Source organism: Gorilla gorilla, chromosome 17 (genome assembly GCF_029281585.2).
Source record: "Gorilla gorilla gorilla isolate KB3781 chromosome 17, NHGRI_mGorGor1-v2.1_pri, whole genome shotgun sequence".
Lineage (NCBI taxonomy): Eukaryota > Metazoa > Chordata > Mammalia > Primates > Hominidae > Gorilla > Gorilla gorilla.
The window spans coordinates 40,225,171-40,358,296 of record NC_073241.2 but is presented as its reverse complement, the minus strand read 5'-3'; the positions used below and the strand labels follow the sequence as shown (position 1 = coordinate 40,358,296).

At 41.3% G+C, this 133,126-nt stretch overlaps 1 protein-coding gene and 1 long non-coding RNA gene across 3 annotated transcripts; one reads left to right on the top strand and one right to left on the bottom strand.

The window, feature by feature from the left end:
• Positions 1-24,665: 24,665 nt before the first annotated feature.
• Positions 24,666-67,519, top strand: VAPA (VAMP associated protein A). 2 transcript variants are annotated; one of them, XM_004059186.5, is made up of 7 exons: positions 24,833-25,180; positions 42,654-42,806; positions 46,958-47,061; positions 47,829-47,909; positions 55,726-55,860; positions 61,201-61,374; positions 64,848-67,519. In XM_004059186.5, the coding sequence occupies exons 1-7, from the start codon at positions 25,102-25,104 to the stop codon at positions 65,004-65,006; spliced, it is 885 nt and encodes a 294-aa protein (XP_004059234.1). In that variant the 5' UTR covers positions 24,833-25,101; the 3' UTR covers positions 65,007-67,519. The 2 variants fall into 2 exon arrangements, with proteins under 2 accessions (XP_004059232.1, XP_004059234.1); XM_004059184.5 differs by lacking the exon at positions 55,726-55,860 and having other exon boundaries at positions 24,666-25,180.
• Positions 67,520-74,706: 7,187 nt separating this feature from the next.
• Positions 74,707-80,431, bottom strand: LOC134757393 (uncharacterized). The gene is made up of 2 exons (XR_010131278.1): positions 79,983-80,431; positions 74,707-75,639 (listed from the first exon to the last, which is right to left on the bottom strand). It is a non-coding gene; the product is annotated as an uncharacterized lncRNA (long non-coding RNA).
• Positions 80,432-133,126: the final 52,695 nt, after the last annotated feature.

The following is a 133,126-nucleotide window of genomic DNA, read 5'->3' as shown; positions in this document are numbered from 1 at the left end:
TAAAAATGAATAAAACCAGCTTCATTAGGTATAATTGATATACAAAGAACTGCACGTATTTAATGGAGGGAGTTGGATGAGTTTGGACGTGTTGCATATGCCCTTGATTGCCATCTCCACCATCAAAGTAATTAACACCTTCATTGCCTCCAGAAGTTTCCTTGTGTCGCTGTGCTTTATTGTTATTACCATCATGGTAAAAGCACTTAACAGATCTACTCTCCTAACACATTTTTAAGTGCCCAGTACTGTACTGTTAACTAGGGGCATGATGCCGCACAGCAGATCTGTGGAACTTACTCATCGGTGTGGCTGAAATTTAACACCCATCGAACAACTCCCTGTTGCCCCTTCCCCCACCCTCTGGCAGTCACCATTCTACTTTTTGCTGGTCCAGAGTGTTTTTAAAAATTTGAATTTGTTGCCAACATTTCAAGCATCAGGATTTAAAAAAAAAAACTAGATGTCTAGCTTTTCTTGAAAAATTGTAAGATCTGGCAATCCAGGCTTGCCTTACCTCAAGAAAACCAATCTAACCTTGGGGTCTGAGCGGCAGCTGCCTCCATCTGATAGGGCGCACTCTCTCCAGTCTTCTGCTGCAGAACCTGGCTGGCTTCTTCACTTAGCCAGCTGAGTTGCAATCCCTATCTTAAGTTCAAGACTGGGACTGGGCGCGGTGGCTTACACCTGTAATCCCAGCACTTTGGGAGGCCAAGGTGGGTGGATCACCTGAGGTCAGGAGTTCAAGACCAACCTGGCCAACATGGTGAAACCCTGTCTCTACTAAAAATACAAAAGTTAGCTGGGTGTGGTGGCGGGTACTTGTAATCCTAGCTACTCAGGAGGCTGAGGAGGCAGGAGAATCACTTGAACTGGGGAGGCAGAGGTTGCAGTGAGCTGAGATCGTGCCCCTGCACTCCAGCCTGGGTGACAGAGTGAGACTGTGTCTCAAAAAAAAAAAAAAAAAAAAAAGGACCAAGACTGCCCCATCTCCTTCCATCATGTGCCTATCGTGACTCTCCTTAGTGGTACCTCAGTTATAGGCTTCATTTGCACCCTTAACAATGGCCTAACAACTGCAAACAAAATGAAATACCTTATATGCTTGGCCTTTTTTCCAAAAAAGATTTGGAATTGCCTACAAAAGGATTAATGATAAAGCTAACGAACCAGAAAGAGGAATCAGAGCCATGAAGTGAGTAACGTGTCAACTCTGTGGGCTCGTATCATGGCTCTGTTAGAGCAGCAAATTTTGTTCTGAACTCTTGGCAAGTGAGAGAGAAGAGATAAATTCAATAATACCCAGATGTCATCACCCAAAATAAGCAGGCTTAGGAATTTGCAAAAGAGTCAAAGCTTTTCCTTAACTAAATTCCTGAATAACATTTCTCATCTGGGACACTACATTTGAGACTTTGATGATAAACGAAGTTCTTGACAAGATTTTTCTATAATAAATTTAGGACAGTTTTTCATGTGGATATTCTTGGTAAGACTCTTTAGTAAAAGCTGAAGCCATAATGGCAAAGGGCTTTTCAACGAGAGGATTCTAGATTCAGGTGTACTGCATTTTCATAGAAACGGGCTTTTAGTGACAGTGCATATATCCACCTGTTATTTCCCTCTGATAGAGAGACCTTCTTCTGACTTTTTCAATCAAATTTGTTCTTATTTTCCATAATGAACAAGGTTAGCTTCAACATGACTCTACCAGCCTAGACATATAGGCCTAGACTTTAACCAGTTAACCCAAACATTGTGCTACCAGAGTCCTGTTTGGATAACTTAGTGAGCCTCACAACACTTTTAAATTAAATTAAATTTTGAGCATATTCTCACTCTGTTGCCCATGCTGGAGTGCAGTGGCATGACCATAGTTCACTATGGTCTTAGGCTCAAGTGATCCTCCTGCCTCAGCCTCCCAAGTAGCTGAGACTACAGATAAAGCCACCACGCTTGGTTAATTTAAAAATATATATTTTTTTGTAGAGATGGCGTCTTGCCATGTTGCCCAGGCTGGTCTCAGACTCCTAATCTCAAGAGATCCTCCCACCCAGACCTCCCAAAGTGCTGAGATTACAGGCATGAGCCACTGTACCCAGCCTCCCACAACACTTTAGACTGTGCAATTTTAAGGACCAGGGCCCCTGAAATCTAACATCAGTGACTTATACTAACTGCTTTTTTTGGTACCATAATATTAAAGACATTTCTGTCAAAGGTCCCTTTTTATATTTAGGTTACTAAGTAATGTCATTGACAATGACCTCAAAATATCCTTAAAAATTATTGTGATAGTAGATTCTTAAGATGATTTAATAGCATTCTTAACATAAGTCAAAGGAGGAGGCAAAGCGAAGTTCTATGAAGGCATTCTGTAGGGCCAAGAAAAAGCAACGCAAGGGTGTGGCTCTCTGATGATCTAGTTTGATCCAGGGATAAAATCTAAACTAGCAGATAATCAATTTATGCCTTTCAAATTACCCATTGTGAGAACCACTTCTTTTGACTGTTTGGATAATAGTTGAACAGCAGCCAGGTCAAAGTTATGTTCTCTGGCAGAAGACTTGAGTATGGACATTTTCTTTTGCTCAATAAGAAAGATGCATGCACTTAATAAAAAATCAACCAAGCGGGGAGTGGTGACTCACACCTGTAATCCCAGCACTTTGGGAAGCCAAGGCGGGTGGATCACCTGAGGTCAGGAGTTTGAGAGCAGCCTGGCCAACACGGTGAAACCCCATCTCTACTAAAAATACAAAATAATTAGCCGGGCATGGTGGCAGGTGCCTGTAATCCCAGCTATTCAAGAGGCTAAGGCAGGAGAATTGCTTGAACCCAGGAGGTGGAGGTTGCAGTGAGCCAAGATCGAGCCACTTGCACTCCGGCCTGGGCAACGAGAGCAAAACTCCAACTCAAAAAAAAAAAAATCAACCAAGCAATTGTTTTCATCTCTAATATTTAACATGAAGGACAAATAAGAAGCAGTTCTAATGAGAAGATCCCAGATAATCATATGAGCTGTGAACAATGATAATCTAACCAGAGCCTTAAGAATCAATGGAAAATCTGTTAGAATTAACAAGAGAACTCAACAAAGTGGCAGTAATTGAAGTAATATCTAAAAATCAACAGCTTCCATGTGATTCTGTGGCAAATAATTGGGAATCTGTGAAAAAAAGTCTTATTCACGATAGTGACAAAATAAAATGTCTAGCAATAGTCCTAATGAGAAGTAAGGATGATTAAGAGTAAATTAAAACATTCTGAGATGTATATAAGTAGGTTTGAATAAAGTGAGACAGTCCATTTTTCTCATTGGAGAAAAGACTGAAAGATGTCGACGCTTTCCACTTAATTAGTAGACACTATAATTCCAATATCTCAATGGGATATTTGATAGAACTTAACAAAATATTTAAAACTTCACTGAGAATAATAGACAAGAATAGGTAGGAAAAGTCTCAAATGAGAAGTAATGAAGAGATATGTGCCCTATCAGAGAGTTACATGTGTAGTTGGTACATTAATTATAAAACAACGATATTAATGAAGGAAAAAGAGAGCAATGAAACATAATAGTAAGCAAAACCACACATTGGCATGTAAGTAGTAATATATGACAAGGAAACATTTCAATTTGATGGAGAGTGAGTGGATTTTTTTTTAAAAATTGGCAAAATTTTAATATTTGAGGGGAAAAATCAATGTATATCCCAATCCCACACCAGACACTAAAATAAATACAAGCTGAATTAAAAGATAAAAAACAAAACATGGAATGATTAAAAAATAGAAGAAAATTTAGCTGAAGTTTTTTTGTTTTGTTTTATTTTTGTTTTTGTTTTTTTGAGACAGAGTCTCGCTCTGTCGCCCAGGCTGGAGTGCAGTGGCGCAATCTCCGCTCACTGCAAGCTCCGCCTCCTGGGTTCAGGCCATTCTCCTGCCTCAGCCTCCAGAGTAGCTGGGACTACAGGCACCCGCCACCACGCCTGGCTAGTTTTTTGTATTTTTAATAAAGACGGGGTTTCACCGTGTTAGCCAGGATGGGCTTGATCTCCTGACCTCGTGATCCACCTGCCTCAGCCTCCCAAAGTGCTGGGATTATAGGTGTGAGCCACCGCGCCCAGCCAGTTGAAGTTTTTAAAAATGTTTTCGAGACAGGGTCTCGCTCTGTTACCTAGACTGGAGTGCAGAGGCGTGATCACATCTCCCTGCAGCCTTGAGTTCCTGGGCTCAGGTGATCCTCCCAACTCAGCCTCCCAGGTAGCTGGGACTACAGGCTTGCAACACCATGCCTAGTTAATGTTTAATTTAAAAAAATTTTTTGTACAGACGGAGTCTCACTGTTGCCCAGGCTGGTCTTGAACTCCTGGCCTCGTGCAGTTCTCCCACCTTGGCCTCCTAAAGCACTGGGATTACAGGCATGAACCACTGCACCTGGCCAAACATGTATGTGATTCATGGATGGAGAAAGGATTTTCTAGACACAATTGCAATTAAAGAAGTAGATTTGAACATATAAAACAATTCAACATTTTTTTTTTTTGAGATGGAGTCTTGCTCTGTTGCCCAGGCTGGAGTGCAATGGCGCGATCTTGGCTCTCTGCAACCTGTGCCTCCTGGGTTCAAGCGCTTCTCCTGCCTACTCCCGAGTAGCTGGGATTACAGGCACCCACCACCATGCCCGGCTAATTTTTGTATTTTTTAGTAGACATAGGGTTTCACCATGTCAGTCAGGCTGGTCTTGAACTCCTGACCTCAGGTGATCCGCCCACCTCAGCCTCCCAAAGTGCTGGGATTACAGGCATGAGCCACCATGCCCGACCCCAACAATTCAATTTTTTAAATAAAAAATATAAACAAAATTGACAGGAAACAGAAAAAGGAAATAATATTTGCCAAATGTACAACATTGGATTTAATACATGTACTATAAAAGTACTCTTACAAATCAGTAAGAAAAACAGAATATTCTCATAAAAATAGGCAAAAGACATAGTTCACATTAGAATAAAAACAAGTTTGTAATAAAAATAAAAATAAAGCCGGGCATGGCCACAGCTCAGGCCTGTAATCCCAGCACTTTGGGAGGCCGAGGCGGGTGGATCACTTGAGGTTAGGAGTTCGAGGCCAACATGGCGAAACCCCTTCTCTACTAAAAATACAAAACTTAGCTGGGCGTAGTGGAGCATGGCTGTAATCCCAGCTGCTCCAGAGGCTGAGGCATGAGAATCACTTGAACCCAGGAGGCGGAGGTTTCAGTGAGCCGAGATCATGCCACTGCACTCCAGCCTGGGTGACAGAGTGAGCTCCTGTCTCAAATATAAAAATAAAAAATGTTCACTAATAGGGAATAAATAGGAAAATGTAAACAAAAGTCAATGAGATTTTGATAGTAGGGATGTAGGGAAACAGTTACTCATGTACTGCCACTGAGAGTTAAGACTGCTATAAGTCCTTCTGGAACATAGCAGTATGTTACGGGGTAGAAAGATGCAGAACTTTGCAAACTAGCTTGTGTATTTGTCTGCTCAGGCTGCCATAGCAAAATACCACAGAAAGGATGGCTTAAACAGCAGACGTTTACTTCTCACAGTTCCAGGGCCTAGAAGTCTGAGATCAAGGTGTTGGCCATTTTCACTTCCTGTGAGGTGTTATCAGCAGCACAAGATCAGACATAGCCAGGTCTACACAGGCTTGTGTCTTTCCACAAGGTCACCTTATTGATGCTTACTCAATTAGAAAAGCCATGAGCCAGGCGTAATGCTGAGATGCCTGTAATCTCAGGAATTCGGGAGGCAGAGGTGGGAGGATCACTTGAGGCCTGGACAACATAGTGAGATTCTCGTCTCTAAAAGAAAATAAAACAGCCAGGCATGGTGGCTCACGCCTGTAATCCCAGCTACTTGGGACACTGAAGTAGGAAGATCACTTGAGCCCAAGAGTTTGAGGTAATGGTGAGCCATGGTCTTGCCATTGCCCTCCAGCCTGGGTGACAGGCAAGACTCTGACTCTAATAATAATAATAGTAGTAATAATAATAATAAAATGGTTTCCCATGTGCTGCACTCTGAGAGGAGTCCTCAGTCCAGCCTGTGAGCCTCATCTTAAGCAGTTACGGGTTGAAATGCGTCCCCCTGAAATTCATATATTGAAGCCTCAACCCCAGTGGGTGGGGCCACACAGTCTGTGCAGTCCAAGTTCCATCCGAGTCCAAGTCCCAAGCTAGGCTTCGGTGGGTCCATCTCTGTTGAGGTCTCTCCACTAGTATGAATTGTGGCTATGCCTTTGTATTTTTCTGATGATCCAGAGCATAACTATCAGAGGAAATACACACATGTCTATGACAGAATCATTTCTCAGTGACTGAGTTGCGCAGCCACATAAGGTGCTCCCTCCTGCAGGCGCACCTTCCCACTGCCTCCCTCATCTGCAGGCTGCTTCTTTTCCACCGCTAGGACTATTTCAGATCATGGTGTGCAGCGTCCTCACTTCATTCGTCTTCTCTCAACTTGTCCCAGCAGGCCTACCAGGGATAAGAAAATGGACTCATTGCTGAGTCATTTCCAGGCCTCCAGCCCGCTGAATTCTAGTGAGTGGTGCCTCCCAAATGGGAGATATGGTGGTTACCTGTTACCCTCTTCTCGACGGGCTGGCCAGAGTTCTGAATTTCATTTGCTGTATGGAGCACCTTCCTCCTTCCTGTCAGTGGCTAGCTCCTCCAAATTCACTGTGAAAAGGCCGGATGCAGTGGGTCACTCCTGTAATCCTAGCACTTTGGGAGGCTAAGGTGTGTGGATCACCTGAGGTCAGGAGTTCCAGACCAGCCTGGCCAACATGGTGAAACCCTGTCTTTACTAAAAATACAAAAATTAGCTGGGCCTGGTGGCACATGCCTGTAATCCCAGCTACTCGGGAGGCTAAGGCAGGAAAATCACTTGAACCTGGGAGGCAGAGGTTGCAGTGAGGTGAGATAGCGTCACTGCACTCTAGCCTGGGCAACAGAGAGAGACTCCGTGTTTAAAAAAAAAAAAAATTCACTGAGAAATGAAAACAAAAAAATAAAAAGCAGGTCAAAATACTGAAAACAGAATTATCTCTATTTTATTTTAATTGGACAAAAGGCACAATGTGTTGCCATTGGCTATCTCTGTGTGAGGATTTTTTTTTTTTTTTTTTTTTTGTTGAGATGGAGTGTCACTCGTTGCCCAGGCTGGAGTGCAGTGGTGCAATCTCGGCTCACTGCAAGCTCCGCCTCCTGGGTTCACGCCATTCTCCTGCCTCAGCCTCGCGAGTAGCTGGGACTACAGGCGCCCGCCACCACGCCCGGCTAACTTTTTGTACTTTCACCGTGTTAGCCAGGATGGTCTCGATCTCCTGACCTCGTGATCCGCCCGCCTCGGCCTCCCAACGTGCTGGGATTACAGGCGTGAGTCACCGCGACCGGCCTGTGTGAGGATATTTTTTTACCATCATTCTCATTTTATTTTTTCCTGATTATATAACAAAAAGAAAAAACAATCCACTGAATACTTTGAAGACTCCACCTGTTTAGATACTGCCAGGGAACCCAAACAACTACTAGAAAATACAAAATCTGGGAAGCCTGAGCAATGGGGAATAGGTGAATGGCCCAAGCTCAAGGGTGTTCTGGCAGAGCCTCCGAATGCTGGCATTATGCAGATGTTCTGTATTCTAGTTGTGCATTTTGGGCCTTTCAGGCTTCAGATTACAAATGGCCTAAGAACAGACCAAATCGGAAGTTCTTGTGTTTGGAGATGAACTACCTAAGTGATCATGGGTGTTATGGGATAGGTGATATATTCATTTTCTCGGTGCAACTGACAAAAGGCCAACTTAAACCTGCTCCAGCAAAAAGGGAGAGGGTATTGGATCTTGAAAATGGAAATTCTAAGGAGATCAATGACTTTAGGCAGATTCAGGGATTCAAACAACATCAGAACATGGTTTTCTACCCTTAGCTCTGCTGTTCATCTTGATTTTATCATCAGTTGCTTCCGTGGCTCATAATCGCAGATAAAAAGGTGAGCCTGTTTCCTAATAACTCCAACAAAAGTCCCAGGAAAGACTCTGATTGGCTGCATCATGTGCCAATCCCTGAACCACTCTGTGTATTTGGAAGAGTTGAAGGACTCTGATTGGTCAGGCTTGGTCACTTGTGCACACTCAAAGCAGGGTCAGGCCCATCAAGCCTTAGGAGCTGAGTGGATTAACGTGGAAAGTGGGAGGAAGGAAAGGCTGCCCGCAGTCAGGCACATAGATTTCAAGGGATGGCATTTGAGCACTCAACATTAGACCAAGAGTCCACATTAAGAATATGGAGAATATGGTCAGAATCACCCTTATCCCACTTATAAATCCCCATGAAATATCAAACCCAATGAGAAGAGGTTGTACTTTTATCAAGTTCCTTTTAAACACATCTTCTCATTTCACTTTCCTCCTGATTTCACATTCAATCCGATTTCCTTGAATCTGTCTGTCCAGCCTTAAAACTAAATAGCTATCTGTGCCTTATTCAAATGACAAATTGTCTTATAATAGTAACTTTTGCTAACGTTGGCATATGGGATATAAATCAAAAGAGAATATGAAACCTGATGAGTGAATGCTTAGAAAGATCCAAAGGATGGCTGGGCACGGTGGCTCACTCCTGTAATCCCAGCACTTTGGGAGGCCGAGGCGGGCAGATCATGAGGTCAGGAGTTCGATACTAGCTTGGCCAAGAGACTAGCCTGGCCAACATGGTGAAACTCTGTCTCTACTAAAAATACAAAAATTAGCTGGGTGTGGTGGCAGCACCTGTAATCCCAGCTACTCAGGAGGTGGAGGCACGAGAATTGCTTGAACCTGGGAGGCCAAGGTTGCAGTGAGCTGAGATCGTGCCATTGCACTCCAGCCTGGGCAACACAATGAGACTTGGTCTCAGAAAAAAAAAAGAAAAGAAAGAAAGATGCAAAGGATGTAAACAGGGTGAGTCAGTTCTGGGGTCTGTTCTTCTAAGTGATGCTTTTGAAACATGGTTTTCTCTAAATATGAACAATATGGTTATTCATAGACTATGCCTTCAGTGTTCAACACTTGTGTCTTTTTGAGACTCAAATGGTATTTCAAATAAATTATATTCAGCAAATACTAGAAAGTTATGGTATGTTGTTACTTAGAATTCTATCGTGATTTTTGGCAGATTTTTAAGTTTCCCAGAACTTGTAAGGGAACTGTGAAATGCTACACTCTATGGAGACAAAAGTTAACTAAAAAACAAAGCAAACCAAGACATAAAAGGAAAAGTTAGGCTGCAAGTTTTGAAATAATAATGGTACTTGAACCATGAGATCCTTTAATACCCACAATGAAAATAGACACCCAGTGCAACAATGACAAATATTTGGATGTAGACACCACAGAGTCAGATAAAACCCAAGGCTGTAGCATAAAGATTTAAGGAAATAAAAAATTTCAGATTCCAGGATGGAAAAAAGATAATTTATATGAAAATGAAGAAGTTGATGATAGAAAATTGTAGATGGGAAGAAGTTAGGGCCAGTAACGACAGGCAGTAGTTGAAATGAAGAAATGTGGATTGTGAAAACGAAAAGAAAATGTGATCGTTCTACTACGTATTGATTTGAAGTGTATAATACTTTTACACACACAAGTTGAGGGTCATCTTTGTTTAGGTTAAGATGGTAGTTTCAAATAAGAGGGAGATATGGCATGGGGAAGGACAGGGAAGAGTAAGGTTGTCCCTGTACATTACGTTTCTGCTGACCTTAATGCTGTTTTCGCGAATTCCTGGTTTAGAAAACTAAAAGTTCTCTGATCTCTGGAGAGGCACCTTTCTGGTAGGTCTTGAGAAAAGGTGAAAAAAAAAAAATGCTGCTTCTCTCTCCCTGCTCTATGAAAGCCACAAAATGTTGGTGTTTAAAAGACAAAGCTAAATGCAACTCTAATGACTCATAGATCAATATCTTTCACTGACCTTAGGAAGATACACGAGGAAGTCACCAGTTAGCTAATGATTCTCAGTTTAGAAAGGGCAGAGGAGGCTAGCCGCCTCCCAGAGAAGGCTTTAAGGAAGACATCCTTTAAGTCATACCAGTTAACATGGCTAGACTGTAATATATTGCCATGCTATCAGAAGCAGCTATATAACTGGAATTTGAGAGCACTCAACCTTAATGGATTTTTTTTTTTTTTGACAGAGTCTTGCTCTGTCACCCAGGCTGGAGTGCAGTGGCATGATCATAGCTCACTGCAGCCTCAATCACCTGGGCTCCAGCAAACCTCCCAGCTCGGCCTCTCGAGTAGGTGGGACTGTAGGTGCACACCACCATATATGGCTAATTTAAAAAAATTTTTAGTGGAGATGAGGTCTCACTATGTTGCTCAGGCTGGTCTCGAACCCTTGAGATAAAATGATACCCCTGCATTGGCCTCCCAAAGTGCTGGGATTATAAACATCAGCCACCACACCAGTCTGAATTTTTTTTGAGACAGGGTCTCACTCTGTTGCCCAGGCTGAAGTGCAGTGGCATGATCACGGCTCATTGCAGCCTCAACCTCCCAGACTCAAGTGATCCTCTTGCCTCAGCCTCTCAAGTAGCTGGGACTACAGGTGTGTGCCAGTATGCCCAGCTATTTTTTTTTTTTAAAGATGAGGTCTCACTATGTTTTTGAGGCGAGTCTCAAACTCCTAGGTTCAAGTGATCCTCCACCTTAGCCTCCCAAAGTGCTGGGATTACAGGTGTGAGTCACCTTGCCCAGCCCAGTAATGGATATTGATGATTCCCACCCTATGTTGATTCCCCTAATTACTTTGATTTCTTACTGTGAGGTTAAAATTACTCATACTTACTTTCAAATAATCTCCATTTGTTTTGGCATTTGAAGGTTTTTAAAAAAGTATTTATAAGTCCAGATTATAATCCTATTTCATCTTGGATTGCTATTTTTGTATATGTCAGACATAAACATGCTAAAATAACATTGGTAGTTACATAAATTGGATACCGGTGGTCATCATTCATCCTCTTCAGGCCCACCTATGGCACTTATTCTTTCCTTATGTGCTTAAAAAATAAAAGACCAAGATTTATTATGTGTGGTTCAGATGCTACTCGTGTTTATTCTTGATACTCAGATTGAAGACAGAAAGATCAATGTGCGTCAGGGAATCGACTGCTACAGCAATGAGCCCTATTTGCAGCCCATAGACAAACGGTTTCAAATGCAATGAATATTCAGAGTTCCCAGGTGTGCTCTAGGAAAACTGTTTGTAGGTGAATACAAAACTGAAAACTCCTCTATTTTGAATTAAAACTAAGAAAGTATCATCTAATTCTTAGGATTCTTCTGTGCTTTATTGACTTGCTTAAATATGAGGTCTTGATAACCCTAGTTTTATCTCCCTGAATGAAGATTACATTCCTTTTTAACAATTCAAGTGAAACACATCCAAATCTCCCCTCTCCAGAAAGAACAGTGGTTGAGCTGAATAGCAAAGGAATGGGGAGTTCCTTAAGGTCAGGGGGCTGAGAGTAGGGGTCCCTCTCATCCCAGGCAGCAAAGGAAGCAAAAGAAATGGAAAATGAAGTAGTGAGGTCGAGGCGCAAGAAACCATTAGGGGACTTCAGAAGTTGCCAGAACAATAGGGGTATCAGTGGGTTTGAGTCAGAATGTGGTTGCTGGGTGTGGAGATGAGATGGGTGGGTGTGAGATGACATAGGGAATATATGGGAAGTAGAGGAGGTGTGACCTGGGACCACCACAGATGAATGTGCTGAGGAGCGGTGCAGAGGTGGGTCATCCTGGCTTCAAGGGCCTCGTTGGACCAGATCTGCTCCTCCCCGTATCTGAGCATGTGCATGTCACCTAGCAACACACTTGCTATTTCTTTTCTAAGAAGATCATTGAACTTCACCACACATCTAAAGTAGTATTGCTTATGAAATTTTCAGAAACTGGATAGCTGTCACTGGATCATGCTTACCAATATCATTGTAAATTAGGTAATATGATGGGTGGCAAAAAGTCCCTCTGAAATACAGGCTTTTTAATCCCATAATGGGTCTTGCTGTTGCTTGATAAAAGACAAAAACAAAGTTTACTAATGAGTGGGAAAATATTGAGCATTTGGATCTGAGCCTGCCTTTGGCATCCTTTGCACTTAAATTTTGATACTTTTCTACCCTATTATTTTGTTTACAAAAAGGGAGAAATGCGAACTCAAGTATCTAGGGATGAAATACCATGTTATCCAGAATTTGTTTTAAAAATACTGAGGCAGGCTGGGCACAGTGGCTCATGTCTGTAATTTCAGCTCTCTGGGAGGCCAAAGTGGGAGGATGGATTGAGGCCAAGGAGTTCAAGCCTGCAGTGAGCTATGGTTGCACCACTGCACTCCATCCTGGGTGACAGAGCTGAGCCAGTCTCTCTCTCTAAAAAAAGAAAGATACCTAGAGTTGCACAGTAATCATTGGGAAATTTATGCACAATTTAGGCAGAATATTATTTTTTACCGTGTCTCATTTTTATAAGAGAATTAGAAACAGGAAATAATTTTCACTTTATATAAAACAACCTGTTGACTGAATGTTTTTTATATTTTCAACTAGTGGTAGTTCTATCACATAGGTACTATTTTTTGAATTTTATTTTTTATTTTTTATTTTTTTGTGAGATGGAGTTTTGCTCTTGTCACTCAGGCTGGAGTGCAGCACAATCTTGGTTCATTGCAACCTCTCCCTCCCGGGTTCAAGCAATTCTCCTGCCTCAGCCTCCCGAGTAGCTGGGATTACAGGTACCCACCACCATGTCCAGGTAATTTTTTGGTATTTTTAGTAGAGATGGGTTTTCGCCATGTTAGCCAGGCTGGTCTCGAACCCCTGACCTCAGGTGATCCTCCCGCCTTGGCTTCCCAAAGTGCTGGGATTACAGGCATGAGCCACTGAACCTGGCTAGAAATGTTATTTTAAAAGTACCTAGGCCGGATGGCAGAAATGTTATTTAAAAAGTACCTAGGCAGGGCTTGGTGGCTCATGCCTGTAATCCCAGCACTTTGGGAGGCCGAGGCGGATGAATCGCCTGAGGTCAGGAGTTCGAGACCAGCCTGGCCAACATGGTGAAACCCCATCTCTACTAAACATACCAAAAGCTGGGTGTGGTGGCAGGCTCCTGTAATCCCAGCTACTCCGGAGACTAAGGCAGGTGAATCGCTTGGACCAGGGAGGCGGAGGTTGCAGTGAGCCCAGATCGCGCCATCGCACTCCAGCCTGGGCAACAAGAGCAAAACTCTGTCTCACACACACACACAAATAGCTGGGCCTGTGGCGCGAGCCTGTAATCCCAGCTACTCAGGAAGCTGAGGCAGAGAATCATTTCAGCCCGGGAGGTTGTGGTGAGCTGAGATCGAGCCATTGCACTCCAGTCTGGGCAACAGAGTGAGACCATGTCTCATAAATAAATAAATAAATAAACAAATAACATTTCTGTGCCTTAGGTTCTTTGTCAGAGATAATTTTAACCAAGTCATTAAACTGATGTGAAGATTATTAATACCAACTGTAGAGGGTTGAATGGTAGCCCCAAAGACATCAGGGTCTAGTACTATAAACCTGTAAATGTTACTTCATTTGGAAAAGGGCCTTTGCAGATGTGATTAAGTTAAGGCTCTTGAGATGAGGAGATAATCCTGGATTATCTGGGTGATCCCCAAATGCCATCACAAGTGTCCATAGACAAGAGACGTAGGAGATTCAACACACGCGAAGAAGAAGGCAGCGTGAGGACGGAAGCAGCAGCTGGAGCCATGCGGCCACAAATCAAGGCTCCCTGCCAGCAGCCGCCAGAGGAGAAGAACAGATTCTCCCCTGGAGCTTCCCAAGGGATCACAGCTCCGTCAACACCTTGATTTTGGACTTCTGGCCTCCAGAGCTGTGAGAAAATACCTGTTGTTTTAACCCACCCAGTTTGTGATAATTTGTTACGGCAGCCATTAAGAAATGAATGCACCAGTGAATAAAACATTTTTGCAAAAGGTGTTTAAATGCAAGATAGCAATGAGGAATCAGTGTTAGGATATACTTAAAGGAAATGTGTTCCTGCATATGGAATAAGCATTTCTAGTATGTTTTCTTCTTCTTCTTCTTTTCTTTTTTTTTTAAATCAAGCCTTTTTTCTTTTTAATTATTTTTAATTGACAAATGATAATTGTGAGATGCCATTTCACGCCAGTCAGGATGGTGATTATTAAAAAGTCAAGAAACAATAGATGCTGGTGAGGCTGTGGAGAAATAAGAACGTTTTTACACTGTTAATGGGAATGTAAATGAGTTCAACCATTGTGGAAGACAGTGTGGCGATTCCTCAAGGATCTAGAACTAGGAATACCATTTGACCCAGCAATCCCATTACTGGGTGGTATATACCCAAAGGATTATAAATCATTCTACTATAAAGACATAGGCACATGCGTGTCTATTGCAGCACTATTTACAATAGCAAAGACACAGAACCAACCCAAATGCCCATCAATGATAGGCTGGATAAGGAAAATTTGGCACATATACACCATGGAATACTATGCAGCCATAAAAAGGAATGGAATTGTGTCCTTTTCAGGGACATGGATGAAGCTGGAAGCCATCATCCTCAGCAAACTAACACAGGAACAGAAAACCAAACACTGCATGTTCTCACTCGTAAGTGGGAGTTGAACAATGAGAACACATGGACACAGTGAGGGGAACAACACACATGGGGCCTGTTGGGGGTGGAGGCGAGGGAAGGGAGAACATCAGGACAAATAGCTAATGCATGCAGGGCTTAAAACATAGATGACGGGTAGGTAGGTGCAGCAAACCACCATGGCACATGTATACTTATGTAACAAACCAACATGTTCTGTGCATGTACCCCGGAACTTAAAGTAAAACAAAAAAAAAAAAAAAAGGAAAAAAAAATTTACATTCTCACCAGCAGTGTACAATGATTCAATTTTTTCCACATCTTCACCAGCATTTGTAATTGCTTGTCTTGTGGCTATAAGTCATTTTAACTGTGGTGGAAAAAAAATGATGAAACTTTTTTTTCTTTTTAAATTATTATTATTTTTTGAGAGACAGATTCTCACTCTTGTTGCCCAGGCTGGAGTGCAGTGGCATGATCTCTGCTCACTGCAACTTCTGCCTCCCAGGTTCAAGCGATTCTCCTGACTCAGCTTCTCCAGTAGCTGGGATTAAAAGCATGTGACACCATGCCTAGCTAATTTTTGTATTTTTAGTAGAGACGAGGTTTCCCCATGTTGGCCAGGCTGGTCTTAAACTCCTGACCTCAAGTGATCTGCCTTCCTTGGCTGCCCAAAGTGCTGGGATTACAGGCTTGAGCCACACCTGGCCTTTTAATTATTTTTAGTTGACAAATGATAATTGTGTATATTTATTGGGTACAATGTGGTTTTTTGATATATGTATACATTTTAAAAAAGATTCAATCAAGCTAATTAACACATGCATCACCTCACCAATTTACCATTTTTTTGGTTGTAAGAACATTAAAAATTTATTCTTTTAGCAATTTTGAAATATGCAATACATTATTATTAACCGTGGTTACCATGCAGTACAATAGATCACTGAAACGTATTTTTCTAGTCTAACCGAAACTTTGTACACTTTGGTCAACATCTTCCCTTTCCCTACCCTTCTCCTTCCCTGCAGCCTCTGTTTCTACAAGTTCCCTTGCTGAGTTCCCAGACCTAAGCCAATTTTCACATTTGGAGCTCATGGACTGAAGAGATGGCCAAGTCCCCAGGAAGAAGTAGGCAGCAACATCACGGCTAAGAAAAACCATGATGATTCCCCCAGGACTGTCCCAAAGGGACCTATGGCCATTTACTTGGGTCACTATATGTTGGGGAGGAGGGAACACCCAGACCTTGCAAAGATTGTTGGACACGGGGACTTAGTTGACATGAATACCTCGAGATCTGAAATGTCATCTTGCGTGTGTCCCTTCCCCGTCCCACCTTAGAGCCCTGGCTAAAGTAATATGTTTTATATGTGTACAATCAGCCCCTCGGTTGCCACGCATCTACTTAGTGGTCATTTTCTTGGGCCCTGGCTGCTGAAATAACACCTTTGGGTCCATGGTGTGTGGGGTAGGAGCTATCACATTAGGGAAGGCTAAGTGGGAGTCAAAGCTGCCCCCACCCGAGGACCAAAATAGCAAATCAAAGCACTATTGCACCACAGGGTTTAATGCCTATTAGAGCTTGAAAGGATACAAGGTGGTGGTCCCTCCTATCATGTCTCCATTTGCTCAGCCAGTCTGATGCTTGCAATGATCTGATCATAGAATACCACAAGCCTAACCAAGCTGCGGCCCTCCTACAGCTGCCAAACAGAGCAGTATTGTTGCTAAAGCAGATTATTAAAACCTCAGGTACATGTTATGTGGCCACTGATTTGGCAAATGTGCTCTTTTCTATTCTGAAGAGCAGCAGTTTGTATTCATGTGGAACGGACAACAGCATTAATTTACTGTCTTGCTTCAGGGCATTGTGAACTTTTCTACCCTCTGTCATCATATAGTATGAAGAAACCCAGACAGTCTGGACATCCTGCGGAACATTGCAGTGATCCATTACATGGGTGACATCATGCTGATTGGGCAGCACAAACAAGAGGTAGCCAGCATTCGGGAGGTCTTGTTAGGACAGGGACCTGCCACTTCAGGAAAGTTTTCAGGGGTCCAGTAATCAGAAGTATGCCGGATACTTCCTCCGAATTAAAAGATACATTCTTGCTCTTGCAACTCCTGCCACAAAGAAGGAAACACAGTGCCCAGTGGGACACCTGGACCGAAGCTGTATTCCTAGCATGGAATGTGGTGAGCAAAGACAGATGAGAAAAACTACAGGGGAAGGAGTTGGAGGGAGCTAGTAATGGGGTCTAAGGTTGATTTAAACCCACTGCCAAAAAGAATAGGTCCATCGTAAGTCTGAAACTAGTAAAATAGTGTCTGAGGAGTTCAGAGCACAGACTACAGACAAGAGAATTAAAAATACACTGTTTTAAAGGGCTAGTCTCGGAAACACATAGCTTCTGGGGAAGAAAAAGCAAAGCAAAAAAACGAAGGGAATTTGTCAATATCAAAAACTACATACACTCTTACCTTTTGAACTACAAGTCCCATTTCTAGGAATCTACTCTTTAGAAATACCTCCAACATATGAAAATACGTATGCACAAGGCTATTTATTGCTCACCACAAAGACTTGCAGTGGGGTGGGCATGAGACAGGAATATTTTCACCTTGCATTCATCTACTGAATTGACCAATCTATAAACCAAGCTTGGGCTCCTTCCTCTTTTTCCACCCATTTGTACAGAACCCTCCATGTGGCCACGGGTGTGAACCTGAGGTAGGAAGCTGGGGTAACCACTGTGGGTGATATAGAGTTTTGGCAACTTGCTCATTGATTGTTAATTGCAAGATATTAGAGACAGCCTAAATGCCTATGCATGGGAAAGTGGTTGAATAACATCCACTGAGTGGAGTACTATGCAGCTGTAAGAACAAGGAAGTGCTCTGTGACCTGTTACAGAGTGAAACTAGTATAACTAGCAAATATCCCATGTCTAGGATGTATTAAGTGAAAAAAGCAAAGCACAAAAAGGGCATAATATTCTACCCTTCAACTAAAAATGAGCATTATACAGCTTAAGCAACATGGGGAGACCCGACTCTGCAAAAAATTAAAAAGTTAGCCTGGCATGGTGGTACATCCCTGCGGTTCCATCTACTTGGAGGGCCGAGACAGGAGGAATGCATGAGCTCAGGAGGTTGAGGCTGCAGTGAGCTGTGTTCATGTGTCTGCACTCCAGCCGGGCAACAGAGTGAGACCTTGTCTCAAAAACAAAAGTGCATTATGCAAGAAAATATACGTGCATCTGCTCATTTGTGCCAAAGAGTAAATTAGGAGCTGAAATTGGTTACCTACAGGTGTTGGGTGATAACAGAGGGGAAATAATGGTATTGCTGAGAATGGAGTCACAGGAATCAGGGAGAGATACTTTGCTAGCCATGTTCATACTTAGAACCATGCCAATTTTTACTCTTAGAGCCATGTTAATGCCTCACAAACTCCCAAAATAAGTGGTTAAAACAATGGGGATGGGACAAAATGGAATGCAAAAAGTAATACATGAATTTACTATAATTGTATTACGAATGAATAACATAACCACACTGAAGGGGTGGCACTAGCCAAAGTTACTTTGGAAAACAGTATTTTGATTGTATATTGTAAAGGAAAAGGCAAAATGAACTAGACACAAATATTGTACTCTAGTTTCCTATCTGTTTTTCACAGGGGTATGCAAGAATGAGACTCCTTCATATGCATATCATAATATGCATATCAGCAGATCAGTAAATTTATGGAAGGTGATGAGACTCAAATGTTGTTAAGAATAACATAAGGAAGAGAAACTGTATTTCCAATTCATTTAGTGGAAGTGGATCATCGTAAAGGTCTTCATCCTCATGGTCTTTACGTTGAGTGGGCTGAGGAGGAAGATAAGGGAGGAGTTGGTCTTGCTGTCTCAGGGGTGGCAGAGGTGGGAGAAAATTCCCATGTAAGTGGACCCACACAGTTCAAACCCACGTTTTTCAATAATTAACTGTAATTCAAAACAAAAATTAGAAAACCATAAATATATGTTGAGCAGCTTCCGTGTCTCAGGCCCTGTTGCAAATGCTAGAGATATGCCAGCGAACAGCATGAGGCATGAGGCCCCTGCTCTCATGGGGTTTACATTAAGTCATAGGTCGCAAGCTAATCACTCACCATTTGTAATAAAGACAATGAGAATCTACCCTGTACAGATGGAATTATTCTGACTGAAGGTTTACATAATTTATAGTGACACTTGGCTTCTGTCTTAATGATGTCACAAAAGAAAATGTAGAATCAGGGACCAGACATTGTTTACTACACTGCTGAACAGCTCTGGGATTTATATACTGATTTCCAAAAGTACACAGTTACTAAGTCTTCTTGGTGGGCACAATCTAATTTCAGCTTAATGCATTTTTTCTTAAATTGAACCATGCTGATAAGATTGATGTATGATAAGCCACACCTGATAATTGCCCTTTACATGTAAGTCTAGAAACTTCAAGAACGATCCATACGCATTGAATTAAATCTATGACTTGTATCTGAATTGTGATTTCATTTCCATTATTTAGCTTTACAATTCTTCAAAATCCACAATTCTATTGATCTTTGACCAGATTACAAATAGGAACAATGAGAGTTGCCGTGGCCATGGGCTCAGTTCGTTTGTCCCAGTTGTGTATGATTGCCTTCCCCTGCGGGGAACTGGGCAAGGGGCAAGCCTGGTGGTTCAGTCCTCTGGAGTCCTGATGCTTGTTGGGCTTTTTCTTTTTGCCAGCATGCTCTGGCACTGGCAAACAAGTCATTTAGAGGGAGCTGAGGAGAGATCAACAGAATCTGAGAAAAGTAGGCAATGTGTGAGTTTTCCAAGGGTTCAAGAATTTTTATCACAGCTATAAGGTCAAGTACAATGTTGTGAGCCACTAAGGTGGATACATTAAGTCTCCAGGGTTTTCTCATTCCAAAAAAGAGCCTAGATGCAAAGGAGTGGCTTCCGCAATACAGTAAGGCAACCCTGGAGGAAGTCCGAATGGGGACAACTGAGCCATCCATAGTAATAACCATGGCCTCCTTTCCTACTTACCTCTCTGGCCACTTTTCTTCCACCCAAGCTAACTCATTCTACTTAATGAGATATTTGAAAGTTGCAGTTTCCCAAGAAGGAGTATGAGGTTCTGGTCATTTCTCTGTCTGTATTAGGTGACCTCCTACATGCCTGTGACCATTCATACTCAAGACTTGGAGGTTCAGTTTTCAGCACAGAGCTGCTGCTCCTGAGTTCCCACCAGAACACTCTATTGCTTATGTAACATTTCCTCATGAATGTCTCAAAGGCATCTTACATCAAACTGGCTTAGTGATCTTTCCTTCCCTGCACCCCAACATCAGAATCTGGTCCTCTGTCTCTGTGACTAGTACCATCATTCACTCACCTGCACACACCAGAAGAAGGGGAGTGATTCCTCACTCTCTTACTTTCTCTTACTACCCCTGTATCTAATCAATAGCTGATTGGTTATTGATTCTACCACCTAAATATCTCTCAAATCTGTTCATATTTATTTGCTCCATCTCCACTGTGTCTACCTTAGCCCAAACTGTCATTCTCTGCAATACCATCCTCTGTAATATCATCCTCTGTCTTCTGAATTATAGCACTAATCTAAACAGTTCTCCCCATATTCCCTCTTACTCCCTCTAATCCAATCACCACATTGTAGTCAAGAGAACCTTTAAGAATTGCTCATATGACTCTATTGTTTAAACCCTTTGATGGTTTCCTATTTTCTTATGATAAAGACTCAAATCCTTAATATGGCCTGAAACAATCTGCATAATCTGGCTTTTCAGCCTCATCTCCTGCTACTCACTACCCACTTTATTCACCATAACACATCAGCCTTTCTTCTACAATTTGCAATGAGCCACGCTCATGTCAGTTTGGCCTTTGCATATGCTGTTCTCCTTTCCTGGGTATCCAGATATCCTTCAGGAGATACTTCTTATTACTCCCTAAAGGAGATAATCTCCAAACCCTCAACTCAGTTCCCATGGGTTACTCTCCCAGTACCCTAGACCTCTTGTTCCTAGTGTTTACCACAATTCAAATGAAATAATTGTATAGTTATTTCACTTTTGTCTCTCACTCTTGAATGTAAGCCTATAACGGTAGGGACCATGTCTACCAGCTCATGACTAATCACCAGTACCTGCCACAGTGCTGGGCACACAGCAGTAATTTAACATTTAATATTAATAAGGTAACAGTGCTGGAATCAGCCACTATTATAAGCTCTTCATGTGTAGGAACTCATTGAATCCTGGTAACAAACCCAGAATGTAGGTATTATTCTTCTTCTCATTTTACAGATGTAAAACAGGCACAGAGAGGTGGAGTGAGCTGCAAAGATCACACAGTGGAAAATGGAACTTGAACTTAGCAGTCTAGATTCAAAGCCTGTACTTTTACTTTACTGCCTCAATATTTATGGAAAGCATGCCTGTTTAAATGTTCACTGAAGTGAATTACTCAGAGAATTGCTCATAAACAAATTCATAATTATAGAGCACCTCTGCTGTAAAGTTTAACATGTTTAACTATGGAGAAGGAGAGGGGTATAAGTACTTTGATACCATCCGTACTGAAAACAAAACAAAAAATGTTTGCCAAGTCCATAAGAGAGAACTTGTCCAAAGGTGAATACTATTAGTGATTCAAATAGGTTGAAATAATATTCAAAGCCTTTGTACTTCTTAGACTCATGAAAATTTGGTTGCTTGATATGCTGGAGTATATATATTTGCTAATACTTTAAGGCCTTTCTGTGCTGCATTAGCCAATCTAAAAAGAGCAAACAAAATGAACATAGGTCACATGGTTCATTATTCCTAGCTTAAATGTTAAACAATAGAGAAGTCAATGACATTTTAAATTGTTGCCTTGATCACTGTGGGTTGTCATTTTATTGCGGCTTTGGGAAGAGCAAAAATGCACAGAATAGAACATTGGGCAACGTCCCCTGCCCATAGCTGAGCTCTATTACTAAGATGAGACACTGTCATCTGTGTTTTCATTTCCACATTTAACAACAAAAGCGGCACTTGCCAACTGTCATGAAGTTGTTCTGAGTAGAGTGTGATGATGTTTGTAAAGTTTGTAGTGCTGGAAGAAAAGTACTAATAAATACCAAAGCACAAACCACTTAAATAGTGCACAATTTGATGTGAAGTAGATGATTCAAAATGACTCAGTGATTATTAATCTAATGCTCTAAAATACGAATAGGGGATTAATCCCAAGATGTTTCACATATTCTTAGAATATCAGAATTTTAAATTCTTATATGTTTTAAGACTATACCTACATGATTTTTGAAGCAATATTGAGAAGCGAAAAAACAGTTGATTCCAACGACAGATGACTCAAATGGGCAGAGATTTCTTAATAATATAGACTGGGAAACTAGAATACATCCAATTCAGGCTTCCCATGAAATCTATAGTGAATGGGCGATCATTCATCCTCCCATAGGGGAGTTACTGGGAATTTCCTCCGCATGCTATTCTGCTAGTTGACTATTTGCACATGGGGGCTTCCCAAATGGTTTCCGGTAAGAGAAGTGTCCTTCCCGCTATGGAGGGACTGGATCAGCCTAGGCTAGCTGGCTCATGGAAGAGAGTTCTTAGGCCGGCAAAAAACTGGAGTTTGTGAGGGCCTTTAAGGTTGTCAATTCACAACTAAACCTATGTGGGACACTATCCTTTGGACTGATTGTCACTTTTAGCTTTTTTTTTTCTTAAACAAAAACAAAAACAACTTGAACCCCTATTTTAATAAACAATTTTTTTTGTATTCTACCTTAATGATAATTGACATTTCAAAATAAATTTTGTGAATAGGAAGAAATCACAGTAAAGGTAAATTTAGAATATGCTTCAAACTACTTAAGCACTCTATCCTCCTGCATCCGGAGTTGATTCCTTCCAGTGGGTTCCTGGTCTTGCTGACTTCAAAAATGAAGCCCCGGACCTTCACAGTGAATGTTACAGCTCTTAAAGATGGCACAAACCCGGGCCAGGCGTGGTGGCTCATGCCTGTAATCCCAACACTTTGGGAGGCCAAGGTGGGTGGATCACTAGGTCAGGCCTGTAATCCCAGCACTTTGGGAGGCCAAGGCGGGTGAATCATGAGGTCAGGAGGTCGAGACCATCCTAGTTAACACGGTGAAACCCCACCTCTACTAAAAATATAAAAAAATTAGCTGGGCGTGGTGACAGGCGCCTGTAGTCCCAGCTACTCAGGTGGCTGAGGCAGGAGAATGGCGTGAACCCGGGAGGCGGAGCTTGCAGTGAGCTGAGATCACGCCACTGCACTCTAGCCTGGGGGACAGAGCGAGACGCCCTCTCAAAAAAAAAAAAAAGAAAGAAAGAAATGATGGCACAAACCCAAAGACTGAGCAGCAGCAAGATTTATTGTGAAGAGCAAAAGAACAAAGCTTCCACAATGTGGAAAAGGACCCAAGCAGGCTGCCCCTGCAGGCTGGGGTGGCCAGTTTTTATTGGCTTATTTGTCCCTGCCCATGCCCTGCTGATTGGTCCATTTTACAGAGTGCTGATTGGTCCATTTTACAAACCTCTAGCTACCTACAGAGCGCTGATAGGTGCGTTTTTACAGAGCACTGATTGGTGCATTTTACAAAACTCTATCTAGCTACAGAGTGCTGATTGGTGCATTTTACAATCCTCTTGTAAGAAAAGTTCTCCAAGTCCCCACCCAACCCAGAAATCCAGCTGGCTTCACCTCTCACTCCCAGGAATTTCAGGGCTGAAAACACATTCCTCCTGGGTGGCACAATCTTCTGTGAATGCCAGGCTAGCAATTCCAGCAGGCTGTTCCTGGATGGACTCTAATACCTGGATCGCACATGAAAACTTGGACTTGGTGCCTACTTCTAGACCGCTGTTTCATCTCGTTTATTTTCTAGACAAGCTGTGCTGCTCCATGGCAGTAGCATCAATATGTCTTTTGTTTTGTGGCGCTACCTAGGGATTTAAATTCAAACCCTATCACAAAATACAATAAAGGTTTATTTACAGCACATTGGTTTCATTTGACGTTCCTGTACCAGACTACCCTGGCAATCGGCTAAAGTTTTGTCAGCAAGTTTGCTGCTGGGATTTTTCTTATTTGGTTCAGTTTACTACAGCCTACCGTAAGTGATGCAGACGGAGTTAGTTTCTAATATGTGAACGTGAGAGCTGTTTTGGTTTGGGTCCATCATTAAAACTGAAGAAGATTATTTGGGTTCGATGGTGTAGATTTTTGACTTTTATTTCTAGTTTCTGTGTGCTTTGTCATATTTCCCCTTGCTTCCTAGACGAGGTGTGTTTCCTTATCTGATTTTGCATCACTGGAGAGAACTCAGGAAGCAGGAGAGGCTGAATTGGATACCACAGGGAATGCAGCCCTGCCAACAGAGGATTGGATAGAATTAGAGCAAACGGACACATCCCCCCTCGCCTGGTTCTCCACAGGGCAGATTTTATTAATATATTTCTAACATTGGGGCCTCGTTTCAGTCTTCAAGTTTTTTCTTTTTCAGCGCAAACTAGACGCGCTCTGAGAGCCAAAATTAGCGTCCGCGAACCCCACCCCATTCGCCTCCAACAGACCTAACTCTCCTTTCCACCCACAAACAGCCGTTACTACAGTTCCCAGCAAGCACCGCGCAGGGCCGCAAAGGGCCAGGCCCTCGGCGAAGGCCCCGCCCCGCAGGGGGCATGCCGGGAGTTGTAGTGAGTGGGCGCTGCCCTACTACTACTTGTCCCTTCCACTGGGCATTCCCACTTGGAAGAGTGTGATGCGCTGCCAGAGCAGTTTCTCTAGTTCCGTACTCGGAGCTCAAGGTGACAGAGGACTGCGCCTCCAGCCCTGCGCTGCGCATCGCGTCGGTCCCGCGGACCTTTGCCCCGCCTCCTTCCACACCCGTTCCCTTGACAGCTGGGCTGCGCTCCGGGCCGCGGCAAGCCGCGAGCGCGCAGGCGCAGCAGCCCCGCGCCGCGCTAGGCAGGCCTGGAGGGCGGGACAGGCGCTAGGAGCTCCCGGCCGGGGGCGCGCACGTAGGCACGCAGACGCCGTCACGTGGGTCGCCGAGGATCGCAGTGCGCGTGGCCGTGGCGGCTGGTGTGGGGTTGAGTCAGTTGTGGGACCCGGAGCTGCTGACCCAGCGGGTGGCCCACCGGACCGGTGACACAGCGGCAGGCGTTAGGGCTCGGGAGCCGCGAGCCTGGCCTCGTCCTAGAGCTCGGCCGAGCCGTCGCCGACGTCGTCCCCCGCCCCCAGTCAGCAAACCGCCGCCGCGGGCGCGCCCCCGCTCTGCGCTGTCTCTCCGATGGCGTCCGCCTCAGGGGCCATGGCGAAGCACGAGCAGATCCTGGTCCTCGATCCGCCCACAGACCTCAAATTCAAAGGTAGGCAGAACGGGGACACCCCCAGGTGGGGTGGGGCGCGCGGACGGCTGGCTGGCGGCGGGGGCGCGGAGGGCACGTCGGCGGCCTTGGCCCCAGGGAGCGTCCCCTCCCCCACGCTCCGGCGCCTTCCCTTTCCCGGCCGCTTCCTTGCCGCCACCTCGGCCGGCCGGCCTGCCCCTTGCTCCGGCCCGCTTCATCCCCTCCCGCCCGCCCGCGCTGCGGTGCGCGCGCCGGCCGGGGCGAGGCGGAGGGGAGCCGGGCCCTGGCGCCGCCGCCGCCATCTTGCGGTCCCGCGGGGGCGCCTCCTGGGCGTCCGGTCCCGCCCGCGCCGCGGTCCGCCTGGGCCCGCGTCCTTGGCCCCAGAGGCCGACGGCGTGCTTCGGCGGGGCGTGGGCGGCTGGGCACCCGAGGGCGTGCGCTCTGGGCTGCGGCGGGGAGTGGGCTCTGGAGGTGGCGCAAGCTGCGTCTGTCGCCCGCTCCCGGCTGTCAGCGGCGCGGGGAGGCTAGGGCGCGGCGCGGGACCCCTTGGGAGTGAGAGCCGCCCCCCCGGCCCCTGCCCCGGCCTGGGGAGAGCTCGGTGCAGCCGGCCCTCGGGTTCCGCGGAGGGCGTCGCTTGTCACCTTTCCGCCAGGTTTAGAACTCGGCCGTCAGGTGTAGGACGCGCCGGGGAGGTGGAGAGTCCTTGGAGGTGCCTGGCGAGGGCTGCCCGGTGCTGTTGGCACGGACCCAGGTGCGTGCGGGCAGGAGCGATGCGTCAGCCGCAAACGGAGAGTTGTAGGTTCATAGTAGCGGGGCTTCCTGCCTTCTACGACATTTCAGTGTGCCACCCGCGTGCTTTTATTTAGCCCTTTAGTTGAGCTCCTCTGCTGAGAAACCTTCAGTGCGTGTGCCTTTTTTGCTTTTACGTTTGCGGTTTCCGACAGATCCTGAGAAGGCTGGTAAGGTGTCACCCAGCTCTGGAACTTTGTAGGTTTTTGTAGTACTGCCGGTGATAAGTTTTTAGTTTGACTTGGTGATCCTGGAAGAATCCCAGGGGCTTTTGGTCCGTTTCCTTGTCAATATGTAGTGTACTTTAGGAAAGAGAGTTAAAATGTACAGATTTTTATTTTTTTCTTTGTTCTTAAGGAATACTGAAAGAGTGTGAACATCTAATAGAAAGTAGGTTCCTTCCTATCTTTAGTTAAGTGTAAAGTGAGTCCCGTTTTGGAAGTCAATGTCTTGTATTTCAGTTGTTGAATGAGAACAATTTTTGTGAGGTGTATAGCAATTCTAGTGCTAAAAGAAAAAATTAAATCTTTTATTGTTGTGTAAGGCTGAGTCCAAGAGAAAACCAACTACATTGTTTTCCATAGGAAAAACTTCAGTTTTAGGAATTTAAAATATATTCTGGAATTATGAGATTAATATTGCATAACTACATTGCAAGCTTTCTAGTGCGTTTACAAATTTCTTTGAATAGAAGTGTAAGTGAGCTACTTGTTGGGTAAGGATTTGGTTTTAAGGTGCAGTGAATGTATTTTATTGCAAGTTTATGTAAGTTGTGTGATTTTTGCGTAGTTGTAGCTGGGGGAAAACCTTTGAGGAATTATGAAAAGTCCTGACTCAGCCATTGTCTTGAGATAATTTAATGTAAATCTGTATGATGTGTTTTTTTTAATATTTCGTTTTTATCTTTTGATCGGCTGTGTTTACAGTGAACATTTCCTCTACTGGATAACTATGTGTAAATTGCCATTAGGGATTTATAAGCCTTTACAGCCAGTTTTAGACCAGGAAATGTCCACAGAGTTTGAAGTTTTCTCCTTAAGTTGTTATGTTGCTGTAGTAAGGGAGTAATGATAGTGGAGAAGCAGGTTTAAAAAACAAGCAAAAGCCCTACACAGTGACTTACTCATGTATTTCGTTTTTTGGGGGTATTGGAGAATTACAGCTATGATTATAAAACTCATTGTTTTTGTGTTGCCAGTAAAAATAAGACTAGCCAGGGAAGCAGAAAAGGTGTGTAGATGGTATAACGGAGACACAACCGTGTCTGAGGAAAGAAGCCCTTTCTCTATGTGCACCATCCCTCCCTTAGGAAGCATTTAAGGAAAAGGCTTGTTTTTCATTTCAGGGGAGGTTTAGGCCAAGAGAGTGGTTGAGTAAACACACTGCTGTGAGAGAATGCCTGGTACTTAAATGCCCAATAGTTTGTTGTGTGTTTCAGTTTAAAGATGGAGATAATGGGGAGGATTGGGAGGTGACATTTGGTGTTTGATTCCTTAATATTATCGTTTTAGTCAAAGGTAAATTGTTGGCTTTGATGGAAACCTTTGTGTATTTAAATGCACAGTTCAACATTGAGGAGATTCATTTAGAATGTACAGTCTACTTGGGCTTAGTTTATGATAGAAAAAAATCATTTAACTGACTTACCCTAAGTCATTCAAAACTTTCTAAGTGAAGGACTTTTAAAAGACAGTTTTGCAGAATTCTTTGTCATCTTCTAGTAGGTTTATTTTAGTTACTTTGATTCTGAGTTTGAGATGGTTTCTCCAGGAGTGACTCAGGTAATCATTCTGAGATTGGATGGTTTTTCTTTTATACACCTAACAAGCATCTTGAAGATGAATTAACAGTATGTTGCACAATTTTGCAAAAGCGGATACCAACCATTTCAGTACATTTTTCTATATACCTCAGTATTTAAAAAAAAGTTTGTTTTATACAATCGTTAACATATAAAAGTGCATTTATGATGTAATGAATTCTGAAGTAGATCACTTGTGTTAGTAAAGAAAAAGAAGTAGACACTGCTTTACTTCAAATTCTGTTTAAACCTTGGAAGTAATTTTACCTAGATTTCAGATTTGAAACTTGGTATTTTATGTGAAAGATTTTTTGTCTTTAAAATTTTTTACATGATAAAATTACGTTTATAATGTATTACACATTTTATTTTTCTACCTATTAGCAGTTTTTTAAATTTTTTTTATTTTTTGAGACGGAGTCTTGCTCTGTTGCAGTGGCTCGATCTCGGCTCATTGCAGTCTCTGCCTCCCGGGTTCAAGCAATTCTCCTGCCTCAGTCTCCAGAGTAGCTGGAACTACAGGCATGCACTACCATGCCCAGCTAATTTTGAATTTTTTGTAGAGACGGGGTTTTGCCAGGCTGGCCTCGAACTTCTGACCTCAGGTGATCCACCTGCCTTGGCCTCCCAAAGTGCTGGGATTACAGGCGTGAGCCACACTGCACCTGACCCCTATTAGCAGTTTTGTAGAAAAGTTTGAAGAAGAAAGTTTAGAAAATGCTAAAATAAATTTCAAATATATTCTTCTTAATGATCAGAGAGAGACGAAAATAAACCAAAATCCTTATGTTGTGAGTGGCCCATAACAATAAATCAACAAAGAAAATTAAGCTCTCTGAGGGATCGAGGGACGTGTGGTGTCAACATCAGCTAGTGCATCTTTGCATAGAAGCAGCACGGGAGTGGGGGGTGGAATTAGAGAATACTCCTCTGGATGGATATTTAGCACATTTTTAGGTGTTTCCAGTCGGCTCTTCATGTTTCCCAGTGGCTATACAAAACGCCTGGGGCTCTAAAGACATGAATGTAATCTTTAATCATATTACGCCATTCCTCAGTTTTTAGGTAACTCTCAGTTGCTCACAGAATAAAAGTCAGATTGTTTTTTTTCAGTAAGACATACGATCTCTTCCATGATGTGCCTTCCTCTTGTAACACCTGTTAGTCTGTACACATCCATAGTTTCTTCCCTGAGAAAGAAAAACCCTGCTCATACCCAAGGTTCTTTGTTCCTCTGTTTTTGCTGGCTAAGGTAAAATTCCTTATGACTCAGACCATGTTCCATGAGATGTTTTCCCGCTGGTTTTCAATCACTGGCTGCATTGTTTTAACATATAAATACACCAGAGTCTTTCATTTTAAAAACAAATAAGCAGTCATGTACTTCTTTGACCATAACTCTTTCTAGTATGTGTCTCTCCCTGTCCTTCATTTCCTTTGCATTCAGACTTTTTGGAAAAATAGTCCATATTCACTGTTTTTCCAGTTACTCACCTTTTATTCTCTCCTTTGTCCACGGTACTTTTATCCTCTCACTACTTATTGCTAACTTAATCATTTCCAGTTTTTATCTTTCTTGACCTCCCCCTGGCTCTTAACATTACCGACAGTTTCTCTAAAAAAAACCCCTCAGTTCTTCTGGCTTCTATAACACCATTGTCTTCTAATTTTCTCATTTGCTCCATTTATTGTCTTATTTGTGGCATTTTTCTCAAATGCTCATGTTTCTGAGATTCTGATTGGGTTTCATTTATCTCACTCTGTGAACTTTTCTTTGTTCATTTCATTGTTTTGAGGTTTTCTCTTTATCTTCCTTTCTCTCTGCAGGTATTGCTACACCCACAAGTCTGTTTTAATTCACATTTTACCGTCAGTCAAGAGCACATACTCAAACAACTTATTCACTATTTAGATTTGAATATTGCACAGATATTCTAAACTCAAAATATCTCAAATTTTTTACTACCCATGACTACTCTTCTTCCCATATTTTTTATTTTTATTTTTGAGATGGGGTCTTGCTCAGTTGCTCAACGTGGAGTGCAGTGGCATGCACGTTCTTGGCTCACTGCAGCCGTGACCTCCTGGGCTCAAGTGATCCTCCTGAATAGCTAGGACTATAGGTGCATGCTACCATGCCCAGCTAATTTTTTACGTACATATGGGGGTGTCGCCGTGTTGCCCAGGCTGATCTCGAACTCCTGACCTTGCGTGATCCTCCTGCCTTGGCCTCCTAAAGTGCTGGGATTACAGGCCTGAGCCATTGCACTTGGCTTTATTTTTATTTTTTAGTGGCATCATGATTACTCACACCAGAAACAATATGCATATCTAATAATTAAAGTCTGTGTTTCTATTTTTGACATAATCCCTTTGTCCACTTCAATGTGTTTCTACTTCCAAATTCATTTATTTTTAAAATTCATTCTATTATGGATCTAATTTGATTAGATTTGAGTATCTGCTACATGTCAGGTATGATGAATAAATAATGGAACTACAGTTGTGAGTGAAACACAAGCCATGTTTTCATGGGGCAGTTCTAACAAGAGGGATAGATACTAATAAAATAATCAGAAGAATAAAGTGTACCCCTGAAGAGCTATATCGTGCTACGAGAATGTAAAATAAGGGTCTTCGATCAGGCTGTCACAGTTGAACTAAGATTCCAGCAATGAGTAAAAGTTATCCTGGTGAAGAAGAAAGGAAAATGCATGTTCAAATATCCGGTAGCAGGAGGTACTGTGAAACATTTACCATACTGAAAGAGGTCGGTGTGGCAGTGGTGAAAATAGCCAACATGAATGTAGTGCTGGTTTAGTAGGTCAAGTTAGGAGTTTTGTTTTTATCCTGAGCCACTAGGGTTTTTAAGTGAGGGGAGGAGCAGTAAAGATGGAGGGAATCGAATAACATCACATTTGCATTAAAAAATAATTCTGGTAGCAATGTAAAATTATACTAGAGGGGAGAAAGAGATGAATTAGGCAGCTGCAGCAGTACTGGCAAGTGGTGACCCCTTGGACTGAGGTCATGGTATTGGAGGTGATGAAAAGTTAGGTTAAATCAGTGAGACTTGGTGGTCTCTGTGTGCACTGAGAGAAAAGGGTATGAATGTCTGAGATTTCTGCTTATATAACTGGGGAAATGGTGGTGCTGTTTGTTTAAGAAACGGTGGATGTCTGGATGAGGACGAAATGCATCTTATTTGGGGGTGTGTGAGAGAGGTGTAGGAGGAGGACGTATGGTAGATATGTTTAGGTCTTTCAGGATATTAACAAGAAGGTGGATTTGGTTAGATGGGTGTGTTACTTAAGGAAAGGTCTGGGCTTTGGATAATTTCCTTACTTCAGGTCCTTTTATAATTACTAGTCAGCAGACATCTCCTTTTCTTTTCTTTCTTTCTTTCATTTTTTTCTTGAGATGGAGTCTCGCTTTGTCACCCATGGTGGTGTGCAGTGGCGCTATCTCGGCTCACTGCAACCTCTGCTTCCCGAGTTCAAGCGATGCTCCTGCCTCACCCTCCCAAGTAGCTGGGATTACAGGCGTGCACCACCATGCCTGGCTAATTTTTGTATTTTTAGTAGAGACGGGGTTTTGCCCTGTGGGCCAGGCTGGTCTCCCTGACCTCAAGTGATCCACCTGCGTCTGCCTCCCAAAGTGTTGGGATGACAGGCATGAGCCTCCTTTATTGTCAGCTCTTTACCCTGTCCTCCACACTGCTGCTAGAACTACGCTTTGGAAAAAGGAGGCTGTTACTGTTAGTCCCTTGGTTGAAGAACTCTAAATGTTTTCCTATTATGTACAAAAAGGAGGCTGTTACTGTTAGTCCCTTGGTTGAAGAACTCTAAATGTTTTCCTATTATGTACTTGAAAAATCCAAAATCCACTGCCTAACTCTCCAGCCTCAGTGTCTATTGTTTTTCTTCTGTCCATAACTTTGGCTATATGAAACCATTTTCCCAAACACTCCAGGCCACTGCAATGCTTTGCGCAGGCTCTGCTCAGAATGTTGTCCTCCCTCACGTCTGTCAGGCAGCCTCTTATTTCAAAAATCACTTCCTCTTGAGAAGTCGTTGATACTCTACCAGTCCAAGTTGGTCAGAGCCTTCATGCCACTGTTGAAGCTTGTGCTTACCTGTAATAACAGTACTTTCACATTAGATAGTAGTTAGGCTTACGTATTCTCCCCTCCCAAACTATACTATGAACTCTGAGTATATACCTGTTAATGTTTGTAGTAACAAGTTCTGGCATCATAAAATGATTGCCCAGTAAGTGTTGATTGAATTAATAAGACTCAGATGATTTCTCCAGTAATTTTTATTTTTTAGTCTTGGATCTTGACTCAGTTGGAGTTTTCACCTGCTTTTGCAGGTAATAGTGCTTTCAAAATTTTGTACTTCCAGAAAAGGGGTGGTAGGGTATTTTGTAAAGAGCTGACTAACCCTAAAGGTAGGTTGTTTGATGTTTGTGTTTTTTTCATTTGTGAAGTGAGAGGTAGGACTAGGTGATTTCTTGGGTGTTCTGTCTTTAAAAGTTTGTGTGAATATATGACAATTGAGTACAAAAAGAAAATGCTATTTTTCTGTGAAGCAGAAAAATGCATATAAAGAATAGGGAAAACTATACTTTTAATCCTTTAAAAAGATTTTATTGTATATATTTGAGGTATACATATAACATGATGTTATGGGATACATATAGATAGTAAAATGGTTACGATAGTGAAGCAAATTGACATATCCATCATCTCAAATAGTTTGTTTTTATCCTACCTTTACTGACCATTTAGTGAAATCTTATTTGCCTTTCAGAGGTGGAAGTTGATACAGGATGGATCTTGCTCTCTTTTGATCATAAAGTTAGTTTTGGAAAAAAATTAAATGTGCGAGAGGACTGTTAACTTGCAAATGCTTGTTTACTGGTTTAATTTGTTTTATAACTGAAATGTGACCAAATTAGTTTTAAATTAGTAAGTTTTAAACGTTTGAAAACTTTCAAACATGAGCACCTTATAATATGAACCTCAGTATGCGTTAATTTAGTAAATTAAATTTAAATATAAATTTAATAATTGACATTTTAGTATAATCATACTTGTTTATTTATATATTTTTGTTTGCCTCCATGTTTGTATTTTTTTGCAGTGGTCTCACTCTGACACCAGACTGAAGTGCAGTGGTGCTATCATAGCTCACTGCAGCCTTGAACTCCAGGGCCCAAGCGATCCTTCCGAGTAACTAGGACTACAGGTGCATGCCACTGTGCCCAGCTAATTATTATATGTTTTATTTTTTGTAGAGACAGTCTTGCTATTTTGCCCAGGCAGATCTTGAACTCCTGGCCTCAAGCGATCCTCCTGCCTCAGCCTCCCAGAGTGCTGGAATTACAGGCATGAGCCACCATACCTGGCCTGCCTCAGTATTTTTAAAACAAATCCTGGATGATAGCATAACATTTCATCCCTAGATACTTGAGTTTGCATTTCTAACCAAAAAAGGACATTTTCTTTGCATAATCATGATACTGTTAACACGTAATAACATTAACAGTAATTCTTTGATATCCTCTAATATTTAGTCTATTACAAAGAACAAAATCACACTTAAGAGTTTATTAATGAGCAATCTCAATGGCATAGGAAATCAGGTATACCTGGCCTCACAGGAAGAGGCTGTTTATAATCTAGATTCAAGGCCAGCCAATATATATGCTGGTGACTGACCAGTCGAAATTTTGATGCCTCACCTTGAAACACAGCTATAAATAGATGGTTATAGGTTTTAGACCTTCAAGGTCATATGGACTGGGAGACAAAACAGTGGCTAATTTGGACCAGCGGCAAGCAGAAGCAACTAATTGAGAGAAAAAAGGCAGAGAAACGTAGGCAGAGAGGTCTTTTGATCCCAGGAATTAGTTTCTCTTGAATACAGCCTCTTCCTGTGATGCCAGTTATACTTCATTTCCTGTGCCATTGAATTGCTTACATCTTTATGATGAACTCTTCAGTATGGGTTTTTTTTAATAATAAAATATTCTTTGCTTAAATGAGATTGAATTTGATATTTTCTGAAGACATATTTGTAACACATTCTTTAACATTTCACTTTATAAAAAATAAATTCTGTAATCAGTTATACATATTTCAGTTTGTAATTGTTATTCTGTAACACATATTTCACTTTATAAAAAGTCTAAACTGGTGTCTTCAATGCTTATAAAAGAAACCTCCACATCATTTTTGCTGTTTTATGCATCATTAATATACCATAGCATGCTTAGCTGCTTTTCTCTGGTGTTTGGATGTTCTTTATAACTAGTTATCACTAATGTTTGATACTGTTCTGAAAATTCAGATTTAAAGGAGTGAGAAGTTTAGTTATGTATCTTTTAGCTTTTTAAGGAAATGATTAGATTGAATTACCATTAAAAAGTAGGGATGTTAATTAAAAAAGAATTGTTGCTATGAGAGGACTTTTAAACGTATGTTTATAGTATAACTTGACAAATTTCTCATGGGCCTATGTTTTGACAGCTCTTTTGTTTTGTAGCTGTATGTTTCATGTATGTGTGTATATGTGTGAAGTGTATATGAATATGTATATAATTTTAATTCTTGAATAATATGACATGGAGTGACTGTCATACTTTAAAGACATAGGGTGCGTTTAAATCATACAGTGTGTTTCCTGTTTAGTTTTTCCTGTGAAAAAATTTTACTTTTTAAAGCCTGTAGGGCCAGAATCTCTTGGTCTTGTTTTCTGAGTACTGTTCCCACTGAGATAAACCTCACTAACAACAGATCCCCAAAAAATCTGTGGTTCTGAATTTTTTCAGTTTTTTCTTCCAGGATTTTACAAATAAGAGGGTTTATAAGCAATTTAAGCTACTATGGGTACATGTTTAAAAGTCCCTTGTTATATAAAATCAGTGCTAAATTAGAAAATGGAAAAAGTATAGATATTATAAAGCCGTCTATGGCCATACCACCCTGAACGCGCCCAATCTCGTCTGATCTCGGAAGCTAGCAGGGTCAGGCCTGGTTAATACTTGGATGGGAGATATTATAAAGCCAATAAAAATTACTCAATCTCACAGAATAACCTCTCTTAACATTTTGATAAACTTTTTATAACTATGCTGTGTATAATTATATATTTATATCTTGTATGTTTTTAGTTAAGATTATTGTGATCATTTTTTCATGTTATATTTTCCCCTAGCAAGAACTTTAGATCTAAATAATAAAAAAAAAGTTTGTTTCAGGTTCTCTGAAAATGTACCTTCTTTTCTATTTCTTTACATCCTACCTGTCTAGAATCCAAAAACTTAAACTTTAGATGTGGACCGCTCGTTTCTATTTTAATCAAGATGTTAAATTATTAGTAGCATGCACTAATTTCATGTTCATTCTTGAACACTAACATTGTTCTTTTACAAATAATTTATGTATGTGTACATCTTATTGTTCTTTGGAAGTTTAGAGTGGAGGGACATAAAATTGGTATGAAATGTTGCAAATCGAAGTGTTCCACTTCTGTGTTAAGACTGTTGTTTATTTTCTCTGCCTTGTTTTCAAGATTATGTCACCAGGATTGTTTAGGTCAGACTGAGCAGTGTATGCATCAGAATACCTTAAAAAGCACTCCTAAAACGTTTAAGGTAGTTTTTAAAAATGAAATGTCAGTAAAGCTTTGATGGGTTTAATATTGAATTATCTCCCATCTTTACCACAGGGTAGAAGACGTTCTTTAAGGTGGTAAGTAAAGTTAATCACAATGTCACATGACATGAGAGAAGCCTTAGAGATCATTTTGCCTACAAATTCTAAAATGAAGCAGGTTAGACTGAGATAGAGAGGGGAAGTGATTTACCCAAGGTCCATCACCTTGGTAATGGTTTTAGCTGTTAAGCCTCAGATTGAACATACTACATTATGCTTTTTTTTTTTTTTTAAGTCATAGTATAACATCAGTAACAGAAATGAGCATCTCCCTTCCCCCAGAAGGCTGCCAAAAGAATGGAAAGAAGTGTTTTCATGTTTTATTTAGGTACCTGTTTATGTAAAGGTGATGGATGAGTATTTATACGACCAGAACAGTACTACACTGTATGAAAATGGTGTAAAAGAAGTAAAAGACATGGTCCCTTCCGGTTGGTAACTTTTTCATACTGTAATTTTAGGCTCCCAGAGTGGGAATACTGGTTTATAAAAAATGATTACATGACTATATTAAGTGGATTTTGGAGAGTTTTCATGATACATTCTGAAACTGTTTGTTGATTGTATAATATGGATAAACTGATTGTATAATATGATTGTATAATATGTTTGTATAATTGTATAATATGATTGTATAATATGGACAGTGAGGCAATTTCAGTAATTAAAGCCCCTAGAGGCTTAAATAAAATAGTGCAGTCTTGCTTTTCCATTGATCTCAGGATCCATACTTTAATGATGTTAGTGAAATCTTATGAAGAGATATGTTTCAGTGCTTCAATGACTAAATTTTTAAAAATAGAACTAAGACTCATTTTTTTTCCCCAGAAAGTAGTACTCTATTTGTACAAAAATATTTCTTCAGTACCTACTACACCAGGCATTGTGTTAGTTGCTGGGGATACAGCAGCTAACGAAACAAAGGCCTATTCATGGAGCTTACATCAAGTCTGATATTTCAATGTGTTTGAAAAAAACATATAGTAAGGGTAAATTCAAGTGATATCATTTAAAAAATTTGTAATAAGAATGTTTTAGGGCTTTCTTAGATGTAAAATGTAAAATATTTTTTGAGTGCTTGATACTTATTTCAGGAAGTGTTCAGTGTTGACCTGTGTGACGAAGAGAAATAGAATATCCATTTAAAAATCTTTTCCATATATTGCTAATTTGACTGCACTTTCATGCTTTATTGTGGCAGAAGTCTACCTGGAATACTTATGAATTAGGAAATAAATACCGTTTGGTTATACGTACAAAATTTATGAGAGTTCAGGCCCTAGAGTCAGACCTGGTTTGACTTCCCACTTTCATTGCTTTGAGTTATATGACCTTGGACTACTGTTTACCTTCTAAGTTGAATCATTTGTAAACTTGGTATATTAAAATGTAATGAAAGTATCTACTTCATGGACTTGTGAGGGTTAAATAACATAGTTCATACAAAGTTATTGATACATGAGTGCCCAATAAACGCTAGCTGTTCCGTTAGTAGATATTCTGTGTACTATATAGTATTAATATATGTTTTGTATATATGATTACCTTAACATGATGCCACAGATACTCAGCAGCATAACCCTTGTGTAACTGGGAAACGGTTTAATCAGTGATACAACTTAATTAGCTAAAACCTGTTGGAAACATTGAAGGTAGTCATCACCTGTATTGCTGTGGCTACATTGTTTGTGTATTTGAGCAGAGCACCCAGCCTTCCTCATTAGTCTGCACTGCATAGCTAAGAATTTACAAAGACCTTGTTAAGAACTGTGAAGGGACTGAAAATTTAGCCTGCTGCAGTTTTGTAGATGTTGGTAGAAGACATGAGATTTCCTGAGTTAGACAGTGGACATCATTGTTCATGGCACTGCAAGTGGAATGGGCTTTATATTTGTGTTGTTTTCCTTGCCCTCCTCAAGTTCCATGGAGGTGACAGAGGTGTTCGGGTAGATGCTACTCACATAGTGAGTTTGCATCATAACTAGAAACCCTGAGCTTAGAGAACCGGAATCTTTCATAGTGGGCTGCACAGAAACCTATCTGACCTTTGTTCCAGTAGAAGACCTTATCTTGATTATATTGGTCAGTGAACAAACCTGCCCCTCTCCTCAGAAGGGAGGTGTTGTCTTCTAAGACAGTTCACTATTTAATACATCCTTGAAAAGACAGTCTGGGTAAAAACCCCCAGGACTTCTTGCAAGATGTGCAGAAATGCTAGAGGCCCATGGAGAATTGTCTCCTAAACACACCTCTGAGTAACTAGCCTAAATGGGGGTCACAGAGTTCATAAATTAATGTTCATGTGCATTGTCTGTTTATTCTTAAGTTACATTTTAGAAGTGTTTTCTGTTTTCTGAAATGCTCTGTGTGATATACTACTGCTTATCCCGTATTAAAATTTTATTCTCTTAACAGAAAACAAATACTAAAGTTGATATGCCTACTGAGATGTTCAGGAGTGACTATATTGATGTCTTTAGCTTAGTTTGATGTGCATCAAAAATTAAGTGGATGTCTGGACAGGGCAGATAGATATGCTGCAAAGTAAATACAGCAAAATGTTCATCGTAGAATGTGAGTGATGAGTGTATGAGTGTTTATATAATTATCTCAACTTCTGTGTCAAATTTTTCATAATAAAATGTTGGGGGAAAAGCTAGCTGTTCCCCTCCTCCACAATTGATTCTCTTTGCAGCTGAACTCAACTCAGCCTTTCAAGATAACTTTGTTATCAGTAGTTCACATCAAAATATGGATGAATGATAACAGTTTTTAAAAACTGTTACAGTGGTTCTTTTTTTTTTTTTTTTTTTTATAGCTCTTCTTAGCTTAGTGGGATTCCTTTTAAGACTGGGTGGTTTGGAGAATAAAGGTCCCGCTATTTAAAAGGAAGTCATTGTTCTGAATGGTTGAATTTTACATATATGGACTGACTAAAAAGGGTATTTCCTGCTGGAAAAATGTTTTTAGGCAAAGGAGGCAGGCCAGTCTCACTTGACTGACTTCTGGGTGAGCTGCCTTAAAATTTTCTAATATTTTGACATCTCAGGCTCTAAGTTTTTTTAAAACTTATGTTCAGACTCTTTTACTCAAAGGCCACATTTATGTATGTGTTACATTTCTGTTTGATTGTAAGAATTTGGGACTAGGAGTGGGATTTTGGCTTAATGGCAGTGACAGCTGTAGAGGAGTTGGGACAGAATACTTAGTGACAGGAAATGGTAGGGCTTCCAAAGAACAACAGCCACATAATTGAAAGGCAGAAGTATTTTAATTGTAGATTTTTTTCAATATAAGAGTGCAAATAAATGTAACTTGTATGCAGTTTTCTTTTTTCATATGGGATAGTTCATTATAAACAGTGACATATCTCTAACATAAGTTTCTATCAGTACTTTTGATTAAAATGGACTAGTTCAAAAATTGTTTCCTAAATGTTAAACAAAGCATTCATATTGGGCAAATGATAGGATTTCCCTGATTTATAGGGATTAAGTTTTAGAAATCCTCTAAACATATTTATTACATAAATTGCATCAGATGTTCACTTTGTCATCAAAACTGCTTTTCACTGTTTTTTCAATTTTTCAAGGTTATTTCAAGGATCAGTTTTTCTGAAAAAACACTTTTGTTTTTCGTAAATAAAAGATATATACAGTTCAAGGAATTATCAAAAGTTAAATGCTTATATAATCACCTCCAGGGTGAGAAATAGAACTTGGCTAGCATTTGGCAAAGTGCTCCTTTTACCCTCTCCCAGTTACTTCCACTGCAGGATTAACCATTATCCTGACTTTTATGGTGGCCACTTGTTTCTCTTGATGGTTTAATCACCTAAGCCTTACAAAGGATACATTTTCAATTAGTGAAGCAGGAGATTATTGGTTTAATTCAGGGGTTCTTAACTCTAACTTCATAACTCATTTTTATATTTTGTAATGCTATTGCTATCGTGAAATGAAATTCATATATAAAATGACCAACATATGTAATTAAAAATGTTAAAATATATTTGCCCTAGCTATAACATAAGGGAAAAAAAGGGAAGTAATTTTATAATGGAACGCTCATTTTAAGTGTAAATGTTTGGGCGTGACTACACTAGAAGACATAACGAAGTAGTCAGATACTTGTACACTACTTAAGTTTGTAGGTACAGTAGTCAGATGTTTATATCTACTTAAGGTGAGTAAGTTTGGATTTAAGAGAAATAAGACAAGAGTTATCCGAATAGTACTGACAGTTTTCTTAACATTGTTAAAAGGGCAAAATAAGAATATGCCGTTTTAGGGCATATAGGTAGATTCATGTGAATATAGGTAGATTCATGTGAATGTGTTACCTACAGATGCCTGCTGACTAATTCAGATGTGTTGTATTGGTGATTCAGGTATGATGAGTGGCATTGCTATTGTTAGAATAATCTTCTGTAATAGTGAACTCACCTTTTAAGATTTTGAAGAAAAGAGTACACATTTTTCCTGTTCACGTAATAGATGAATACTTGGAAAAGAGGTTTTTCACCAATATGAATTTCTGGAGGAGTATTTGAAAATTCAGTGCAATGGGAACATAGTACTTCATTGTGTGGGTCTGCATTGCAGAATGTCTACTGTCCTGTTTCCTGCCCCCACCCCCCCACCCCAGTAGTACCACCCAATCATAATGCCTAATGAAAGGAGCAGTTATCACCTAAAGGGTTATGTTTGTAGCACTTTCAGTAAGGTATATAACTTCTCTTTTTTGAAGATCTTAAGGTAGATTTCTTCATCAGGCCTTTTAATCAGCAGCTCCTGGCGGGGTGGGGGTACATGATACAATCCCTCCATCCCTGAACTCAGCTCTCCAACTCATTTTACCTTCCATAAAAGTCAATGTAAAATTTTTTTGAACATTTACCTATGTATGTTTTTATGAGGTGGGATATGGCTTTCATCAGGTTCTTAAAGGATTCTGTGACTCACAAAAGTGGACCAGATATTTCTTTCCATGACCTTTTTTAGCTATTAAATCTGGTTATTCCTTTGCTAATGGTCATCAGTACTTGATAATTTTCCATTTTAAACTAGGAAAGGGGCTCAAACTCTTAGCTATCTGCTGGGAGCAACCCTCATTGAGAGGCTAGAGGGATACAATGGAGCAGAAAATCTCAAATTCAGTAGTTAAGTGGGTTTATTATAGATAATTCTACGTTTTACTTGCAAGGTTAACATTTCCTGTTAAGAATTTTGTTTTGAATTGGTGAGGTGTATTTCTTTTGATATATTATCATCATCTTTAGATAATTTATATTTTTATGTCTAGAAGGCCCACAGTCTGTATTGACAATTTATAATCCCTGGTGGGCAGTATCGTGAATTGTAAATACTATTTCAGAATTCGTACAACTCTTGCAGAGTTTGTTGATGAAAACTGACCCATAGTCATTTTAAAAATCAGTTTAAAAAATTATTTTACCTTAGTTTGGATAATTGGTACTTTTTAAAATTGGGGAGAATTAAAATTAAATTAATAAAACATTTAATTCTAAAAACTTACATAATTATGTTATGAAAATACATAAATATGTAATTAAAATAATTAGGCATTCACATTATGGACTAGGATTGTTCAAAATTAAAATTTTGTGACATGTCTTTTTGTCATGTTACTAAGAAATTGGATCTTTATTTTAATCTGTGCTTGCTACTAATGTTAAAGTCCTAGTCAAAATAGTCCTATAACATTTTACATTTTTAAGCGTTTGTAGTAATTATGGGTTTGAGAATGTTAAGAAATGGAATTTGCCTTTAAGGCTTCTAGTTTTATCAGTTCAAAACGTATCTCCAGCCAGCCATTTTGTGGATTCATGTAGTGAAATGGACACACTGGAGTTTTCGTCTTTACTCTCATACTAGTTTTATGGTGGAGTTGTTAATTAGATACTTTTCAAAAAGATAATGCAAGCTCTTGGGGTTGAAGAAGCAGCAAGGGTTGTGTGTTGTAAATGGAATGATTAGTTTGACCATATAATGAAACAAGCAGTTCAGAAGATCATACTTTGTCATATGTATGCTTTTTTTTCTTGTAAAAAAATGCAGACCTGTTAGTTATATTAAAATGCTTTCTTTTCTATAACTGGTTCTCTGCCTTTCTATGCTTCTAATTTTCACTCATTTTTATCTCCTTCCTCTCATCCTAGTTTCAAATTTTTATTTATTAGAAAATATTTTACTACTAACAAACTTTAAGCATAGCATAAAATCATTTTGCTTCTTAGGGCTTGAAATAAGTGTCTTTTAATGACTTTGCCTTTGTAAAATTTTAAAAGACATGCTTATTCTTGTTTAAGATTGAAATAAAGAAAAGAGAGCCTTTATAATAGTTGTCTTTGATTCCAGCCTTCTAGCTTTTTTAAAAAATATATAACTTTAAATGAATTGTTTTTAGAACGATTTAAAATTACTTTTGGAATACTTAGAACTGTGGTTATTGTTCCCAACTGGAACATGTTTTTATCTTCTTCCTCCAAATTAACAGGTATTTATTTTGTTGTCTGAATTAATCTGCGTAATTTTTCTTCAGGCTTTTCTTCAGCAAAATGGATCAGCCTTTTGGGTTCTTTGTTTTGTAATTTTATGTTGTTTGGGTGCAGAACCAAAGCTTAAAAACTTTGTATCTAGAGCATATGGCATAATAAACACTTAACAAATATGTGAATGAATGAATGGATTGAATGAATGAACAAACAAAATTGAGGTGAAGCAAAAGCACTGATGTCATAGGGTGTAGGGTCTTCAGATGTAGAGATTTTTGCAGTTGGCCTAGTAAAATGAACTTGAAGGTTGGCACTGGTTTGCAGACAGCTGGGAAATTCTGTTATTTTCAGCAACGTATTAACAACATACTGTAAAAATACAGTTGTAAAGTTCATAGATCCAAAGTTTCATAGTACCTTTTTGATAGAAATCATACATGTTTATGGTAGAAATTTTGTGAAATACAGGGAATGAAGAAGAAAATACGACTTGTTTTTAAGTCTGCCACCTGGAGAAAGGCAGTGTTAGTAGCCATTTGGGATATTTATGCCTACAAATGTCAGCACTTAATTAAAATTGAGGTTATATACTTTCAGTTTTGAATCCTTCGTTGTTGAGAATCCAATTAAATTTTGTTTTCTCTTTAATTTTTAAACTTTACAGGCCCCTTCACAGATGTAGTCACTACAAATCTTAAATTGCGAAATCCATCGGATAGAAAAGTGTGTTTCAAAGTGAAGACTACAGCACCTCGCCGGTACTGTGTGAGGCCCAACAGTGGAATTATTGACCCAGGGTCAACTGTGACTGTTTCAGGTAGCAAATCATGTTCTGAATTTATGTACATTTGAATTTTGACGTTTTATGATTATGTTTTTGTTTAATAAGGTTTCATCTGGAGGGAGGGAAATAATTCTTATATTATTCTGGTTTTGCCTTTAAAGATGTCTTGTTATAGTACTATGCAAGCTGTTTCAGAAAATTTCTCACTCATCTTCTGTGTAGGGAGTGTGGTCAGTTTATAAGAAATTATTGTCAATTACAAACTTTATATCTAGTCTTTATTTCTACAGCTAACCACTACCTTCTCTGCCTTTGTTATTTTATCTTTGAAAAATTATATCATTTTTCTGATGGGTCATTCTCCTTCAGATCATGATCATATTACACATTGCATGCAGCTATGGAAGTGTCATAATTCTTTTGCTTAAAAAGGTGCAATGCCACTTTTTTGCCTACTGTGTCAAATCAGATGAGTCTTTATGCCTTTCATTGTAAATGTCAACAGTGTCCTGTGTGTGAAAACTTTATTTTTATTTTACTACTCTCTTATGTGTTTACTTGTCAAAGAAGTGTGCTTGCCATATATGGATTACTTACTCCTGCTATGGAGTCGACACTGGTACCATATCTAATGCCCCCTATAAACTGTTTCTTTCTTTCGCAGTCCCTCTGACTTCACTAATATAGCTGAGAAATAGGAAATAGGAAGTAAATATGAGAACTCTTATGGTTCCATGTATTTTACTTAGGGGAGAACCTCTCAGGCCGCATTTACTCTTTCTTTACAGCAGTACTTCTCAACTCCCACTATATGCTGTAATAACACAGGGAGCAGGAACACACATGGATTCATCTCTCCCAGATTGGAATCTCTAGGAGCATGGCTTAGAAATGTGTATATTTAGGCTGGGCGTGGTAGATTATGCCTGTAATCCCAGCACTTTGGAAGGCCGAGGCGGGTGGATCACGAGGTCAGGAGTTCAAGACTAGCCTGGCCAAGATGGTGAAACCCCATCTCTACTAAAAATACAAAAAATTAGTCGGGTGTGGTGGTGGGCGCCTGTAGTCCCAGCTACTTGGGAGGCTGAGGCAGAGAATTACTTAAAACCAGGAAGCGGAGGTTGCAGTGAGCCGAGACTGCACGAGTAAGACTCCGTCTCAAAACAAACAAACAAAAAAAGTGTACCTTAAAAAAAAAAAAAAAGCCTGGGTGATTTTGATAAGTAATCCTAATATATTATAATAATTCTGTATCAGTTTTCAAGTCCACAGCAGAATTGGGTACAGAGACAGAGAACCCAGGGTAGGCTCATTGAGAGAGTATTTAGAGGTGGAGCCTGACTACAAAGGCCATGAAGGACAGACCGTAGAGTTCTTGGTGACACTAAATCTTCCCTCAGCAGGTATAGCCAAAAACCTCAAGAGCTAGGAAAAAGATGTTTTAGTGAGTCTTGCGGTAAGGAGGCCTGGGAGGAGTGCTTTTCATGTTTCTTTGCTAAGTCTAATTCATCAGTTCCTGGGAAAGAGAGATGGGAAATAAAGATGAAGGAATGCATGCACTCTGCATGTTGCTGCTTTCTACTACATCTTTAAGCCTTTAGCACAATTGGAAGAAGAGAGAATTCTTTCTTTTTTGAGACAGTGTCTTGCTCTGTTGCCGAGGTAGGAGAGCAGTGGTGTGATCTCAGGTCACTGCAACTTTTGCCTCCTGGGTTCAAGTGATTTTCCTGCCTCAGCCACTCGAGTAGCTAGGATTACGGGCGTGCGCCAACATGCCTGGCTCATTTTTGTATTTTTAGTAGAGGCAGGGTTTCACCATGTTGGCCAGGCTGGTCTCGAACTCCTGACCTCAAGTGATCCGTCTACCTTAGCCTCCCCAAATGCTGGGATTACAGGCGTGAGCCACTGCGCCTGGCCAGAAGATATAATTATTTCAATCCACATGGCTAAAAATAGTTTATTGGTACAAACAGTTATATCCCTAGGAATCCATACAACTATGCAGAATGACTTTTTCTTTGAGGGGCCTAGATTGCTGGTTTCTGTGTATTAATATTTCTTGAGAAAATAACATATCAAAACACTTTCTCCCACAGAAACCTGACTTATTAAAACCTTCAGACAAACTGGTTACTAATTACGCAAACATGCCCTTGGATTGTTCTACTTAATTAGAATTTGGCTTTTCCAATTTTTAGTGTAGTGTATTTCCATTTACAGTCACTCAAAGCTATGCCTCTTCCAGCAACCTTCTCTGGTTAATTCTCTGTACTACATGCTCATTTCTCTTTTTCCCTGTGTCCCTTTGACGCTTTGTTTTTTGAATTTGCTTCAATTTGTGCACATTTTTATATATGTTTTCAAGATCGTCTTTGTCTTGTTATGTGGTCTGCAACCTAAATTAGAGTATAACTGCTATAAACTTAACCATGTTGTAAGTTTTCGTTTTATTCACAAATTTTTGGTTCATAGTGATTAGCTTATAATCATTACTCAGTGAAGGTTGCTAATGGAATTTTATTTAGCTTAAGCTGTATTCTGAGGCATTTTATCCAGTACATTTCCTGCTGCTGTGTATTTGGCCCCTTGAAAAAGTTGTCTTAACCTTGATAGCAGTTAATGGACTTCTCAGACACACCTTATGAATAAGACTTTATTACATAATTGTTATTTCTTACATTTATTTACCCGTGTTTATCTTTTTGAAAGTGTGGAGATATATTTTATAAATAATCTAAATTTAGGGAAATAATTTCTATAATACCATGTACATATTTTGTGTAACTGTTGATTCATTCTTCATATAGTCTGTTATATTGGACTCATGTTACATAAATTTAGCATGACTTACGACCACATGGAACCTTAGAAAACTTAAAAGATGAGAAATTATAAATGCTTAAAAATTGCTCACGCCTGTAATCCCAGCACTTTGGGAAGCTGAGACGGGCGGATCTTGAGGTCAGGAGATCGAGACCATCCTGGATAACACGGTGAAACCCTGTCTCTACTAAAAATCCAAAAAAATTAGCCGGGCATGGTGGCAGGCGCCTGTAGTCCCAGCTACTCGGGAGGCTGAGGCAGGAGAATGGCGTGAACCCGGGAGGCGGAGCTTGCAGTGAGCTGAGATCGCGCCACTGCACTCCAGCCTGGGCGACAGAGCAAGACTCCGTCTCAAAAAAAAAAATGCTTAAAAATTTTGAATGTTATTGAGACTGTAGAATAAATTTTAGAACTCAAGAGGCTATATGGTTTCCTTGTGTACTTTTGTTTTCTTAGAAGATTTAAATAAATTCATAAACTCTGAAATAGATGTTTATTTAACATACATTTTTGAAAAATTAATTATATTAAAACAGTATATGGGCCGGGTGTTGTGGCTCACGCCTGTAATCCTAGCACTTTGGGAAGCTGAGGAGGGCGGATCTCTTGAGCCCAGGAATTCTATACCAGCCTGGGCAAAATGACGAAAACCCTTTCTCTACAAAAAATACAAAAATTAGCTGGGCATGGTGGCATGTGGCTATAGTCTTAGCTATTTAGGAGCCTGAAGTGGGAGGATTGCCTGAGCCTAGGGAGGTCGAGGCTACAGTGAGCTGAGATTGCACCACTGCACTGCAGCGCAGCCTCAGCGACAGAGTGAGACCCTGTTTTAAAAAACTAAAAACAGATGGTAGTGAGGTTTTAAGTTATGGAGTATTTCTCCTTTAAATATCTCAGTTGTATAATTTTAAATCAGAAAACACTAAAATGAAGCCTAAATTCATAGTTTTAATAACTTATATTTAATCTGAGCTTATAGGCATTATAGTTAATGTTGGCAAAGTTTTGAAAATTTTCACAAGCTGAGTTTAGAAAGGGCAAAATCATAGATTCATATTTAATTTTTAATTGTAATTGTTTATTTTGTTGGTTGTGGAAAACTTAGTAAATTAGAAAGACAGACAATTTAAAAATACTTGGGATCCATTAAGTTGATTCTTAAACATTCCAGTGTTTGGTTTCTTGAACCCTTCTTGGTTTTTTTTAAATTTGCATATTTGTGAAGTAATAGGAATGATACTATTGCCAGATACTGTTTAAGGCAAATTCCAGACATAGTGTAATTTAATCTGTAACTGTTTCAATGTATGTCTTTCAGACATGCAGGAGACAATATAATATATCCTTTTTTTCTTATTTAGTAATGCTACAGCCCTTTGACTACGATCCGAATGAAAAGAGTAAACACAAGTTTATGGTACAGACAATTTTTGCTCCACCAAACACTTCAGATATGGAAGCTGTGGTAAGTATAGAAGAAGAATTTATTTTGGGAAGTGGAGTTTAAACTGTGGGTGTTGTTTAGCAGTCAGTAGAAAAACTTAATTTCTAAAAACTAAAATTTAGGTTTTTAAAAAACTGCCAATTTCTTCATTGTAGATAATCCTAACTTAAAGAATGAAAGAATTTTTAAATAGTATTTTTTTTAGAAACAATTTAGAAATGCTGCTACTGGCCTGGTGCAGTGGCTCACACCTGTAATCCCAGCCCTTTGGGAGGCCAAGATGGGAGTATCTCAAGCCCAGGAGTTCGAGACCAGCTCAGGCGACATGACAAGACCCTGTCTCTACAAAAACAAACAAACAAAAAACAAAAAAACCACCACAACAAAAATGAGCTGGGTATAGTGTTGGACGCCTGTAGTCCCAGCTACCCAGGAGGCATGGGAGGATTGCTTGAGCCCAGGAGGGGCCACTGCACTCCAGCCTGGGAGACAGAATGAGACCAACTGGAAAAAAAGAAAAAAGAAAGAAATGCTGCTCCTAAGAAGAAAGTCCTGTGGTTGCTAGTAATATCATCGTGATTTTAATGGATGGTGATAGTAACTCTAGGATTATATAAAGGTTCTGTGACATTAGCCAATAACAATGGCAGGGTGATCAGTAAAGAGTGCACCAGTGTATTTCAGCCAAGCCAGGCAGCTTCACTCATCTTTTAGCTGTCCCGTGAGGTGAAACTTACTTACCATGATCATACCTCCTATGTCTCATGTTTGGTTTTGTTTATTTTTAGTGGAAAGAGGCAAAACCTGATGAATTAATGGATTCCAAATTGAGATGTGTATTTGAAATGCCCAATGAAAATGATAAATTGGTAAGTAGGAGAATGTAAAAAAAAATTGGGAGCTGTTGAGCTCTCAGTTCCTTTGATTAATTTTGCTTTTATTTTTGACCTTTGAGGTATGTGTGATACGGCTATTTCACTTCATAAGACTCAGTGATTAAGTTTTAAAAAACTTGGTATGCCTTTTTTTTTTTTTTAAGTAACATTTTGTTTATCCAAGAAGAAAGAAAGACTCACTTTTAGGTCCAGACTGCATCCTGGAGAAGAATCATTTAGGTCTACCAGATTTTTTGTGACGTAAACCACTACAGGTTCTTTTTTAGAATGAGATGTGTATACATAATTTAAAAATACATATAAATTGCTTTTTGGCCACTGTGTACCGGCAGTTTGGGGATAAATACACTTACATGGACAGTTTATTCCAGGATTAGTTATTCCCAGGTATTTTGCTCACTTTTGTTTTTAGTCAAATCCATCTGATTGTATTCTTTAGTAAATAATTATTATGTTGCTTACTCATTAGTGTAAGTCAAATACAATTTGGGGGACTGAGGGATGTATTTGTTTATTCAAAAACAAACAAAAAGTAGTCTGTGAATGTACAGAGTGGGTTATAGTCACTTACCTTGTCCTTTTCCCTGTCTGGGTTGCAAATTTGAATCTTTTCCTATGGTAAGAGAGACTTGAAAGATAAATTTTTCTGTGTGTGTATGTGACTTAATACATACAATAATATGGATAAATAGAATGGTTTGGCACAATTTGGTTACAATCTGACATGACTACTGCCTTAATCTGGTGGCCATTTGCTCTATTGAAAAGTAAACATGCAGATTAAATATGTGGGCTCAGTTATTGTGTTCCTCTTTCAGGATAAGCAGAAATGAAAAGGTCTCTGGTAATTAGGTGTTGACCAAATTATATTTTGAATTTTTAAAATGCTTCTTTTAAGTGATTTTTGAGGTATTTGCCAAAAGCAAAAAAATGTGAACACGTGTATTCTCTCTGTAAAGTGAGTGTTAGATGGCCTGTGTATGCTTCCCATTTGGAGTTTTTCTTTTTTGCTTAGGCGGAGGGAAGCTAATAGCTTGCCCAGCTCTTACTGTTGAAACCAAGAAAACAAAACAACATGTTGTCTGGATTGACTTTTTTTTAAAAAAAAGTGGATATTTTCTCACTGAGAGTTTTGTGTCATTTTTTACAGTAATTCGGTCAACGTAAATCTGTCTTCTATCTGGGCTTCTACTATGCTCTGGATAGCACACACTTTGAGATGTGTGAAAAGGATTGGAACCCCAGGTATTTGATACTGCTGATTAAGAGTAGCTCTCACTGGTTTAGAAACCAAACCAGAAGTTGATGGGAATGAAATGGCAATGACAGTTGAACCTCGCCATTTACACATCTTGGGTGAAAAGAGCAGTTATGCCTACCTATTGGTCTAGCCCATAGTTATCCAAGAAAGTAGTTTTGGGTCTGTTTTAGCGCTTGAACAAATACTGAATGGAGTTCCCAGAATCCCCTGCGGTGCAACTCGAGCAGGAGTAGTTTGAGCCTGGAACCCTTTCAGAGCAGGTATTACTAGTAACCTAAAAGCTGTTAAGTAACTTCAAAGTACTTTAGAGAATATCTGAGTCTGAGCCTTGATTAGCTAGCTGCAGAATGTATTTTCACTAATTGGATTATCTGGACTTGTATATTAAATTGTAGGAAATACCTGCTAAAGATAATTTTTAAGATTTATTTTGAAAACTTTGAAGCACCTAGAAGAGTAGGTAGGAGGAGTACAGTGAACTTCTGTGAACTTACGAGCAGCTTTAACAATGACTAGTTTGTGGTTAAGCTTATTATATATAAATCCTGTTAATTCTCATCTTAGGTATTGTTTAAGGCAAATCCCAGACTTGGTATAATTTAATCTGTAACTGTTTCAATGTGTATTTTTCAAAGTACTTAAAAAAAAAGAGATAAAAGAGTTTTAATGACAATACTGTTACTATGCCTTTAAAAATTTAGTATATCCTTAATATCAAGCTGTCCAGACAGCATTAAAACTTGTCACAAATGTCATTAAAATTTTTTTTTTCTGCAGTTTGTTTGAATTAGATGAAAATAAAGTCCAAATAGTTCTTTTTTTTTTTTTTTTGAGACGGAGTCTTGCTCTGTTGCTCAGGCTCGAGTGCAGTGGCACGATCTTGGCTCACTGCAACCTCTGCCTCCCGGGTTCAAGCAGTTCTCCTGCCTCAGCCTCTCTAGTAGCTGGGTTACAGGTGCACGCCTGGCTAATTTTTGTATTTTTTGTAGAGACGGGATTTTGCCAGACTGGTCTCAAACTCCTGACCTCAGGTGATCCACCTGCCTTGGCCTCCCAAAGTGCTGGGATTACAGGTGTGAGCCACCCCGCCTGGCCAAGTCCAAATACTTCTATTGGATGATATGTTTCTTGAATCTCTTAGTTTGTTACATTTCCTCTCTCTTTTTTTTTTTTTCAAATTATTGAATGTTTTTATTATTAAACTAGGTTTGCCTATAGACTTTCCCACAGAATTGATTTTGCTGATTCCATCCTTGTGGTGCTATTTAACCTTTTTTGCCTGTCCCTGGTATTTCCTGTGATCGAAAGTTTGAAATGAGTGGTTCTCATCCAGGGGCAATCGATTTGCTCCTCTGGGGACCGTGCTTGGAAACATTTTTGGTTTTCACAACTGAGAGGTAGGTAAGGTTGCTACAGGTAACCTGTTTAGTGGGCAGAGGCCAGGGATGCCTTTCAACTTCCTGTGATGCACAGAACAGCCTCCACAACAAAGAATAATCTGGCTTAAAATGTCAATAAAGTTGAGATTGAGACAGTATGACCTAGGTCTGTTAATTCATTTAAGGTTGTCTGATGGTCATACTCTGTCATTCCTACTTCATACACTACTTAAAATACTTGTGTAAGGAGAGATTTGTGCTTATGTAATATTTGGTTATTCAGTGGTAGAGTTTAAAAAGGCAGAACAAATGCCAAAGTTTCTCTTTAAAGGTTTTAAAAAATGAGTTGGTTTATAAGCATCCCACCTCGTGATGTACAGTTGATCTTCCACCTTCCATCCTTTCTTTCTTCCCTGCTTGCTTCCATATTGATAAAACTCATGAATTTAAACATATTTGAGTTTTAACTCTTGGTAGTTAATTATTATTATTGGTGCTCAAATTGCCTGGTAAGGAGACTTTTTAAATTGGTTCTTGAGTTTGTTTGACCCTCATAGTCTTTGGTAATTTTCTTGTCTAATGTGGCAAGATTTTTCCAGGTCCAGACCTGGAAAGAAGCTCAGGGCCATTTCAGTGGGAGATGGTGTTTCAGAACTATAATTGACCGGGTACCTGTGACAAAATTGATTTTTAATTTTATCAAACTTTCTATTCATTTTTTTGACCAAGGTAAGAGTGGAGGCCCATTTTTCACTTGAAGGTGCTTCTTCAAATGGTAAAATTTTAATGATAAAACTGTGTCAGCAGCATATAGGATGATGTGGATCCTTTTATTTCTTGGGGTAATGATTGCATTTTATGGTTGGATTATGTTGGGCAATTCAAAATGTGCAAAATCCAATACTGATCCTGAGAAGAATGGGTGGGTACTTCTATGAACCAGCTGAAGTGGTGTTTCAATTATAGCAATACATAAATACAGCTTATGACTTTGATGGCTCACTGGCCTTGTCATTATGATTTTTGATGGATGTTTTTGAGTGTTTATAATTTACATTTCAAGTTTTACACATAAAATGAGACTTAAAGATTGTAATATATCACCATTTCAAATTTATGTAATTCAAACTTGCAAAAATTGTGTCTATACTATTTAGGCTGGAAGTGGCCTTAATTGATTAATGTGTATGTTAAAGAGAGGCTAAAACACAATTGTGTTTTTATAAGGCAGTATTTCCCAGTGTATTAGGTTGGAAGCGTTCTGTAGTCAGGTGAGCTTAGAAAAATTCTGTAAATGTCTCCAAGAGGAATCACATTGCGTATTTGCCTATTAAAGGCTCTGAGAAAACGTAACGGTAAAGAAATATATTTAACCCAGTATTTTTTTTTAATTTAAAATAACCTAATTAACTTAGGAAATATCTGATGTTCTGAAAAAATATACTTTGGGAAATACTATTCCTGCCTAAACTCACTGTTGTAGTATTAACTACCCTGCAGATTGTACAAGAAATGTTACTTACTGAGAAATGTGTTTAAACTCAGTGCAACCTGGCACAGACCCAACTCCATCTGGGTTGTTAGTTGATTATGTGACTTTCAAGTTAATCAGTTTAATGTTGCATCTCATCTTTTACAGAAAATATGAAATCTTAAGGTACCAAATCTGAAGTCTTATGATAGTACAAAATATATAAGAAGTTTTTGTTTCTAACAGTTAAGGATAAAACCTTTTATGTCTATCTAAAGATAAACAAAACACCTCTTAATATTTTATTCATGTGGTAATAAGACCCTATTGATAATTGTATCCTGCTGTTTCTAGGTCAATATTCTCTATAGACGAAGTTGATAAAACTGGTTAAAAAAAAAGTATCTTTGACATGTTGGTTTCTTTCTAGTATCTGTAGATAAAATTAGTAGTTAATATTCCTTTTCTTTGTTTAGCATGAAATTTGGCTCTTTGGAAATTAGGGCATTATTGGATAGTGTGATGCATAGATACAGTTTGTTAATTTACTTCAGATGAATTGATAAAATGCTGTATGATCCTGAATCCTGACTTACACAGTTGCTGAAATGACACTCCCTTATTCAAAGAAAATACATTTCTAAATGTGCAAGGTTAACAAAAATGGTTTGAAAACTGTTGGTGATGTATTTTTTAAAAGTACAGAGTAGAAAATATACTTTTTATCTTATAGTTATGATTGTGATATAGAGAATTCTTTGAGATCTTGTGACTCTTTATTCTTTTAGTTTATTGGTATGTTGTAAAAAGTATGTTAACTTAAGCAAAATCAGTTTAGCTTTTAACTGCGTTGCTGGTAACAACTTAGGATTTAACATAGAACTCTGTGGATGGCATTTGTATTTTTTTATTCAGCTTTATTTAGTGTTTAGAGCAGTGGACAAGTTCATAGGGGTTCCTTACACCTTTATTTTTTGTTTCAATATATGCATACATTATTAAATGATCACCACAGTCAAGCTAATTAACGTATCAATCACCTCAGATAAGCACCATTTTTATGGGTCACATTTATTTTAAAGAGTCGATCAAAATTTCATTTTTGGTAGTCAACTTAGAAAAATTTGGTTAGTGTTCAAAGCAGATTCTGCAATAGCTATCATAATTGTTGATGCACTCTCCTCAAATATTGTAGAGATAACAAGTCTTGAACTTTATGATTTTTTTTTAGGGTGTCTTAACCCCACTCCCTCACTTCCCCAGCCCCCCTTCCTGTATCTCTTTGCAGAAAGAAGTACGCTGGTATTTAAGTACTGTATTAGTCTGTTCTCACATTGCTATAAAGAAATACCTGAGACTGGGTAATTTATAAAGAAAAGAGGTTTAATTGGCTCACAGTTCTGCAGGCTGTACAGGAAGCAGGGCAGCTTCTGCTTCTGAGGAGGCCTCAGGAAACTTCTAGTCATGGTGGAGGGCAAAGGGGGAGCAGATGCGTCACATGGTGGGAACAGGAGCAAGAGAGAGCGAAGGGGCAGTGCTACACTCTTTTTAACAAGTAGATCTCATGAGAACTCTTATCATGAGAACAGTATCATGGGGATGGTGCTAAACCATTCATGAAGGACCCACCCTCATGACCCAGTCGCTTCCCACCAGGTTCCACCTCCAACACTGGAGATTACAATTTGACATGGGATTTGCCAGGGGACACAGATCCAAACCATATCAAGTATGTTGTATGCGTATACCCCACTTGTTTGAGGATTTTGATCTTTTTATGGATGCTGTTAATTGTTGGGTGTTTACATGTTTGGAACACATGAAAAAAGAGTATGATGTTATTTTGTTGATTTCTTTAGACTTTTCAGGACCTTGATACTGAATATATAAGTAAGGAAATGATTGAAGTTTTGTGGTCATCTTATAGGGTGAAAAATGGAGCCAGCTTTAGAAGCACAGTGGCTGAGTCCATGTTTTTATTTTTATAGTTTAAATAGATCATTTATTTGTGACAAAACAATTCTCATTTATTTGAACCATCACTAAAGTATGGGCTACTTTTTGGGAAATAGCTTTCTGATTTGGATCATAGATAAAGTGCCCCAGGAAACTTAGGAACCCTTTCATTTTAGAACAAAAAGACTCAATATTTTTTCCTGGATAACAAGCATAAGCAAATACCATCCTTAAGCACACTAAGATGTGTCATTACCCTAGTCCTCGGGATCAGCAGGTGTGTGCCAATACATTTCATTTTGTTAATGGCCCCTAGTGTCTTCGGTTGAGTTGTTGTCAGTGCTAGTACTGAAAGCCATTGAGCCTGTTCCCTGTATTGTTGACAGCTGGAGGCACATGATACGAAAGCGCTATTGTACAAAATAGGGTTCTTTGAATTATTAGCTCTGTTTGGATTGTCAGCCCTGTGTATACGTAATGTCCAATTAGTGGTAGTGGTTATTTTTTAAGGATCAAATGTGGTTTTATTATTTTTGAAGTTTTATGACCTATTCAGTTCTTTGCGTTCACTTCTAAAAAATTTTTGAGGCCTTAACTCTTGACATTTTCTAAATTTCTTAAATGTATTGCATTTCATTTATGTCCTCCATCTGACATTTGAAGGTGACATATTTCCTTTTTTTTTTTTTTTTTGAGACAGTGTCTCGCTCTGTCACCCAGGCTGGAGTGCAGTGGCGCGATCTCGGCTCACTGTAAGCGCCGCCTCCCGGGTTCACGCCGTTCTCCTGCCTCAGCCTTTCTGAGTAGCTGGGACTACAGGTGCCTGCCACCATGCCTGGCTAATTTTTTGTATTTTTAGTAGAGACAGGGTTTCACCGTGGTCTCAATCTCCTGACCTTGTGATCCGCCCGCCTCGGCCTCCCAAAGTGCTGGGATTACAAGCGTGAGCCACCGTGCCCGACCTTGAAGGTGACATATTTTCTAGAAAAAAATACTGATTTTTTTTTAATGAAGACTGAGGGGCTGTAAAGAACAGGGATTTCAGGGGTCTTATCATAAAATGGTTGAATATACATTATTTTCTGTTGAGACAGAATAAATGGGGTATCAGTAAGTATAATTAGGGAATCCCTTTCCCACCTGTTTGTATAATACAGTATTACTTTTATCTATTAAAGGAATTTGAAAAGAAAGGAAGAGAACTATGGACTTAATGGTTATATGAGTCTTTAAGTGTTTATTGGCCTGGGATGTGTGTGAGAGAGTGAGTGTATTGGGGGATAGGCTTTAAGTACAAGAGAGGTTTATGAAATTGTTCAGATTGAGTGTTATCAAAGATAAGAAGACATGCAAGTGCTTGTTTTTCAGATTATTGACAATTATTAATTAGTAAACATTAAAAGCCACAAAGAATTAGATGGTATTCATTTTAAAACAATGTAAGGCTGGCATAAATTTTAATAAAGTATGTACATTTAATAGGTGCATGTAATGCAAGTAGATTATAACTAATTTTTTTTGGGAAATATAAAAAGCGAGTTCAGAAACTGTACTTTTGCTTTAACATAGCTATTATTAGTATTGTTTCTTATGCATTAATGCGTTTTTATAAAGTGTTAATGTTTAGAGCCTAATGCTTTCTGTGTCAGTCATTCCCAATATCATGCAGAAGAAATCAGAGTTTGGTGAGAATCTGAGAATATGTTTCCCATGCCATCTCAGGGTATAACTCCACCAGGGAATGCTCCGACTGTCACTTCAGTGAGCAGCATCAACAACACAGTTGCAACACCTGCCAGTTATCACACGAAGGATGACCCCAGGGGACTCAGTGTGTTGAAACAGGAGAAACAGAAGGTTTGTTATAGGGAGTTAACAGACTTAGGAGTCTACTAGTGTCAGTGGTTAAGTTAATGTAGATATCTAGCAGATAAGTGGTATTGTGAGTATGTTGTATGAAGTAGATAGAATTGAACTATGCCTAAAATTACAATAAAACTACAAAGCACTTAAAAATCATGCGTACAAACTATTCTGTTCTAAAAAACTTCTGAACTTAACTAAAATCTGAATAGTGAGCAGGACAGTATAAGTGTGAACATTATGAAGTTGCTGTAATTTTTTTCTTTGAGATTTGGGGAATATACTCTTTTTTTTTGTTTTTTTTTTTTGTTTTTTTTTGAGATGGAGTCTCGCTCTGTCACCCAGGCTGGAGTGCATGGTACAATTTCAGCTCACTGCAACCTCTGCCTCCCTGGTTCAAGGGATTCTCCCACCTCAGCCTCCTGAGTAGCTGGGACTACAGGCACGTGCCACCATGCCTGGTTAATTTTTGTATTTTCTTGGTAGAGATGGGGTTTCACCATGTTGGCCAGGCTGGTCTCATTAAACTCCGACCTCAGGTGATCCACCTGCCTTGGCCTCCCAAAGTCCTGGGATTATAGGCGTGAGCCACCACATGTGGCAACCCCACAGTTTTAACAGATTGTTTATACTTTGATTTGGTTTTGCAGATGATATGCATACTAAGGCTTTAAAAAATTAAATGTTTAATACTTTTTTGTTTTTGTGATTGGGAATTATTCACTTCTGGGAATCATGATCCTAAAGAAACAGTAAATTGGCTGTTTACAGTGGGAAAAAAAAACTTCAGGTAACCTTGTTACTTAAATCCTGTCTCTTAATTCATAGGTTAAGACCTTAATTCTGCCTCTCTTGGTTTATGACAGTACTCTTGACTTTAACCTTTTAACTCCCTTTATGTGCGTTTTTATCCATCACTCCTGTTAGTTGTAAGAATGTAGCCCCACGTTTATGTCCTTTGTCTCCTTTGTTCTTCCCAAGGCGTCTTTGCAAACTTCTTGTATTTCCAATTCCTAGTTCCCTCTTTTTCTAATTAACCCCCAGTAAAAGTATGTGGAATATTAGAACTGAAATTCTGATGGTTAAAAAAGAATACAGAAGTACAGTCATGCATCTCTTAAGGATGGGGATATATATTGAGAAATGCATTGTTAGGTGATGTGTTGTATAGACATCATAGAGTGTACTTACAAAAACCTATATATGGTATTGCCTGTTGCTCCTAGGCTACAGACTTGTATAGCCTGTGGCTGTACTACAATGGTAAGTATTTGTGTATCGAAACAATCTACACTGAGCTTATTCAACCTGCAGCCTGCGGCCCACATGTGGCCCATGATGGCTTTGAATCCGGCCCACCTCAAATTCGTAAACTTTCTTAAAACACTATGAGATTTTTTTGTGTGTGATTTTTTTTTTAAATAGCTCATTAGTTATTGTTAGTGTTAGTGTATTTTATGTGTGGCCCAAGACAATTTTTCTTCCAGTGAGGCCCAGGGAAGCCAGAAGATTGGACACCCGTGACTATACACAGAAAAGGTGCAGCAAAAATATGGCATAAGAGATAAAATTGTATACTTGCATAGGGCACTTACTGTGAATGGATCTTGCAGAACTGGAAGTTGTTTTGGGTGGGTCAGTGAATGAGTGGTGAGTGAATGGGAAGGCCTAGGACATTACTGTACACTGTAGACTTTATAAACACTGTACACTTAGGCTACATTTATTAAAATTTTTTCTTTAATCTTAGCTGTCCGTAACTTTTCATAAACTGTACAATTAAAATTTTTGACATAAAGCACAAGCACAGTGTATAGATAAATAAAAATATCTTTTTAATGTCCTTATTTGCTGCCTTTTTCTAGTTTTTAAATAAGATTTTTTAAAAACCTTCTTTTGTTAAGACTAAGACACAGCACACACATTAGCCTAGGCCTACACGGGGCGGGATCATCAGTATCACTGCCTTCCACCTCCACATCCTGTCTCACTGTAATGTCTTCAGGGACAGTAACACGCATGGAGCTGACATCTCCTATGTTAACAGTGCCTTCTGGAATACCTCCTGAAGGACCTGCTGGAGTCTGACTTAGAGTGTCCTTTTTGTTTTCATAAGTAGAAGGAGTACACTCTAAAATAAATGATAAAAAGCATAACACAGTAAATACATAAACCTGTAACATAGTCATTTATTACCAAGTATTCTGTATTGTACATAAATCATATGTGCAGTACTTTTATATGACTGGAGTACAGTATGTATATTTACACCAGCATCACCACAAACGTGAATAATGTATTGTGATAAGACCTCACTAGGTAATAGGAATTTTTCAGTGCCATTATAGTTGTATGGGAACACTATCATATGTACGAATCATTGTTGACCAAAACATCATTATACAGTACATGACTGGACAACTCATAGATGGAGGATTACTGCAGATAGGCTAAATAATATAGTGGAAACTGGACAAGATTGGTTTATTGTTTTAGTTGATACACACCTTGACCTTCCAGCTTATTCTGAATTGCAGTGTTAAATGTAAGGTTACTATTCATCAATTTACTAAGAGTCACAGCATGTTGAATCTCTCTGGTGTGCTTGTTTCATGGTTCTCAGAACAACCAGTCTTTTCTTTCTGGACCAGTTTGAAGCAACTCTCAAGAAACAAGCTGTTTTATTGGAGCCAAACCTCACTAATAGAGGTCCTGGATGGAAGCATATACTTAAAGTTACACCTGTTTAATTTTTTCCATCAGGCTCTTCAGATTGTCACTCCATGCATGACTCAAACCCCACCCTCCCATCACACTTCCCCCCATTACATATACATATATAGCATAACATATACATATGTAGCATATGTATATGTAAATAAATTAGATTTTCTTGCACCTGTTATGTATGTTCACTGGTTTGTAAGGGGCCTAGGTAGTATGTGATATAACTTATTGGGCACACTTTTGAAGTGTGTTTCGGCTTCACTGTATTCTTTGCATTCTATTCTCTTTATGCTCCACATATTGGTTATCATTTCTTCTCCTTTTTGTTACAAAAGCAGTATAACATTTTTAAGAGAAATTCAACAAAAAAAATCATTCTATTTGCTTAGATAAATTCTAATCTAATTCCAAGTCTAATTCTATTAGAATTAGAAAAATCTAAATCTAATTCCAATCTAGTTATCTTTTTATGGAATGTCTTCTTATGGACATGTTATTTAAAATTTGAAAGAATGGAAAGCTGCCCATCAAATGCTTAACAAAAGTGAAATGTTTAATTTTGGTAAGGCATAGAATAGAATATTTAATGACATGTCATTTAATAATAGTAATATAAATAATAGTTTTGTTGATTTGACAAGATTGTGGGAAATGACTTTTTCCCTTCCCTCCATAATTTACAATTTTATGCAATGTAAAGAATTTAAAAATAATCAGTTGTTGAGCTTGGTGATTCTTTTAGTTTTTTTCTCTTTGGTGTTGACCCCATGTATATCTTTTTTTCCCCCTTTTGGAGACAGGGTCTCACTCTCACCTGGGCTGGAGTGCAGTGGCACGATCTCGTCTCATTGCAACCTCCACTTCCTGGGCTCAAGCCACCTCAGTCTTATGAGTAGCTGAGATTACAGCTGCACACCATCATGCCTGGCTAATTTTTAAAATTGTTTTTTGTAGAGACAGGGTCTCCCTCTGTTGCTCAGGCTGTTCTTGAACTCCTGGGCTCAAGCAGGCCACCCATCTCGGCCTCCCAAAGTGTTGGGATTACAGACATCAGACATGGTGCCCTGCTTCATCCTCTTAAGTTTTTATCAGTTTTGTGGTATGAGTATGATACTTTTTCCCAATTCTTAACCAAAACCTGAAAGTTCTTCTATTGCCATATTGGTGGCCATTGCCACCTCCTTTATAGAGGAAGTCAATGTGCCAACCTCATTATCAGAAGTTGGATTTGTGCTAGGATAGAATTTGACCACACTGAAAATCATTTTGAAACGAGTTCTAACTACTATTAAGGAAAAGAATAGGAAAAAGTATTGGCAGGGTAAAATATATCTGAAACAGTTTTTTAATAATAGGGGTGGCTATTATTAGATTGGTTGGGGTGGGAGAAATGGGGGTGAAGAACAAAAAAGCTAGCAAGAGAAAAACTCAGAGAAAGAATTGAAGTAGGCTTCTTTAAAACGTTTCTTAACTGGGAAGCTTGAAGAAAAATGGAAGAATCTGCCGACAGGTCACATACATATTGTTGTTCATTAGAACCTCATTATAAATTTTCATTTTTAAATAGATTTTACATGGATTTAGGCATACTAATCAAATCACATCCCCTTCATAAGAATAACAAGTTTTGCCCTTTGAACAGTCTGTTTATACTTAATATAAAATTGGCAGCTGGGATGGTGTGGTAGGTGTGCAGCCTCTGATAAATCTTATAAAATGAGTATTGTGGAATGCCATAAAGTTGATTTAGTAAATGTCTTTGTTAGCGGTTTATAGCTGAATAAAGCAGATTTTACCTAAAATTATTTTAAAGCAAGTAAATTTAATTAAAATGAAAAAAGCTTGTTACACTAATACTCCTACAATGTGTGGTGACATAAATGCTGTTGGAGTGAAGGATGTTGGGGTACTTTAGACAACGGGCTGAAGAATACATAGGTGCTGTCATAGATGTTTATCTCCAGGCCTTCAACACTAGCTTCAAATGGTTCAATGTTGGTGAGGATTAAGATTTTGGGGCTCATAGTCTTCAAAGCATGCTAAGTGCTACTGTGATGTTGAATCACGTGAATTAAAGCAAACAGCATTACTAAAGATGACAAATTAATAGAAGTTAGCTTTTTTTGGGCATGTTTTTTCTTAGGTAGTTTCTGATTTTATTGGAATGATTACGATAATATCCCCCTACCCCCCAGAACCTTATTTGAATTGCAGAACCGGAGCACTGAAAATGACCTTCAATGGATTTTGTTGATGTCATTCAGCATACTTTCATTGAATAACTACTCTTGACGAAAGTGCTGGTTTTAGGGGTAAATACAAAGAGAGATGGCTCTTACTCTCTCAGCCTTTGAAGTATTACAGGAAAGAACTTGAACAATAATTATTAAGATACATAATAAAGTGCTATGGTAGAGGTACGTGCCAGGGATTATGGGAATAGAGGGAGTGGCTGGTTATTTAGACTAATCTGACTCTGACACGTACTGATTTAGGCCTTTTAGAGAGTTTTTCATAAACAAAGATGTAGAATTTATATTGTTATTTGTTTAAAACGTGTAAGGAGATTTGGTTAGTTAAAAAATTCCCAATATCTTTGTAATGCAGAATGACATGGAACCTAGCAAAGCTGTTCCACTGAATGCATCTAAACAAGATGGACCTATGCCAAAACCACACAGTGTTTCACTTAATGATACCGAAACAAGGAAACTAATGGAAGAGTGTAAAAGACTTCAGGGAGAAATGATGAAGCTATCAGAAGAAAATCGACACCTGAGAGTAAGTTCTGTTGGTTGAAAATAAATTGATTGAAATGAAGGTATGGGACATGTGAGTGTTATTAGGCCATTTTAGCAATTAGCTTTTAAATTTTTCCTTGGTCAGTTCTTTCTTCTTTTCCCCAGTGCCTTTGCTCCCCACCCTACTCCTCTTTTAACAGTCTTCCCGTGGTTTCTCATTGCTGCAAGTTCCTTACTTTAGCACACATTCTAATTATTTGTGACCTGGCCTGCAGCATTGCCAGCTTCTGCTCTTGTTTCTCATGTCCTTCCCATTTTGTGCCCTAGTCATACTGAACTGCCTAGGATTGTGTTGTCCCACATCATAGCCATTAGTCACCTAGGGCTGTTGAGCACTTGAAATGGGATTTGTTCAAATTGAGCTGTGCTGTTGAGTGTAAAATACTGATGTTGAAGAGTTAGTACAGAAAAAGGTAAAATCTTTTTTTTTTAATGGTTACATACTGAAATAGTAGTTTGGGTATATTGAGTTGAATCAAATATATTATTAAAATGAATTTTACCCATTTCTTTTTACTTTTTAAATGTACTATTGGAAAATTTAACTTTACATACGGGGCTCACATTGTGTTTGCGTGGGGCAGCATTGGGATGGAGTATGCTGGAGAAGCATCTGTTTATCACCCCTCTTTTCTTTAGTGTAAGCTCTTCACTGTGACTGGAAAGGCCCAGAACCCTGCCCCTCCCGACACAGCACATACACACATTGACGTTTTGCTACTACAGTATATAGCCTTTGCTGGGAACTTCTCCAAAAGAAGAAAAAAATCAATTTGTCATGTCTGCTTTGTGCCTCCACTATGCTGATCGCCTTCTACTGCTCTTGCTTGTTAGAGGCCTTTCTCCCTCTAGTGGGCAGTAATTGCCTTGGGGGCAAGGGCAGTGCTTCATTTATCTCTGCATTCACCATACATGCATGTGGTAGTCATTCATGTATTTGATTGAATTAAATGGATGGCGAAGGAGGACTGATTTGAATATGTCTGAAATTTATGAATAATTTGTCTTTGACAAGTAATTACTTGTTTCAAGACCTAAATACCTATACGTTGCTCTCTAGGCTTTGTTTGAAGCTCTTTGCAGCAAAGTAGATGATACAAAAATGTATGTAACTAAAATAAGCTAAATGATGGGAGTTATTTGATTATTCCTTTTGTTAGGTGTATGTAGGAACTACACTCTAAATTAAAGGCACTGTGTTTTAAGTCGATCTGTGAACTCCTTTGCTGAAATGCTTTTTAAAATGAATTTTTGTGTCTCTTCATGCTTGATATTTCATAGTACCCCCTCGAGGGGTACCCGTCTGCTTCCAAGCACTTGTCTGGGTAGCAGAAAGAATATCTTTATTTCACACCTACACGCCATGGATCTTTTAAAGGATTTTGTTGGTTACTTTTACTTTATCTGCCATGACTTCCATAGTTCTGTTCTTTGATAAAGATGTGCTCCTTAGGGTGCTCAATAGATTTCTTTCAAAAGCCGCTGTTTACCTCTGACAGGGAGGGGAGAAGTGGAAACAGTGAGAATGACATAGGTGGGGCAGGGCTGGAAAATAGGAAGAGTGAACCAGGGAAGTAGGTGAGAGAGACTTTATTCTTGGTTTCTACTCTTTATGCTAATGTTCTGTATGAGATTTTATTTGAGAGATGATTCTGCTGCTGGAAAAGTAAAAAAAGCTGGGCTGGGCGCGGTGGCTCACACCTGTAATCCCAGCACTTTGGGAGGCCGAGGCATGTGGATTGTGGATCACCTGAGGTCAGGAGTTCCAGACCAGCCTGGCCAACGTGGTGAAACCCCGTCTCTATTAAAAATACAAAAATTATCCGGGTGTGGTGGTGGGTGCCTGTAATCCCAGCTACTTGGGAGGCTGAGGCAGGAGAATCACTTGAACCCAGGTGGCAGAGGTTGCAGTGAGTGAGATCACGCCACTGCACTCCAGCCTGGGTGACGAGCAAAACATTGTCTCAAAAAAAAAAAAAAAAAAACCCTTGAAGACCCACTGGCTTACAGAATTTCAGACCCTATACACAGGCCCATCATAATTTTTTGCCAGGTTAACTTTCTTGCTCCTGTCTGTTCACTATCCCTTTTAATTCCCCTAGCCCTGTGGTTCTTAATTCACACTGCATGTGAATCACCTAGTGAGCTTTAAAAAGTTACAGTTGACCAGGCCTTCCCCAGGCCTAATGAATCACAATCACAGGAGTATTAAAAGTTCTGTAGATGTTTGTGATGTGTAGCTGAAACTGAGAATTACTGTTTATATAGGACTAATTAGCATGAGACCAAAAAAACCCAACTCCAGAAAATCCAGTAATGCAAATAAAACTGTGCCATTAGGTGTACTCTTTTAGTTAGTGTTTATTTATAAGCACAATAAAGGAATCATGGGAGAAAATATTGCCTTGTACTGAAAAAAGTAAAAAACTGTCCTGCCATTTATCAGATTGGTTAACAGACACAGATAAAGACAACTGTGTAGTTAACAGGTATTAGTATTTTTCCCAAGGTTCACATTGCACACAGTGTCATAACAACCTCCTGCTTGGAGTGACTTCTGCTTTCTTCTGAGAAACCTTCTGCTCTAAAGACATAGTGCTGTGTGAAGCCATATCAGCAAGAATGAAGCAGCCTACTCTTGACTGGAGGATCTAAGTCATTTTGACACAGAGAAGCACCCTCATTTTCCAGTCCAGGTGCAGAGCTTCAGATAAGGGTTTCCTGTGTACATTTCTCATCTAAATTTGTAGTTTCTGAAGAAACAGTATTCTTTCTCTGCTTTGCAGTCGAGACCTGGTGCTACCACTTTACACACAGCCCTCTGCTTTGCTTTGAGCATATAAAAAACACTGTTACTTAAATTTCACGCTAAACTGTTTCCTTCCCCCAAATTCTGTGATACCATATCTCTGTTTACGGCAGGAACACCCTCTTGTGCCTCTGCTGTTCCGGTTCCTTAGTTGCAGTGGGTCAGTAAACCCAAATGGCAGACTACAGGTCTGGGTAGTTTTTGGCTGATTGGGCTAGGACGGATGTAATTGATTTTAAATACCATGGGCCACCTTGGAAGTACTCTTCTTTAATTATATTTTTAGTGGGATTTAAAAAAAGGTAAATATAGCCTATCTAACTTTTGTTTTTTAGGAATACATTTCTCAGCACCAGTTTTAAAAAATCAGTGTTATTGAGGTATAATTTATATCCCATGGAGACACCCACTGTGAGTGTACAATTCATTGATACATAGAACTTTGTAACCGTCACTATAGTTCAGTTTTAGAACGTCCATCACCCCCGGAAAGTTTCCTTATGTGGTTAGCAGTTAATCCCTGTTTCCGTCCCCAGCCATAGGCAACCACTAATCTACTTTCCGTCCCTATAGATTTTTAGCTCCAGTAGTCTCGTTAGTATGCTTGTTTTTAAAAACCTTTTTTTTGTGTGTTTTTTTTCTAGGATGAAGGTTTAAGGCTCAGAAAGGTAGCACATTCGGATAAACCTGGATCAACCTCAACTGCATCCTTCAGAGATAATGTCACCAGTCCTCTTCCTTCACTTCTTGTTGTAATTGCAGCCATTTTCATTGGATTCTTTCTAGGGAAATTCATCTTGTAGAGTGAAGCATGCAGAGTGCTGTTTCTTTTTTTTTTTTTTTTTTCTCTTGACCAGAAAAAGATTTGTTTACCTACCATTTCATTGGTAGTATGGCCCACGGTGACCATTTTTTTGTGTGTACAGCGTCATATAGGCTTTGCCTTTAATGATCTCTTACGGTTAGAAAACACAATAAAAACAAACTGTTCGGCTACTGGACAGGTTGTATATTACCAGATCATCACTAGCAGATGTCAGTTGCACATTGAGTCCTTTATGAAATTCATAAATAAAGAATTGTTCTTTCTTTGTGGTTTTAATAAGAGTTCAAGAATTGTTCAGAGTCTTGTAAATGTTATTTTAATAATCCCTTTAAATTTTATCTGTTGCTGTTACCTCTTGAAATATGATTTATTTAGATTGCTAATCCCACTCATTCAGGAAATGCCAAGAGGTATTCCTTGGGGAAATGGTGCCTCTTACAGTGTAAATTTTTCCTCCTTTACCTTTGCTAATATCATGGCAGAATTTTTCTTATCCCTTGTGAGGCAGTTGTTGACTGAGTTTTTCATCCTTACAATCCTGTCCCATGGTATTTAACATAAAAAAAAATAAAACTGTTAACAGATTCTTGCTCGATAGCTTGTTTGTGTCTGTCGTGTTATTAGAGGGAACTCCACTATATATGGTCACTTGAAATTATGATGCAAAGGTTTCTCTTGCATTGAAACCCTCTTGGATATTACAGTATTTTTAATTGAAAGTCCTAATTCTGTTAAGGAAAGGAGTTGATTAAATTTTAAGGTACTACTGGTATTTTGGGAGATTATGATCAGTTTGTTTTCAAGATAATAGAAAATAAGGTCCATGAGAATAGAAGTTATGCGATTTCAGTGAGTTGATGTGTACAGCATGGCTGTGCTCCATCTGATTTACCCCATTCTTAAGTTCTGAGAGTATGTTCTCAAGGAAGATTTAACTCTCTTTGGTTTTAAATTACTTTTTAACCAGCCTAATAAATAAGTCTTACTACTTTTCATAATAATATTTCATAATAGTTAAAAGTAGGTGTTTTTTCGTGCCCAATTTGGCACTCAAAATAATGTTCATTATGGAAGTTTGGTAATACTGAGCAAGCCTGTGGAATTTTCTTTATGAAAAATGATTTTAGCCTTTGCAAATGTTAACCATGTGAAACACATTTTCAGTATAAGTATGCGTTACAGGGTTTGATACTTTCCTGCACTTAGGTTTGTCCTATTCTTCATTTATTCATACTAGGATAGAAAATTTTGGAATCAGAAAATAGATCCAGTTTTTAGCTACATACAATCTAGTACAAGTGAATTTTTATTCTTAAACATAGATGTTGGCTCTTTTTTTAAAAGATGCGCTCTACCTGAAAAGGAAATTGGATTTTAGAACTGGATGTGGTGCAGTGAAGTATTTTAGGCCCAGGTCTGTGTACACATTTTATAGAAGAGTGAAGTATTCTGAAGTATTTTGGTTGCCTTTTCATTTCAACTGTGTTTTGAATTTGTCAGATCACACATATATTGTGTTATTGGGCGCTGTGGTATCTTTTATAAAACCTCGTGCTTGTGTGCAAAAGTTCCTAAAAGGAAACACAAGTAATGCCTATGCATTACTAGCATGCTATGCTGCATGCTTTACTGTCTTTGTAAAAATCCCCCCCCTCCCCTTTTCTGGTAACTGGAAAAGCATGCTAAAAATAGTCTTATATTTTCACCCTGTAAGTGCAGAATCAGTAATTCCTTGGCTTAAAGCTCTTATATAATCAATATTATTGGTGATAAATACCAAGTTTGGTATCTCATAGCTATCTTTTTTTAAAGAAATTAAGTTCTTGAAAATTTAGCTAAATCCCGTTTTATGGGAATGCTCTTTAGAATTCATTTTGTTCAGCCCCTTTGTTCTATAGTTGAGAAATCTGAGGCCTTACGAAGGTTAAGAGAACTTTCCCCGCGTCTCACAGGTAGGTAGAGGCAGAGCTGGAACTAGAAATCTGGTCTGTTGATTCTAGCTCAGTGTCTTCTGGTAACTGTTGAAAATTGTCTTAGTTTGAGAGATGGCTGAAATAATGAACATAAAATGCTATTTATAATAACAAGTATATGTGAAATTTCTTATTGTAAGACTACTACCGGCTTACTGTTGAATAGTTTGGTTATAGTGTTTAGGCTAGACATGCCTCCCACATTGGTAATAAATAAACATTACAAAATACAATGTATTTTTAGGTAGGCATTTTATAAAATGCATTATGCCATGGTTGCTTTTGAGATAGATTGTAGTCTGGGTAGCATCTTTAAAATGTATGTGGGCTTAACTGTTGTTCATATCAGGAGATGCTCTGATTGTATAGGTGAGACTCTGTTTCTGTTATTTTTAATTGCTGTATGAAATGTGATCAGATTATTTTACTGCCAACAGTTATAGTTTGAAAGTCCAACTGTATTAATTGACTGATAATATGATAATATAGAGATTAAATTGTTTGTCTTCATTCCTTACATGTTTAGAAGTTTTTGCTTTGTCTACCTGCTTACTTGTATATGTAAGCATGAGGGAAATACACTGTTGCTAATACTGAAATTACAATCAGGTAACTAAGGCCTTGAGTTCATATGTGACACTGAATGCACTAGCTTCCTTGGTTCTATAACTAATGTACCTTAACTTCCCCCATTCTTATATTTACAAGAAGCTAAGACATTATGTTCTGAGTGTGTGGTATGTTCCCTTAAAAAAAAAAATGACACTTAGAAGAAAAATGTATGAAATTCAGAAATTCCGATCAAAGAAAAGTAATTCTCTCTCTCTTTTTTTTGAGACAGAGTCTTGCTTTGTTGCCCAGGCTGGAGGGCAGTGGTGTGATCTCATCTCACTGCAGCTTCCGCCTCCTGGGTTCAAGTGATTCTCATGGCTCAGCCGCCTGAGTGGCTGGGATTACAGGTGTGAGCCAACAAGCCCGGCTAATTTTTGTATTTTTAGTAGAGACAAGGTTTCACCATGTTGGTCAGGCTGGGCTCAAACTCCTGAATCCGCCTGCCTCGGCCTCCCAAAGTGCTGGGATTACAGGTGTGAGCTGCCGCACCCAGCCAAGAAAAATAATACTCTTAAATATTTAGATGTTCGCCTAAAGTTGATATTATTTGGTATGGGAATTAGTTTTGAACTGTAATCTTTCAGATTACACCACTTTGAAAACAAGTTTTAACAGTAGGGTAAAAATATAGTTTTTGAGGGTATTCCCCACTTGTGATCTTCTGCCACTTTAGAGACATTCAAGTAATAGTTTTCCTAGAGCTTTGCACATTCCCATTCACTGAGATTTTTAAAATTTCACCTTTATTAGAGGGAAGGATCAATGCTTACCATTTGGAAAAACAAAGATCAGAAGGTAAATGATCTTTATTTTCTAGCTTTAAAGGGAAATTAAACCATTCATGAATAAACTGTTTAAAAATGTGAAGTGTCCTTTTCACAATACAAAAAAAATTTCAACAGATTGTGTGGTTTGTGCATTTATATCCTCTTAAGCATTAATAGCTAATCACTGACTGGGACTTGAATTCTGATGGCAGATAGTCTCTTGCTTAGTGAGATGGAGTTAACTATTTTTTAGTGGGAAGTGAGAACAGCTGACTTTTCATTCCACGTTTCATAGCCCCACTTTTGGTAGACTACCACCATGCTTCTTCGCGTAAGCAGTGGCATCTTCGGAATGAATGCCCAGCCAGTCGTGGGTTGGTGCAAAGAAGTATAAACATATATCACTAAGGAAAAAGAAAGTTTGTCTTGCCCTTCTGACACTGTGTGTGCACTTCAGGCAGTTTTTGGAAAATATAAAAAATTCCAAATTCTGCCTTTCAGCAGCATCAATTGCTAGGAACATTTCATTCATTTCCCTATAATATTAATGTTCTTTAAGCATAATCACTAATTATAAGTTGTATCCTATTTTTTTCCAGCTTAATTTCTGTGGTTTATTGAAAACCAAGTATAAATGTGACTGTAAAAGCATTTTGCTTTGTTTTTATAGTTAACTTTCTTAAGGTTATGGACATTTTATAATGTAACATTTGATTGGCCTGGCCTCTTGACAGTTCCCTTCTAGTTATGCATATCTTCCTATTGCCACATTTCTTGTTTTAAAACTCAGTTTCTTGTTTTCCAGTTGTTGCTATGTATAACACCCATCTTGAAAGAGAGTATATAGGAAGTTATTCAGATAACTTTTGTAGTAGTGATATTCAACTATAGCAGTACCTTAACTCGTGATGAGCTTAGGAACATAAAAGATAATTGTTGCTTGAATAGCACCCCCAGAGATACTGACCTAATTGGTCTGGGGTGGAGACCTGGCATGGTAGTTTTTTTCAAGCTCCAATCATCGGCCAGACAGTTGCTTTACGTAGGTTTTTAAATGCCAAAGGCAGATATGAAGTAGATTTAATTAAGACTTGACTTCAGCAATACAGGGGAACTTAAAATACTTATTTTTCTTTAAATTGCAGGAGTCACTGTTAGGTATTGCTTAAAAAAAATTGCATAAAAGCTTTGCTTGTCAAGTTAGGATTGCTGGAATACCACTAAAGATTTTTGACTTGTGAATAAATGAGCTGTCAGCGCAAAAAGGCGATTTGAGAAATGTGGGCTTCAGTATTAATTGCCATTTTGCTGACACCCAGTGTACCTACCTACCTGAGAAATTTATTTTGTCCATCATGTATTTCTCAAAGCAAAAGGTGGTTTTCAAGTATAATGTCGTTTTCAACATGCTTATTACTTAGTTTTACGTCAGCTCATTTCATCATCATTGATAACTTGTGAAATACTTATCTCCATCCTATGGAATAGGGGAGACGGGTTTAGACAGGTTCAATTTGCTCAAGTCTGCACAGCTGAAGTAGCAGAGAAAGTGGGATCTAGATGGTCTGATCCTAGTAATCTACTATATGAAGGAAATAGTTTGTGTCCTGGTCCAAGTCAAATATTGACTACTCACAAACAGTAAGTATGGCAATTTTGTGATGCCTTTGATTCCACTTTACATGGAGTACTATTATTTGTGAAATGTCTTTAAGATTTTTGGTCTTAAATTTTTGAAGACCGCTTTCCCCCTTTATCTCCCAGAAAATTGAGAAGAAATAAACTCCTGCCCACTAACAATCTCAGTCCGTGAACAAAACCAACATGAACATTCCTAAATACAAGTGTGTTTGTTACTCTAAGAAGGCTATAGAATTTATGGAAATGGCTTATGTAACCTTCAAGACTGGAGAACAGAATGTGACTGGCCTTTTCTAATGGTCCTTTAAGATTTAATGATTAAAGCAAGAGTTTTATTTTTTATAATTGACTTTGTGGTCTAAATTCTTGATACTGTTTATAATTCTACAAAGAACAAAAATTGTTATGTGCTATGGGCACTTAAGAACCCTGAGGAAAAATAATACAATATGTGTGTGTGTGTGTGTGTGTGAGAGAGAGAGAGAGAGAGAGAGTTACTGACATTAAGTTCCAAAAAAAAAAAAAAAAAAAAAAAAAATGTGGAGGGTTGAAATGGTAAGGAATTGGAATCTTTTGTATTTTCGAGCAATAAGAATTCCTATTCTTGTTTCAAGTAGAGGTTTGTTAGGAATTACAGTTGTGGGGAGCAAACTTTCTTTTTTGTGCTGTTTTAATCCAAAATGCATATCCTTAATTGTATATAATATATAGATAAATATATGAGGGTATTAAGCTACTTTGAATTAAATTTAAGGATATATTTCACATGAAAACAAATACAAACTTGAGAATCAAAGTTTTGCAAAGTATTTCTTTGGGTGCTTTTGTGTACTTTGCCATTGAGCAAATTTTATGAAGTTATTGGGATATTAAGATTTTCTTTTAAAAGTTAAATGTTTAATCAAGTAAATTATCTCTGTAAGGGAGACATGTTCTTGTACACTGGGACTCCCATAGAATCCCTCAGCTGGAGGAGTTTCCCTATGCATGTTTTAAGAAATTATGGAGATTGTACATTCTGCAATGAAGGAAATGCCTTAAGAGCCTTAATTTTGAATTGGACCAAGTGGTTCCTTTGTAAGATAGGTGGTGAGTAGAACGGGTATTTCAGGGAGAAGAGTATATTGGCATATGTACTTAAAGGTTCCCGATGTGAACTTTAATGTGCTAGAAATTTGTGTTCATTGTTATAACATTTGCATCACAAGGTGATGGAGGGAGATAACAGCTACAATAGTATTTGCATTGAGTAGTTAACAAGCCTGTCACATCTATGCATTTGTTTGAGGAAGTAGTGCAAATGTTTTCAGCAAATAATGTTTAAACTACTTAAATATGTAAACAGTTATTTCCATCCAATACTTTGATGTCTAACTCGAAGACAGTACATTGGAGATACCAATAGCAAATGAAGTTTTACATTTTCATAACGTGTTTCCCATACCACAGTAGTATGGAGATGAGGTGGCTGTAGAATAGTGTTTCCTTTTGCCTTTGCTTTGATTTTTTTCCTTACGAAGTTTCCCCAGCTTTGACACATTATTTTTCTGTATTTGGTTTAGAGCCTAGATATGATTAAAGCCACCTTTATGCCCTTCCCTGTCCACATTTTCGTCTGTCAAACCACTAACCTGAAATTTTTGTCATTCTTGTGTTTCAGTGTTTTGCTACCTGTGTACGTAATTATATAATCAGTTTTATAGTGTATTTTGCATGTTTTAAAATGCCACATAGCTGTGTATCTTAGATTATTATTTGTCTAGCTTTACCTTCACCTAACATTTTTTACACCCCCAAACTTCCACGTAATTCCCTTGGGGTCTCTCATGCGTTTCATGTACTAATATATTGTTTTCTCCTTTGAGTAGCAGCTTGGACCCATTGTAGTGACTTTCCATTGCTGCCAGGGCTAGAACTGAAATTAGGACACCAGTCTCTAGCAAAGGCTGCTGAAGCCTATTGATGATTGCAGCAATGCTGCCACTGCCTGATGTTAGCAGAGTCTGTTGATCGGTCTGGCACAGATGTAGTTGACATCCCACTGAACATCTCAGCTCTTTCCTGAATCTCTTGTGGTTTGTTCTAGGACTCAGACATCAAGTCTGGCCAGAAGACAGTTGTTGAGACAAATGTTGCCCTAAAAGCCACTTGCTACATGTGACTGTACATAGTAACACATAATTTTAGAAGGAAAACGAGTCTAGGGGAAGAGAGATGAGGTGCATAAGCACATATGTGGAATCTTCAGGCTGCTTGCACATCCACACTGTTTCTGCATGTGCTGCAGAGTGTGTGTGTGTGTGTGTAAATGGAGAAATGACACAAAGTCTGGCATTTTTTTTGAAAATTCAAGATTTGGAACAAAGGTCTTGCATTACCACATGGCAACAATTTTCTGGAGCCAAGTAGCAGTTTCCCCTGTAATTCCCATCACTTGTTTTATACTCTGTTTTACTTGTTACCTGCATGAACAGTGTATTCATCTGAATTTGTGACCCCTGATTTAGACACTAATCATGTATTATAAATACTGAGTACTTCTATATTGGGTACAGGTTGGAGTGGGGGGTGTAGGGTAAGATGATACCAGAGTGAAATACTGGGATATGGGCTGGATCCTGTTGTCAGGAGGCAGAACTAGTTAAGCACTTATACTGGTCGACAGATAATTGGGCCCAGAATGTCCAAAACATTGTAAACTGAAATAGGCTAAAGTTTGAAGAGCAGTAACTGTAGAGTACCTATTATATGTCAAGTACTTTACATATATTTTATTCTCAGAATAACCTTTCAGATTTATTATTTATTTATTTTTAAGACGGAGTCTGGCTCTGTCGCCCAGGCTAGAGTGCAGTGGCGCCATCTCCGCTCACTGCAAGTTCCGCCTCCCGGGTTCACGCCATTCTCCTTCCTCAGCCTCCCGAGTATCTGGGATTACAGGCGCCCGCCACCACGCCCGGCTAATTTTTTGTATTTTTAGTAGAGACGGGATTTCACCATGTTAGCCAGGACGGTCTCGATCTCCTGACCTCATGAACCTCCTGCCTCTGCCTCCCAAAGTGCTGGAATTACAGGCGTGAGCCACCGCACCCGGCCACCTTTCAGACTTTTGAAAAACACAGATGAGAAGCACTTGGAGAAATTCACTGTCCAAACTTAACGGTCTTGGACAAGTCTGGGCCCTTCATCATACCATACTGCCTTTAGGGAAAAAAAGGGGGTGGGAATGACGGTGAAATTGATCTAATGATGTTTAATTCAATGAAAACGAGAACTTACTTTGGTCTCAGTCACTTTTGAGAGTATAAAATAATTTTTTTTTCTGGTTTTGAAAATCTCAACATCAAAGAATAATATGCCTAAAACTTAATTACCTAATACACCGTACTAGTGGCTAGAAGTTGGCATGTGGCTGCAATATGGTTTCAGAATACAAGCTTTTTGAAATTCAGGCTCTTCATAGCCCACCTGTCAGCAAGTTAACCTAGATTTTTAGCTACGTCAATGGCCTTTAGCGTTATAGTTCCAAATATTAAGCATGAGAGAACCTTGGGAGGAAAGCATTTCAAAGTGGTATGAGTCTGGATGCTGAAATGGGATTGTGGGTTATAATTCCGGCTCTGTCAGTTTACTAGTTGTGACCTTGGGCAGTTTTATTTCTCTGTAGTCCCAGCTTCCTCTGTAAACAGCGTAATAACTCTGCCTGTTCATTGGATGTGGAGGGGATTAAAGAAGTACAGCTTTTAGAGCAGAACTTGGCACAAAGCAGATGATCAAGAAATGGTAGCAATTATCGTATATGTCCATATGAAGTGGAAAATTGGGAAGCTGTCTGATTATTTGGGTTAAAAATTAATATATCTGGACAATGGGTATGTGGCTTGAAGTTTTATTTTTGAAGTCATTAACCAGGTCCGCAGCTGCAGGCATTATCTGTGTTAGGCAACAGCCTTTTATTGAATGCTAGTAGAGGGGCAGCAGGACAAACAGTGTGGGTTTTGGAGGATAGACAGACTTGAATTTGGATCTCAACTCTGCCATTGGCTAGAGACGAACCCTGGAACAATTATGGAACCTCTTTGAGGCACAGCTTCCTCATCAATGACACCGTCTGATTTTTACACTCCTCTTTTGTAACTTTGTAAGGTTGTGGTGAAGACTGCAAGATATTTTAAAAATTACGTTTTTACTCTGTTCTTCAATCATATTGAACATATTGGGATAATTAAAATTTTTTAAATTTAATGGTAAATTTTAAAGCTTAATGGTAATGAATACTCTTGAGTTAGAAAATGTAAAAATACTGTAAGGGTGGAGGCATTCTTGTAGGTGAGCAACCTGTGAGTGTTAAGAATGATGCATTTCTTTGTTGATTCTTTTTTTCTGCATATGAAGGTAACACTAGTGGATTATAGAGGTTTGGAAATGATAGAAAAGTATATAGTAGAAAAAAGTTCCAATATCTCACTTCCCAGAGATAACTTTTTAACAGCCTTTTTAATGCCTAGGAGCATAGCAGAGATTTTATATATATGTATATAATTAGTATAAATATTAATTTATACTAATAAATAAAAATCAACATGGTTAATTGATTTAACAAAATTAAAATTCATTTTTTACCTGGAAATAATTTTTGAAATTGTTGTAAGAAAAGGTGTAAGAATAGTAGAGAAGACACCCATTTTGTCTCACTGCTTTATTGTTGATGCTTCCTCCTTGCCCCCTCCACATATAAGTACGTATACATTATATGTGCATACATGCATGTTCATACATACATATGCATGCATTCATGTACATGTATACATGTACACACATGTACACATTCACTCGTGCATATATACCTATACACACATATACCCACATTTTCTCAAAACCATCCAAGAGTAAGTTGCATATATCATATTGCATGCTACTGGGGAGGCTGAGGTGGGAAAATTGCTGAGCCCAGGAGTTTGAATTAAGGTTGCACCACGGCACTCCAGCCAGGCAACAATGACACCCTGTCTCCATCAATCAAAGACATGCATATATTATCCCTAACTACGTCAGTGTGTATTTCCTAAGGTAAGGTTCCCTTACATGACAATAGTACAGTTGTGAACTTCAGCAAATTGAACATTGATACAGTTTTTTCCCCCAAATCTACTGTCCGTATCCAAATTGACTAATGTCATTTATGGCATATTTCCCCCTCCAGTACAAGGGTTGGTCTGGGGTCACATGTTGTATTTAGTTGTCAAATCTCTTTAGTTTCCTTGAATCTGAAATAGTTCCTCAGCCTTTCTTTGTCTTTTATTACATTGATGTTTTTGAAGAATGCAGTCCCTGCCTCCTCCTTTGGGCTTTCTTTGATGTTTCCTCAGTAGACTCAAGTAATAGATTCTTAGCCTGATTGCTACAGAAGTGTCACCATGTCCTCCTCAGGGTATCACGTCCACTGGCACATGAGGTTCCCCTGCCCCTTATTTGTGAATGAAGACCCAGCTGAGGGCTGGGAAAGAGGAGGACTCACGCTGAGGTGAAGACTTGAATCAGATGGCCTGGCTTTGAATTCTGGCTTTGCCTTGTAATCTTGGGCATGCTTTCAACGTTGCTGTCTCAGGTTCTGCATCTGTAAAAAGGGGATTTAAGAAAGTGTACTGATACACACCTCATAAGGTTGTTATTTGGTTAAATATACCTAGAGTGTTGAAAATAATTATTGGCACAAAGTTAACACCATATGAGTGCTAGCCATCATTATTGACACTGATTCTCTCTACAATATAATCATTACCATTATTTTTGAAAAATTAATAGTCTGAAGTGCGGAAATGCCAAGTGCATTGTTTAAGCTCATACAGGTAGGATACCAAGTCTCATGAAGCTAAATACTGTGCTGTCCTGTTCATATTTTTATTTGATTTTTGCAAGATCCATTGTAAGCACACCTAATTTCTATGGGATAGGTCGGAAAGACCCCAGGAGAGTGTCTTCTTGTGTTATGGTGGGAAAGCCTCTGGGAGGTAAGTTGGGAGCTGCTCTCCGCCTCGTCTGCCTAGAGAAGTGTATGCTGTGGAGGTGGCTCTGTGCTGTGGAGAAATGGAGCAGAATTTACTCCTGTAGTGTTCAGCTATCACCAGGCAAAACATTAATTTTATTTGGATAAATCAGAACATCTGTGGATATTTGGAGCTTTTTAATGTAAAAATAGTGCTAATTTTCACATTTTCAAATAGACTCTCAGGTATTATGATAAAATTTGAAGTTTCTTTTTATATAGGTGATTTTCAAGCGTGCTTGCACAGAACTGTGACGCCTGGGGACCTGCATATTCCTTTCTTCTTTTCCATTTTTTGATGAGACTTCCTTTCTGCACATTAGAACAGGTAAAAGGAACATGGTGTCAAAAGCAGCCTAATTCCACTCTTCTCATTTGCTCAGACACAACTGATGTAGATTTCTAACAATGCCAGTTGCCTTATTTTGGGAAACAATTTGGAGTTAACAGGGATTGTATTCCATTGATTTGCTAGGGGGAGACCCCAGCAATGTGGAAACCATTCTAAAATGTGAGGAATATGTATTAGCGGTATGTAAGTGACTGTCCACAAGAGGTAGTAAGGAATTGCAGGAATGCTACCTGCTTATGAATGTTTTCTCACCAGGCTACAAGGACAGCTGTTCCCCTGCCTGGCTTGACTCCCCTCTCTAGAGCAAGTCATGAATGGGTTAGGACAGTCAGGGTGGGCAGAATAAAAAGGAGAACAGCAAGCTGTGCTTAAGTGGAGAACCAAGCAAGAAAAGATGGATCTAGATGTTTGTTTTTGCAACTGGACTTCATTCTTTTTGTATTATATTCTGATTTCCTTCTGGGCAGTGGTATTACAGCAGTCCCCCCCCCCCACCCCCTTATCTGTGGTTTCACTTTCTGTGGTTTCTGTTATCTGTGGCCAACTGTTATCTGAAAATATTAAGTGGAAAATTCCGGAAATTATAAGCTTTAAATTGCATGCCTTTCTGAGTAGCATGATGAAATCTCATGCCTTCCCACTGCGTCCCACTGGGGACCTGAATCCTCCCTTTCTCCAGTGGAATCATGCTGGATGCTCCCCACCTGAGTCGTTGACATGGTCTGCTCCTGACACCCAACCATCAGCATCGTCATGGCTCGATGATCCAGGATTACCTGGAGTGAGTGATCCTCCGATCTGTCATCAGAGGGTCAACAGCAGCCTCATGCTGCATCACCTCACTTCCTGTCATAGGCCTGCTCCTCTCACATCTTCACCAGAAGAAGGCTGATGCAGATGACCCCGGCTTATGACACTTTAACTTGGGATTTGACTGTAAGGTGATGCAAAGGTGATCTGCATTCAGGAAAAGCCATACTTCCAGTGCCATTCAACGTTGTTTTCCACTATAGCACGGCATTCAGTAAATTACACGAGACATTTGACACTTCATAATGAAGTGGGCCTTGTGTTAGAGGACTTTGCTCAACTGTAGGCTAATCTAAGTGTTCCGAGCACGTTTCGGGTAGGCCAGGCTAAGCCATGATGTTTGGTAGATGAGGTGTATTAAGTGTATTTTCGATATACAGTATTTTAATGTATGATGGGTTCATCGGGACATAAGCCGTTGTAGGTTGAGCAGCATATGTACAGTACAGTGAGATATTTTGAGAAAGAGTGTGAGCATGCACCTTCACATAACTGATATTACAGTATATTGTTATAATTGTTCTATTTTATTAGTTATTGTTGATCTTATTGTCCCTAATTTATACGTTAAACTTTATCATAAGTATGTATGAATAGGAAAAAAGTGTATACAGGGTTTGTATACAGGGTTGGTAGTACCTCTGGTTTCAGGCATCCACTGGGGGTCTTGGAATGTATCCCTTGAGTATAAGGGGGGGACTACTGTAGTTTTCTGTTGTGACTGTAGAAGGTTACCACAAATTTAGTGACAAAAACCAACACAAATTTATCCTAAAGTCCCTCTCCCTTATCTAAATTAAAATATCAGCTGGGCTCCAGGGTAGACTCCATTCCTGGCCTTTTCCATCATCGAGGGGCCACCCACATTCCTTGGCTTGTGTGGCCCCTCCTGTGGTCACATGACACCAACCTCTGCTTCCACCATCTCTTCCCCTTCTCTGACCCTCCTGCCTTCCTGTTACAGGTACCCCTGCGATGACACTGGGCCCACCTGGCTGATCCAGGGCCATCTCTCCATCTCAAGAGCCTTCACTTAATCACAGCCAAAGTCCCTTCATGGAAGGTTACATATTCAGGGATTCTGGGGGTTAGGATGTGAACATGTTCCGGGGCATCATTTCCCCCACTCCCTCAGTCAGTGCTCTTCAGCCTGGGCCAGGTCTCTGGCAACTGGGAAAGTAGAAGGTCTGTATCCGAGCCAGCCAGTACATCCCAGTGCTTCAGAGACCACAGAGAGACCCAGTCAGAGCCAATGAAACCTTAGCCTTTCAACGGATCTCCGTTTCCTTTGGTCTTATCGTCCCCTTCAGCCCCTTTCAGGTTACTTGACGCTCTTTTTCATATTCAGTTCAAAGTTTGTTATCGACACTGTGCTTGTCTGAAAGATTTGGATTTCACTGGTGCTTCTGGTCCTCTGGGTCTCCGCAGCGCCCGCATCCTGTTCCTGCTCCAGCGTCCCCTCACCCCCACCATCGCACTCCCCCTAGGGCAGGGCCAGTGCTCCCCAAATCAGGGGTACTTCCTGAGTCGCGGGTGGGAACTTGTGACCCTTCCCTATCACAGATCGGTGAGGGTGACTCTCGGCTCTCCCGGGCTCTCTTTCTTCCTAACCACAGAGCGCCGGCTTTCCATCTGTCCTCTCGCCCCTCTTCCCTGCTCCCAGCCCAGATATGTCCTCGAATTATAGACTTACATCCCCAACGACTTTGGCCATCTGTCCGATACCTCGGACTTAATATGTCCAGAACTGAATCCAGTCTCCCTCACACCCAGGCTTGCTCCATGCAGGCCTCCCCCATCCGCATTCTTTCCTTCACTCAAACCTCGGAGTCATCCTTGCTTGGTGCATTCCCTTCCTTCCCATGCCATAGCACAGCCCGTCTTGTCAACGCTGCTGCTGGCCCTACTTTCAAAACACACCCAGAACCCAGCTGCTTGTTGCCACTTCCATGTGTTGTCCCCTCTATTTCCTTCATTTCCTCGACAGTCTCAGCAGATCTCCCAGACGCCCCCGTGTCCCCTCAGTCTGTCTTAGAGCAGGAACCAGAGCGGTCCTGTTAAACACAGGTCGGAGGGGTGTTTTCCTATGCCCAGACACTCCAAGCCTTCCCCCTTCACCGTGAGTAAGAGTGGGGAGCTGGCACTGGCCCGCAGGACTCCAGCGTCCCTGCCCCGATCCCCGCTTCCCCCTCTAGCCCCATTCCTTCTCCCTCCACTCGCCCCACGTCGTTCTGCCATCACGCTGTTCTCTGGATATTCATGGAGCATTCGCACATTCCAGTCCGGGAGCCTATACCTGCTGTGGCCTCTGCCCCAGTGCTGTCCCCTGTGTGTCCGCGGGGCTCACTCCTCAGCTCTCCCAGCCTTCACTTAGGTCACCTTCTCCGTGAGGCCTTCCTGGGTCTCTCCAGCTGAACAATGGTACCCGTCCCTTCACACTCTGGCCCCTCGCTCGGGCTCCCCTCACCCCCATGGAATGTGCCATACCTGTCTTCGTTTCTCTTGTGGTCTGCTCCTCCACCAGAACGCAAACTCCCTAAGAGCAGCGGTTTCGGACGTTTTGTTCACTGCTGCCTCCCCAGTGCCTGTTAACAGCCTGGCATACAGTTAGGTGCTCAGTAAGCCTTTTTTGAAAGGAGAGAGAGAAAATGCACAATTGTGCATGCACACGGGGTAGCCATATAAAATGGGCTCTTACTACGGATTGTGGTTAAAAGAAAAATCTGAAAGCGCTGCCTCAACTGAAACTTACCCCGCCTGCTTCTCCTCATCTTCATTTCTGCGCAGAGCTCCAGACTTCCCATATGGGATCCACAAACCTCCTCGCTCTTCATCTTCTAGGGACAGCCTTTTGCCGCCAGGCTCCAACAGAAGCTGAGATGTCTGCTGGGGGCCCTGCTGTGGTCTGGAATGGAGAAGACCCTTCCACGCTGGGAGGAGGGGCTGGTTTCCTTCCTCGTTTTCACGCCTGTTCTGAGGTTTTCTTTCCTCCCTCTTGCAACAGCCCAGGCTTGTTTCCAGCTCGCGCCGCCCTCAGCCCACCTCGCTCCTTCCCTCTTCCAGCCTGCACCCTCCCCTGCCCGCCACACTCTCGGGGGTCACCGCTGGGCGGGTTGCTGTTTGTTGACCTCCCCCTTTCAGGGCACTTTCTTCACACGCCTGTCATTCACTGTCCTGAGGGAGCGTTTTTGTCACCACTGGGCAGAAACATCTCTGAAATCTCGGCTGCAGATAACTGCTTTCCAATCACAGCGATCCTTTCATCCGAGTTGCAGAAATATCCTCTATGGCCATAACTTCTTACCTCAACTCTTCCACTCACGAAGTCACCACTTTCTTACTAAGAGTGGCCTTTTCTTGGTTCCCTGGCTGGCATTCGATGCCAGTGCTGCCAACTTCACTGCTTCCACTGGCTCCACAACTGCCTGGCACGCCCAGCCCCTCGGGGTTTGCTGGCGCGGGGCGTCCCCTTCATTGTAGTTCAGGGCCCCTTCAGTGCACATTTAGGGTGAGCCGGTGTGTTAAGCCACACCACACTGACTTTAGGAGATGGGCCGATGCTGGCCTTAGACTGCAGGGACTGCGTTGAGACTTTTCTGGAAACATATAGGTGTGCCTGCATGGAGACTTTTCTGGAAAGCCATCCTGGAAGTGGCCATTTGGAAAACAGGCAAGCCTTGGCCCTTGGGAAAGGTGGGACTTCCTCTCCCCGGGCCCAGGGAGTGGGAGGGGAGAGGATTGGCCTGTGGCTTTGTGGAATTTGGTGTTTTCCCACTGGGGGAGATGGTAGTTGCAGAGCCCGGGAGGTTCCTTTAGCTTCAAGGGGACTTGTCTGTGTCCAGGCCCTCTCTCAAGCACAAGAGAAAGGTGACGATGCAGGATCCTTCCCTCAGGTGCCACCCTCTCAGCTCAGCCACCAGAGTTCATGGTCAGCCTTGGTTGCGGGTGTGGGTCTGAAGAGTGGATCATGAAAAGCTGGTGGTTCTCCTGAAGGGAAACCCTCGAAACTTCTTTCTCATCCTCTGAGGAGTTGGTGGAAATATCTCAGGCCTCCGCTTGGGAAGAACGTGGAGCAGGGCTGGTGCCGCCGCAGAGACCAGCAAGCCGGGCTTGGTTCTGCAGGAATGAGTCTGAGGCACTTGCGGGTCCTGCTCTCTCAGCGGGGGCGATGGAGGAAGCCACCCTGCCATGTCCTTGTATTTAGAGAAGGGGCTCTGGGGAAAGCGACGTGGTGCTTGACTACTTCATCATCAGATTAGGAAGATATCTGGGGCCTTAATTTGGATAACTGGGTCAAGATTATACAACAATTATGGTTATATGCAAATTCTGTTGCTTTAAAAATAGGAATCACCTTATTTAATTATTTTAGGATCACAAAGCTTCCGTCCTCCAAGAATGACCACACGGTGGACATTTCAGGAGCCTTGGAGAGCCACACCTCTAATTCCCCCATCACACTGAACATGCAGCTTGCCATCCTTCTGTTTTTGTCTGTAAACTGGTGGCTATTGTCCTAAATCATTTTTCTTAGGGAATTTTCCTTAACATCAACCCCAATATTTTAACAATTGTGGCGGGTTTGGGATGGGGATCCCAAGCATTTATCAGATTCAAGCATTTCCTATACTTGGAGCTTTTTTCTTTTTGGTTTCTAAAACTAGGTAAATAAGTGTATTTGGTTTCCTAACCTCCAAAGCCTTACTAATTTTATTTTTGCTAAATGGCACTGCTGAATTTTAATGTACACAACAGAGGGTACTTGGAGGAACCGGTGTCACTCCACTCCAGGGACCCCTTTCTCATTGAATTTTAGATGGTGCAGAAGTTATTGGGCTAGCGCCTTTCCTAAGAAGCCATGGGAAGATTTAGCACTCCGAAAAATTGTTTTAATTCAGCACCTCCAACAACCTGTCCCCGGACTCTTGTTTTTCTTAGTGCTAAACTATAACCACCTAGAACACACGCTTTTCACATTCTGAATAGTAACTTGAAGGCTGGTGAACCATTAAATTCAACTGTTGTAAAATCTGATCCTGCCACGAGGTGGCAGTGTGGTCTTGTGTCTTGAGGCTTTCTGCACGATGGAAAACCCAAGTTGGTTTACACTGTCTGTACTGATAGACATTTAGTACAGACAGTATAAACCAATTCCTTTCAGAAACCCACGTCTCAAACAAAATCAAACTATTAAGTTTTTAGTGCAAACTGTAATTGCAGGCTGAAGGAAGCTTTCTTTTTGATTCTAAGGATAGATATAAAACTTATTCACTCTCCCTTAGAAGATATAAGATAGTTGATATAAAGTTTGTTTTTCCAATATAAAATTAGGCTAATTACAGTGATAATGTGGGTAAGCTTTTGTGGTATCTTTGATGAAAATATATAGTAGAATAATACCTTTAATTTCATTACTAACTTTCATCTGTGTGACTTACTTTGTTGAAAGCATTAATTTTTTATAATGTCTTATAATTACAGAAGGCATTATGTGTTTTTCTTTACCTGATCCTTCCCTCAAATGTTGAATAACTTTTTGATTTCATGATTAAATTCTGGGTTCCATGTACATCTCTCTTTCTTACCACACCCCCAACATGTTAACATGTAAATAGCCTATCTTGTCCACCCATTGTCAACTGGAAGCTCTGACTGAGGGGAAAGTAAGCTTGAATAAGGGCTTAAAAAAACAGTAATTTAAAAAGCAAAAAAGTCCTAACTTTTTTATTGCTGAAAATGTTAAGACACAATTGTCTTTGAGTTTACTGTTTTGGAACTCTAATGAGGGCCCTCTCATTAACTTGAATGCTTTTGAACTCAGTTTAGCTTTAACGCGTGTGCTCTCAGGCAGGTAGGCAGGCAGGCAGGCAGGCAGGCGTGTTTCTCTGGTATTGCAAACACCTGTTTGGAATGGATCTAAATTCACATACACCATGCCTGTGCATTCAACATACCACCCTACCTAAGAGCTAAGGATGAAGAAGATGGTTATCTTTGACAAAAATCATCATTCTTGAGTGTCTCCATTGCACTTGGTAAAAATGTCACTTGGTCTGGGCCAGGTGACAGCCATGGGGTTAGACCAAGGGGCCAGGCCATGGATTAGAGCAGGCCTCAGACCCAGAGCTTGATCACGGGGGGAATCACCCACAAACGGAATGAACGCCTACTCTGTGGCTGTCAGTTTACTTACATTAGCTCCTGCAATCCCTCCAACAGGCCCATATCTCCCCTTTCCACAGAGGAAAAAGGTTTACCAGGTATGGTTGGCAGAACAAGGGGCCCCCAAAGATATCCACACCCTAATCCCCGGAACCTGTGAATACGTTAGATTACACAGCAAAGGGGAATTAAGGTTGCCTATATAATTAAGGTTGCTAATCCAATGACTTTCAGGTAGGGAGATTATTCTGGGTTATCCTGGTGGGTCCAATGTAATCATAAGAGTTTCTATGGCTGGAAAGGTGAGAACCAAAGAGATGGCAGCATGAAAAGGCCTCAGCCAGATGCTGCTGGCTTTGAAGATGGAGGAAAGGGCTTGAATAAGGGCTTAGAAGCCAAGGAATGTGGTGGCCTCAGGAAGCTGGAAAAGACATAAAACAGATTCTCTTGTAGAGCCTCTAGAAGGCGTACCGCCCTGCTGACACCTTGATTTTAACCAGTGAGACCCATCTGACTTCTGACCTCTAGACTTGCAAGAATGAATTTGTGCTGTGTAAGTCACTACATTCGTGGTAATATGTTACGGCAGCAATTGGAAACTGACACACTGGTGCTCTATATTGCGGGTTACACAGGCGGCGTGGGGTGATTCCAGACTTAAATCATAGCTCACATGACTGAGAAAATGTTATTTCTTTGTTTCATGGATAAAGTGATATTTCTCACCTGCTAGGTAGAGGATGAGAGGAAAATCATTTTTAGTTCTGTTTGATATGAAATTTAGTCTTAATCCAATAATTAAAAAAAAATCCCTTCAGGGAATGCTGTGTTTTTATTTTTAATAACTGTTCGTTGTTTTAACTTCCTCCTTAATCACCTGCTCTGTTCTCATGGAGTGTGTGTGTCAGGTGACTCAGTGGCTGTGGGATGGGGGGGTCTCTGGTTCTCATCCAGCTCTGAGGCTCCCTGTCACCCCCTCCTGTGTGTGGGTGGCCTCAGGGAAGGATTTTGCATAGAATGGGACTGAAGTGGGTGGGGCCTCAGGGAGTGGTTTTGCACAGGGTGGGGCCATGATGAGCTGGGCTTTGGGGTGCCTGCTGCTTCCTACATTCCTGTGGGCAGGCCCAGTCTACACCGACATCGGGAGACCTTTGTGCCTGGTGTCCATTTCCCCAACTCTATAGACTTCTCCCCTCCTGGGTCTGCTGCCTGGAGTCCAGTCACCCTGGGTCCCCTCATTTCCCAGTCCAGCTCCCTGGTGCAGTCTGTGGTATAGCCCTCTCCTCCCTAATTAATTCCTCTTCTAGTCATAATGACCATGGAGGAGTGACATGGAATTAAAGTCTCTGACTTTGGTTCTTTAGAAGCTGAAGAAAATTACAATTGTTTCAATATCTAAGCCTGTTTTTCAGCCCTCTTGTCCTGTGAAGGGGCTAAGTACTCTGTTGTCCCAGGGCCATAAGTATGGAGACCACAAAAGGCATATGTTTTATAGGGGGCTGTTAAAATGCATACTTTCCTGTTTGCTGTACATGCCTGTTTAGCAGAAGCTGAGCTGGGATTGGAGCCTCGGTCTCTGTCCTCAAAGCCCACATTCTCACCTACTACAACACCTTGGCAGGCTGCAGGTGGACAGAGGCTGTTAAGTTTCCAGGTAAGGAAATCTGGTCCTAAGGCCAGCATCTAGGAGGAGAAGGTCGGTGTCTCCCTTTGGCATGATCTACCAGGAAGATGGAAATTACTACCATTCTCCAAAAGCGGCTCATTCTGCCAGAAGCTGTCTACATTAGAAGGGAGAACAAACTTGGAGGTGGAGTTGGAGGGGTGCAGCCTTGGGAATGTCTGCTTCTCATTAGGTTGTGTGTGTGGGAGAGAGGGGCTAGGTGGAGTTCATTAGCATCATTAGGTAGTTGTCCTGGACTTTCCCCAGTGGGAAGGAATGAGGCCTCAGGGCACTTTCAATTAAAAAATCTGATTTTATGTCTTTGGGAAATAGTTTTATGTTTATTTCTTAACACACCATTTTCTAATGAAGCTATTTGACTTCTAAGAGAACACTTTTTATTGACTATAAAGAATAAAACAATCTTGTGATGTTGAAACCATGTTCCACAAATTCAGTATGGAGTCATCTGTCAAGAATAAACAAACCAACCAAAACCACCATACAGCTTATTCGAGAGTAAAATGTGATTTTTAAGACTTTTACTGCTCAGCACAGAGGTATTCTGGAAGTCCAAGCAGACATTACAATGGATTTGTACATGCAAAGTTGGAACAGGGTATTTCATGTGTCATAGGCCTTCCTGGAGCAGTAGCACTATTGTTCTGGCCTTACCCAAGATCCATTCTTCTTTCCTTCTTCACGGATGGAACCCTGCTTTTTTTGGGGGTAGCACTGTGCCCTACTAAAAAATTACATTTCTTGGCATCCTTTGTAGTTGGGGGAAGGTCATGTGATACTCTTCTGAACAATCAGAAGTGAAAGACTGCTGGAAATTTCTGGGAAGTTGTACTTTCCTATTTTGGCATCTACTACTTTCTTCTTGTGTTACTTTCCTCTTCTCCAGATTGAAAGGTGAATTTGATTGGCTTTGTGTCTTCAAGTTTATTCTTAAAACTGTGAACTAAAGACTGAGAAAAGTACAGAATTCTCAGCCCTGACACTTTTGAGCTGCTGGACTAATACTAATTATCTGGATTTCATGTGGCATGAGAGAAAAATAATAGCCCTAATTTATTCAAATGACTCATGATCAAATTTTCAGTACTCCTAATTTATATTTGACATTTCACCAATATAAATATAATTACACTTCTTGTATTTTTCTTACTAAAATGCTTCAGCTGCCACATGCCCATGTTTGCAGGAAGCCCAGGCTCTCCGTCCCGAGGCCTCTTCTGTCACTCCTCCCACCCCTCACGATGACCAAAGGTTTTCATTCTACCTCGAACTCCAGGTGGATGGATAATTGGAAACCCTGACTGCCCACTAGCAGAGCCTATTGCCCACCACAGGATGTTCTTGGAAAAACCTTGAGCAGTCTTGTGCTTCCTAAACTGCAGTTGGCACAGCCTTTTCTTTAAAAGAAATTTTATCTGGAAATGTTATTACTTCACCTTCATTCTTGAAGGATATTTTGTTGGGTACACAATTCTAGGTTTTCAGTTATTTTATTTCAGCCCTTTAAAGATATCATTCCATTGTCTTTGGGCTCCACTGTTTCTATGAATAGTCAGCTGTCAGTTTATCTGTTGCTCCTTTAAGGAATTTGTCTATTATTCTCAGGCTTTTAAAAGATGGCCTCTTTGTCTTTGGTTTTCAGCAGTTTTAATATGAAGGAGGTGTGGGACTTTTTTGATTTGTTTTGTTTTTGTGTTTATTTGGCTTGGGATTGGAAAGTCTTCTGGATTTAGAGGCTTGATATTTTTAATTAGTTTTGGAAAAATTTCCACCATTATTTCTTATAATACAGCTTTTACCTAAATAATTTTATCCCTTAATGGGTCTTCAAGTTTTTACACGTTAGACCTTCTCATTGTGTCTCCTATGTATCTTACCCTCTTTTTTGTATTATACTTCATTTGTCTTTTTGACTTCACTCCTGGACATTTTCTTCTGGTCAGCCTTCTATTTTACCATTTTTCTCTTTAGCTATGTCTAATTTGTGGTTAAACCTGTACAGTAAGATCTTAATTTTGATTGCTACATTTTCTTATTTCTAGACTTTTCTTTTGAAAATAGTTTCCAGTTCCTGACAAAACTTAAAACTTTATTTTTTATCTACTTGCACATGAGGACAGCTATTTTAAATTCTGTGCCTTATATCTCAATTATCTGGAATACATAGAGTCAATTTCCATTTTGTTGATTTTCTTGGTGTTTTCTTATTTTCTAGTATGCATGGCTATTTTAATTTTAATGCCAGACATTATTCATGAAAAATGGTGAAATAATTTGAGGCCTATAATGATTTTATATTCTTTTGTTTTATTATACTTTAAGTTCTAGGGTACATGTGCACAACATGCAGGTTTGATACATAGGTATATGTGTGCCATGTTGGTTTGCTGCACCCATCAACTCGTCATTTACATTAGCTTTTTCTCCTAATGCTATTCCTCCCCAACCCCTCCAACCCTAACAGGCCCTGGTGTGTGATGTTCCCTGCCCTGTGTCCAAGTGATCTCATTGTTCTATTCCCACCTATGAGTGAGAACATGCAGTGTTTGGTTTTCTGTCCTTGTGATAGTTTGCTGAGAATGATGGTTTCCAGTTTCATCCATGTCCCTGCAAAGGACATTAACTCATCCTTTTTTATGGCTGCATAGTATTCCATGGTGTATGTGTGCCACATTTCCTTAATCCAGTCTATCATTGATGGACATTTGGGTTGGTTCCAAGTCTTTGCTATTGTGAATAGTGCTGCAATAAACATATGTGGGCATGTGTCTTTATAGTAGCATGATTTATAATCCTTTGGGTATATACCCGGTAAAGGGATTGCTGGGTCAATTGCAATTTCTAGTTCTAGATCCTTCAGGGATTGCCACCCTGTCTTCCGCAATGGTTGAATTAGTTTACACTCCTACCAACAGTGTAAAAGCATTCCTATTTCTCAACATCCTCTCCAGCATCTGTTGTTTCCTGACTTTTTAATGATCGCCATTCTCACTGGTGTGAGATGGTATCTCATTGTGGTTTTGATTTGCATTTCTCTGATGACCAGTGATGATGAGCATTTTTTCATGTGTCTTTTGGCTGCATAGATGTCTTCTTTTGAGAAGTGTCTGTTCATATCCTTTGCCCACTTTTTGATAGGGTTGTTTGTTTTTTTCTTGTAAATTTGTTTGAGTTCTTTGTAGATTCTGGATATTAGCTGTTTGTCAGATGGGTAGATTGCAAAAATGTTCTCCCATTCTGTAGGTTGCCTGCTCACTCTGATGGTAGTTTCTTTTGCTGTGCAGAAGCTCCTTAGTTTAATTAGATCCCATTTGTCAATTTTGGCTTTTGTTGCCATTGCTTTTGGTGTTTTAGTCATGAAGTCCTTGCCCATACCTATGTCCTGAATGGTATTGCCTAGGTTTTCATCTAGGGTTTTTATGGTTTTAGGTCTAACATGTAAGTCTTTATCCATCTTGAATTAATTTTTGTATAAGATGTAAGGAAGGGATCCAGTTTCAGCTTTCTACGTATGGCTAGCCAGTTTTCCCAGCACCATTTATTAAATAGGGAATCCTTTCCCCATTTCTTATTTTTGTCAGGTTTGTCAAAGATCAGATGGTTGTAGATGTGTGGTATTATTTCTGAGGGCTCTGTTCTGGTCCATTGGTCTATATCTCTGTTTTGGTACCAGTACCATGCTGTTTTGGTTACTGTAGCCTTGTAGTATAGTTTGAAGTCAGGTAGCATGATGCCTCCAGCTTTGTTCTTTTGGCTTAGGATTGTCTTGGCAATGCAGGCTCTTTTTTGGTTCCATATGAAGTTTAAAGTAGTTTTTTTCCAATTCTGTGAAGAAAGTCATTGGTAGCTTGATGGGGATGGCACTGAATGTATAAATTACCTTGGGCAGTATGGCCATTTTCATAATATTGATTCTTCCTATCCATGAGCATGGAATGTTCTTCCATTTGTTTGTGTCCTCTTTTATTTCATTGAGCAGTGGTTTGTAGTTCTCCTTGAAGAGGTCCTTCACATCCCTTGTAAGTTGGATTCCTAGGTATTTTATTCTCTTTGTAGCAATTGTGAATGGGAGTTCACTCATGATTTGGCTCTCTGTTTGTTAATGGTGTATAAGAATGCTTGTGATTTTTGCACATTGATTTTGTATCCTGAGATTTGCTGAAGTTGCTTATTAGCTTAAGGAGATTTTGGGCTGAGATGATGGGGTTTTCTAAATATACAATCATGTCATCTGCAAACAGAGACAATTTGACTTCCTCTTTTCCTAATTGAATACCCTTTATTTCTGTCTCTTGCCTGATTGCCCTGGCCAGAACTTTCAACACTATGTTGAATAGGAGTGGTGAGAGAGGGCATCCTTGTCTTGTGCTGGTTTTGAAAGGGAATGCTTCCAGTTTTTGCCCATTCAGTATGACATTGGCTGTGGGTCTGTCATAAATAGCTCTTATTATTTTGAGATAAGTTCCATCAATACCTAGTTTATTGAGAGTTTTTAGCATGAAGGGCTGTTGAATTTTGTTGAAGGCCTTTGCTGCATCTATTGAGATAATCATGTGGTTTTTGTCGTTGGTTCTCTTTATGTGATGGATCATGTTTATTGATTTGTGTATGTTGAACCAGCCTTGCATCCCAGGGATGAAGCCAACTTGATCATTGTGGATAAGCTTTTTGATGTGCTGCTGGATTCGGTTTGCCAGTATTTTATTGAGGATTTTTGCATCGATGTTCATCAGGGATATTGGTCTAAAATTCTCTTTTTTGTTGTTGTGTCTCTGCCCGGCTTTGGTATCAGGATATTGTTGGCCTCATAAAATGAGTTGAGGAAGATTCCCTCTTTTTCTATTGATTGGAATAGTTTCAGAAGGAATGATACCAACTGCTCTTTGTACCTCTGGTAGAATTCAGCTGTGAATCCATCTGGGCCTGGACTTTTTTTGGTTGGTAGGCTCTTAAGTATTGCCTCAATTTCAAAGCCTATTATTGGTCTATTCAGAGATTCAACTTCTTCCTGGTTTAGTCTTGGGAGGGTGTATATGTCCAGGAATTTATCCGTTTCTTCTAGATTTTCTAGTTTATTTGTGTAGAGGTGTTTATAGTATTCTCTGATGGTGGCTTGTATTTCTGTGGGATCCATGGTGATATTCCCTTTATCATTTTTTATTGCATCTATTTGATTCTTCTCTCTTTTCTTCTTTATTAGTCTTGCTAGTGGTCTATCAATTTTGTTGATCTTTTCAAAAAACCAGCTCCTGGATTCATTGATTTTTTTGAAGGGTTTTTTGGTATCTCTACCTCTTTCAGTTCTGCTCTAATCTTAGTTATTTCTTGCCTTCTGCTAGCTTTTGAATTTGTTTGCGCTTGCTTCTCTAGTTCTTTTAATTGTGATGTTGGGATGTCAATTTTAGGTCTTTCCTGCTTTCTCTTGTTGTCATTTAGTGCTATGAGTTTCCCTCTACACACTGCTTTAAATGTGTCCCAGAGATTCTGGTACATTGTGTCTTTGTTCTCATTGCTTTCAAAGAACATCTTTATTTCTGCCTTCCTTTCGTTATTTACCCAGTAGTCATTCAGGAGTAAGTTGTTCAGTTTCCATGGAATTGTGCAGTTTTGAGTGAGTTTCTTAATCCTGAGTTCTAATTTGATTGCACTGTGGTCTGAGAGACAGTTTGTTGTGATTTCTATTCTTTTACATTTGCTGAGGAGTGCTTTACTTCCAATTATGTGGTCAATTTTAGAATAAGTGTGATGTGGTGCTGAGAAGAATGTATATTCTGTTGATTTTTGGTGGAGAGTTCTGTAGATGTCTATTAGGTCTGCTTGGTGCAGAGCTCAGTTCAACTCCTGGATATCCTTCTTAACCTTCTATCTCATTGATCTGTCTAATATTGACAGTGGGGTGTTAAAGTCTCATATTATTATTGTGTGGGAGTCTAAGTCTCTTTGTAGGTCTCTAAGGACTTGCTTTATGAATCTGGGTGCTCCTGTATTGGGTGCATATATATTTAGGATAGTTAGCTCTTCTTGTTGAATTGATCCCTTTACCATTATGTAATGGTCTAGTTTGTCTCTTTTGATCTTTGTTGATTTAAAGTCTGTTTTATCAGACACTAGGATTGCAACCCCTGATTTTTTGTTGTTTTCCATTTGCTTGGTAGATCTTCCTCCATCCCTTTATTTTGAGCCAATGTGCGTCTTTGCACGTGAGATGGGTCTCCTGAATACCACACACTGATGGGTCTTTACTCTTTATCCAATTTGCCAGTCTGTGTCTTTTAATTGGGGCATTTAGCCCATTTACATTTAAGGTTAATATTGTTATATGTGAATTTGATCCTGTCATTATGATGTTAGCTGGTTATTTTACCTGTCAGTTGATGCAGTTTCTTCATAGCATCGATGGTCTTTACAATTTGGCATGTTTTTGCAGTGGCTGGTACTGGTTGTTTCTTGCCATGTTTAGTGCTTTCTTCAGGAGCTCTTTTAGGGCAGGCCTGGTGGTGATAAAATCTCTCAGCATTTGCTTGCCTGTAAAGGATTTTATTTCTTCTTCACTTATGAAGCTCAGTTTGGCTGGATATGAAATTCTGGGTTGAAAAGCTTTTTCTTTAAAAATGTTGAATATTGGCCTCCACTCTCTTCTGGCTTGTAGGGTTTCTGTTGAGAGATCCACTGTTAGTTTGATGGGCTTCCACTCATAGGTAATTTGATCTTTCTCTCTGGCTGCCCTTAACATTTTTTCCTTCATTTCAACCTTGGTGAATCTGACAATTATGTGTCTTGGGGTTGCTTTTCTTGAGGAGTATATTTGTGGTGTTCTCTGCATTTCCTGAATTTGAATGTTGGCCTGCCTTGCTAGGTTGGGGAAATTCTCCTGGATAATATCCTGGAGAGTGTTTTCCAACTTGGTTTCATTCTCCCCATCACTTTCAGGTACACCAATAAAAGGTAGATTTGGTCTTTTCACATAGTCCCATATTTCTTGGAGGCTTTGTTCATTTCTTTTTACTCTTTTTTTATCTAACCTTGTCTTCTCACTTTATTTCATTAATTTGATCTTCAATCACTGATATCTTTTCTTCCACTTGATTGAATTGGCCGTTGAAGCTTATGCATGCATCACGAAGTTCTCATGCCATGGTTTTCAGCTCCATCAGCTCATTTAAGGTCTACTGTACACTGTTTATTCTAGTTAGACATTCATCTAACCTTTTTTCAAGGTTTTTAGCTTCCTTGCAAAGGTTCAAACATGTTCCTTTAGCTCAGAGAAGTTTGTTATTACCGACCTTCTGAAGCCTACTTCTGTCAACTCTTCAAAGTCATTCTCTGTCCAGTTTTGTTCCTTTGCTGGTGAGGAGCTGCAATCCTTTGTAGGAGAAGAGGTGCTCTGATTTTTAGAATTTTCAGCTTTTCTTCTCTGGTTTATCCCCATCTTTGTGGTTTTATCTACCTTTGGTCTTTGATGTTGGTAATCTACAGATAGGGTTTTGGTGTAGATGTCCTTTTTGTTGATGGTGATGCTATTCCTTTCTGTTTGTTAGTTTTCCTTCTAACAGTCAGGTCCCTCAGCTGCAGGTCTGTTGGAGTTTGCTGGAGGTCTACTCCAGACGCTGTTTGCCTGGGTATCACCAGCGGAGGCTGCAGAATAGCAAATATTACAGAACAGCAAATACTGCTGCCTGATCCTTCCTCTGGAAGCTTTGTCCCAGAGGGGCACCTGTTGGGAGTAGGACCCCCAAAATCTGGCCATAAACTGGCCTCAAAACTGCCCATAAACAAAATCTCTGCAGTACTGTAACATGTTCATAATGGCCTTAACGCCCAAGCTGGAAGGTTCTGGGTTTATGGGAATGAGAGCAAGGAACACCTGGCCTGCCGAGGGCGGAAAACCGCTTAAAGGCATTCTTAAGCCACAAACAATAGCATGAGTGATCTGTGCCTTAAGGACATGCTCCTGCTGCAGTTAACTAGCCCAACCTATTCCTTTAATTCAGCCCATTCCTTCATTTCCCATAAGGGATACTTTTAGTTAATTTAATTTCTATAGAAACAATGCTAATGACTGGTTTGCTGTTAATAAATACATGGGTAAATCTCTGTTCGGGGCTTTCAGAAGGCTGTGAGACCCCTGATTTCCCACTTCACACCTCTATATTTTGGTGTGTGTGTCTTTAATTCCTCTAGTGCTGCTGGGTTAGGGTCTCCCTGACCAAGCTGGTCTCGGCAGCACCCACCTATTATGAGGTGTCTGTCGGCCCCTACTGGGAGGTGTCTCCCAGTTAGGCTACACGGGGGTCAGGGACCCCCTTGAGTAGGCAGTCTGTCTGTTCTCAGAGCTTAAATGCTGTGTTGGGAGAATCACTGCTGTCTTCAGAGCTGTGAGACAGGGACGTTTAAGTCTGCAGAAGTTGTCTGCTGCCTTTTCTTCAGCTAAACCTTGCCTACAAAGCTGGAGTCTAGAGGCAGTAGGCCTTGCTGAGCTGCGGATTGGCTCTGCCCAGTTCAAGCTTCTCGGCCACTTTGTTTACCTACTCAAGCCCCAGCAATGGTGGATGCCCCTCCCCCAGCCAGGCTGCTGCCTCATAGTTCAATCTGAGACTGCTGCGCTAGCAGTGAGCAAGGTTCCGTGGGCATGGGAACCCCAAGCCAGGCAAGGGAGAGCATCTCTTTGCCTGCTAGTTGCTAAGACCTTGGGAAAAGTGCAGTATTTGGGCAGAGTGTCCTGTTTTTCCAGGTACAGTCTATCACAGCTTCCCTTGGCCAGGAAAGGGAAATACCCCAACCCCTTGCTCTTCCCGGGTGAGGCAATGCTCTGCCCTGCTTCAGCTCACCCTCTGTGGGCTGCACCCACTGTCCAACCAGTCCCAAGGAGATGAACCAGGTACCTCAGCTGGAAATGCAGAAATCACCCGTCTCCTGCCTTGATCATGCTGGGACCTACAGACTGGAGCTGTTCCTATTCGGCCATCTTGGAATGGATCCCAGTTGCATATTCTTATAAAACTATCTGGTGATTTTGTGCAGAATATATTAAGATTATATTGATTGCTCATATCCTCTAACATCCTCATATCCTGTAATATTGATATGAGTCAATCAATATAACCTTAGTATATTCTGCACAGTTAGAATCACCAGATAGTTTTAAAAGTTATTGCTGCATAGGTTCCATACCCAAAGATTCTGACTCAAATGGTCTGGAGTTGGGCCTGGACATCAGTATTTGTGATAGCTTCCCAAGTGACTTTTAATGAGTACCAGGATTGAGACCTGCCCTAACATAAAACACAAAGATAGTACAAATGAGGTAAAATAATAGCTCAATTACTTAATCTCACTTATGAATACAGTTGCAAAAATAAAATATCCATATATAGAATTCACCTGTCATCAAAAATAATGACTTCCACTAAATAGACTATTTCAGAAACACATGAATGAGTCCCTCACAGAAAATTTATGCACATAATTTATTACTTTACAGTTCTGGTAAAGAAAACCCATAGGAACATATCAATAGATGCTGAAATTTTAACAACCAAATAAAAAATTTTAATAGGAATGCAAAAGAATTACTGAGATGTACTAGGGTCTGCTTGGTGGATATTAATAATGTTTACCCATATCTGCTTTCTGTTTTCTTCCAGGCATTCAGGCAGTTATATTTTCCAGTCCCCTTGCAGCTTTCTTGGTGGAGTCTGTGAGTTGTTTTGGTTAATGGGCTGGGAATGGAAGACTTGTGTCACTACTGTGCCAAAGCACAGAGGAGTTGGGGCATGAGAATGCCATACGCTCTCTTCCTCTACCGTGGTGACCCAGAAGGCTTTCTGTTGTGATTGCAGTGCCGTGGAATGGAAAAGCCTACTTTCTATCACTTCCTGGAGGTTTGTCCGGAACCACAGCTGGCTTTGAGGGAGTGAGAAATAAATGTGTAAAGCCACCGAGATCTTGGAGTTGTTTGATACCACAGTATGACCTCCCTTGACCAGGGGTTGTTGGAAAACTTTTCCTACAAAGGGCCGGATATTTTAGATTTTACAAGTCATATGGTCTCTGTCACAACTACCAACACTTTTCCATTGTAGCAGAAAGCAGCCATAGATAATATATAAATGAAGGAGCATGGCTGTGTTCCAATGAAACTTTGTTAACAAAAATAGGTGGTAGATTTGGCCCGTGGACCATCATTTGCAGACCTCTGCTCTTGATGAATACTTTTGTATACTCAGGCTTTATTATAAATAAAATTCAAAATGGTAAAATCCTAAAACCAATTCAGCTAAAAGCAGGAACAAGCAGGGTTGTCCACTATCACCACTTAATGACACTATTTTAGAGGGTCTAACTAATGCAATATGTTAAGACATTTAAGCAATTGGTATAAATATAGGCAAAAGGCCGATTGTGGTGGTTCACTCCTGTAATCCCAGCACTTTGGGAGGCCGAGGCAGGTGGAACATGAAGTCAGGAGTTCAAGACCAGCCTGGCCAAGATGGTGAAACCCCGTCTCTACTGAAAATACAAAAAATTAGCTGGGCGTGATGGTGGGCACCTGTAATCCCAGCTACTCAGAAGGCCGAGGCAGAGAATTGCTTGAACCTGGGAAGTGGAGGTTGCAGTTGAGCTGAGATTGCACCATTGCACTCCAGCCTGGGTGACAGAGCGAGACGCCATCTAAAAAAAAAAAGGCAAAAAATGTTTTCTGATAACATAATTAAATACCCAGAAAATCCAAGAAACACTAGTAAAAATGACTAACATTTATGTGACAATTTGGTAAGATGACTGAATACAATAGACATACAAAAGTCAATAAACTTGCTGTGTGTGCGTGTGCACATGTGTTAATAAATCTCCTATATATTCCCAATAGCAGTACCCTACACAGTGAAATGGGAAGTATTCACAATAGCAGTAAAAATTACACAGTAATCAGGAGTAAATTTAACAAGAAAGATATATCATGTAAAGAATAACAGAATCTGGACAAATGCGAAGACATCTGCTGACTCCGTTTCTTGCTGGGGGGAACTGCATAGCCACATAAAGAAGGGTGGAGGATTGGGACCACTTTGGAATCCACCTACCACACAGGGATTATCAGCTTTGAAGGCCCCATGACCAAGCATGGCTGTGTTACCAGCATCTAATGCCTCAGTTTGGTGTTGAGGTATTATTTGCAGTGGAATAAAAGTGAAATGTATTGTACATATCATGGTCAAGGTTTCATAGAGTAAAACCACTTGAGAGTCGAATGTGTAGGGATGCTCACACACATCAAGTGGTAACAGAAGTAACACAGGTCATTTTTGGGGTTCTAGCATTTTAAATGAGCACAGAGGCATTTTTCTAGTTAATTACACAACAGAGAGCAAAGACACTGGAAACTGGAGCTGCCCTCTACGGTGTGGCTTGTTAGGCCATGACAGTTTGCATGTCCTTAGGTGCTGTTATAGCTTCAGCATCATCGCCTTTCCAACATTCTGAGTGACTGACACACAAGTAAGAAAGCATTATCTTCCAGCCCCACTGTGAATGGGGAAAGAGCCCCGGCGCTGGGAGACCTGGGGCAGGCAGGGCCTGTTGGTGAGCCTGCATCCTTCATGCACCTCCTGCCCCGGAGGCTCAGGCCACTGCTGTCACTGGCAAATAATAATGGGACATGAACTCACCTCTTATTAGGTCTCCAACTGATCCCTTGATAAGCCATCCAGAATGTGCACCCAGATGGTTTTATGAGAAAACTCATTAGGTTGCTCTGTACAAAGAAGCATATGCTGAAAGTTGATGAAACTTCTGGGGTCCCTAATAACCAGTCTTCCTGCCGTTGTTACTAAATGTCGCCAGTTGTCTTTCATTTTTTTCTGGTGGCACTACTGCTTAATTGAAACCCATCAATCAGTTCTATCAACTTGTCAGAATGTGTGGAGCTGGGACTGTGCTCAGCACCAGGCTTAGCGTCTTTGAGATGACGGAAAAGTTATGTGACACAGTCACTACCTTCAAAGAATCGAAATCTGTTTGGGAACAGTGAAGTGAACACTCAGGGCATAGTTATGGGAGAAATCAGGCTGTGCAGGGCTGACCTCAAGACAGCAGGGGCTCTGGAAAGGAGAGATCCATGTGGGCTGGAGGAAGAGGCGAGGTGAGCCCAGCCTGAGATGATCAGTGGGCTTTAGATATGTGGAAGAGAGAAGGGAGGGCATTCCTGGGGCGGGTCATGGTGCGGGGAAATATAAGAAGGTGGGATTCAGGTTGGTGTAAGCTGGGGACAGTGAGGGTCTCAGGCCATCAGGGGGTGGGCTTTGGAGCATGTGGGGGACAGGGAGGAGCTGGTGGTGAGCTGTGTGCAGTGCCACAGGACCTCCTGATGCGGCACGCAAAGCCCCACTGTTCTCATCCACGTTCAAACCTGTTGTTGGGCGGGCGTGCCATGAGCTGGGAGGAGTGGGAGCCGAGGATGCTAAGGGCACTGTGTGGAGCAATTCTCGCTGCAGGGCTGGTCAGGGAGTGTCTGGATGGTTTGGGGCAACTTCCTGAATCTCTCTCCCTTGGTTTTTCTCATTTATAAAATGGGAGTAATGACAGGTTGTTGGGAGTGTAAGTATTTAACACATGGACTGAAATGTGTGTGCAATATATATGCATATCTAATATATATGATTATATTATGTAATGATTTGTAAGTATATATTTATGATGCACAATTTATAATAATTTATAAGTATATATTTCTATTGCATAATTTATAATATAATTTATATTCATAAAATTATATTTGTATATTATATAGAAGTAGATGTATCATTATTTATGAAAATTATAATACACATTTTAATGACCCCCAAACTCATGGGCTTGTCCCTGGTTCCTTTTATTTATGAAACCTCTACTTGGAAATTAAAAAATGGGTAAGGATTTATCTCCAGGTAGAAAAGAAAAAATAAATCATACTGTGTAGTGTGCTGCAGATTTTAGTGCCTGTAAATTATCTTTGTTTTACCTTTATTTCACAGACAAGGCCGTGAGGCACGTGGAAGTGAGTGGGCTCCCCTAGCCCCGACCCAGTCAAGACCAAACCAGGTCCCAGCATATCTCTGTGCTCCAAGGTACCATGACGCTTGGGGGCCAGCAGAATTCGAAACAGACTCTTTTCCTCATAATCTCAGGCCATGACCACATACTTTTGGCTTCGTTTCTTTGGCAAGAGTCGTTTCGTGAGCTTGTTCCTAGATAATGAGGACCTGTGAGGAGTCCCGGCCCGCCGACAGCCTCAGCACAGGGTCACTGCCACGTGGGACCCAGGCCAGAGACATCCTGCCTCCTAGGAACGGATTCCAGGGACCCTGGTCACTGACCAGCACACCTGTGGGTAAGACACAAACCCCCTCCTCCCACACGGAGCCAGTACTGTCTTTGCATTGTATATTTTGTATAAAAAGAGCTCCAATGTGGGAGCATTTCCTTTTTTTGTCTAAAATTGTCCAGATTGTTAACACCATCATTATCTGGACCTAGTTAATTACATTCAAACTTGCTTTTGTCCTAAGCGAGAGTTATTTCTGCGACTTCTTATACACAGTTTCCTAAACACAGCGAAGAAAACACTAGCCTGGATTTCATCTTCAGCTCCTCATCTTTACAAAGAAGGTACCAGCTGTTTGTGAACCCGCAGGGCATTAAACGCGCAGGAGCCTTGGACGGGAGCATGGAGAGAGAAATCTACAGGTTCCACCCAGGCTTTCTGAGCAAACAAAACCAGGGAAGGCAAACACAGGCCTTTTGTTCTGACCCCATGGTGCTAGCCAAGCGCTGCTTCGCTAAGGTTGACCTCACAGAGCTGAAGAGTGTGGCGTGAATTGCCAAGTTGACTGGGGCCATCTGTGTGCCAGGGGGACTTGGCCCTCCTCCCATGGCCAGTTTGCCTCTCACCTTCACACCCTGCCTCGCGGCCCAGGGGCCTCGGTGCAGCGGGGTGAGGGAGACATCAGCAGGCTCCATCTCCCAGCAACAGGGTCGCTTTGATGGGTGCAGTTTCTGAGCCCGCTCAGCCAAGATCAGTAATAGCTTCCTCCTTCTCCTCCCCCACACAGACCTAGATATGTTTTCTTCTACATGTAAGTTATTGAAAATAGTCAAAGGCTCATCAAGACTTTGAAGAAATTCTTTCTTATGAACTCTTGTCCTTTTAATTAGCAGGAAGTAAATTCATGTAAAACAGTTTTGCGATCGCACAAGCAGATAGGAGGCAATCAGAAAATGTGCTTATCCTCATCTCCCAGCTTGACTTTCGTATTGCGGGGAAGTCCTTCATCCTTCTATCAACACTTTCTTTATTCCTGCCTCAAATCCTGGCTGCTTATTTAATCTGATGAAAGTCTTCTTTGCCTGTGTCTGCTCTAACCCCAGATATGTGCAATCATATAAAATGGATTCATGTGTGGCTCTCTTGCTGCTGTGCCTAAGCCTGACATTCTGGGTCAGATGCACTGGAGATGCAGGACAGGCTTCTAAACCACGTGAGCAGAGAGTGCGGACACACGGCTTGCCTTTATCTCCGTCCCAGGGTTCACAAGATCAATCACAGTATTGTTCCCGCTGACCCTGGGAGGAAAAGTCATGAAACCCAACCCATGCCCCGTCCTCCCAGGGAGTTCGGGAAGCAAATTGCAGTCAAAGATTGAAGGAACACGGACTGGAAGGGGAATTGTCCCTGGAAACCAATCTGCAGGCAGCTTCCTTTTCTCCTGAAACATGCCTTTTTTACTTTTGAGTCGCGGTCTCACTCTGTCAGCAGGGCTGGGACGCAGTGGCATCCCAAATTGCTTGGATTACAGTTGTGAGCCACTGGCTCCCAGGTCCAAAACGTGCCTTTTATTTTTATTATTATTTATTATTACATTTATTTATTTTTGGAGACAGGGTCTTGCTCTGTCACCCAGGCTAGAGTGCAATGGCATTATCATAGCTCACTGCAGCCTTGAACTCCTGGGCTCAAGCAATCCTGTTGCTTCAGCCTCCTGAGTAGCTGGGACCACAGGCACATGCCACCACACCCAGCTAATTTTTTATTTTTTTGTAGGGACAAGTTCTCTCTATCTTGCCCAGGCTGGTTTTGAACTCTTAGGCTCAAGTGATTTTCGCATCTTGGCCTCCCAAAGTGCTGGGGTTACAGGCATGAGCCATATGCCCAGCCTGAAGCATGCCTTTTACATGGGAGTTTGTGATTTTGTAATACACTGAAATAGTTTACAGGCCTCTTAAAGCTGGTGCTGTTGTGAGGTGGGTCTGAGGGGAGTGAGGGGAGAGCTTCATTTTGTCCACTGGAAAGAGTGACGCAGAACCCACCTGAACTCCAGGGGCAAAGGGGGCGGCTGGGGCTCCTCCCTGGGGAGGCCAAGCACTGTGGGCTTGGCGGGGAGCCCGGAATTTAGGTTTCCTGTATTGTCTTTAGAACAAGCTTCCCCAATTTGGTTTAGAAAGTTGCCTTTCTACACTGGAAGAGTTTCCAGCAGTCTCTTCCCAAGTGTCCAGGGCACGCCTGTTACCTCAGCTTTTCCATCAGAAGTGTTGGAGGGTCCCGAGTTGTCTGCACAGTTTAAAGGAGAACTTGCAGGAAATAATATTTATTTAGCATTTACTAAGTGCCAGGCACGATTCTAAACACTTCCTATAGATATTAACCCATTGAATCTGCATGACAACCCTGTGGGGTAGGTATTCTGTTTTATCCAAATTTTACAAATGGGGAAACTGAGGCACAGGGAGGTTAAGTAATTTGCTTACAGACACAAGCATGAGATGAGACATTGGCCATTATAGATCTTTTCATGGTGACGTTTTGAGCCAAGCTGCCAATAAGCCAACTGTGTCTGGCCCCCTAAGTTCCTGCAGCCACTCCTGCCTGTCTGGGGTGGTTGTGTTTCCTTTTATATTGTCCATTTCAGGACTCCTTTCAGTCAGTTGTTTAATTTCACCTCAGGTGGTCTCTTTTTCTTCAAAATGGAATTGGTTCTAGGGTAATGCATGGGGGAGTCCTCACCACCGTGGAGGGGCTGCCCTGCAGGGGCACTCGGCCTATCTGAACAGAAGTTTATTCATTCTTCCTCGGAGGCGGCACGTGGGCCTTCCTGAAGTGCTCATTCATCTCCAGGGAAGGTGGGTGAGAAGGGCACGGTCAGACCAGTCTCATTTTATGTCTTCTCAGTTCGTAGGCTGTGCATCCCTCAAACATCCTGAGATCCTAGGAAGTCATGTAGCCAATCAGCCTGTTGTCACTCAGTTTCTTCAAATACGGAATACCATCAGGCTCATGGGTTGGGAGAAATATATGTCCAAAGCCCCAATAAGCACTTTAAAAAAGCAAGAGCTCCTGAGTGCCTTCCTGCAGGATGGACCCTGGAGGTGCTGAAGGGTAAGCTGAGGCTGATGGCTGGGGAGTGTTTGGGGTGGTGTTGGTGGGGGTCAGCCTGGGGGCGCTGCCTTCCCCACCCAGCCACTGTCTGTCCAGGGCTGCCCTGAACAGCCATGCTTCCTGGTAGGAGCTCCACAAATACACAGAACTGCAGAACAAATGATTCAAATAATGAAATCTATCAAGTTTGTACGTGAGCTTAACCAGCGCCCAGACCGGGGCGGCCTCCCAGTTGCACTCCCTGAGTGCCCGTCTGCCCCCTGGATAGTGTCTTACCTTCCTCACCGCCTAGTCCCTGGCTTCCCAGGGGATGAGAGGACAGCTCCTTCACTGGAAGGTATGCCTCCTTTAAGTGATGTAGATATTTCTAGACTCTTCTCAGATCTTTGGTTCTCCCTGCTCCCTTCTCACACACACAGGGAAAGCAGAACCTACTGGGGGGAACTCGGAACTTTCAGGGCCAGCATTCACGTGTCTAGCCTGCCTTCCTTCCTCCCCAGCCTCTTCCTCATCCCAGGTTCCTGAGGCTCCCGGCCGCTCCCCTCTCGCCTCCACAGAGACTGGTCTGAGTCCACTTCTTCTCTGCCTATGTCTCTCCGCTTTCTATGCGCTCCTTCCCATCCGCATTCAAACGTTCTCAGGTGTCTTTCATAGGTTCAAAAAGAGAATTCCCCTGACCTATGTTTCCACATCGCCTCTCCTCTTTATGGCCACCACGTGGCGTTTTGTCCCCTCCTCCTCTCCTCTCCCTTATTCACAGATTCTGTCACCCCCAACACAGCTCTCAGCAAGGCCACTGAGGACCTCCTTGTGGCTCTGGGACCAATGACTCCTAGCGGCACGTGACGCTGCTGACCTTGTTCTGGAAACATTTTCTCAGCCTTGATGCTGCTGCGGATCCTTTTCTGGTTTCTCCTCCCACTGGAGGTGCCTCTGCATCACCTTTGCCAGGCTTCTTCAGCTCTGCCGGAGCTTCCTTGGTCCTGGCTTCTCTTCCCTTCTCAGCCTCCCTGCTCCGTGATCGGTGGGATCGCTTCCCAGGGCTTGGAGCCCCGCTATGTCCTCTGACAACTCAGGTCTAAGTGTCCTGCCGGTTGTTTCCCTGAGCGCCGCACACCTGCGGCTCCCCCGGGATGTGCGTGGATGCCTCAGACTCAGCAGGTCCACAGTGGGGCTCCAGCTTCTCACACCTATGCTCCTTTCTGTTTCTGTCTCAGGTGAACGGGACCATTCTCTACCCAGTGGCCCTATCCAGAACTCGGAGGGTTTCCCTTGACTTCCCCAGATTTCTTACCCCGCATTTTGACACCATGCAATGAATCATGAAGTCCTGTGAATTCTCCCAAATGCATCCTGTCTGTCCCCGTGTCCCTTCCCCACTGAGATCCCCACATCCAGGCCACTGCCAGTTCTCGTCCAGTCGCCACACCTGCTCCTAGGTCTTTCTGTCTTGAAATTACTATTTTTTTCAATCCATTATCCAGACTAAAGCTGGAGCGATCTTTTCAAAATGCACATATAAGTCATCCCCTGATGAAGATTTCCAATAGATTCTGTGTATTTGGGATGAAGTCTGAACTTCTTAACTTAGGTGAATCTTCATGTTCTGGACCCTACCTCCTTCTACTCCCATCTCCTGTCCTGCTCATCTGTGGCAGGTTTTTACCTTCCTCAAAAATAAAATGTGGGGCCATCTAAGTCTCCTCTGTGTGACTTGGCTAGCCACATGCACAACGACCACCCTAGTCGCTGGGGTTTTTGAGCTGAGTTTTTGGCAGCTCCCAGTGGTAGTCTAGGAATGTCACCATCCTCTTGGAAAGTCCGTGGTGAGTTCTTTACAGCTGGCAGGACCTCTGAGGTGTCACCCTGAGGCTTAGCAGTTTTCTCATCATCTTCACTCCCTAACTAAGAAAGAGGGAGTGGAAGAGGGTGGTGAATCCTTCAATATTTAAAAGCACCAAAGACAACAAAATTTATGTGGACCTTGTCATTATTACTATCCTGACTTAATGAACTTTATCCTCTCCTTTTTTGGCTGGAAAAACATAAATGTCCCAATGAAAGGAAACAGATGTAGTCGCTTTGAGCATTTCCAAAGGAAACTGCAGTAAAATGTGAACCATCGCCCTGTGGAAGCCTGTTGTGTAATGGAGATGTCCTGATACTGTTTCCATCTGCCAGCTCTGTGTAAGCGGAGGGGGTGTCTCTGGCCAGCAGAGCCCCCACATCAGAGTCACAACAACAGCAAAGTCGTGGAAATGTTTGGGAAAAAAGCTCAAACCGCACTTCTAACCATGCTCGGTTTTTCTTGTAACCAAAAGCCATGCAAAAGAAGGGAGGCCAAAGGAGGACCTGTGGGCTGGCAATTTAGAATGATGTTTGAACAGAGGAAGAGAAGTGAGGATGACTGGGAAGAACAGTCTTTGATGATCAATTCGTAAGCCCCAGTGAGCAGGCACAAACTCAGGTTCACCCAATGGGGAACGGAAACCAGTGTTGCCAGCACTCGGGGAAGGCTGCAGCTTGGTTCGCCTTAGTGAAAGCTGTGGATGGCTCATGGTCTCAAGCTCCCTATTTTTCTTACTGTGCTCAGGGTGTCTGATTCCTGGCCAGTGTCTTGGATGTCCTGGGTCAGCCCACGTCCGCCAGTGCACGTTGGAAGGGGAGAGTTGATTCCCTCTCCCAAGCCAGGAGGTCCGTCGGCATGGGCTCTTTCATAAGCATGCCTTCCTACAGAAGGTCTGAATGGTCACAGTCCTGTCTATAGTTTAAAAGAAGTGCAGGCCTTCTATTTGCGCCTGTTTTCCTCACGTGCCTTCCCCCGTTTCCTTCTCACTTCCTACCATGGCGGTGTAGAGACTCTCAAAATCAAGAGGGAAAAGAAGGAAGCTCAGTACTTCTTGCGGCGAGAGAAGCCAGTGCCGGTGAGGACACTCTTGGCTGGTGGAATCCGTGGTGGGGGTGGGGGGTGCCCTCACTGGCAGGGAGCTTACAGATGCATTGGGTGGTGTGAGGAGATCACAGATGTACTTGGCCTCTGTCTGTGAGCCCCCACCGTGTGTGTCGTGGCCCCTACACTTATCCCACTCCCCCGTTGTGCTCCACAGAGCTGGAAAAAAGAATGGTCCCGTTATCATTGTCACCCAAGCAGTCACTTCAACAGATGCCTTTGTTCTTCCAGGCTGCCCAGATACCAAAGGGCTGGAATTAATAATTGACTAAAATTAATAGGGCAGTGCTTGTCTAAATGAAATGTGGTCTGGGCTGCATTTCAACTTGACAGTTCTTGTTCTCCTGTTGGATTTTTTTGTTGTTGTTGGTTCTGGGGCAACTTTACAAGGATGTGGGTGAGTGTGCCTCAGTTTGATTTGTGGCTCAGCTGTCTACTTTTAAATTAAAATACCTGGCAAACAAAAGGCCCAGCTCTTGGGTTCAGAAAACGAATTGCAGACGTCTGAGGTGTGGCCCTGAGATTTAGCGGGAGCAGGAGTAAAACGGGTTAAAGGTTGGTTGAGAATAAAGTTAATATTCAGCACTGGTGTATTGTGGCTGCCAAGAATACGAGCTGTGGCCGCGTTAATAAAAGTGCAGTGTTTAGAGGGAGTGAGCGATCGTCTTGATCTGGCTCTGTGGGACCACCCGTGGAGCTTGGCTGGGCTCTGTGAGGGGCACCTCTATTTAAAGGGAGCATGAGCAGATGGGGGGCTCTGACAGGAGAGCAGTGGGACCTTGTGGGCACCCGGGACCATGCCCGAGACACAGGGGAAGCAGGGGAGGGCATGGATGTCTTGGTTAAGAGAGTTGAAAGGCTACAGATACGAGAAAGGGGCACTGGACTGCTGTGCACATGAACGGTCCCAGCTCTGCAAGGGGGAAGCAGTGAGCGCCCCGGGAAGGGGATGCCGCATAACCACCCTGTGTGTACACATCAGAAAGAAGCTTGAAACACGTGACCGTAGTCTTGTCCAACCATGAGATTTTATCATTTTCAGATGGACGCATTTTCCTTCTTTTCAACAGGTTTAAGTAAAATTTATTAAGGTCAGTCTCCTGGGTGAATACTGAGAGCCCCTTGAATCAGCTCAGTGGGATTTCAACTCTGTCTGCACCTCAGATACTCCCCAGTTTGACTCTCAACACACCCTTGATATCTTTCAGTGAGCCTGACTGCATGGCACGAGGCCTGACTGCCAAGGTATCTCGTTCATTAGGAGTCTGAAAGAGTCAGTGCCTCTTCAACATGGCCAATTCATTCCTGAGGAGGACTTTACTTGCTAGGAGCAAATGATTAACTATTCATAACATTTGTTGAGCATCAAAAAATTGGGAATGAGCAAGTAGCCCAGAATTTGGTACATTTCACTTCTTCGACTTTGCCATCTGAAGCCAGAGACAGGAAGTCATCTGAGCTGACAGGCATTTTGGGTGAGTGGTGTGCCAGTACCTCCTTCCAGGCCAGCACTGTGCAGAGAATCCCAGCAGCCTCCAAGACATCTAACAAACAGATAGAACTGAAAACCCAGTCATTGCAAGCTTCTGGTTTGGGTCCAGAACGTAGGCCATTTCAACCCTGAGGGCAAAGCCTTCTTCAGCGTCTTGCCAGAGAAACTAAGGGCCAGTCTTTGGTTGCCCTGGCAAGGACCAGGTCATCTAATTTAGGGGCATCTCTGAAAGCCATGCAAATGCTTTGTAAAGGCTACAGCAAAGGAAAAGGACAGGAGGAAAGTCACCTTGAGAATAATCATTTAGCTTCCTTTCATCTTTTAAAAGAGAGGTAGGCAGAATTGCATGGAAGGAGGAAATCTAAGAACAGATAACTGTTCTTCACATTGACCCATTGCTTACTAATTTTAAAGGCACAGGAATAACCTCCTAGGGTGCACAACCAGGTCCCACTTGACCATGAAAAGGGCTGTGGGTATCGGCAGTTGCCTAGGGGATACCCAGCCCTGCTTCTGCCACATGAAAGCAACATCCACCACGTGCTTATTAGCTGCCTTTCTTGATTATGCACAACACCAGTGGGACAATCAGAGACTTCCAGAAAGGGTCTGCTGATGTCATGTGGCTGATGTCATTGGTGAAGCTGCAATGCATGGATCCTGTCCATTTAGAGACTCTTGCCATGGAGTCACACTCCATGCTGACTTGTCAAGCAAGACTTTCCAGCTGGGTCATAGCCCTGTGCCTGGCCAGCCAGGGAGTGGGCCCACAGAAATGGGAATGCAGGCTCAGAGGGACATCCTATCACCTCCCTGCAACATGAAAACAAAGCAAAGTGGGCTGCTGGCCTCATGCATGCATGCACAGTGTGTGTGTGTCCACATGTGCATGCACGTGTGTGTTGGGGTGGAGTGGATAAAGCAGGGAGAGGGAATATGGGAGAGATAAATGATGAAAAAAAATGAGCGAAAAATTGAACCAGATTTATTCTGACAATGTTTAGGCCTGTGACTCTAATATTATAAATCACTTTCTTACAGAGGAATTTACTTCCTGAGCTTTACACAACTTTATAAGCCTGGCATGTGTATGAGAACAGAACCTAGAAATTGGAGATGGGAAAATGATGGTTTGTATAAATGTGGTTTGAAACCACAACTGGTGATTTTGTCAATGCGGGGGCTTCATCCGCCTGGGGCCCAGCACTGCAGGAAGTTGGTACAGCTTAGGAGTTTACTTCCAATACTTCCAAGATAAAATTTTAAAGAGCAGAATTAAAAAATGTTTTGTGGTGGCCACATGGCCTTGAACTCTGGGCTAAAAAGAAATTAAAGGGAATTTATAATCTGGGGATGAGGGCAGTATTGGGCTGTCAATAGAAGGTACTTGTTCAGGTAATCCTTATCCAGAGATGGGATGTCCACATGAACAGTACAGATCCAAACTCTCTTTCTCTGATCCTGTCTTCAACGATATCCATGGCTCTAACATGTTAGTGGGCACACATGGCTCAGAAATTGTGGCTGATTTAATGAATGAAGGACTGAATACAGAAGAAAATCTGGGAACAACTTCTATTTTTCTGGTCCCAAGAAAAAACTCAGCACGGGTATAACCTACCCCAGTACCTCTAATTGTCCACTTCTTAACTTCTTTCCTTATCTATCTTTCTCCTTGGCCCATCTCTTCCCAAACAAAGACACACACATATGTGCATGTGCACATGCACACACATGCATGTACACACACACACACATGCACACACACTCACATGAATGCACACATAAACTCACATGCACACACACATACACACATGCATGCACACACAAACTCACATGCATGCATGGGTGCACACACACTCACATGCACGTCACAGTGCGCTTGGCTATATCTCTTCTACCCCAACATTAAAGCCTGCTTTCCAGAAACCCTCCCAGCTTCCCTCTCAGGAAACTGAGTTCCTTGAAGCCAGAACATTATCCTGTTACGCATCTTGGTCTTCCCAGGGCGTGCATGGCACCTTACAGGTGCTCTGTGAGTCACTCAGGCACATAGTGACAGATTGTTACAAAAACATTACAAAGAAATGAAGCTTCAGAATTTGGAAAGTGATGTCGGCAAGATGGTACAATAGGAGTCTCCAATGCTCGTCTCCTTGCAGAAAAGTAAGTTTGAACCACAATCAACACATAAACTTACCTTCAGAAGAGTTAAGGAATCTAGGTGTGAGATTCCTGCACTTGTGTGAAGCAAATAAAACACATATTGAAGAGGGTAGGAGGGACAATTTCACATTACTTGTGTCACCTTTCCCCTAAGCTTATGCAGCACACAGAAAGAGACCCTCTACATGGGAGAAGGAGAGTGAGGTGAACACCTGACTTTGTTGTGGACCCCAGCACCAGGCTTATCCCAGTGAACCCTGATGCCAGGCCAGTTCCCACAGCCCCATGCTCCAGGTTGTCACCCATGAACCCAGTTTCTAGGCCTGTCCCAGCACCAGGGTATCTCCCAAGGACTCAGCCTTCAGGCAAGCCTCTGTAGAGTCAGATTTCAGGCCTAGCACAATGCCCTCTGGCCCCTGTGTCCCAGGCTCCAGGTTGACCCCCATAGACTCAGCCTTCAGGTTGGCCCCTGTGAACCTAGGCTTCAGGCCCACCCCAGCATCATGCCAGCTCCCATCTCCCTAGGCTCTAGGCCAGCCCATGTGGACACAGGCACCAGGGCTGCCCACCCCCTGACCTTGGCACCAGGCCAGCCCATCTGCACACCCTACCAGCCAGCCTGCATAGACTCTCTGGACAGGCTAACTGATGCAGAGCTTTCACTGTTGAGGCCTATTTGTAAAGACCAAAAGACGTGTGTACTTCTTCAAGTGCATAGACGCCAATGCATGGCCACAAGAATCATAAATAATCATGGAAACATGCCATCACCAAAAGGACAAAATAAAGCACCAGAAACTGACCCTAAACATATTGAGATCTATTAACTGCCTGACAAGTTAAAATTATCATCTTAAAGGAGCTCAGTGAGTTACAAGAGAAAAAGATAGACAACTAAACAAAATCAGAACAGCAGTACATGAACAAAATGAGAAGTTCAGCAAAGATATACAGATGATTAAAAGAACAAAACAGAAAGTCTGCAGCTGAAGAACACAATGACTAAACTGAAAAATTTGATAGAGATCTTTAACAGCAGTCTCAATCAAGAAGAAGAAAGAATGAACAAGCTTGAAGACAGGTCAACAAGCTTGATAGACTAGGTCACTAGTCTATCCAGTCAGAGGAACAAAAAGGAGAAAAAGGAAAAAGGGTGCAGAAAGCCTAGGGGACGTGTGTGACACCATGAGGTGAACCAATATATACATTATGAGAGTCCCAGAAGGAGCAGAGAAAGAGAATGGGGAAGAAAGTTTATTTAAAGAAATAATGACAGAAAACGTCCCAAAACTAGACAAGGAAATGAACATCCAGATCCACGAAATTCCAAAAACCCAAAATACATTGAACATAAAGAGAACTTCACTAAGACACTAAACAAATTCTCAAAAGTCACAAAGAAATAATTTTGAAAACAGCAAAAGAAAATGGACTCATTGCATATAAGGGAACTTCCATAAGTTTAATAGTGAATTTCTCAGCAGACACCTTGCAGTGCAGGACATAGTAGAATGATATATTCAAATCATTAAGAGAAAAAAAATCCTGCCAATAAAGAATACTAAAACCAGCAAAATTGTCCTTCTGAAATAAAGGGGAGATAAAGACTTTCCCAGACAAATAAAAGATGAAGAAGTTCATTACCACTAGAACTTCCTTACAGGAAATGCTAAAGAGAGTTCTTCAAATTGAAATGAAAGTGTATGCTAACAACATGAAAACATATGAAAGCATAAAACTTACTGGTTAAAACTAATATGTAGTCAAATTTAGAATTCTCCAATACTGTAATGTGGGGCATAAATCACTTATAACTCTATTATGAAAGTTAAAAGACACAAATATTAAAAACAACTATAGCTATAATTATTAATGGATACTCAGTTACAAAGGTATAATGTGTGATATCAATAACATAAATTGTGTGTGTGTGTAAGTAAAAATATAGAGACTTTCTATGTGATTGTAGTTAAGCTGTTATCAGCTTAAAAAGCCTATGAAAATTCTAAGATGTTTTATGTAATCATCATGATAACTACAAAGAAAAAAAAAACCCTAGTAGAGACAGAAAAAATAAAGGAATCAAAGCATACCACTACAAAAAAATCAACAAATCACATCACATTGTATCCCATAAATATGTACAATTATTGTGTCAAAAAATTTTAAAATGACAAAATAGCAAGAGAGAAAGAAACCAAGGAATTACAAAACAGTAAAAAAATTAACAAAATGGCAATAATGAGTACTTACTTATGATCACGAATTACTTTAAATGTAAAGAGATTAATTACTTGAAATGTAAAGAGATTCTCCAATCAAAAGACAGAGTGGCTGATCAGATTTTTAAAAAGGATCCAAAAATATGCTGCTTACAAGAGACTCACTTTAGTTTTAAGGACACACATAGGCTGAATTGAAGACATGGAAAAAGATATCCCATGCAATTGGTAACAAAAAGAGAGCAAGAGTGGCTATATTTATATTAAATAAACTAGACTTTCAGTCAAAGTCTGTCACAAGAGACAATGAAAGTCACTATGTAATGATAAAGGGATAAATTCATCAAGAGGATATAATCATTGCAAATATATATGCACCCAACTTTGGAGCACCTAAATAAAAAGCAAATATTGACAGTACTGAAGGGAGAAATAGATAGCAATACAAAAATAGTAGGAGACTTCAAAACCCCACTTTCAACAATGAATGGATCATTCAGACAGATAATTTTCTTTTCTACTGTTTAAGGAAACAGCAGACCTGAATAACACTATCAGCCAAATGGGCCTAACAGACCTATATAGAACATTCCATCCAACAGCATCAGAACAAATTCTTTCCTAGTGTACATGGAACATTATCCAGGATAGATCATATGTTAGGCCACAAAACAAGTCTTAATAAATTTAAGAGGATTAAAGTCATATCAAGTATCTTTCCAACCACATAGTATAAAACTAGAAATCAGTAACATGAATGTAGTAGTCTGTTTTCATCCCACACGGCTGGGGAGGCCTCAGAATCATGGTGGGAGGCAAAAGGTACTTCTTACATGGCGATAGCAAGAGAAAATGAGGAAGAAGCAAAAGCGGAAACCCCTGATAAATCACATCAGATCTCGTGAGACTTATTCACTATCATGAGAATAGCATGGGAAAGACCTGCCCCCATGATTCAATTACCTTCCTCTGGGTCCCTCCCACAACACATGGGAATTCTGGGAGACACAATTCAAGTTGAGATTTGCATGGGGACACAGCCAAACCATATCAATGAAGAAAATTAGAAAATTCACAAAGTGAAAATTAAACAACATGCTCATGAACAACAATGAGCCAAAGAAGAAATAAAAAAATAACTTGAGACAAATGGAAATGGAAACACAACATACCAAAACTTATGTGACGCAGAAAAAGCAGTACTAAGAGGAAAGTTGATAGTGATAAATACCTATGTTAAGAAAAAGGAAGGATCTCAAATAAACAACATAACTTCATACCTCAAGGAACTAGAAAAATAACAAACTAAGTCCAAAGTTAGCAGAAGGAAGGAAATGGAGATCAGAGCAGAAATAAAAGAAACAGAAGCTAGAAGAACAATAAAAAGATTAATGTAACTAAAAGTTGTTTTTTTGAGACAGGGTCTTGCTTTGTTGCCCAGGCTGGAGTGCAGTGGTGCAATCTTGGCTCACTGCAGCCTCAACCTCCCAGGCTTAAGCAATCCTCCCACTTCAGCCTCCCATGTAGCTGGAACTACAGGTGCATACCACCATGCCCAATTATTCTTTTTTTTTTTTTGTAGAGATGGGGTTTTTTTTGCCCAGGCTGGTCTTGAACTCCTGAGCTCAAGGGATCTGCTGCCTCAGCCTCCCAAACTGCTGAGATTACAAGCATGAGCCACCACACCCAGCCAAAAGATAAAATTGACAAACCTTTAACTAGACTAAGAAAAAAAGAGTAGATTCAAATAAATAAAATCAGAAATGAGAGACATTACAACTAACACCAGAGAAATATGAAGGATCATATGAGACTACTGTAAACAATTATACACAAAAAATTGGATAATATAGAATAAATGAATAAATTCCTAGAAACATACAACCTCCCAGGACTGGATCAAGAGGAAATAGAAAATTTAAACAGACCTATAATTAGTAAGAAGATTGAATTGGGAATAAAAAAATCTCCCAAGATAGAAAAGCCCAGAGCCTGATGGCTGGACTAGTGAATTCTACCAAGACCTTAAGGGCAATTAATGCTAATCCTCAAATTCTTTCAAAAAACTGAAGAGAAGGGAACACTTCCAAACTCATTTACAAGGCCAACATTAGACTGATACCAAAGCCAGACAAACCCACTGCAAGAAACAAACATTACAGGCCAGTATCCCTGATGAACTTAGATGCAGAAATTCTCAACAAAATACTAGCAAACTGAGTCTAGCAGCACGTTAGCAGGGTCATTCACCATTATTAAGTGGGCTCTATATCTGGGATGCAAAGATGATTCAACATATGCAAATCAATAACCGTGATACAGCAGTTAAAACAGTTAAGAATACAAATCATAGATCATCTCAGTGGATGCAGAGATGCATTTGTCAAAGTTCATTATCCTTTTATGATAAGAGATCTCAGCAAATTAGATATATAAAGAATGTATGTCAACACAATAAAGACGATATGTAACAAACCTATAGCTACCATCATAGTCAATGGGGAAAAGCTGGAAGATTTTCCTCTGAGATCAGAAACAAGACAAACACACCTACTCTCACCACTTCTATTCTACAAACTGGAAGTCCTAACCAAAGCAATTAGGCAAGAGAAAGAAACAAAAGTGACCCAAATTGGAGAGGAAGAAGTTAAATTATCTCTGTTTGCTGATGACATAATCTTGTCTACGGAAAATCCTAAAGACTTTACCAGAAAACTGTTAGAACCAATAAACGAATTCAGTAAAGTTGCGGGATAAAAATCAATATGCAAAAATTAGTAGCATTTTAATACAATAACAATAAACTATCCGGAATAGAAATTGAGAAAACAATTTCATTTACAACACTATAAAAATACTTAGGAATAAATTTAACCTAAATTAGGGCCTTCTGGGGGCTGGAGGGAAATGATGTAAGAAAGAGGAAGAAGAAAGCCTGTCCTCTCTCACCCCATGGATTCTGAAAAGAAGAAGGGAGATGAAAGAGACTCAAGACAGTCGGTTGACAGGGTGCTCTTTCCTGCCCCTCTTGCTCCCGAGGCAGCACTTCAACGTGCATTGGGCTTGCATTACAAAGTTAGCGAGGTAAGGAGAGACTTTGTATCACCGTGGCATATGGTACATTTACCCAGCACACCTTGAAGGAGACTGCAGACTCCAGGGGGGTGGGGGGGTCCAAGATCTCACATGGCCCAAGAGCAGGAGTGCAGAGTTGGGTGAGCCAAGGAAGTTGACAAAGATTTTTTGTTTGACCAACCTTTAGTCAGGCTCCTGAAGCTTCTCCTTGGCCCATGCATGCACTTCCTTGTAAAATTTCGTTTTAGCAAGAACCCTGTTAAGACAGTTTAAGAACCTTCTGTCCTTGATGTCTAATAATTCTTGATATTTGATCCAGTTCCCTATCCTCCACCATCCTCTAGGTGATGTATGATCACCCTAGCCTGTCTTCAGCAAGGACTCTGTTAGGTCAGCGTAGCCAGAATCCACTTTATCCTGGATGTTTACTCTTAGTAATTTTCCATTCACTGACACCCCTGCTCCTTGGCTATGCCTTCCTACTTGTTCAGGATGCATTCAGAGTTGACCCCAATCTCTCTCCCCCACTGCAAAATCCCACAGCTGTGGTCCCTATACCTATTGTGATGGTCCTGAATAAAGTCTACCTTACTGTGCCTTAACAAGTTATTATTGAATAATTTTTTCTTTAATACCGTGAACTTCTTACAGACCTGGCTTGGCCCGCAGGGAGTAGAGATGAGGGATGCAGAGGGGCAGGGAGATTGACAAAGGTCTGGAATCTGCAGCAACCAGGGTATTTATTTATAGCTGGAGGTGAATGACTTGGGCTTGGACACCAGGTGTGGGTGCTGGCAAGACTTGTCAGCAAGCTGGATGGATAAGTTCTCCTTAGGGGTCCTGAATCCAGAAAGTGGTTAGACCAGGCATTCTTTGCAGAGTCAGCAGGATTCAGACACTACTGCATGGGTAAGAGGACCCCTGCCAGTCTCCTCCCAAGCCACCTGTCTCCCCAAACCCTCTCTCCCAGAGGGTAGAGGGAGGGAGAGCAGGAGAAAGGAGAGGAAATTGGCTTGAAAGAGACTGGGTCACTGAAAAGGGACTATTTATACCAGAAGAGATCAGGATAGCACTAGCTGAAGGGTGTAAGCCCACTGAGATGGGTACTAGTGAAGAAAAGGACATTATTTTTATAAAATAAATAAATTATATTCTTTTTTTTGTCTAGATTGGAACCTCTCTTAAAGAGTTATCTGTTATCCCTCTGGTCAGGGAGAACAAGATAAGTGACTGGGTTGCCCAGATCACGGTGTTGTTTTTTGAACTTTCTTGATGGTGGACAATGTTCTTTGGCCAGCAACCCTGGTTATCCTAAGTGCTGCTGGCCAGTGCTGGGGGGCCTGGAATATCCCTGGTGGGACCTGCAGCACCTCAGTTGTCATGGTTTGCTCTGCGTCTCTCCTCCTTCTGTATGTTGGCTGCCATCTCCTCTCTCAGCACCCGCTCTCCTGTGCTGCCCTTTCCAGATGGCGGAGGGTGCATCTTCACGGCTCCGCAGATTCCTGGTTACAGCAGAGCCATATGTAGACCCACTGCAGCCCATACTCCAGAGATGGGGAGCAAGTGTCCATCCCGGGACCATCCAAAGATGCCACACTCAGCACTAATATGGGGACTGAAGGTTCCTCTGATGAGCAGGTGGGCAGTTCCCAGAGAACGAGGCAGGGGTGTGCTGCACCCACTCCTGGCAGGTGCTGCCCCTTCTTCTTTCTGGGCGTGAAGAGCTTCCTGTCTCCATGGCCAGGCTCATTTTTCCTGTCTAGAATGCTCCTGAAATGCCCCTTCCTGCATAAAAATCTTTCCTAGTTTTGTTTTTGTATTTCTTTTAGGACACTTACCTGTACTGTAACTATTTTGTGCTCTATGTAGTTTGCCTCAGGGATAGCAATTGTGATTGTTCAGGCTTTGGAGCACACAGTGCCTTGGAGGTGTCCCAGGTTGATGTTAAATTGAGTTGTTTGTAAATAAGTGACCAAGATTTTGACAAAGATTTTTTGTTTGACCAAACTGAAGTCAGGCCCCTGAACCTTCCCCTAGACCCATATGTGCACTTCCTTGTAAAATCCAGTTTTAGCAAGAGCCCTGTTAAGACAGTTTAGCAATAACCTTTCATCCTTTATATATATATATATATATATATATATATATATATATAAAATAACTGTAGATTCCAGTTAATTAGTCCGATGTAATTATACATCTTGGAACACCACACAGGCAAGAGTTTCATATCCTCTTCCTTCATTGTCTGGACCTATATACATATATATATATGTATATAGTAATGTTATATATATATAAAATGTAATGTTATATATATACAATGTAATGTTTTATATATATATATATAAATATAATGTAATATATTAAAGAGTGTATCTCTTATCCCTCTGGTCAGGGAGAACAAGATAAATAACTGGGTTCCCCAGATCACAGGTGTTGTTTTTCGAACTTCCTTGATGGTGGACAAGGTTCTTTGGCCAGCAGCTCTGGTTACCCTAAGTGCTGCTGGCCAGCACTTATATATATAATATATATATATTTATATATAATGTAATATATATGTATATATGTATGTATACACACACACACACACACACACATATATATATATATATATATATAATGTAATGTTTTCTGGTCCAGATAATGAAGGAAGAGGGTATGAAACGCTTGCCTGTGTGGTGTTGTAAGATGTATAATTACATCGGACTAATTAACTGGAATCTACAGTGCTGGGGACATTGAAACAAGGTTCAGCTACATCATATGAACAGGCCCACTCACCCAGATGAGGATGGCAGGTCTGTAGACCACTGGGGGTCTGCCATGCCAGTCATTGCACAGCTTTAGCAAGCTCCATCTGCTTCCTGTGAACCAGTCCTCAGCTGGCTAAGTATATCTGGAGGATTTTTCCGTCTTCACAGCGTCAAACAGCAGGCGGCAGGCACAGACCAGAGCTGGCCAGTTCCTCCATCAGGGCTGTGTGCAGATGTCGACTGTCCTTCAGGGGGTCTAGATAGCCTGTGGCCCTCAGACACCCTGTGTGAAAACCCTTGTCTTCGAAGTGTACGCAGGAAGGAGGCTGCACAAGGACACAGATAATAGGGGCTCTGCTTGTGATGTTCTCAAGGGCAGGACTGCAGCTTAGCAGCTTCTAATCGTTGAGAACCCAAATTCCTCATACTCAACATATTTTGTCCTTTAAAACTATACAAGGTAAGTATTTGCATCCATTGACTACACCTTGCACACAAGATACCTTAGTTACTGAGATGGCAAGGAACTTGCTCAAGACTGTACAGCTTTCACACTCCCGCATATACCCAATATCTAGCACAATGCGTGACATACTATAGGAGTAATTAATTGTGCTTTGATTTTAATTCAACGTAATTTCTCTTTAAGTTCACAAATTTTTCAACTTATTATTTTTGTGGGCCTAAGGAAACATACTCTATTCTCTTGTAAGGCAGAGGTAAATCCAGTGCTGATATTGATGTTGAAAATGTTAATTACAAGGATATTGATGACAATATTGTTGTTAACACAAAGCAAAAGGCAAAGATTGGAGAGGATCAATCCTCCAGATGTCACATTTTGAGCCCTCCATTTTTGCACATGGAATCTTTTGCTGCTCCATTTCCTCACTATCTACTGAAACAATCCAAGGGAGCATTGGTTTAATATGTGGCTGGTGACACCCAGCTCCACCTGGCTGGTCATGGGCTCCACCTAACACAGAGTCCATGCACAGCCCCAAACCCTCCCTTTGCTCTTCAGCAGTCTTTGTGCTACTCCCTGAGCTTTATTTTTAAAAGCCTCATGGGGGCAGTGAATCTACAAATATTGTATTTCAATCTACAATGGGCTTTAGCTCAAGGTCAGAAGCTATGCCTGAGACAGATGGCCCAGGGCTTTGCTGGCACTTCAGGGAAGTGTGTTAGACACACAGAAATGGTCTTTGCAGATGCTTATGATGGGGGTGGAGACAAGGGCCTAAGGAGAGGGTTTTGAGATGCTCATGATTTCTTTGTTCATGAGTAAGAAGTGCATTTTAATCTTTCTGCAGCTATATCCTGCCATCTGGCCTTGTGGCAAAATCAAGAGAATTGTGCCTGAAGACCAAAGGCAGAACATGGCCCTGACTCTTGTGTAGCTTCCCCCAAAGTCCTCGTCAGTCAGGAGACACTATTGTGCTGCCATGGGCAGCAGTGTTTGATAAACAGCAGTCCCACATTTCCCTCCCATCTGTGTACGCAAAAGAATCCATAAATTAGAATTTCATGCCTCATTTTTATTTCTTTAGTGCTAAATGCAATGTCAACTTCGAAATTCCCAGGGGCAACAGATTGTGAATATTCAATAAATCACGCCACTTCTTTTGCACTGTTTTCTTGTTTTTATAATGATACAGTTGAACTAGGTAATTTTCAAGGTCCCTTTCAGGTCAAAATCCAACTATTTTTGAGAATCCTGAGATCCAATGAGCACTGCTCAAAGGCTGAAGATATTAACACTGGAGTAGGTGGCACACAGCCTCACATCTCCTACCCAGACAGGCAGGTGCCAAGGACATAGCAAAAGGCAGCAGTGTTTGTATGTGAAATTTCCACTTTATAAAGCACCCTTATGAGGCTACCTATGTCTGCTAAAGCTGGGAAATCCTTTTTTTCTTTGAAGGTCCTAGCTGGCTGCCTCCTTCCACTGATGCTCCAGCCAGCACTGGGGCACAGTATGATGGTCAGGGGCCAGGAGATGGCCAGCCCTTCACAGCTTTCCCTGGCATCAACCCAAGGTAACTTAGCTGATGCCCTGTGTCTCAGCTCTTCATCTGGAAATGGGTAAGGAGGATGCTGTTTGTGACATTTGTGTGTCCACATGTTGGCTAAAGGTTTGATAATGAGTATCAGCCTTTGTAAGGTGCTTGCCAGTTGACAGAGAGCTTCCATCTTCATGCTGTCTTATCCACCAGGAAGACTAACTAAATATTATTATTATTGTCGCCCTTTTATAGATGAAGCAACTAAAGCACCAAGGAGATTGAGTTGCCCTTTGTATGAGAGCAAGTAAGTGGCAGACTCGAACCCAGATACTTAGACGCTAATCCAGGGCTTTCCCCTATGCCACACTGTCCCCAAGCAATTCTAGACTGAATCTGTCCATAACTTTGTTTACTATCATTCTTGCCCATGTAATCACTTGGCATGTAGACCCTCCAGCTGCTGCCTTTTATTCTGTCTCTTCTACCTTATTTGCATTTCTCATTACGTGGTGCTCTCAATGAAAAGGAACTTTAGTGATTACTATTTTGTTTACTTTGTTACATCTATACTCCCCAAGGAATGTTTAATAGATAAGCAGTTTTGGAAAAATATCAAGGAAAGTGAGCAATGATCTATCTTGATGCCTACAATGAACAAAATTTGCTCGTGCAGTTCTCATGTCCATCCTTCCATCCAACCATGCATCCAACCCAAAATGTAGACAGGCATCATCCACTAATCCTTCCATCCACCTATCCATCCATCCATCCACATACCGACCCACCTATCTACCCACCTATCCATCTACCTCATCCACCCACATATACATCCATCCAGTCACCTAACCACCTATCCATCCATCCAACCATCCACTCACCTATTCATCCACCCATCCACCCACCTATTCAGCCACTCACTCACCTACCCATCCATCCACCCATCTGTCTATCCACCCACCCATCTTTTCATCTATCTACCCACCCACCCACCCATCTATCCACCTATTCATCCACCCAACCATACTATCTACACAACCCACCTATCAACCCACCCATTCACCCATCCATCCACCCACCTACCCACCTAACCATCCACCCACTCTTTCCACCAATCTAACCATCCACCTATCCATCCACCCACCCATGCACCCACCCACCCATCTATCTACCTACACTCCCATCCACTCACCCATCTACTCCACTCACCCACCCATTCACCCATCCATCCATCCATCCATCCATCCATCCATCCAATATTGGCTATATACCTACTATTGACCAGGATGTCTGAAATACCTCTGGCTACGATATTGAGCAAAAACTACATGGGACCTTATCATCAAAGAAGTAAATAGGTACAATTATGTGTGAGGTGCGTTCTGGTGGGGGGGGGGGGGTGCAAGTGTAAATGGAGCCTTCTGCCACTCTGGCCTTAAGCCCTTGTTTAGCTCCCATGTTCCCTCACAGGCATTCCACGAAGATGGTTGATTTATCATCAAAGGGCATTATTCTTTTGGTACTTTCACAGGCTGACTTATCCCATTTAGTTATCCATGTGTATGTCTTATTTCTTTACATGTATGTATAGGTGCTTGGTTGCTTGAGCTGAAATCCCACACTTGGCTAGAGCAGATTAAAGATGCGGTGGCCTTTCCGAGCACTTATTACTTTGTGAATGTCCAAGGTGCTTTTGTGTTTAGCTGAAGGTGATGATGGGCTTGTTTTTGTTTTGGTGGTATGGCAGGGAGGGAGGTTGAAAGAGGGTATGGAAGGGCACAGCTTCCCCTCTGCCCTCTGGTCTGGACTGGCCTTTAAGGAGGGTGCATTTGGGGCCAAGAACTAAGAAAGCTCTTCTATTACAGACATTATGAGACTGAGTTTTCCCCGTTCTGTCAGGTTCCTGCATTCATCTGGCACCCTAAGGCGGCTAGCTTTGAGCATCGGAGGACAGTAACAGAAGGAGGAGACTCACGTTCTCCCAGTGAACCATAAGCAAGGCCAAGGAGGGGGCCCTGCCAGTCTTCAGTGTCATGGTGCCCACATGAGGGAGTCTGAGAGGAGAAGGAGGTGGTAGGTGCAGCTGAAAGGCTGCCTGGGAGAAGGGAAGTTCCCGCGGACACGCTCAGGAATCTTCTAGGGGTGCGGCTGCTGAGGGTCCTGGGGTAGCCCGTGGAAGAGATGGGCCAGGAAGCCCCACCTCACATCCCTAACGCATAGAGGGCACAGGGGCCGGGGACCCCCACTCACACAGGCTGCATTTGCTGTGCTTCTTCCTCCACCGCCCAGGGCCAAGGGTCAGATTCACCTCCTCCGCGCCTTGTTCTGCAGCCTGCGCGGCTGCAGGGACATGTGGGGCTCTGAGCAGGCGCGGTGGGCAGGCTCCTCTGGTTTGTGGGAGTGCTACGAATGCCTGGGCTCAAAGCTTGGCCTTGATGACGTCTTAACAGTGGCTTCCCAAGTTGCCCCATGGAATTCTCTCCTCCTGGTGTTTGGCTGCTGCACCCCGTGCAGGCCTGTCCTGCTGCGGAAACTCCTCTCCCTCCTGCCGCCTCAATACAGTTGACTCCTCCCGTGCCTGAGCGCCCTGCTTGTCAGCTCCCCGTGGTCCTCTCCAGGATCCGGTGCTTTCCGTGGAATGTCCAGAAAACTCCACCTTCCACTCTTTTGGTGCTCTTCACCTTTCCACCTGTGATGGAAGCCGCTTCTGCGCAGGGCTCCTCTCCTCCTCTCTCCCATCTTCTCCTGGTCAGCGGGGGCTGTGGGGAAGAATTTTGCCTCCTGGAGAGCTTGGCACATACTGGACACCCAACCGAGGACAGCGGCGCCTTCCTGCTAACCTCTCCTGTCAAGGACTGCTTATTACCAAGGGGCAAGGACGACTCCTTTATATGTCACCTCAGGGCAGCATTTAAGTCAAGATTTAAATTCTCGATGCTGCACAGGAGAAGTCACTGGGACAAACAATTTCATTTGGAAGTTATAGTTTGATGCCTTTCAGCGAGTTAAGCAGGCACTGAGCCCACCCTGAACTCTAACTGTAGGCCCCCCCCCTTTTTTAAAACAAACAAACAAACAAAAACCTAGCATTATGGGCACATAGATCACGGCTATAAAGAGCCACAATGGAAACCCCCCAAAAGCCAGTTCAATTATCAGCATCAAAACTGCTGAGCATTTAAAGGAGCATCTCGACGAAGGTAATTATGGGACCAGCATCATTCTGCTCATTCTCAGTCCTTCAGCCTATACAGCACACTCTGAGATGATGTTTTCCTCTTGTTTATTTAGTTGATTTCCAAGAGCAGGGAGGATTTATCCCCACTAATCCATGGACCATAAATCCAGCTCAGGCGGGCTGCAGCCCCGTCCTGCTTGGCCCGGTGCTCAGATGCCCAGTGGAAAACATCACGGTGATTGGATGAGGGCAGCACATCACGCTCACTGTTCTCATTCTGGCTGGGAGATTCCTTGGCACAACTTATCCCAAATTCCATTACAGCAACGTGATGGAAATTTCCTGGCATCAAGGATTTGTGCAGCCCAGTGTGCACACAGTGAGCATTTGACTCTGCATAGCAAAAATGACAAAATCTGTATAGAGCTGTGTGGTTAGTAAAATGCTTTCACATCCCATCCCAGGTCTTTTTGATTCTCAGAACTATCTGTGAGGTAGCCAGGGCAACTGTCAAATGCAGTATAATTAGAGTTCTTTGGTGGCAAGTAACAGCAACTGATTTTTGCTAACTTTAGCAAAAAAAGAATTTATTGGGGGAGGGAAGATATAGAGGGACTCATATAGTTGAAGGATCAGCTAAAGAACCAGGCTGAGATAAATCGGCTTATATTGTCCATCCTTGGGACCTTATGCTCATGAGTCAAGTGACCTGGGAGAAATTCCAAGAGGCCCAGCATGGGTCAGCACCTGTCCCCTGTGTAGGGTGGGGTCTCTTTACTGATAGAGGCCTGCCAGGAGGATCAACAATGGAGGGTTATTGGGGCCAGAGCTGAGGGAGTTTATTCTCAAAATGAATCTGAGATTCTCTTATCAGGTTAAGGAGGTCGATAGGTCGAAACCGACCATGTGTATCATCACCTCCACTTTGCAGATAAGGAAATCAAGATGCCAAGAAGTTCAGTGATTTATCCAGAAAGCCACAAATGTGAAGCTAAGGCTTTAATTCAAGCCATCTGACTGAAGTCCAGTGAGCTCCCAGCCTGCTTTCTGAATTTATTGTGGAAACGATGCAAGATCAGCAAAGACCACTTTGAAGATACCCATCAAGCAACTGGTGTAACATTTGCCCATTTCTTCCCAGACTTGCCCTCAGTTCATTTTCTTTGTCATCCAGTTTCAGTCCCAGTGTCCCTGTGCCCTGCCCACTCATCCACATTCTCTTCGGCCTGGTATCTTCGGCAGACTTTGGTTTTATGGCGCAAATGGCAAACCACCAACAGCAGAAGGAAGTTTTGTTTGGAGTCAGGGGATGCCTTGTAAGTTACAGAAATTTACAAGGGCAAAGGCAGCCATGTGCTCAAGATTTAAACTTCCTCTAGATGCTTCTTGACAGAAACCATTGGGACAAAACTTCAACTTCTGAAATTATATTTTGAAGGCAGTGCCACACTTTTGCTGAGGGTGAATGGGTGGATTACTACATGAAGGGACATTAGGAGATGCCTCTGTTAATGGATTATTCTTTCATGGGGTTATCCACACAAAAACAACACAACTCAATGTCAAGTGCCTTTTAGGCCTCCCTTTAATTTTAAGGATCTGAAGAAGGAGGTAGCAGATGGAGACACTGAGCCACACACCTGCAGCCATGTGATAAATCAGCCATGAGTCCAGAGAACCAAGTCTACTTTTCCTGATTCCAGAGGCTCTGGATGAAGTCAAAGCAATTGTGTTCCAGGTGCTTGTTGCTGTTTTCAAGATGAGTGCACAGCCAACCTTGGTGCCTCGATGGGCCTGTCTCCTTCCTGGAATGGTAAGCCACAGTACCCGTCCCAAAAGGATGAGCTCTGAGAGGAGCTGAGTGTACAGGGACTCTGAGACAGAGCCCCAGCATTGTGGAAAATGTGATGGCTAGAATCTGGGGACACCTGGGACTGTTATGTTTAAACTGCCAACAGCTCTTCTGTTTTTCTAGGTGGAAGTTTGGGTTATTCTTTCCAATTACTTCTTTGGGGGAAAAGACTTCAAAGGGCCTTTGGTTGCCTCCTACAGTACATCGGGGAGCAGCCACAGTCACATGGAGGTGAAGAACCCTTTCTTTATGTTCTGTTCAGTTCTTGCCTATGGCCAAGCTAAGCCCTGTCGGATCTGGGCCAGAGCCAGGTGATATTTACTGCCCTACACACACTTTTGGCTCCCATGCACCTCGGTCAAGCGTCCCTGCCCTCTTGACCAGGGCGGTGATGGGGCTCATGGAGTGGTGCAGTGCCCTGGTCACCTGGTATCTCAATGGCCTGGACTCTGGAGGGAAGGTCCTGGGTGCCTCCTTTCTTTCTTGCCCATTGTTGGGGAACAGACCTTGTGGGATGGGCTCTCTTGGCTCCTAGCTTGGGACTTTGGATGAAAGGCTTGGACCTCTGCTCCACGAGTGGTGAATTGTAATTCTGATTTAAATATGATCAGATATTTTAGAGCCATATGAAGGGAGGAAAGAAGTGCATTTATGGTCCAGTTCTTAAAATAAGAAACTTGAACTTACTAGTCTGATAGCATGGACTGACATAATTGCATTCTGCAGATCATCATGCAGAGCTGCTTTAGATAAGGTATGTTTTCTCCCCCTTGCTGATTTTTGGAGAGGGAGAGGCCCTGGACACTGGTAGAGGCACCATTATAAAAGCACTCAGAGGCGGGTCGCAGTGTCACATGCCTGTAATCCGAGCATTTTGGGAGGCTGAGGCGAGAGGATTGCTTGAGCCCAGGAGTTCGAGGCTACAGTGAGCTATGATTGTGCCACTTCACTCCAGCCTGGGAGACAGAGCAAATGAGACCCTGCCTCAAAAAAATTATTTTTAAATAATAAAAGCATTCTGAAAGAGTGGTGGGTGGGTAAATCACACAATTCGTCTTTCTAATTGGGACACTCATTGGGTGAAAGGGGCAGCTGGAAACAACCAGTCCAGGATATATTGGATGATAGCTGGACTGTAACTGCCATGCAAGCTGAGATACTGGAGGGCTGGGGACCCTACGGACACTGTTTGCAGTTGTATCTGGCATTCATTTTTAATATATTTCTTTTCTCCTCTTTTTTGTCATTCTCCCTGTTATCCACAAGTCCTCAATATATTTTTGTAGAAGTTACAGCCTGATCTCAGTGCTGGGGAGATCGAGGGAAGGGCTTGTGTCCATGGTAGCAGGAAAGGATACAGGAACAGGGACAGAGCCTGGGGAAACCACTGTGATAGCAGGCAGTGGGGTGCACGTCCTCCTTGTGATGAGGCAGCCAGCCGAGGAGACCAATGACAGCAGCCTGGACCCACGGGCTCTGCAGATCTTCTATGGGAGTCCCAGAGCCCTTTTGGAGGGAACTTGGTGAAGGATGGGGTTCCCTGCATGTAAGTGTGGAGTGGGGGCTGGACTGTCGTTATCTGGGCATTGAGGGCCATATGGGTAGCACAGAACCAAAGGGACAAATGGGCACTAGGCTACCCTATAACTTGGCTCTGATGACTCCCAGACACTATGCCATTCTCCTTGCTCCGCCTTATCTTCTGAGAGTCCTGGCATCGCTCCCTGACCCTCCACCTGGTCCGTGTTACTCTACAATGACAGGCCACAATGAGGACACAGAGTGAGCAGAGGGCCAGGCAGCTGTTTACCTCTCCCATCACACCCAGGTAAAACTCCAGCTCATGTTGGCCCACCTCCTGGAAAAGTCTCTCTGTCAACAGCATTTCAGGATCTCGGATTCAGAAGACAACAGCTTTAGCGAGGAGGGCACTGTGACTGCAGGTGGGCATCTGTGCTTCCGCCCGTGTGGGACCCCTGGGACACTTACGCTGGGGGAGGATGTGGTTAGTGGCCACACAAATGCCTAAATCCAAAGACATTGGAAAGTGAATTAATTCACTAAAAAATAGGTTGTTTCTTTAGTGAATAAAATAACTTAGATACTCTTAGATACTTCATTGAGTCATATTTTGGATGTTTATTTTTATTTATTGATGTTCCTATACCACAGGGATAGACACGGTGGCTCACACCTGTAATTCCAGCACTTTGGGAGGCCAAGGCAGGTAGATTGCTTAAGTCCAGGAGTTCAAGACCTGTCTGGGCAACATGGTGAAACCTTGTCTCTACAAAAAATATAAAAATTAGCTGGGTGTGGCAGCTTGTGCCTGTAGTTCCAGCTACTTGGGAGGATGAGGTGGGAGGATCACCTGAACCCGGGGAAGTCAAGGCTGCGGTAAGCCATGATCGTGCCGCTGCATTCCAGCCTGGGTGGCAGAGCAAGACCCTGTATCAAAAAAAAAAAAAAGAAAACTGAATTCACTCAAAAATAGGTTGCTTCTTCTTTAGTAAATAAAATAACTTAGAGACTTCATTGAATCATATTTTAGATCTTTATTTTTATTTATTGATGTTCTTATGCCACAAATTATTGTGAGTCCATTTACCAAAATCTCACAACACAAAAGGAAAAAACAGTTGGAGTTAGAGTGACCATAAAATAAGAGATAAAATAAAGGACACCAAGACCAAGAATGGGGAAATGCTCATCTTCCAAATGGAAAAGCGCCCAGACAGCAAGCCCTTGGTGGCAACGCAGTGCAATGAAGGGTTTGTTCTTGGCTCTCTGGTGAGGCTTCCTAAACATCTCCATCAGGGATGGGGGTCTCAACGTTTGCCTCCAAAAGTTTTTCAGAACTAGACAAGTCCTCCTGCCTCCATAGTGACTGCCCCAAGTTGCCTCCGTTCCTCCTGCCTGGGCAGTTAAAGGCGATATTCCCCGACTCAGTCTTTTATCTCTCCTAACCTAAGTACTCCCGGGTTGAGTTCAGCTATGCTGGTCATGATCTGATTCTTATTTTGTCCTCTTTCCTGAGCTCTAGGCTCCAATTTCAAACTTCTTGCAGCTAGTTCTGCCTCTGGGCCCTGCAGACATCTACTTATCAAATGGAACTGAACTGTGTTTCTGCATGTCTATTTTTTTATGTTGGTGAATTTTCTGTCTGGAATGCCTCACGCCCTTGCTTTTCTGCCTAGGAAATCACTATCGATCTTTTAAGTCCTTCTTAAATGTCACCATCTCTCTGCTGCCCTCTGAGTCATCAGGATGAAGTAGCCACAGTCTCCTCTGTTCCCGTGGCACAGGGGCTCTCCTGCCATCATCGGCCCTTAGGGGCCTGCCATCATTTGTCTGCCTTCCTTTTTTTTTTTTTTTTTTTGAGACAGAGTCTCGCTTTGTCACCCAGGCTGGAGTGCAATGGCCCGATCTCGGCTTACTGCAACCCTCTGCCTCCCAGGTTGAAGTGATTCTCCTGCCTCAGCCTTCCGAGTAGCTGGGATTACAGGTGTGCACCACCATGCCCAGCTAATTGTTTTTATTTTTATAGAGATGGGGTTTCATCATGTTGGCCAGGCTGGTCTCAAACTCCTGACCTCAGGTGATCTGCCTGCTTCGGCCTCCCAAAGTGCTGGGATTACAGACGTGAGCCACTGTGCCTGGCCTGTCTGCCTGTCTTATTCTAGAGCAAGGGCAGGCTTGCTTTAATGGAATACACACACAGACTGGGAGCTGGCACTGTGCTTACTAGCTTACTAGCACTCCAGACATGCTTGTGGATGAATGCACGAGCAGTCAAGGCCAACTTTTTCCTGACTGACTGTCAGGAAAACAGTCACTGTGAAGTACAGTGTGCCCCACCTGGGGAGGCAGAGCAGAGATGGCTTCTCATCCTAGTGGGCAGGAGCATCTGCAGGAAGCAGGAACAGAGCACTCCTGCAGAGGCCACTGTAAGAACAGGCAGAGCAGAGTATGTTGTTTGTGTCTGACCTCAGGGAAGAGCTACAGAGAATGAATGCTGTGCTCCAAAACTTGGCGGTCGAAATTATTTGCCTCAACTATGATAAAAAGTTTGCCTGCAGCTGGTCAGTGCCCTGCTGTCTTCACCTCTGAAACATCCCAGGAGCACTTGAAACTGGTTGTGTTCTGGGAGATTACTCAAGGCAATTTCTCCCTAAGCCTGGGAAAACACGAGGGCTCAATTAAGTGAAACACTGATAGATAAGTTAAGAATGTAAAGGAAAAACTAAGAGCTTTATGTCAATGATTAAGTATTTCTGTTTCTTTAAAGCTTGCCCCGTATTATGCAAATACATTACAGTTAAGTGTTGGCTACATAACATTGGAAGAGGATGTGGTTAATGGCAAAACAAATCCCCAAAGAAAAAAAAAGTTGAAAAGCTGATTCATCTTAAAAATATTTCAGATGACTTAAAATATTTAAGGTTCATTTTGGACTTTTTGACAAGTAAAGACCCAAATATGAGCAAATAAAACCATTAAGGCTCTTTCGGTATGGAATGACAAAAAGTGAAAAAGGGTAAGACCACCAGGTTGTTAAAATCATGAAAAGCTTAGATTGGGCAAAGGTTCAGTCTGGAGGCCACAATAAAGGAATATACCCGAAGACAAGAAGGTAGTTAGTGTCAGGGCCAATAAAAATGTTTAAAAGTGTTGAGTAAAATAATGTTTTATAGAGTACATTACTATAAATACATATAAGAAGGCCAAGTAGGGGATTCCAAGTTATGTCTGGGTGGCATTACTGAATTTTGTGAGAAGTGACAGAATACCGTACTGGGTGAACCATCCCTTCCATAGCTTGCCTGGCATTTCTCAAGTGTGAATGCAGTTCACTCAAGTTCCTGGGGTGTCCCAGAAAGATGCGTATGTTTTGAAATTTATTAGGAGATTGAAAAACTCCTGATGAGTGGTCATTGTAAATCTGAAGTGCTTTCAGCATGGATGGGTGAGAAGCATGGGATTAAGTAGGGACCTCTGTCCTAGTATTATTTTCTCTGTTGAATTCATCCCTACCAGTTGCTGAGCCCTTTATTTGCACACATCAGCCTTTTAGGAAGGATCTCCAGGAATCCTGTGGGGAGAGGCTGGTGCTGGGGGAAGACAGAGGAATGCCTGGAGAGGACAGAAGTGAGGTAGGTCAAGGTAGAGGTGGTTGCAGGAAGAAGATGGGGTGTCCAGGGTGAAGGAGAGCTAGCAACGAGAGCAGAAGCCACGGCCCACTGACGGTCGCTCCGGGCCAGGCTTCTGTTCTGTGGGTACACTGTTTATTTCAGGGGCTGATTCTCTTTAGACTCAGTTTTTTTTTTCTCCTTCTTCTGATTGGAAGAAGTTTAATTCCATGTTCATTTCCAATTCTTGCATTCAAGCTTATAATTTATCATTAAAAAACAACAACAACAATAAAAAAGGCAAGGCATACAGAAGGGACTCCAGGCAGACATTGCAGCAGGGCAGGGCAGTGAAGGGACACCACGTTTGGCGAGGCCTTCTGTGTGCCCAGCTGCACATGGCCACCTGGCCAGTGTGCATCGTGTGCAGTAAATGTGTCAAGTGCACTGCTGCACGAACCTATCAGATGCTGAAAAATCTTGTCAAGTAGAACTTTCTCTATCCCCATTGTATAGATGAATGAACAGAGCTAGGAGGAGTTGAGTAACTTGCTCATGGTCACAAAACTGAGAAGGGCCGAGCTGGCCGGCACCTGTGTGTTAACTACTGCACTCAGGCTAGAAAAGGCATTCTAATCAATTAGGACCTGGGGACTAATCTGAAATCTCTAATTTATAGTGAAATCCCTAGTGAAATTTAGAAGATTGGACATAGGCTCTGAAGGAACATTGGCTCAACCGCCTTCAGGAAGGTCAGTCTATGTAAGCCAGTTAAAGAATATGTTATGAACCACACACCAGTCCAACAAAGGCCATGGTGTGATTGTGATGGGATGCTGGCTCCAGCCTCAGCAGCTCAGTTTGGACTTGGCTTTGTGGATGGGTGTGCTCTGTGATCAGGGAAGTCTGCAGCCAAGAAATCCTCTGGGCCTTTCTAGACATCTCAGCAACCTTTTAGATAATGGGGCAGTGGCTTTGTTTGATGCTAAACATTTACTTTGATTGCTTTCATTGATAGCATAGGGCTTCTCCTATTTTATCTTGGCTGTTCTAGGAATGTCTGGAATGGGGCCAGGCATGGTGGCTTATGCCTGTAATCCCAGCACTTTGGGAAGCCGAGGCAGGTGGATCATGAGGTCAGGAGATCGAGACCATCCTGGCTAACATAGTGAAACCCTGTCTCTACTAAAAACACAAAAAATTAGCCGGGCGCCGTGGCGGGCACCTGTAGTCCCAGCTACTCGGGAGGGTGAGGCAGGAGAATGGCGTGAACCCGGGAGGGGGAGCTTGCAGTGAGCCGAGATCACACCACTGCACTCCAGCCTGGGCGACAGAGTGAGACTCCATCTCAGAAAAAAAAAAAAAGAATGTCTGGAATGATCAGTAGAATTCAATTATTTGAATAATGTTTATGTGTGTCCTCTGTGTGCCAAGCACTGGGTTAGAGTCAAATGTGAGCAGTGCGTACTCCAGCACTGTCTCGTAGAACCACCTATGATGACAGAAAAGCTCTGTATCTGCACTGTCCAATACAGTAGTTACTAGCCGCATGCAGCTAGGATGACCAAGGGGCTGAACTTTAATAAACTTTAATGAATATAAATGTAAATCGCCACATGTGTCTGGGGCTACCCTATTGGACAGCACAGGGCTGGATTAATCTTGGGTTGTATTTTGAAAAATTGCAAACTCAAAAAATATTACATATACTGGAAATATAATGTATAATTGTTAAAATTTTAGTAAAATTATATATTATACACTGATATATTGTTGTAATAAAGGTAAATAGAATTTCTATGTATTGATTTATTCAGACATTTAGGTGGTGTCTTCTATGTGACAGGCACTGTGCTAGATTCTGTGAGAATGCAAAAATGACTTGTAAGACAGTTCATGTTTTTAAGAAACTCACAGCTTTGTAGATAAGTGTCTACACTCACACATGTACACTTGTGCACCCACACATATGAATACCAGGTAACAAACTGCCTAATGCCCTTAGGTAAGCGTGCCTCACAACCATCAGATCACTGACAATAGCCGTCATCAGATCCAGAGGACACACGTGCATTTCTTTTTAAGAACAAAAAGTTGATCTCATGGAAGTAAAAAGTAGAACAGAGGACACTAGAGGCTGGGAGGAGTAGAAGGATAGGTAAGGTAGGGAGACATTTGTTAAAGGATATAAAATTATATCTATATAAAAGGAATAAGTTCTGGTGTTCTGTAGCACTATAGGATGACTGTAGTTAACCATAATATATTATATCATTTCAAATAGCTAGAAGGATACTGAATGTTCCCAACACAAAGAAATGATAAGTATTTGAGACGATGGATATGCTAATTACCCTGACCTGAGCACTATAGCTTCTATGTATCCAAACATCCCTATATACCCCATAAATAGGTACAGTTATTATATGTCAAATTAAAAAATACTTAAAAAATCAAGAGGGGGATAAAAAAGAACTAGGAAACCTTTCCTAGAAGTCCCCCAGCTGACTTCCTTTCATATTTCTTTGGTAGAATTTCTACGCATGTCCATGCCTAAACCTATCCAAGACAAGAGGAATGGAATTGTCATGACTAGCTTAGGCCAGTCAGGATTTAGCTCCTCTTGTATGGATGGATACCTGAACAAAAATCAGGGTTCTGTTAGCAAGGAGCAGGGGCGGTGGAATAGAATTGCACAGGCAGTCACTGTCCCTCTGAAAATTTACCCATCCTCCAAATCAGAAGGAGCCTCTCCATTCATGACACCCCATTCATTCCTCTATGACAGCACTCACAGAAGAGAGTGTGTTAATGTGTTTGCTCAAGGGCCTGATTTCCTGTTAAGGATTGTGTAACCACAACCCACTCTTCTCTATTAAACTGAGAGCTCATTGATGGGGTAGGGCAAGTCTCATTCATCTTTGAAAACGTGGCACCCAGCGTAGCAGTTCCTGGCATATCCACAGCTCAATAAATATTTGTTAGATCGAATATACATTTGTTCAAGAGCAACTCAATTAATATCTTCTTTCTTCATTTGTTTTTCAAAGACTACACCTGTTGGTCTGGATTGCAGCTGGAATTGGAAGGGAAATGCATTTCCATTGAAGGAAGAAGTGTAAGAGTGAGCAGGCAGGTGTCAGCGGATCTCAAGAGAATAATGTCAACTGGATGATGGCTTAGAGGTAGGAGGAGGCAGATCAGCTAGGCAGATGTGCAGAAGTTAAGTGTGGTTTCATGCAGAAACTTCCAAATGGATTCAAAAGCCAAAGCCTTCAAGAAGTTGGTGTCATTGTCACTTGGAATATGTTTGTATTAATACAGGTAGAATACGTTAATAAACCATATTCTTATCAAGAATCTTCCATTTACAGCCCTTATTTTCTCCCTTTATTTTTGCCCTTTCTTTTCTGCCTGGCTGTTTAACTCCTGGATATCTGATTTAACTACATCTGCAGCTTCTCACTGATATGTTTATGGGTATCAGATGCCTATATTGCAATTGCTTTTCCTGTCTCTGGGAATTAGATGTGATCCATGTACACTTTTGCTCTGAGTTAGATCTTAGAAAGCAATGGACCTGGGCCTCATTATCTCAGCTCTCCACAGAAAAGCATCTAACAAATTGAGACTTAATGTTACATCTTCAGCTTTGTGGAGGGAAGCTGACATAGAAATGTGCTTTTGAAGAAGAAACCTGGGTATTTTGCAAAAGCATAGTGGAAGACTTTATCCATCATATTACTCGAAGTCCTTTTCACAATAACCTGCAGGACAGAAAAAAATGTTTGTTCCTCCAAATTAACCTTCAATTGACCTATCGATGTCAAGCATATCCCACCCCTACTGTCACCAGGGACTTAGGACTGGGTTTTGCCCCAGTGGTGGCATTTATCTGATCCTGGTGCTTGGTGGCATCCATTTATTTGCTCCTTTCAACTGATTTTGATTCTGTTTTTATTATTTAATTTTCTGTTTTATATTGTGGTTAATTTTCTGAGTTGCCTCAAATGTTTATGTTTGAGTGTATTTTTTTTCCTACTTACCTATACCCATCTACCTCCCACCTACCCACCCACTTACCTACCTATGTTCCTGGCTATTTATATGGTGCATAATCTCTATCAGCCCAGGCTTCTTTAAAGTACCTGCATTTTCTTTTCCTTTTTCTTCTTTGACCAGATCATACCTACAAATAATACAGAGGATTCAGAGATGGGAGTTCCAGAGACATGGGTCTGATTCCAGCTTTGCTTCTTGCTAAATATCTAATCCTGGGCATGTCATGTAGTCTCTAGGTGTTCCAGTTTGGCCACCTTTAAAATGGGAATAATTCTGTCTACTTCACTTATCTCAGAGCCAGAGTGAGGACATTCATATTTTGGCATATAATATAATAAGGTTGTAGATAAAGCGTTTATTAGGATAAAGTCTTTGGCTAATAGGTTGGACAGACCAGTTGACCTCCTAAGGGTATCATCAGAAGAACCCGAAGGTCTTATTCAAGTGTTTCCCTCCAATAATTCTCACATTTCCACCTTTAGATCTTTTATTAAGGATCCTGTGGGAAATGTGTATTTCATAGGTTATTAACCCAACGAAGTCAGATTTCTATTTCAATCTACTTATTTCACATTTTTGTTAAAACTTTTGAAGAAAATGAATTTCTTATTGAATTCATTTTAGACTGCTGTTAGCTCAGATTCACTTTGTGAGTTAGAATGCCTCTTAGAAATATAACACACAGGGAAAAACTTTTGGGTGAGTCTTTCTTTTTTGATAGTACCACATGAGTCCGCAGTTTGCTGATCCC

Excerpts from the sequence above, each read along its gene's own strand:
- VAPA (XM_004059186.5), top strand. The coding sequence starts at position 25,102 with ATGGCGTCCGCCTCAGGGGCCATGGCGAAGCACGAGCAGATCCTGGTC. Across the intron at positions 47,062-47,828 it reads CTTCAGATATGGAAGCTGTG|TGGAAAGAGGCAAAACCTGA; the intron begins GTAAGTATAGAA and ends GTTTATTTTTAG. Across the intron at positions 61,375-64,847 it reads AAGAAAATCGACACCTGAGA|GATGAAGGTTTAAGGCTCAG; the intron begins GTAAGTTCTGTT and ends TTTTTTTTCTAG.